The sequence below is a fragment of the Oncorhynchus keta genome, unplaced genomic scaffold (genome assembly GCF_023373465.1).
Source record: "Oncorhynchus keta strain PuntledgeMale-10-30-2019 unplaced genomic scaffold, Oket_V2 Un_scaffold_515_pilon_pilon, whole genome shotgun sequence".
NCBI classification, from domain to species: Eukaryota; Metazoa; Chordata; class Actinopteri; order Salmoniformes; family Salmonidae; genus Oncorhynchus; species Oncorhynchus keta.
The window spans coordinates 94,167-238,345 of NW_026290954.1; the positions used below are offsets into that span (position 1 = coordinate 94,167).

The following is a 144,179-nucleotide window of genomic DNA, read 5'->3' on the forward strand; positions in this document are numbered from 1 at the left end:
GGTACTGACCCTGTATATAGTCACCTTACCACTATACATATCTACCTCCATCACTCCAGTATCCCTGTACATGTTAATATGGTACTGACCCTGTATATAGTCACCTTACCACTATACATATCTACCTCCATCACTCCAGTATCCCTGTACATGTTAATATGGTACTGACCCTGTATATAGTCACCTTACCACTATACATATCTACCTCCATCACTCCAGTATCCCTGTACATGTTAATATGGTACTGACCCTGTACATGTTAATATGGTACTGACCCTGTACATGTTAATATGGTACTGACCCTGTACATGTTAATATGGTACTGACCCTGTATATAGTCTCCTCCCCCCTATATATCACTCCAGTATCCCTGTACATGTTAATATGGTACTGACCCTGTATATGTTAATATGGTACTGACCCTGTACATGTTAATATGGTACTGACCCTGTACATGTTAATATGGTACTGACCCTGTATATAGTCTCCTCCCCCCTATATATCACTCCAGTATCCCTGTACATGTTAATATGGTACTGACCCTGTACATGTTAATATGGTACTGACCCTGTATATAGTCTCCTCCCCCCTATATATCACTCCAGTATCCCTGTACATGTTAATATGGTACTGACCCTGTACATGTTAATATGGTACTGACCCTGTATATAGTCACCTTACCACTATACATATCTACCTCCATCACTCCAGTATCCCTGTACATGTTAATATGGTACTGACCCTGTATATAGTCACCTTACCACTATACATATCTACCTCCATCACTCCAGTACCCCTGTACATGTTAATATGGTACTGACCCTGTACATGTTAATATGGTACTGACCCTGTACATGTTAATATGGTACTGACCCTGTACATGTTAATATGGTACTGACCCTGTATATAGTCTCCTCCCCCCTATATATCACTCCAGTATCCCTGTACATGTTAATATGGTACTGACCCTGTATATGTTAATATGGTACTGACCCTGTACATGTTAATATGGTACTGACCCTGTACATGTTAATATGGTACTGACCCTGTATATAGTCTCCTCCCCCCTATATATCACTCCAGTATCCCTGTACATGTTAATATGGTACTGACCCTGTACATGTTAATATGGTACTGACCCTGTACATGTTAATATGGTACTGACCCTGTACATGTTAATATGGTACTGACCCTGTACATGTTAATATGGTACTGACCCTGTACATGTTAATATGGTACTGACCCTGTACATGTTAATATGGTACTGACCCTGTACATGTTAATATGGTACTGACCCTGTATATAGTCTCCTCCCCTATATATCACTCCAGTATCCCTGTACATGTTAATATGGTACTGACCCTGTACATGTTAATATGGTACTGACCCTGTACATGTTAATATGGTACTGACCCTGTACATGTTAATATGGTACTGACCCTGTACATGTTAATATGGTACTGACCCTGTACATGTTAATATGGTACTGACCCTGTACATGTTAATATGGTACTGACCCTGTACATGTTAATATGGTACTGACCCTGTATATAGTCTCCTCCCCCCTATATATCACTCCAGTATCCCTGTACATGTTAATATGGTACTGACCCTGTACATGTTAATATGGTACTGACCCTGTATATAGTCTCCTCCCCCCTATATATCACTCCAGTATCCCTGTACATGTTAATATGGTACTGACCCTGTACATGTTAATATGGTACTGACCCTGTACATGTTAATATGGTACTGACCCTGTATATGTTAATATGGTACTGACCCTGTACATGTTAATATGGTACTGACCCTGTACATGTTAATATGGTACTGACCCTGTACATGTTAATATGGTACTGACCCTGTACATGTTAATATGGTACTGACCCTGTATATAGTCTCCTCCCCCCTATATATCACTCCAGTATCCCTGTACATGTTAATATGGTACTGACCCTGTATATAGTCACCTTACCACTATACATATCTACCTCCATCACTCCAGTATCCCTGTACATGTTAATATGGTACTGACCCTGTATATAGTCACCTTACCACTATACATATCTACCTCCATCACTCCAGTATCCCTGTACATGTTAATATGGTACTGACCCCCTGTTATATGGTCACTTACCACTATACATATCTACCTCCATCACTCCCCTGTACATGTTAATATGGTACTGACCCTGTATATGTTACCATATCTACCACTATACATATGACCCTACCTCCATCACTCCAGTATCCCTGTACATGTTAATATGGTACTGACCCTGTATATAGTCACCTTACCACTATACATATCTACCTCCATCACTCCAGTATCCCTGTACATGTTAATATGGTACTGACCCTGTATATAGTCACCTTACCATATACATAATATGGTACTGTATCCCTGTACATGTTAATATGGTACTGACCCTGTATATAGTCACCTTACCACTATACATATCTACCTCCATCACTCCAGTATCCCTGTACATGTTAATATGGTACTGACCCTGTATATAGTCACCTTACCACTATACATATCTACCTCCATCACTCCAGTATCCCTGTACATGTTAATATGGTACTGACCCTGTATATAGTCACCTTACCACTCTACATATCTACCTCCATCACTCCAGTATCCCTGTACATGTTAATATGGTACTGACCCTGTATATAGTCACCTTACCCCTCTACATATCTACCTCCATCACTCCAGTATCCCTGTACATGTTAATATGTACTGACCCTGTATATTCACCCCACTATACATATCTACCTACATACTCCAGTATCCCTGTACATGTTAATATGGTACTGACCCTGTATATAGTCACCTTACCACTATACATATCTACCTCCATCACTCCAGTATCCCTGTACATGTTAATATGGTACTGACCCTGTATATAGTCACCTTACCACTATACATATCTACCTCCATACACCCAGTATCCCTGTATATAGTCACCTACTATACATATCTACCTCCATCACTCCAGTATCCCTGTACATGTTAATATGGTACTGACCCTGTATATAGTCACCTTACCACTATACATATCTACCTCCATCACTCCAGTATCCCCCTGTACATCCAGTATCCCTTACATATGGTACTGACCCTGTATATAGTCACCTTACCACTATACATATCTACCTCCATCACTCCAGTATCCCTGTACATGTTAATATGGTACTGACCCTGTATATAGTCACCTTACCACTATACATATCTACCTCCATCACTCCAGTACCCCTGTACATGTTAATATGGTACTGACCCTGTATATAGTCACCTTACCACTATACATATCTACCTCCATCACTCCAGTATCCCTGTACATGTTAATATGGTACTGACCCTGTATATAGTCACCTTACCACTATACATATCTACCTCCATCACTCCAGTATCCCTGTACATGTTAATATAGTACTGACCCTGTATATAGTCACCTTACCACTATACATATCTACCTCCATCACTCCAGTATCCCTGTACATGTTAATATGGTACTGACCCTGTATATAGTCACCTTACCACTATACATATCTACCTCCATCACTCCAGTATCCCTGTCTCCTATACATATCTACCTCCATCACTCCAGTATCCCTGTACATGTTAATATGGTACTGACCCTGTATATAGTCACCTTACCCCTATACATATCTACCTCCATCACTCCAGTATCCCTGTACATGTTAATATGGTACTGACCCTGTATATAGTCACCTTACCACTATACATATCTACCTCCATCACTCCAGTATCCCTGTACATGTTAATATGGTACTGACCCTGTATATAGTCACCTTACCACTATACATATCTACCTCCATCACTCCAGTATCCCTGTACATGTTAATATGGTACTGACCCTGTATATAGTCACCTTACCACTATACATATCTACCTCCATCACTCCAGTACCCCTGTACATGTTAATATGGTACTGACCCTGTACATGTTAATATGGTACTGACCCTGTACATGTTAATATGGTACTGACCCTGTACATGTTAATATGGTACTGACCCTGTACATGTTAATATGGTACTGACCCTGTATATAGTCATGTTAATATGGTCACCCCAGTACCCTGTACATGTTAATATGGTACTGACCCTGTACATGTTAATATGGTACTGACCCTGTACATGTTAATATGGTACTGACCCTGTACATGTTAATATAGTCTCCTACCCCCTATATATCACTCCAGTATCCCTGTACATGTTAATATGGTACTGACCCTGTACATGTTAATATGGTACTGACCCTGTACATGTTAATATGGTACTGACCCCCTGTACATGTTAATATGGTACTGACCCTGTACATGTTATATGGTACTGACCCTGTACATGTTAATATGGTACTGACCCTGTACATGTTAATATGGTACTGACCCTGTACATGTTAATATGGTACTGACCCATGTTAATATGGTCTGACCCCTCCCCCTATATATCACTCCAGTATCCCTGTACATGTTAATATGGTACTGACCCTGTACATGTTAATATGGTACTGACCCTGTACATGTTAATATGGTACTGACCCTGTACATGTTAATATGGTACTGACCCTGTACATGTTAATATGGTACCCTGTACCCTGTACATGTTAATATGGTACTGACCCTGTACATGTTAATATGGTACTGACCCTGTACATGTTAATACATGTTAATATGGTACTGACCCTGTACATGTTAATATGGTACTGACCCTGTACATGTTAATATGGTACTGACCCTGTACATGTTAATAGTCTGACCTGTATATAGTCTCCCCCTATATATCACTCCAGTATCCCTGTACATGTTAATATGGTACTGACCCTGTACATGTTAATATGGTACTGACCCTGTACATGTTAATATGGTACTGACCCTGTACATGTTAATATGGTACTGACCCTGTACATGTTAATATGGTACTGACCCTGTACATGTTAATATGGTACTGACCCTGTACATGTTAATATGGTACTGACCCTGTACATGTTATATATGGTACTGTACTGACCCTGTACATGTTAATATGGTACTGACCCTGTATATAGTCACCTTACCACTGTACATATCTACCTCCATCACTCCAGTATCCCTGTACATGTTAATATGGTACTGACCCTGTACATATAGTACACCCTGTACCACTATATGTTAATATCTACCTCCATCACTGTACCCTGTACATGTTAATATGGTACTGACCCTGTATATAGTCACCTTACATGTTAATATACATATCTACCTCCCCCATACTCCAGTACCCTGTACATGTTAATATGGTACTGACCCTGTACATGTTACATGGTACTGTACCCTGTACATGTTAATATGGTACTGACCCTGTACATGTTAATATGGTACTGACCCTGTACATGTTAATATGGTACTGACCCTGTACATGTTAATATGGTACTGACCCTGTACATGTTAATATGGTACTGACCCTGTACATGTTAATATGGTACTGACCCTGTACATGTTAATATGGTACTGACCCTGTACATGTTAATATGGTACTGACCCTGTACATGTTAATATGGTACTGACCATGGTATGACCCTGTACATGTTAATATGGTACTGACCCTGTACATGTTAATATGGTACTGACCCTGTATATAGTCTCCTCCCCCTATATATCACTCCAGTATCCCTGTACATGTTAATATGGTACTGACTGACCCTGTATATAGTCATACCACTATACATATATGGTACTGTACCCTGTACATGTTAATATGGTACTGACCCTGTATATAGTCACCTTACCACTATACATATCTACCTCCATCACTCCAGTATCCCTGTACATGTTAATATGGTACTGACCCTGTATATAGTCACCTTACCACTATACATATCTACCTCCATCACTCCAGTATCCCTGTACATGTTAATATGGTACTGACCCTGTATATAGTCACCTTACCACTATACATATCTACCTCCATCACTCCAGTATCCCTGTACATGTTAATATGGTACTGACCCTGTACATGTTAATATGGTACTGACCCTGTACATGTTAATATGGTACTGACCCTGTACATGTTAATATGGTACTGACCCTGTACATGTTAATATGGTACTGACCCTGTACATGTTAATATGGTACTGACCCTGTACATGTTAATATGGTACTGACCCTGTACATGTTAATATGGTACTGACCCTGTACATGTTAATATGGTACTGACCCTGTACATGTTAATATGGTACTGACCCTGTACATGTTAATGGTACTGACCCTGTACATGACCCTGTACATGTTAATATGGTACTGACCCTGTACATGTTAATATGGTACTGACCCTGTATATAGTCTCCTCCCCCTATATATCACTCCAGTATCCCTGTACATGTTAATATGGTACTGACCCTGTATATAGTCACCTTACCACTATACATATCTACCTCCATCACTCCAGTACCCTGTACATGTTAATATGGTACTGACCCTGTATATAGTCACCTTACCACTATACATATCTACCTCCATCACTCCAGTATCCCTGTACATGTTAATATGGTACTGACCCTGTATATAGTCACCTTACCACTATACATATCTACCTCCATCACTCCAGTATACCCCTGTACATGTTAATATGGTACTGACCCTGTATATAGTCACCTTACCACTATACATATCTACCTCCATCACTCCAGTATCCCTGTACATGTTAATATGGTACTGACCCTGTATATAGTCACCTTACCACTATACATATCTGACCCTCCATCATGTTCCATGGTATGACCCTGTACATGTTAATATGGTACTGACCCTGTACATGTTAATATGGTACTGACCCTGTACATGTTAATATGGTACTGACCCTGTACATGTTAATATGGTACTGACCCTGTACATGTTAATATGGTACTGACCCTGTACATGTTAATATGGTACTGACCCTGTACATGTTAATATGGTACTGACCCTGTACATGTTAATATGGTACTGACCCTGTACATGTTAATATGGTACTGACCCTGTATATAGTCACCTTACCACTATACATATCTACCTCCATCACTCCAGTACCCCTGTACATGTTAATATGGTACTGACCCTGTATATAGTCACCTTACCACTATACATATCTACCTCCATCCAGTATGACCCTGTACATGTTAATATGGTACTGACCCTGTATATAGTCATACTATACATATCTACCTCCATCACTCCAGTATCCCTGTACATGTTAATATGGTACTGACCCTGTATATAGTCACCTTACCACTATACATATCTACCTCCATCACTCCAGTATCCCTGTACATGTTAATATGGTACTGACCCTGTATATAGTCATACCACTATACATATCTACCTCCATCACTCCAGTACCCTGTACATGTTAATATGGTACTGACCCTGTATATAGTCACCTGTACATATACATATACTACCCTCCATCACTCCAGTATCCCTGTACATGTTAATATGGTACTGACCCTGTACATGTTAATATGGTACTGACCCTGTACATGTTAATATGGTACTGACCCTGTACATGTTAATATGGTACTGACCCTGTACATGTTAATATGGTACTGACCCTGTACATGTTAATATGGTACTGACCCTGTACATGTTAATATGGTACTGACCCTGTACATGTTAATATGGTACTGACCCTGTACATGTTAATATGGTACTGACCCTGTACATGTTAATATGGTACTGACCCTGTACATATTAATCCAGTATGACCCTGTACATGTTAATATGGTACTGACCCTGTACATGTTAATATGGTACTGACCCTGTACATGTTAATATGGTACTGACCCTGTACATGTTAATATGGTACTGACCCTGTACATGTTAATATGGTACTGACCCTGTACATGTTAATATGGTACTGACCCTGTACATGTTAATATGGTACTGACCCTGTACATGTTAATATGGTACTGACCCTGTACATGTTAATATGGTACTGACCCTGTACATGTTAATATGGTACTGACCCTGTACATGTTAATATGGTACTGACCCTGTACATGTTAATATGGTACTGACCCTGTACATGTTAATATGGTACTGACCCTGTACATGTTAATATGGTACTGACCCTGTACATGTTAATATGGTACTGACCCTGTACATGTTAATATGGTACTGACCCTGTACATGTTAATATGGTACTGACCCTGTACATGTTAATATGGTACTGACCCTGTACATGTTAATATGGTACTGACCCTGTACATGTTAATATGGTACTGACCCTGTACATGTTAATATGGTACTGACCCTGTACATGTTAATATGGTACTGACCCTGTACATGTTAATATGGTACTGACCCTGTACATGTTAATATGGTACTGACCCTGTACATGTTAATATGGTACTGACCCTGTACATGTTAATATGGTACTGACCCTGTACATGTTAATATGGTACTGACCCTGTACATGTTAATATGGTACTGACCCTGTACATGTTAATATGGTACTGACCCTGTACATGTTAATATGGTACTGACCCTGTACATGTTAATATGGTACTGACCCTGTACATGTTAATATGGTACTGACCCTGTACATGTTAATATGGTACTGACCCTGTACATGTTAATATGGTACTGACCCTGTACATGTTAATATGGTACTGACCCTGTACATGTTAATATGGTACTGACCCTGTACATGTTAATATGGTACTGACCCTGTACATGTTAATATGGTACTGACCCTGTACATGTTAATATGGTACTGACCCTGTACATGTTAATATGGTACTGACCCTGTACATGTTAATATGGTACTGACCCTGTACATGTTAATATGGTACTGACCCTGTACATGTTAATATGGTACTGACCCTGTATATGTTAATATGGTACTGACCCTGTACATGTTAATATGGTACTGACCCTGTACATGTTAATATGGTACTGACCCTGTACATGTTAATATGGTACTGACCCTGTACATGTTAATATGGTACTGACCCTGTACATGTTAATATGGTACTGACCCTGTACATGTTAATATGGTACTGACCCTGTACATGTTAATATGGTACTGACCCTGTACATGTTAATATGGTACTGACCCTGTATATAGTTAATATATACTCCAGTACCCTGTACATGTTAATATGGTACTGACCCTGTACATGTTAATATGGTACTGACCCTGTATATACATGTTAATATATCACTCCAGTATCCCTGTACATGTTAATATGGTACTGACCCTGTACATGTTAATATGGTACTGACCCTGTACATGTTAATATGGTACTGACCCTGTACATGTTAATATGGTACTGACCCTGTACATGTTAATATGGTACTGACCCTGTACATGTTAATATGGTACTGACCCTGTACATGTTAATATGGTACTGACCCTGTACATGTTAATATGGTACTGACCCTGTATATAGTCTCCTCCCCTAATATCACTCCAGTATCCCTGTACATGTTAATATGGTACTGACCCTGTATATAGTCACCTTACCACTATACATATCTACCTCCATCACTCCAGTACCCCTGTACATGTTAATATGGTACTGACCCTGTATATAGTCACCTGACCACTATACATATCTACCTCCATCACTCCAGTATCCCTGTACATGTTAATATGGTACTGACCCTGTACATGTTAATATGGTACTGACCCTGTACCATATAATATGGTCTGACCCTGTACATCATATGGTACTGACCCTGTACATGTTAATATGGTACTGACCCTGTACATGTTAATATGGTACTGACCCTGTACATGTTAATATGGTACTGACCCTGTATATAGTCACCTTACCACTATACATATCTACCTCCATCACTCCAGTACCCCTGTACATGTTAATATGGTACTGACCCTGTACATGTTAATATGGTACTGACCCTGTACATGTTAATATGGTACTGACCCTGTACATGTTAATATGGTACTGACCCTGTACATGTTAATATGGTACTGACCCTGTACATGTTAATATGGTACTGACCCCTACTGACCCTATATACATGTTAATATGGTACTGACCCTGTACATGTTAATATGGTACTGACCCTGTACATGTTATAGTCACTGACCCTGTACATGTTAATCCATGGTACTGACCCTGTACATGTTAATATGGTACTGACCCTGTACATGTTAATATGGTACTAATACCACTATACATATCTAATATGGTACTGACCCTGTACATGTTAATATGGTACTGACCCTGTATATAGTCACTTACCACTATACATATCTACCTCCATCACTCCAGTACCCCTGTACATGTTAATATGGTACTGACCCTGTACATGTTAATACCTTACCACTATACATATCTACCTCCATACTCCAGTATCCCTGTACATGTTAATATGGTACTGACCCTGTATATATCACCTTACCACTATACATATCTACCTCCATATCCAGTACTGACCCTGTACATGTTAATATGGTACTGACCCTGTACATGTTAATATGGTACTGACCCTGTACATGTTAATATGGTACTGACCCTGTACATGTTAATATGGTACTGACCCTGTACATGTTAATATGGTACTGACCCTGTACATGTTAATATGGTACTGACCCTGTACATGTTAATATGGTACTGACCCTGTACATGTTAATATGGTACTGACCCTGTATATGTTAATATGGTACTGACCCTGTATATGTTAATATGGTACTGACCCTGTACATGTTAATATGGTACTGACCCTGTATATGTCTTAATATATCACTCCAGTATCCCTGTACATGTTAATATGGTACTGACCCTGTATATAGTCACCTGGTACCACTATACATATCTATCCATCACTCCAGTACCCTGTACATGTTAATATGGTACTGACCCTGTACATGTTAATATGGTACTGACCCTATACATATCTACCTCCATCACTCCAGACCCTGTACATGTTAATATGGTACTGACCCTGTACATATGGTACTGACCCTTACCATATGGTACTGACCTCATGTTAATCATCATCCAGTATGACCCTGTACATGTTAATATGGTACTGACCCTGTATATGTTACCATATGGTACTGACTCCAGTATCCCTGTACATGTTAATATGGTACTGACCCTGTACATGTTAATATGGTACTGACCCTGTACATGTTAATATGGTACTGACCCTGTACATGTTAATATGGTACTGACCCTGTACATGTTAATATGGTACTGACCCTGTACATGTTAATATGGTACTGACCCTGTACATGTTAATATGGTACTGACCCTGTACATGTTAATATGGTACTGACCCTGTACATGTTAATATGGTACTGACCCTGTACATGTTAATATGGTACTGACCCTGTACATGTTAATATGGTACTGACCCTGTATATAGTCTCCTCCCCCCTATATATCACTCCAGTATCCCTGTACATGTTAATATGGTACTGACCCTGTATATAGTCACCTTACCACTATACATATCTACCTCCATCACTCCAGTACCCCTGTACATGTTAATATGGTACTGACCCTGTATATAGTCACCTTACCACTATACATATCTACCTCCATCACTCCAGTATCCCTGTACATGTTAATATGGTACTGACCCTGTATATAGTCACCTTACCCTATACATATCTAATCCATCACTGTACCCTGTACATGTTAATATGGTACTGACCCTGTACATGTTAATATGGTACCACCCTATACATATCTACCTCCATCATGGTATCCCTGTACATGTTAATATGGTACTGACCCTGTAATCATGTTACCACTATACATATCTACCTCCACTCCAGTATCCCTGTACATGTTAATATGGTACTGACCCTGTACATGTTAATATGGTACTGACCCTGTACATGTTAATATGGTACTGACCCTGTACATGTTAATATGGTACTGACCCTGTACATGTTAATATGGTACTGACCCTGTACATGTTAATATGGTACTGACCCTGTACATGTTAATATGGTACACCCTGACCCTGTACATGTTAATATGGTACTGACCCTGTACATGTTAATATGGTACTGACCCTGTACATGTTAATATGGTACTGACCCTGTACATGTTAATATGGTACTGACCCTCCATTAATATGGTATGACCCTGTACATGTTAATATGGTACTACCCTGTACATGTTAATATGGTACCCTGTACATGTTAATATGGTCTGACCTACCTAATATCACTGTACATGTTATATGGTACTGACCCTGTACATGTTAATATGGTACTGACCCTGTACATGTTAATATGGTACTGACCCTGTACATGTTAATATGGTACTGACCCTGTACATGTTAATAGTCTGACCCTGTACCATGTTAATATCTGGTACTCCAGTATGACCCTGTACATGTTAATATGGTACTGACCCTGTACATACCACTAATACATATCTACCCTGTACATGTTAATATGGTACTGACCCTGTACATGTTAATATGGTACTGACCCTGTATATAGTTACCACTATACATATCTACCTCCATCACTCCAGTATCCCTGTACATGTTAATATGGTACTGACCCTGTACATACATAATATGGTACTGACCCTGTACATGTTAATATGGTACTGACCCTGTACATGTTAATATGGTACTGACCCTGTACATGTTAATATGGTACTGACCCTGTACATGTTAATATGGTACTGACCCTGTACATGTTAATATGGTACTGACCCTGTACATGTTAATATGGTACTGACCCTGTACATGTTATAGTCTGACCCTGTCCCCATCACTCCAGTATCCCTGTACATGTTAATATGGTACTGACCCTGTACATGTTAATATGGTACTGACCCTGTACATGTTAATATGGTACTGACCCTGTACATGTTAATATGGTACTGACCCTGTACATGTTAATATGGTACTGACCCTGTACATGTTAATATGGTACTGACCCTGTACATGTTAATATGGTACTGACCCTGTACATGTTAATATGGTACTGACCCTGTACATGTTAATATGGTACTGACCCTGTACATGTTAATATGGTACTGACCCTGTACATGTTAATATGGTACTGACCCTGACCCTGTACATGTTAATATGGTACTGACCCTGTACATGTTAATATGGTACTGACCCTGTACATGTTAATATGGTACTGACCCTGTACATGTTAATATGGTACTGACCCTGTACATGTTAATAGTCTGACCCTCCCCCTATATATCACTCCAGTATCCCTGTACATGTTAATATGGTACTGACCCTGTACATGTTAATATGGTACTGACCCTGTACATGTTAATATGGTACTGACCCTGTACATGTTAATATGGTACTGACCCTGTACATGTTAATATGGTACTGACCCTGTACATGTTAATATGGTACTGACCCTGTACATGTTAATATGGTACTGACCCTGTACATGTTAATATGGTACTGACCCTGTACATGTTAATATGGTACTGACCCTGTACATGTTAATATGGTACTGACCCTGTACATGTTAATATGGTACTGACCCTGTACATGTTAATATGGTACTGACCCTGTACATGTTAATATGGTACTGACCCTGTACATGTTAATATGGTACTGACCCTGTACATGTTAATATGGTACTGACCCTGTACATGTTAATATGGTACTGACCCTGTACATGTTAATATGGTACTGACCCTGTACATGTTAATATGGTACTGACCCTGTACATGTTAATATGGTACTGACCCTGTACATGTTAATATGGTACTGACCCTGTACATGTTAATATGGTACTGACCCTGTACATGTTAATATGGTACTGACCCTGTACATGTTAATATGGTACTGACCCTGTACATGTTAATATGGTACTGACCCTGTACACCCTGTACATTAATATGGTACTGACCCTGTACATGTTAATATGGTACTGACCCTGTACATGTTAATATGGTACTGACCCTGTACATGTTAATATGGTACTGACCCTGTACATGTTAATATGGTACTGACCCTGTACATGTTAATATGGTACTGACCCTGTACATGTTAATATGGTACTGACCCTGTACATGTTAATATGGTACTGACCCTGTACATGTTAATATGGTACTGACCCTGTACATGTTAATATGGTACTGACCCTGTACATGTTAATATGGTACTGACCCTGTACATGTTAATATGGTACTGACCCTGTACATGTTAATATGGTACTGACCCTGTACATGTTAATATGGTACTGACCCTGTACATGTTAATATGGTACTGACCCTGTACATGTTAATATGGTACTGACCCTGTACATGTTAATATGGTACTGACCCTGTACATGTTAATATGGTACTGACCCTGTACATGTTAATATGGTACTGACCCTGTACATGTTAATATGGTACTGACCCCCTGTACATGTTAATATGGTACTGACCCTGTACATGTTAATATGGTACTGACCCTGTACATGTTAATATGGTACTGACCCTGTACATGTTAATATGGTACTGACCCTGTACATGTTAATATGGTACTGACCCTGTACATGTTAATATGGTACTGACCCTGTACATGTTAATATGGTACTGACCCTGTACATGTTAATATGGTACTGACCCTGTACATGTTAATATGGTACTGACCCTGTACATGTTAATATGGTACTGACCCTGTACATGTTAATATGGTACTGACCCTGTACATGTTAATATGGTACTGACCCTGTACATGTTAATATGGTACTGACCCTGACCCTGTACATGTTAATATGGTACTGACCCTGTATATGTTAATATGGTACTGACCCTACATGTTAATATCACCCTACATGTTAATATGGTACTGACCCTGTACATGTTAATATGGTACTGACCCTGTACATGTTAATATGGTACTGACCCTGTACATGTTAATATGGTACTGACCCTGTACATGTTAATATGGTACTGACCCTGTACATGTTAATATGGTACTGACCCTGTACATGTTAATATGGTACTGACCCTGTACATGTTAATATGGTACTGACCCTGTACATGTTAATATGGTACTGACCCTGTACATGTTAATATGGTACTGACCCTGTACATGTTAATATGGTACTGACCCTGTACATGTTAATATGGTACTGACCCTGTACATGTTAATATGGTACTGACCCTGTACATGTTAATATGGTACTGACCCTGTACATGTTAATATGGTACTGACCCTGTACATGTTAATATGGTACTGACCCTGTACATGTTAATATGGTACTGACCCTGTACATGTTAATATGGTACTGACCCTGTACATGTTAATATGGTACTGACCCTGTACATGTTAATATGGTACTGACCCATGTTACATGTACATTAATATGGTACTGACCCTGTATGGGTATGGTACTGACCCTGTACATGTTAATATGACCCTGTACATGTTAATATGGTACTGACCCTGTACATGTTAATATGGTACTGACCCTGTACATGTTAATATGGTACTGACCCTGTACATGTTAATATGGTACTGACCCTGTACATGTTAATATGGTACTGACCCTGTACATGTTAATATGGTACTGACCCTGTACATGTTAATATGGTACTGACCCTGTACATGTTAATATGGTACTGACCCTGTACATGTTAATATGGTACTGACCCTGTACATGTTAATATGGTACTGACCCTGTACATGTTAATATGGTACTGACCCTGTACATGTTAATATGGTACTGACCCCTGATACATGTTAATATGGTACTGACCCTGTACATGTTAATATGGTACTGACCCTGTACATGTTAATATGGTACTGACCCTGTACATGTTAATATGGTACTGACCCTGTACATGTTAATATGGTACTGACCCTGTACATGTTAATATGGTACTGACCCTGTACATGTTAATATGGTACATGTTAATATGGTACTGACCCTGTACATGTTAATATGGTACTGACCCTGTACATGTTAATATGGTACTGACCCTGTACATGTTAATATGGTACTGACCCTGTACATGTTAATATGGTACTGACCCTGTACATGTTAATATGGTACTGACCCTGTACATGTTAATATGGTACTGACCCTGTACATGTTAATATGGTACTGACCCTGTACATGTTAATATGGTACTGACCCTGTACATGTTAATATGGTACTGACCCTGTACATGTTAATATGGTACTGACCCTGTACATGTTAATATGGTACTGACCCTGTACATGTTAATATGGTACTGACCCTGTACATGTTAATATGGTACTGACCCTGTACATGTTAATATGGTACTGACCCTGTACATGTTAATATGGTACTGACCCTGTACATGTTAATATGGTACTGACCCTGTACATGTTAATATGGTACTGACCCTGTACATGTTAATATGGTACTGACCCTGTACATGTTAATATGGTACTGACCCTGTACATGTTAATATGGTACTGACCCTGTACATGTTAATATGGTACTGACCCTGTACATGTGTACATATGGTACTGACCCTGTACATGTTAATATGGTACTGACCCTGTACATGTTAATATGGTACTGACCCTGTACATGTTAATATGGTACTGACCCTGTACATGTTAATATGGTACTGACCCTGTACATGTTAATATGGTACTGACCCTGTACATGTTAATATGGTACTGACCCTGTACATGTTAATATGGTACTGACCCTGTACATGTTAATATGGTACTGACCCTGTACATGTTAATATGGTACTGACCCTGTACATGTTAATATGGTACTGACCCTGTACATGTTAATATGGTACTGACCCTGTACATGTTAATATGGTACTGACCCTGTACATGTTAATATGGTACTGACCCTGTACATGTTAATATGGTACTGACCCTGTACATGTTAATGGTACTGACCCTGTACATGTTAATATGGTACTGACCCTGTACATGTTAATATGGTACTGACCCTGTACATGTTAATATGGTACTGACCCTGTACATGTTAATATGGTACTGACCCTGTACATGTTAATATGGTACTGACCCTGTACATGTTAATATGGTACTGACCCTGTACATGTTAATATGGTACTGACCCTGTACATGTTAATATGGTACTGACCCTGTACATGTTAATATGGTACTGACCCTGTACATGTTAATATGGTACTGACCCTGTACATGTTAATATGGTACTGACCCTGTACATGTTAATATGGTACTGACCCTGTACATGTTAATATGGTACTGACCCTGTACATGTTAATATGGTACTGACCCTGTACATGTTAATATGGTACTGACCCTGTACATGTTAATATGGTACTGACCCCATGTTAATATGTACTTATGTTAATATGGTACTGACCCCTGTGCTAATATGGTACTGACCCTGTACATGTTAATATGGTACTGACCCTGTACATGTTAATATGGTACTGACCCTGTACATGTTAATATGGTACTGACCCTGTACATGTTAATATGGTACTGACCCTGTACATGTTAATATGGTACTGACCCTGTACATGTTAATATGGTACTGACCCTGTACATGTTAATATGGTACTGACCCTGTACATGTTAATATGGTACTGACCCTGTACATGTTAATATGGTACTGACCCTGTACATGTTAATATGGTACTGACCATGTTAATATGGTACTGACCCTGTACATGTTAATATGGTACTGACCCTGTACATGTTAATATGGTACTGACCCTGTATATGTTAATATGGTAACGATACAGTTCTACTTCCCTGACCCTGTACATGTTAATATGGTACTGACCCTGTACATGTTAATATGGTACTGACCCTGTATATGTTAATATGGTACTGACCCTGTACATGTTAATATGGTACTGACCCTGTACATGTTAATATGGTACTGACCCTGTACATGTTAATATGGTACTGACCCTGTACATGTTAATATGGTACTGACCCTGTACATGTTAATATGGTACTGACCCTGTATATGTTAATATGGTACTGACCCTGTACATGTTAATATGGTACTGACCCTGTACATGTTAATATGGTACTGACCCTGTACATGTTAATATGGTACTGACCCTGTACATGTTTATGGTATGACCCTGGTACTGACCCTGTACATGTTAATATGGTACTGACCCTGTACATGTTAATATGGTACTGACCCTGTACATGTTAATATGGTACTGACCCTGTACATGTTAATATGGTACTGACCCTGTACATGTTAATATGGTACTGACCCTGTACATGTTAATATGGTACTGACCCTGTACATGTTAATATGGTACTGACCCTGTACATGTTAATATGGTACTGACCCTGTACATGTACTGACCCTAATATGGTACTGACCCTGTACATGTTAATATGGTACTGACCCTGTACATGTTAATATGGTACTGACCCTGTACATGTTAATATGGTACTGATGTTAATATGGTACTGACCCTGTACATGTTAATATGGTACTGACCCTGTACATGTTAATATGGTACTGACCCTGTACATGTTAATATGGTACTGACCCTGTACATATATGGTCCTACTGACCCTGTACATGTTAATATGGTACTGACCCTGTACATGTTAATATGGTACTGACCCTGTACATGTTAATATGGTACTGACCCTGTACATGTTAATATGGTACTGACCCTGTACATATGGTACTGACCCTGTACATGACCCTGTACATGTTAATATGGTACTGACCCTGTACATGTTAATATGGTACTGACCCTGTACATGTTAATATGGTACTGACCCTGTACATGTTAATATGGTACTGACCCTGTACATGTTAATATGGTACTGACCCTGTACATGTTAATACCCTGTACATGTTAATATGGTACTGACCCTGTACATGTTAATATGGTACTGACCCTGTACATGTTAATATGGTACTGACCCTGTACATGTTAATATGGTACTGACCCTGTACATGTTAATATGGTACTGACCCTGTACATGTTAATATGGTACTGACCCTGTACATGTTAATATGGTACTGACCCTGTACATGTTAATATGGTACTGACCCTGTACATAATATGGTACTGACCCTGTACATGTTAATATGGTACTGACCCTGTACATGTTAATAGGTACTGACCCTGTACATGTTAATATGGTATGGTACTGACCCTGTACATGTTAATGATGGTGGTACTGACCCTGTACATGTTAATATGGTACTGACCCTGTACATGTTAATATGGTACTGACCCTGTACATGTTAATATGGTACTGACCCTGTACATGTTAATATGGTACTGACCCTGTACATGTTAATATGGTACTGACCCTGTACATGTTAATATGGTACTGACCCTGTACATGTTAATGTTATGGTACTGACCCTGTACATGTTAATATGGTACTGACCCTGTACATGTTAATATGGTACTGACCCTGTACATGTTAATATGGTACTGACCCTGTACATGTTAATATGGTACTGACCCTGTACATGTTAATATGGTACTGACCCTGTACATGTTAATATGGTACTGACCCTGTACATGTTAATATGGTACTGACCCTGTACATGTTAATATGGTACTGACCCTGTACATGTTAATATGGTACTGACCCTGTACATGTTAATATGGTACTGACCCTGTACATGTTAATATGGTACTGACCCTGTACATGTTAATATGGTACTGACCCTGTACATGTTAATATGGTACTGACCCTGTATATAGTCTCCTCCCTATATATGTTAATATGGTACTACCCTGTACATATGGTACTGACCATGTTAATAGTATCCCTGTACATGTTAATATGGTACTGACCCTGTACATGTTAATATGGTACTGACCCTGTACATGTTAATATGGTACTGACCCTGTACATGTTAATATGGTACTGACCCTGTACATGTTAATATGGTACTGACCCTGTACATGTTAATATGGTACTGACCCTGTACATGTTAATATGGTACTGACCCTGTACATGTTAATATGGTACTGACCCTGTACATGTTAATATGGTACTGACCCTGTACATGTTAATATGGTACTGACCCTGTACATGTTAATATGGTACTGACCCTGTACATGTTAATATGGTACTGACCCTGTACATGTTAATATGGTACTGACCCTGTACATGTTAATATGGTACTGACCCTGTACATGTTAATATGGTACTGACCCTGTACATGTTAATATGGTACTGACCCTGTACATGTTAATATGGTACTGACCCTGTACATGTTAATATGGTACTGACCCTGTACATGTTAATATGGTACTGACCCTGTACATGTTAATATGGTACTGACTGACTGACCCTGTACATGTTAATATGGTACTGACCCTGTACATGTTAATATGGTATGACCCTTAATATGGTACTGACCCTGTACATGTTAATATGGTACTGACCCTGTACATGTTAATATGGTACTGACCCTGTACATGTTAATATGGTACTGACCCTGTACATGTTAATATGGTACTGACCCTGTACATGTTAATATGGTACTGACCCTGTACATGTTAATATGGTACTGACCCTGTACATGTTAATATGGTACTGACCCTGTACATGTTAATATGGTACTGACCCTGTACATGTTAATATGGTACTGACCCTGTACATGTTAATATGGTACTGACCTGACCCTGTACATGTTAATATGGTACTGACCCTGTACATGTTAATATGGTACTGACCCCATGTTAATATGGTACTACCCTCACATGTTAATATGGTACTGACCCTGTACATGTTAATATGGTACTGACCCTGTACATGTTAATATGGTACTGACCCTGTACATGTTAATATGGTACTGACCCTGTACATGTTAATATGGTACTGACCCTGTACATGTTAATATGGTACTGACCCTGTACATGTTAATATGGTACTGACCCTGTACATGTTAATATGGTACTGACCCTGTACATGTTAATATGGTACTGACCCTGTACATGTTAATATGGTACTGACCCTGTACATGTTAATATGGTACTGACCCTGTACATGTTAATATGGTACTGACCCCTGTACTGACATGTTAATATGGTACTGACCCCCTGTACTGACATGTTAATATGGTACTGACCCTGTACATGTTAATATGGTACTGACCCTGTACATGTTAATATGGTACTGACCCTGTACATGTTAATATGGTACTGACCCCCTGGTACTGACCCTGTACATTAATATGGTACTGACCCTGTACATGTTAATATGGTACTGACCCTGTACATGTTAATATGGTACTGACCCTGTACATGTTAATATGGTACTGACCCTGTACATGTTAATATGGTACTGACCCTGGTACATGTACATGTTAATATGGTACTGACCCTGTACATGTTAATATGGTACTGACCCTGTACATGTTAATATGGTACTGACCCTGTACATGTTAATATGGTACTGACCCTGTACATGTTAATATGGTACTGACCCTGTACATGTTAATATGGTACTGACCCTGTACATGTTAATATGGTACTGACCCTGTACATGTTAATATGGTACTGACCCTGTACATGTTAATATGGTACTGACCCTGTACATGTTAATATGGTACTGACCCTGTACATGTTAATATGGTACTGACCCTGTACATGTTAATATGGTACTGACCCTGTACATGTTAATATGGTACTGACCCTGTACATGTTAATATGGTACTGACCCTGTACATGTTAATATGGTACTGACCCTGTACATGTTAATATGGTACTGACCCTGTACATGTTAATATGGTACTGACCCTGTACATGTTAATATGGTACTGACCCTGTACATGTTAATATGGTACTGACCCTGTACATGTTAATATGGTACTGACCCTGTACATGTTAATATGGTACTGACCCTGTACATGTTAATATGGTACTGACCCTGTACATGTTAATATGGTACTGACCCTGTACATGTTAATATGGTACTGACCCTGTACATGTTAATATGGTACTGACCCTGTACATGTTAATATGGTACTGACCCTGTACATGTTAATATGGTACTGACCCTGTACATGTTAATATGGTACTGACCCTGTACATGTTAATATGGTACTGACCCTGTACATGTTAATATGGTACTGACCCTGTACATGTTAATATGGTACTGACCCTGTACATGTTAATATGGTACTGACCCTGTACATGTTAATATGGTACTGACCCTGTACATGTTAATATGGTACTGACCCTGTACATGTTAATATGGTACTGACCCTGTACATGTTAATATGGTACTGACCCTGTACATGTTAATATGGTACTGACCCTGTACATGTTAATATGGTACTGACCCTGTACATGTTAATATGGTACTGACCCTGTATATAGTCTCCTCCCCCTATATATCACTCCAGTATCCCTGTACATGTTAATATGGTACTGACCCTGTACATGTTAATATGGTACTGACCCTGTACATGTTAATATGGTACTGACCCTGTACATGTTAATATGGTACTGACCCTGTACATGTTAAATACCCTGGTACATGTGATCCTGACCCTGTACATGTTAATATGGTACTGACCCTGTACATGTTAATATGGTACTACCCTGGTACCCTGTACATGTTAATATGGTACTGACCCTGTACATGTTAATGGCATGGTACTGACCCTGTACATGTTAATATGGTACTGACCCTGTACATGTTAATAGCTATGGTACTGTATCCCTGTACATGTTAATATGGTACTGACCCTGTACATGTTAATATGGTACTGACCCTATACATACTGGCTGACTAATTGATATCTTCCAATCCCTGTACATACTTGATATGGTACTGACCCTGTACATGTTAATATGGTACTGACCCTGTAGACATGTTGATATCTGGTACTGACCCTGTACATGTTAATATGGTACTGACCCTGTACATGTTAATATGGTCTCTGGGGCCATTGATGAGATGTTTCCTCCCCTGATGTTAATATGGTACTGACCCTGATGACATGTTAATTGGTCCTGACCCTGTACATGTTGGGGTACTGACATGTTTCCTCCCCTGATGTTGGTACTGGCCACATGATGATGGTACTGATGTTGGGGCCATTGATGACATGTTTCCTCCCCTGATGTTGTTAATATGGGCCTGTACATGTTAATGATGGTTGACCCTGACATGTTTCCTACTGACCCTGATGTTGGGGCCATTGATGACATGTTTCCTCCCCTGATGTTGGTACTGGCCATTGATGACATGTTTCCTCCCCTGATGTTGGGGCCATTGATGACATGTTTCCTCCCCTGATGTTGGGGCCATTGATGACATGTTTCCTCCCCTGATGTTGGGGCCCTGATGACATGTTTCCTCCCTGATGTTGGGGCCATTGATGACATGTTTCCTCCCCTGATGTTGGGGCCGTTGATGACATGTTTCCTCCCCTGATGTTGGGGCCATTGATGACATGTTTCCTCCCCTGATGTTGGGGCCATTGATGACATGTTTCCTCCCCTGATGTTGGGGCCATTGATGACATGTTTCCTCCCCTGATGTTGGGGCCAGTTGATGACATGTTTCCTCCCCTGATGTTGGGGCCGTTGATGACATGTTACCTCCATCCTGATGTTGGGCCGTTGATGAGATGTTTCCTCCCCTGATGTTGGGGCCGTTGATGACATGTTTCCTCCCCTGATGTTGGGGCCATTGATGACATGTTTCCTCCCCTGATGTTGGGGCCATTGATGAGATGTTTCCTCCCCTGATGTTGGGGCCATTGATGACATGTTTCCTCCCCTGATGTTGGGGCCATTGATGACATGAGATGTTTCCTCCCCTGATGTTGTTGATGACATGTTTCCTCCCCTGATGTTGGGGCCATTGATGACATGTTTCCTCCCCTGATGTTGAGGCCATTGATGAGATGTTTCCTCCCCTGATGTTGGGGCCATTGATGACATGTTTCCTCCCCTGATGTTGGGGCCATTGATGACATGTTTCCTCCCCTGATGTTGGGGCCGTTGATGACATGTTTCCTCCCCTGATGTTGGGGCCATTGATGAGATGTTTCCTCCCCTGATGTTGGGGCCATTGATGACATGTTTCCTCCCCTGATGTTGGGGCCATTGATGACATGTTTCCTCCCCTGATGTTGGGGCCATTGATGACATGTTTCCTCCCCTGATGTTGGGGCCATTGATGACATGTTTCCTCCCCTGATGTTGGGGCCATTGATGAGATGTTTCCTCCCCTGATGTTGGGGCCATTGATGACATGTTTCCTCCCCTGATGTTGGGGCCATTGATGACATGTTTCCTCCCCTGATGTTGGGGCCATTGATGACATGTTTCCTCCCCTGATGTTGGGGCCATTGATGAGATGTTTCCTCCCCTGATGTTGGGGCCATTGATGACATGTTTCCTCCCCTGATGTTGGGGCCATTGATGACATGTTTCCTCCCCTGATGTTGGGGCCATTGATGACATGTTTCCTCCCCTGATGTTGGGGCCATTGATGACATGTTTCCTCCCCTGATGTTGGGGCCATTGATGACATGTTTCCTCCCCTGATGTTGGGGCCGTTGATGACATGTTTCCTCCCCTGATGTTGGGGCCGTTGATGACATGTTTCCTCCCCTGATGTTGGGGCCATTGATGACATGTTTCCTCCCCTGATGTTGGGGCCATTGATGACATGTTTCCTCCCCTGATGTTGGGGCCATTGATGACATGTTTCCTCCCCTGATGTTGGGGCCATTGATGAGATGTTTCCTCCCCTGATGTTGGGGCCGTTGATGACATGTTTCCTCCCCTGATGTTGGGGCCATTGATGACATGTTTCCTCCCCTGATGTTGGGGCCATTGAAGACATGTTTCCTCCCCTGATGTTGGGGCCATTGATGACATGTTTCCTCCCCTGATGTTGGGGCCGTTGATGACATGTTTCCTCCCCTGATGTTGGGGCCATTGATGACATGTTTCCTCCCCTGATGTTGGGGCCATTGATGACATGTTTCCTCCCCTGATGTTGGGGCCGTTGATGACATGTTTCCTCCCCTGATGTTGGGGCCATTGATGACATGTTTCCTCCCCTGATGTTGGGGCCATTGATGACATGATTCCTCCCCTGATGTTGGGGCCATTGATGAGATGTTTCCTCCCCTGATGTTGGGGCCATTGATGACATGTTTCCTCCCCTGATGTTGGGGCCGTTGATGACATGTTTCCTCCCCTGATGTTGGGGCCATTGATGACATGTTTCCTCCCCTGATGTTGGGGCCATTGATGACATGTTTCCTCCCCTGATGTTGGGGCCATTGATGACATGTTTCCTCCCCTGATGTTGGGGCCATTGATGACATGTTTCCTCCCCTGATGTTGGGGCCATTGATGACATGTTTCCTCCCCTGATGTTGGGGCCATTGATGACATGTTTCCTCCCCTGATGTTGGGGCCATTGATGACATGTTTCCTCCCCTGATGTTGGGGCCATTGATGACATGTTTCCTCCCCTGATGTTGGGGCCATTGATGACATGTTTCCTCCCCTGATGTTGGGGCCATTGATGACATGTTTCCTCCCCTGATGTTGGGGCCATTGATGACATGTTTCCTCCCCTGATGTTGGGGCCATTGATGAGATGTTTCCTCCCCTGATGTTGGGGCCATTGATGACATGTTTCCTCCCCTGATGTTGGGACCATTGATGACATGTTTCCTCCCCTGATGTTGGGGCCGTTGATGAGATGTTTCCTCCCCTGATGTTGGGGCCATTGATGACATGTTTCCTCCCCTGATGTTGGGGCCATTGATGAGATGTTTCCTCCCCTGATGTTGGGGCCGTTGATGACATGTTTCCTCCCCTGATGTTGGGGCCGTTGATGAGATGTTTCCTCCCCTGATGTTGGGGCCATTGATGACATGTTTCCTCCCCTGATCTTGGGGCCGTTGATGAGATGTTTCCTCCCCTGATGTTTCCTCCCCTGATGTTGGGGCCATTGATGACATGTTTCCTCCCCTGATGTTGGGGCCGTTGATGACATGTTTCCTCCCCTGATGTTGGGGCCATTGATGAGATGTTTCCTCCCCTGATGTTGGGGCCATTGATGACATGTTTCCTCCCCTGATGTTGGGGCCATTGATGAGATGTTTCCTCCCCTGATGTTGGGGCCATTGATGACATGTTTCCTCCCCTGATGTTGGGGCCATTGATGACATGTTTCCTCCCCTGATGTTGGGGCCATTGATGAGATGTTTCCTCCCCTGATGTTGGGGCCATTGATGACATGTTTCCTCCCCTGATGTTGGGGCCATTGATGACATGTTTCCTCCCCTGATGTTGGGGCCATTGATGACATGTTTCCTCCCCTGATGTTGGGGCCATTGATGACATGTTTCCTCCCCTGATGTTGGGGCCGTTGATGACATGTTTCCTCCCCTGATGTTGGGGCCATTGATGACATGTTTCCTCCCTGATGACATGTTTCCTCCCCTGATGTTGGGGCCATTGATGACATGTTTCCTCCCCTGATGTTGGGGCCATTGATGACATGTTTCCTCCCCTGATGTTGGGGCCATTGATGACATGTTTCCTCCCCTGATGTTGGGGCCATTGATGACATGATGTTGGGGCCATTGATGACATGTTTCCTCCCTGATGATGGGGCCATTGATGACATGTTTCCTCCCTGATGTTGGGGCCATTGATGACATGTTTCCTCCCCTGATGTTGGGGCCATTGATGACATGTTTCCTCCCTGATGTTGGGGCCGTTGATGACATGTTTCCTCCCCTGATGTTGGGGCCATTGATGACATGTTTCCTCCCCTGATGTTGGGGCCATTGATGACATGTTTCCTCCCCTGATGTTGGGGCCATTGATGACATGTTTCCTCCCCTGATGTTGGGGCCATTGATGACATGTTTCTCCCCTGATGTTGGGGCCATTGATGAGATGTTTCCTCCTGATGTTGGGGCCATTGATGAGATGTTTCCTCCCCTGATGTTGGGGCCATTGATGACATGTTTCCTCCCCTGATGTTGGGGCCATTGATGACATGTTTCCTCCCCTGATGTTGGGGCCGTTGATGACATGTTTCCTCCCCTGATGTTGGGGCCATTGATGACAGGTTTCCTCCCCTGATGTTGGGGCCATTGATGACATGTTTCCTCCCCTGATGATGGGGCCATTGATGACATGTTTCCTCCCCTGATGTTGGGGCCATTGATGACATGTTTCCTCCCCTGATGTTGGGGCCATTGATGACATGTTTCCTCCCCTGATGACATGTTTCCTCCCCTGATGTTGGGGCCATTGATGACATGTTTCCTCCCCTGATGTTGGGGCCATTGATGACATGTTTCCTCCCCTGATGTTGGGGCCATTGATGACATGTTTCCTCCCCTGATGTTGGGGCCATTGATGAGATGTTTCCTCCCCTGATGTTGGGGCCATTGATGAGATGGTTCCTCCCCTGATGTTGGGGCCATTGATGACATGTTTCCTCCCCTGATGTTGGGGCCATTGATGACATGTTTCCTCCCCTGATGTTGGGGCCATTGATGACATGTTTCCTCCCCTGATGTTGGGGCCATTGATGACATGTTTCCTCCCCTGATGTTGGGGCCGTTGATGAGATGTTTCCTCCCCTGATGTTGGGGCCATTGATGACATGTTTCCTCCCCTGATGTTGGGGCCATTGATGACATGTTTCCTCCCCTGATGTTGGGGCCATTGATGACATGTTTCCTCCCCTGATGTTGGGGCCGTTGATGACATGTTTCCTCCCCTGATGTTGGGGCCATTGATGACATGTTTCCTCCCCTGATGTTGGGGCCGTTGATGAGATGTTTCCTCCCCTGATGTTGGGGCCGTTGATGAGATGTTTCCTCCCCTGATGTTGGGGCCATTGATGACATGTTTCCTCCCCTGATGAGATGTTTCCTCCCCTGATGTTGGGGCCATTGATGACATGTTTCCTCCCCTGATGTTGGGGCCATTGATGACATGTTTCCTCCCCTGATGAGATGTTTCCTCCCCTGATGTTGGGGCCGTTGATGACATGTTTCCTCCCCTGATGTTGGGGCCATTGATGACATGTTTCCTCCCCTGATGTTGGGGCCGTTGATGACATGTTTCCTCCCCTGATGTTGGGGCCATTGATGACATGTTTCCTCCCCTGATGTTGGGGCCATTGATGACATGTTTCCTCCCCTGATGTTGGGGCCGTTGATGACATGTTGCCTCCCCTGATGTTGGGCCGTTGATGACATGTTTCCTCCCCTGATGTTGGGGCCATTGATGAGATGTTTCCTCCCCTGATGTTGGGGCCGTTGATGACATGTTTCCTCCCCTGATGTTGGGGCCGTTGATGACATGTTTCCTCCCCTGATGTTGGGGCCATTGATGAGATGTTTCCTCCCCTGATGTTGGGGCCATTGATGACATGTTTCCTCCCCTGATGTTGGGGCCATTGATGACATGTTTCCTCCCCTGATGTTGGGGCCGTTGATGACATGTTTCCTCCCCTGATGTTGGGCCGTTGATGACATGTTTCCTCCCCTGATGACATGTTTCCTCCCCTGATGACATGTTTCCTCCCCTGATGTTGGGGCCATTGATGAGATGTTTCCTCCCCTGATGTTGGGGCCATTGATGAGATGTTTCCTCCCCTGATGTTGGGGCCGTTGATGACATGTTTCCTCCCCTGATGTTGGGGCCATTGATGAGATGTTTCCTCCCCTGATGTTGGGGCCATTGATGAGATGTTTCCTCCCCTGATGTTGGGGCCATTGATGACATGTTTCCTCCCCTGATGTTGGGGCCGTTGATGACATGTTTCCTCCCCTGATGTTGGGGCCATTGATGACATGTTTCCTCCCCTGATGTTGGGGCCATTGATGACATGTTTCCTCCCCTGATGAGATGTTTCCTCCCCTGATGTTGGGGCCGTTGATGACATGTTTCCTCCCCTGATGTTGGGGCCATTGATGACATGTTTCCTCCCCTGATGTTGGGGCCGTTGATGACATGTTTCCTCCCCTGATGTTGGGGCCATTGATGACATGTTTCCTCCCCTGATGTTGGGGCCATTGATGACATGTTTCCTCCCCTGATGTTGGGGCCGTTGATGACATGTTTCCTCCCCTGATGTTGGGCCGTTGATGACATGTTTCCTCCCCTGATGTTGGGGCCATTGATGAGATGTTTCCTCCCCTGATGTTGGGGCCGTTGATGACATGTTTCCTCCCCTGATGTTGGGGCCGTTGATGACATGTTTCCTCCCCTGATGTTGGGGCCATTGATGAGATGTTTCCTCCCCTGATGTTGGGGCCATTGATGACATGTTTCCTCCCCTGATGTTGGGGCCATTGATGACATGTTTCCTCCCCTGATGTTGGGGCCGTTGATGACATGTTTCCTCCCCTGATGTTGGGCCGTTGATGACATGTTTCCTCCCCTGATGTTGGGGCCATTGATGAGATGTTTCCTCCCCTGATGTTGGGGCCATTGATGACATGTTTCCTCCCCTGATGTTGGGGCCATTGATGAGATGTTTCCTCCCCTGATGTTGGGGCCATTGATGAGATGTTTCCTCCCCTGATGTTGGGGCCATTGATGACATGTTTCCTCCCCTGATGTTGGGGCCGTTGATGACATGTTTCCTCCCCTGATGTTGGGGCCATTGATGACATGTTTCCTCCCCTGATGTTGGGGCCATTGATGACATGTTTCCTCCCCTGATGACATGTTTCCTCCCCTGATGTTGGGGCCATTGATGACATGTTTCCTCCCCTGATGTTGGGGCCATTGATGAGATGTTCCCTCCCCTGATGTTGGGGCCATTGATGAGATGTTTCCTCCCCTGATGTTGGGGCCATTGATGACATGTTTCCTCCCCTGATGTTGGGGCCGTTGATGAGATGTTTCCTCCCCTGATGTTGGGGCCGTTGATGACATGTTTCCTCCCCTGATGTTGGAGCCATTGATGACATGTTTCCTCCCCTGATGTTGGGGCCATTGATGAGATGTTTCCTCCCCTGATGTTGGGGCCGTTGATGACATGTTTCCTCCCCTGATGTTGGGGCCATTGATGAGATGTTTCCTCCCCTGATGTTGGGGCCGTTGATGACATGTTTCCTCCCCTGATGTTGGGGCCGTTGATGAGATGTTTCCTCCCCTGATGTTGGGGCCATTGATGACATGTTTCCTCCCCTGATGTTGGGGCCGTTGATGACATGTTTCCTCCCCTGATGTTGGGGCCGTTGATGAGATGTTTCCTCCCCTGATGTTGGGGCCATTGATGACATGTTTCCTCCCCTGATGTTGGGGCCATTGATGACATGTTTCCTCCCCTGATGTTGGGGCCATTGATGAGATGTTTCCTCCCCTGATGTTGGGGCCATTGATGACATGTTTCCTCCCCTGATGTTGGGGCCATTGATGACATGTTTCCTCCCCTGATGTTGGGGCCATTGATGACATGTTTCCTCCCCTGATGTTGGGGCCATTGATGAGATGTTTCCTCCCCTGATATTGGGGCCGTTGATGACATGTTTCCTCCCCTGATGTTGGGGCCATTGATGACATGTTTCCTCCCCTGATGAGATGTTTCCTCCCCTGATGTTGGGGCCATTGATGACATGTTTCCTCCCCTGATGTTGGGGCCGTTGATGACATGTTTCCTCCCCTGATGTTGGGGCCATTGATGACATGTTTCCTCCCCTGATGTTGGGGCCATTGATGACATGTTTCCTCCCCTGATGTTGGGGCCATTGATGACATGTTTCCTCCCCTGATGTTGGGGCCATTGATGAGATGTTTCCTCCCCTGATGTTGGGGCCATTGATGAGATGTTTCCTCCAGGTCTTTTTGCTGATGTTGGGGCCATTGATACTAGTCAATAGGCCCTGTCATTTTCGGTAGGAGACGTTTTATGATGACCATACATTTATATGGGGCCGTGGCCACGGCCCTTTCTTGCTGTCCAGATGGAAAGCATTGAGGGACATTATTGTGCTCTTGGCCAACGGTTTGGCACACTTTTAAAGAGAATGTCTCTAATGAATTCAGGCCTGATTCAGTGGCCGTGGCACCAGAGGCTCCCCTCCCCCTGCTCCTCCTCCTCCTCCTCCCACTGTTCCTCACCCCTCCTCCCCTCTCCAACACAGCTCCCTTTCTTGGAAGGCGAAAGAAAACATTTGTGTGCACCGCTGTTCCCTGGATCTTTTTCTTGTTTATCTAAAGGAGGGATTCTGTGGGACCTCAAAGGAAATAGAGTAGAGACCAGTCAGAACCTCCGCTCTCAGCTCTCTGCTCGGCCTGTGTACTCTTTATTAGAACAACCAGTCAGAGCCTCAGCTCTCAGCTGTATATTATAATAGATATGTTATATACAATACTGTATATTATAATATTATATATGGTGTTATATATAATTCTGTATATTATAATATAAAAAATGTTATATAAAAAGTTGTATATAATGATATATATAATTCTGTATATACTATATATAATGTTATATATAATGCTGTATATAATAATGTATGTTATAATGCATATAATACTATATATAATGTTATATATAACAATGTATATAATACTATATATAATACTATAATATGTATATAATGCTGTATATAATACTGTGTATAATACTGTATATAATACTGTATATAATGCTGTATATGCTGTATATATGTTATATATAATTCTGTATAATATATATATAATACTGTATATTATAATATAAAAACTGTTATATAAAATGTTATATATAATACTGTATATTATAATATATATATAATGTTATATATAATTCTGTATATACTGTATATTATAATATATATAATGTTATATATAATGCTGTATATAATTACTGTATATCATGTTATATATAATGCTGTATATAATTACTGTATATCATGTTATATATAATGCTGTATATAATTACTGTATATCATGTTATATATAATGCTGTATATAATTACTGTATATCATGTTATATATAATGCTGTATATTATAATGCATATAATACTACACTGCTCAAAAAAATAGAGGGAACACTTAAACAACACAATGTAACTCCAAGTCAATCACACTTCTGTGAAATCAAACTGTCCACTTAGGAAGCAACACTGATTGACAATACATTTCACATGCTGTTGTGCAAATGGAATAGACAACAGGTGGAAATTATAGGCAATTAGCAAGACACCCCCAATAAAGGAGTGGTTCTGCAGGTGGTGACCACAGACCACTTCTCATTTGCTATGCTTCCTGGCTGAGGTTTTGGTCACTTTTGAATACTGGCGGTGCTTTCACTCTAGTGGTAGCATGAGACGGAGTCTACAACCCACACAAGTGGCTCAGGTAGTGCAGCTCATCCAGGATGAAACATCAATGCGAGCTGTGGCAAGAAGGTTTGCTGTGTCTGTCAGCGTAGTGTCCAGAGCATGAAGGCGCTACCAGGAGACAGGCCAGTACATCAGGAGATGTGGAGGAGGCCGTAAGAAGGTAACAACCCAGCAGCATGACCGCTACCTCCGCTTTTGTGCAAGGAGGAGCAGGAGGAGCACTGCCAGAGCCCTGCAAAATGACCTCCAGCAGGCCACAAATGTGCATGTGTCTGCTCAAATGGTCAGAAACAGACTCCATGAGGGTGGTATGAGGGCCCGACGCTCAGGTGGGGGTTGTGCTTACAGCCCAACACTGTGCAGGACGTTTGGCATTTGCCAGAGAACACCAAGATTGGCAAATTCACCACTGGCTCCCTGTGCTCTTCACAGATGGAAGCAGATTCACACTGAGCACATGTGACAGAGTCTGGAGACGCCGTGGAGAACGTTCTGCTGCCTGCAACATCCTCCAGCATGACCGGTTTGGCAGTGGGTCAGTCATGGTGTGGGGTGGTATTTCTTTAGGGGGCCGCACAGCCCTCCATGTGCGTGCCAGAGGTAGCCTGACTGCCATTAGGTACCGAGATGAGATCCTCAGACCCCTTGTGAGACCATATGCTGGTGCGGTTGGCCCTGGGTTCCTCCTAATGCAAGACAATGCTAGACCTCATGTGGCTGGAGTGTGTCAGTTCCTGCAAGAGGAAGGCATTGATACTATGGACTGGCCCGCCCGTTCCCCAGATCTGAATCCAATTGAGCACATCTGGGACATCATTTCTCGCTCCATCCACCAACGCCACGTTGCACCACAGACTGTCCAGGAGTTGGCGGATGCTTTAGTCCAGGTCTGGGAGGAGATCCCTCAGGAGACCATCCGCCACCTCATCAGGAGCATGCCCAGGCGTTGTAGGGAGGTCATACAGGCACGTAGAGGCCACACACATTACTGAGCCTCATTTTGACTTGTTTTAAGGACATTCCATCAATGTTGGATCAGCCTGTAGTGTGGTTTTCCACTTTAATTTTGAGTGTGACTCCAAATCCAGACCTCCATGGGTTGATAAATTTGATTTCCATTGATAGTTTTTGTGTGATTGTGTTGTCAGCACATTCAACTATGTAAAGAAAAAAAGTATTTAATAAGAATATTTCATTGATTCAGATCTAGGATGTGTTATTTTAGTGTTCCCTTTATTTTTTTGAGCAGTGTATATATATATATATATATATATATATATATAATATAAATATATACAACTGACTAGGTATCCCACTTTTATTTATTTCACTGGGCAAGTCAGCAAATTATTATTTTCAATGACGCTCTGGAACTGTGCTTTGTCAGCTCGGGGATTCGATCGAACAACGTTTCTGTTACTAGTCCAACGCTCTGACCACTAGACTGTCGTTGTCATCTACACTTGGAGGTTGGATTAATACTGTGGAATTGTGAACAGTATTATTACGCCCCTTTAGAGTAAGAGCTGTTTCAACATTTCAGCCTGTTTTGGTGTAACATTTGGAGTATTTGCCTGACTGGCTTCTACTAAGCTAACATATGGAATTGTTTTAAGATGGTCAAACCATGTATCATTTAGCTATTTGATTCTGAAGTTTAAGACCCCTTAAGGTATCCCCAAAAAATATATAAAAATGATTTGATACAAATCACCACTACCACCCTGCTTAAACCTGACAAAACAGTCATTGAGCCTCTCTGTTTAGCCTCGCATGCAAGACTGTAAGACACTGCAAGACACTGAGTCACACGCCTCAATAGGGTCTACTCAAAGTTTACCTAGTTACTTAAGTTAGCTTACTCACTTTGTTTACAATGGAGGGCCTTCAATGTCTCTGTCCTCACACCCCCCTCAACCCCTTACCTGCCTTATCGTCAGCTTTTCCCACTCTTCTTCCCTTCCTCCTTGCCCTTGTCTCCCACCTCTCATGTGTTCATCTCATCTCATCTCCACTGGAGCCCGCTCTGGCGTCCTAATCTTCACAGCCTCCCCCCAGGTCTCGCTAGCCCCGTGACCACTTCTCCAGCATAACCTCTCTATCTGCCAGTGTCAACCTTTCGCTTTCTGTCAGGTCCCGCCACCACCACCGCAGCTTCTCATCTTCTCTCTCTGCCAGCAACAACCTCACACATCTCCATCAACTCAGCCAGTTACGGGCCTGCCGCCCTCCAAGCTGCAACCCTGTCCCAACTGCCTCTCGGTTCCAGTCTTTACTGCCGGCCGCAGCCCAGCCCCGCCATCCGGGCCCACCACCCCCTCTCTACGGCCACCCCAGCTCATCCTCCACCCGACACCCCGATCTTCAATCCACCTCCAGTCTATTCTGAAATCTGCGAGCAGATCCTACAAGGTGCAGATGTTAATAGCAGCCAAGGGAGACGTCCAGCCTCCCACTAGCAGACAAGGGAGACGTGCAGCCTCCCACTAGCAGACAAGGGAGACGGTCCAGCCTCCCACTAGCAGACAAGGGAGACGGTCCAGCCTCCCACTAGCAGACAAGGGAGACGGTCCAGCCTCCCACTAGCAGACAAGGGAGACGTCCAGCCTCCCACTAGCAGACAAGGGAGACGTGCAGCCTCCCACTAGCAGACAAGGGAGACGGTCCAGCCTCCCACTAGCAGACAAGGGAGACGTCCAGCCTCCCACTAGCAGACAAGGGAGACGGTCCAGCCTCCCACTAGCAGACAAGGGAGACGTCCAGCCTCCCACTAGCAGCCAAGGGAGACGGTCCAGCCTCCCACTAGCAACCAAGGGAGACGTCCAGCCTCCCACTAGCAGACAAGGGAGACGGTCCAGCGTCCCACTAGCAGACAAGGGAGACGGTCCAGCCTCCCACTAGCAGACAAGGGAGACGTCCAGCCTCCCACTAGCAACCAAGGGAGACGGTCCAGCCTCCCACTAGCAGACAAGGGAGACGTCCAGCCTCCCACTAGCAGACAAGGGAGACGGTTCAGCCTCCCACTAGCAGACAAGGGAGATGTCCAGCCTCCCACTAGCAGACAAGGGAGACGTCCAGCCTCCCACTAGCAGACAAGGGAGACGGTCCAGCCTCCCACTAGCAGACAAGGGAGACGTGTAGCCTCCCACTAGCAGACAAGGGAGACGGTCCAGCCTCCCACTAGCAGACAAGGGAGATGGTCCAGCCTCCCACTAGCAGACAAGGGAGACGGTCCAGCCTCCCACTAGCAGACAAGGGAGACGTCCAGCCTCCCACTAGCAGACAAGGGAGACGGTCCAGCCTCCCACTAGCAGACAAGGGAGACGGTCCAGCCTCCCACTAGCAGACAAGGGAGACGGTCCAGCCTCCCAGCTATCCAGCTGTGTGTTCAATAAACCCTCTTTCTTATTGATCTAATGTGGCAGAATGTGGAAGCAGGTGGCTGCGGTTTGCCATAAAGCCTTGCAGAACTGAATGCCAGGGTGAAAGCAGTCAAGAGTGACAATAAATGACTCTGGTTGACGTGGCTGCCTAGCTAACCCTACTTTGAATCATCTCAAATATAAAATATATTTTGGACACATTTTTTGGTTACATGTGCTATTTCATAGTTTTGATGTCTTCACTATTATTCTACAATGTAGAAAATAGTACAAAATGACCCTGGAATGAGTAGGTGTGTCCAAACTGTTGACTGGTACTAAAATAAATACATCGTCCGACATGGCTCGTCTAAATTCATTTTTTACAACTTTTAGATATGTGTATTGTTAGAGACTACTGCACTGTTGGAGCTAGAAACACAAGCATTTTGTTAGATACTACTGCACTGTTGGAGCTAGAAATACAAGCATTTAGTTAGATACTACTGCACTGTTGGAGCTAGAAATACAAGCATTTAGTTAGATACTACTGCACTGTTGGAGCTAGAAATACAAGCATTTAGTTAGATATTACTGCACTGTTGGAGCTAGAAATACAAGCATTTAGTTAGATATTACTGCACTGTTGGAGCTAGAAATACAAGCATTTAGTTAGATATTACTGCACTGTTGGAGCTAGAAATACAAGCATTTAGTTTGATACTACTGCACTGTTGGAGCTAGAAATACAAGCATTTAGTTAGATATTACTGCACTGTTGGAGCTAGAAACACAAGCATTTAGTTAGATACTACTGCACTGTTGGAGCTAGAAATACAAGCTACACCCACAATAACATCAGCTAAACATTGATATGCATCAATAAAAAATGGATTTGATACTATTTCCATTGTACACTGTGGGAAGCGTACTGTTTCCATTGTACGCATAAACATTTTTATCCTCAACACATTTCCAATATGTACTTTAAATATTGTTCTTCAACTATTTGTTTGTTTTCTACTGGAAGAATAGACAGTGCATGTAAATAGTCCAGTTGAGCCAGGAAGCTTTCTCTGCCTGTCTGTCTCTCAGCCAGGCAGCTTTCTCGGTCTGTCTCTCAGGCAGGAAGCAGCGTGGGCAGCCAGCCTCCCTGTGGCACCGCTGCGTCACGGTTTTTCCAGTGACGAGGAGGCTGCGCTGCGGAGCGGTCTGTCTCAGACAAGGGGAAGGCTGCCACTGACAGTGTGCTCTGCTACAGTCGAGACAAAAGCGAGAGGTCTGTTCGAGGATAAAGTGCAATTGTGTCGCTTGGATTGTGACTATATTTTCACTAATGATGATCTGAAGTATTGGTGAGTAGCGGCGCTGTTGATAATTGAACACTGTTCTGTGTAATTGATGTGTAAAAGCTTCGGGGGTGGAGACGAGACAAATAGTCAGGATGTTCTCTTTCACCATAGCAGAAACAGCACCGGCGCTAATCATTTTGGTTATGTTCGTTTGGTTACAATGTTGCAGAAGGTAGACATTATAGACAAAGCTATGGTATTTACATATGATGATAATCGGGTAGATAATGAAGTGGTTCATTTAGTAGATGCTCGCATTTTTATACATCTGACGTTTTATCGCAGCTGTTGAAAAACGAATTGACAACTTATAAAAAGTTTGGTGTTTGGCCTTTAATAAACCATGTGATTGGACCAGGTTGAGTGCAGGACAGGTGAGGACAGGACAGGTTAGGACAGAGCACGCCCGTGTTAATAAACCATGTGATTGGACCAGGTTGAGTGCGGGACAGGTGAGGACAGGTTAGGACAGGACAGGTTAGGACAGAGCACGCCCGTGTTAATAAACCATGTGATTGGGCCAGGTTGAGTGCAGGACAGGTGAGGACAGGACAGGTGAGGACAGAGCACGCCAGTGTTAATAAACCATGTGATTGGAGCAGGTTGAGGACAGGACAGGTGAGGACAGAGCACGCCAGTGTTAATAAACCATGTGATTGGACCAGGTTGAGGACAGGACAGGTGAACAGGACAGGTGAGGACAGAGCACGCTAGTGTTAATAAACCATGTGATTGGACCAGGTTGAGGACAGGACAGGACTGTTGAGTGTTAGGCTAACCCTAACCCTATATTTAATAAAAATAACATGTTTTATTTAACTGGGCAAGTCTGTTAAGAACAAATTCTTATCAATGACGACGCTGGGCCAATTGTGCGCCGTCCTACGGGACTCCCAATCACAGCCAGATGTGATGCAGCCTGGGTGTTTGTAGCCTAGTTGATTTTGTGGTTGTAATGGGTATTTCTAATATGGTGTGTTGTATTCAGTAGGCTAAAATGATTCTCTAGTTCCGCCTCCTGGCCACTACAGCTCGAGCTCTCACAGCTGATGTGTTGTCATAGCAATTATCATTAATCAGGAGGATTGATCAGGTGGGGAGGCTGGGCACAGATAACCAGACGTGATATAATGATTGACAGATATCAGCAATTAGGCTGCGCTATTCAAATGAAATGGCCCGTGTGTGTTTCTCGCCGTGTCATTGAAATAGACATCGATTCATCATTCGATTAATATGGGAATCTGGGGTACATTCAAATGACACGTGGCGCAAAGGAATCCCTTTTATTGTTAAATATTTGTCTGTCAATCTAAATCCATTAGAGTTTGTTAGTTTAGAATAATATCTAAAGGATTGGTTATTCTGCATTGGACCATGTTTAGAACATTACATTTAAAACATGTGTTTTCCTGTTGTCTGGAAGGCTATTTTCCCTGTTCTCATTAAAAACATGCGTTTTCCTGTTGTCTGGAAGGCTATTTTCCCTGTTCTCATTTAAAACATGCGTTTTCCTGTTGTCTGGAAGGCTATTTTCCCTGTTCTCATTTAAAACATGCGTTTTCCTGTTGTCTGGAAGGCTATTTTCCCTGTTCTCATTTAAAACATGATTTTCCTGTTGTCTGGAAGGCTATTTTCCCTGTTCTCATTTAAAACATGCGTTTTCCTGTTGTCTGGAAGGCTATTTTCCCTGTTCTCATTTAAAACATGCGTTTTCCTGTTGTCTGGAAGGCTATTTTCCCTGTTCTCATTAAAAACATGCGTTTTCCTGTTGTCTGGAAGGCTATTTTCCCTGTTCTCATTTAAAACATGCGTTTTCCTGTTGTCTGGAAGGCTATTTTCCCTGTTCTCATTAAAAACATGCATTTTCCTGTTGTCTGGAAGGCTATTTTCCCTGTTCTCAATGTCTTCTCCACACAACAAAGGAACAGGATGTCATTTATAACCCAGCCCGTGGTTGACCAATTATAATTCCTTGTAGTAAAACTGGGCCAATGGCCAAATACCAAGTATCCTGTTTCAGGCCCAATGTATAGACAATTCAGATCAGTGAGAACATGCCACATGTCGCTATGAGTCCCAGACTGAAATGCCTCCCGTGTGTCAGACCCATTCATTCCCTATTACAGATAGACAACTATTTCCATTGATCATTCATTCCCTATTACAGATAGACAACTATTTCCATTGATCATTCATTCCCTATTACAGATAGACAACTATTTCCATTGATCATTCATTCCCTATTACAGATAGACAACTATTTCCATTGATCATTCATTCCCTATTACAGATAGACAACTATTTCCATTGATCATTCATTCCCTAATTACAGATAGACAACTATTTCCATTGATCATTCAATCCCTATTACAGAAACACAACTATTTCCATTGATCATTCATTCCCTATTACAGAAACACAACTATTTCCATTGATCATTCATTCCCTATTACAGAAACACAACTATTTCCATTGATCATTCATTCCCTATTACAGATAGACAACTATTTCCATTGATCATTCATTCCCTAATTACAGATAGACAACTATTTCCATTGATCATTCATTCCCTAATTACAGATAGACAACTATTTCCATTGATCATTCATTCCCTATTACAGAAACACAACTATTTCCATTGATCATTCATTCCCTATTACAGATAGACAACTATTTCCATTGATCATTCATTCCCTATTACAGATAGACAACTATTTCCATTGATCATTAATTCCATCTTGACGTTTAGTCAAGCTCGCTAACAGTACACTTTAACTTTAAATTAAATAAACTTTGACAAAATTAGAAACGTGTAATATCTACAAATGTTTGCTAGCTAGATTCTTACCCGTATACATGGATGGATGCTTCTCCCTCTCTGTCACGGATGCCACGGTTGCCCTTAGATTGAAGATGTAATCTGGAGACAGGTGCTTTATACATCAGCCTTCTGTGTGTTCCCTTTTCGTCTCTGTCTGCATATTTGCAATCAAACGGCAGAATTCCTTAGCTATCATACTCTCATTCCACTGATTTCAAAACGCTGTCCTCCAGAAAATGGAGAGCAACACTTATGCAGTTCTACTACGTGATGTCATTCAGAAAAGCAGCTGTTAGAAAAGATTACCCACACATACTGACCAGCTCATATTATAGACAGAAGCTTGCTACATGGCAGACCAATCCTGTCTCCTCTCTCAGCATGTCCATCCCACTCATTATCTCAGCCAATCATGGCTAGCGGGAAGGTTGCTGCCTTTATCTGTGGCTAAACAAACTAGGCTCATAATTTTGAAATGTTTTTTTACAGATGGCATACAAGTTTGTTATTGAGGCACATGAAAGTTGACATGTTCCAGAAGGCATTACTGATTAATAAAAACAAAGTTTACATCCTGTAACGTAGTGACGCATGACATGCACCTTGTTTCCTGAAACGAGTCGCATATTTCATATTTTTCAAACCAATCAGATCTTTTCACATCAGATCTTTTTCAGAGCGGAATGTATTCAACTGAAATGTGTCTTCCTCATTTAAACCCCCTCTGAATCAGAGAGGTGTGTCTTCCTCATTTAAACCCCCTCTGAATCAGAGAGGTGTGTCTTCCTCATTTAACCCAACCCCCCTCAATCAGAGAGGTGTGTCTTCCTCGTTTAAACCCCCTCTGAATCAGAGAGGTGTGTCTAACTCATTTAACCCAACCCCCCTCTGAATCAGAGAGGTGTGTCTTCCTCATTTAACCCAACCCCCCTCTGAATCAGAGAGGTGTGTCTTCCTCATTTAACCCAACCCCCCCCTCTGAATCAGAGAGGTGTGTCTTCCTCATTTAACCCAACCCCCCCTCTGAATCAGAGAGGTGTCTTCCTCATTTAACCCAACCCCCCTCTGAATCAGAGAGGTGTGTCTTCCTCATTTAACCCAACCCCCCCTCTGAATCAGAGAGGTGTGTCTTCCTCATTTAACCCAACCCCCCTCAATCAGAGAGGTGTGTCTTCCTCATTTAACCCAACTCCCCCTCTGAATCAGAGAGGTGTGTCTTCCTCATTTAACCCAACCCCCCTCTGAATCAGAGAGGTGTGTCTTCCTCATTTAACCCAACCCCCTCTGAATCAGAGAGGTGTGTCTTCCTCATTTAACCCAACCCCCCTCTGAATCAGAGAGGTGTGTCTTCCTCATTTAACCCAACCCCCCTCAATCAGAGAGGTGTGTCTTCCTCATTTAACCCAACCCCCCTCAATCAGAGTGGTGTGTCTTCCTCATTTAACCCAACCCCCCTCAATCAGAGAGGTGTGTCTTCCTCATTTAACCCAACCGAATCAGAGAGGTGCGGGTGCTGCCATAATCGACATCCACATCTTCGGCGCCCGGTGAAGTGGGTTCACAGCCTTGCTCAGGGGCAGAACAAGAGTTTTATCTTGTCCGGTCAGGGATTCGATCCAGCAACCGTTCGGTTACTGGCCCAACGCTCTAACCACTTCATGTGCTCTGCCGCGCACGTTTCACAACCACAGGAAAGTGTTTAACTGACACACACAGAGGCTTCTGTCTCCAGAGTGTTAATAAGCATTGATGAACAGAAGCTCAAACACAGCAGATAGCATAACTAAACTGTTAGAACTAACAGTCTTTCTCTTCTGTTATAGTCTCCCTTAACTTTCTCATCCCTGGGTTGAGTTTGGCTTCATGCAAATGTTTCAAAGCACAATGAAAATTAAACACTACTGCAGTTGCTATCTCAATCTATAAATATTATCATTGACTTTAAATAGACATGTAGTGAAAAAGCTTAGAGCAGCGGCTAGTATTGTCTGATTTTAGTCATCGTGGACACAGTAACATAAAGGTTTTGACTGGTCACCTCTTGGAAACATTTTTGCTCCATTGTGCTAAACAGATCCAGGTCTGATGGATCCAATGTTCCCAAGTGTTCAGTAGGCTGCACTACCTTGTCCACTGCACTACCTTGTCCACTGCACTACCTTGTCCACTGCACTACCTTGTCCACTGCGCTACCTTGTAGACGACACTACCTTGTCCACTGCGCTACCTTGTCCAGTAGATGACGCTACCTTGTCCAGTAGACGACACTACCTTGTCCACTGCGCTACCTTGTCCACTGCGCTACCTTATCCAGTAGATGACGCTACCTTGTCCAGTAGACGACACTACCTTGTCCACTGCGCTACCTTGTCCAGTAGATGACGCTACCTTGTCCAGTAGACGACACTACCTTGTCCACTGCGCTACCTTGTCCACTGCGCTACCTTGTCCAGTAGATGATGCTACCTTGTCCAGTAGACGACACTACCTTGTCCACTGCGCTACCTTGTCCACTGCGCTACCTTGTCCATTACGCTACCTTGTCCACTGCGCTACCTTGTCCACTACGCTACCTTGTAGACGACACTACCATGTCCACTGCGCTACCATGTCCACTGCGCTACCATGTCCACTGCGCTACCTTGTCCACTGCGCTACCTTGTCCACTGCGCTACCTTGTCCACTGCGCTACCATGTCCACTACGCTACCTTGTCCACTACGCTACCTTGTCCACTGCGCTACCTTGTCCACTGCGCTACCTTGTCCACTGCGCTACCTTGTCCACTGCGCTACCTTGTCCACTGCGCTACCTTGTAGACGACACTACCTTGTCCACTGCGCTACCATGTCCACTGCGCTACCTTGTCCACTGCGCTACCTTGTCCACTGCGCTACCTTGTCCACTGCGCTACCTTGTCCACTGCGCTACCTTGTCCACTGCGCTACCTTGTCCACTGCGCTACCTTGTAGACGACACTACCTTGTCCACTGCGCTACCATGTCCACTGCGCTACCATGTCCACTACGCTACCTTGTCCACTGCGCTACCTGGTCCACTGCGCTACCTTGTCCACTGTGCTACCTTGTCCACTGCGCTACCTTGTCCAGTAGACGACACTACCTTGTCCACTACGTTACCTTGTCCAGTGCGCTACCATGTCCACTGCGCTACCTTGTCCACTGCGCTACCATGTCCACTGCGCTACCTTGTCCACTGCGCTACCTTGTCCACTGCGCTACCTTGTCCACTGCGCTACCTTGTCCACTGCGCTACCTTGTCCAGTAAACGACACTACCTTGTCCACTGCGCTACCTTGTCCACTACGCTACCTTGTCCAGTAGTTGACACTACCTTGTCCACTACGCTACCTTGTCCAGTAGTCGACACTACCTTGTCCACTACACTACCTTGTCCAGTAGACGACACTACCTTGTCCACTGCGCTACCTTGTCCACTGCGCTACCTTGTCCACTGCGCTACCTTGTCCAGTAGACGACACTACCTTGTCCACTGTGCTACCTTGTCCACTGCGCTACCTTGTCCACTGCGCTACCTTGTCCACTGCACTACCAAATCTGACTCGGTGGCTAGATTCACAACGAGTGTAGCTTTAATTCAGTACCTTGCATGTGTGTTTTAATGAAAGTTAGAGTTTTATCGAAAACTATAGGTGGCGCTCTGAAATTTCCGCTGATTGATGTTCCTGCACTGGGATTACATTCTGTATCATCCCTAACAGGTTATTAAGGATGTTGTCTGGGCCATCAGGCCTGCGAGGGTCAACGTGTTTGAATGACTTCCATATGTCCTCCATATGCACATAGCCCTCATTGACCTCAGGGGCTCGGCAGCTCAAAGTGGTTTTGCTCCAAGCGTAAGAAAATGTATTTAATCCCTGACATGGCTTTCTGTTTGTAATCTGTGATCGATAGAAGCCCCTGCCACATACCCCTCATACCCGACCAGCTCGATTGCTCCTCCACTTGTCCCTATACTTGTGCCTCGCCATCTTGATCGATCTGCGTAGGTTGTATTTTTACACAGCCATGGCAATAATACCTGAACTCTCTCAGAAGGTAAAAAGGGTAACATTTGATGACAGATAGTATTCAAAGTCGGGAGAGCAGAAGTTCCTGTACGTTTCCCGTCGCACCACTTGTTACTGGTCATAAAGCAGAGCCCTCTGACTTTGCTCTTGCCGGAGAGAACCTGCTTCCTATCCACTCGAAGCTGTAAAACCTGATGGTTGTATAGTTTGGATGTCGGAGAAAAGTCTCAGAAAAGCAGAATCAGATCCTCCCTCTGAGTCCGTCAAGTTTATTTTGTAACTATTGAATATTGGTGAGTAGTCGGTAATGGAGGATGGGTCACCCGGTGTCTGAATCTCACTAAGATCCCCACCATGTCTGCCTCGGTCTTCATTTCCGACTCCCAGGCAACCCGGCGCCTCCCAGACCATTGTTCCGCTGTCTCAGGGAATTGGGGTGGACGGTGAGTACCCAGCGATTCATATTACAATAGCTCTACCAAGGTGTATGAAGTAATGCACTAAACAAAGTGGGTTAGACATGTTTTGAAAAACACTGTAAGAAGTAGAAACCTGGAATGTTTTGTAGGAGCTGGAGGCGAGGCGCCAACCGTTGGAAACATTTCAATAGGTTCGGTTTTATTGTTCCCCTCAAAATAGGGTCAGGTAGAACAGAAAATCAGCTGGGCTCTGGACCTCAAAGGGTTGAATATCCCTGGTCTATACTATCACAACTTTGTTGTCTGAGTCAGGAGGCCTAAACACAGACAGGTAAATACTGGAGGAATCTCCACTGCACCGTTCATTTTTAAACACACAACCTGCTCTAAAAAACAACCCAAGTGGGGGATCACGTGACCCTTGAACGAGATGGCCGCATGAACTAAGAGCTCCGCACAAGTAGTTTCCAATTCCTAATCTTACCTCCACTCCAAGTTCACACTCATTTAGCTTTAGTAAGAAAAAGTCATGGCGGCTACAAAAGGCGACACTACAGGTGACATTTTTACCCGGACTCGAGTATTAGCGACGGAAAAAGCCTCCAAGAAGAAGCTCGCTTCAGAAAAAACTAGCGCCATTAGCCAGGAGCAAGAGAACCCGCTCCCCCACGAGGCACAACGAATGCCAACCTCGCACTCTGTCGAAGACATCCTTTCTGAGTTGAGATCCCAACGTACAGAACTAAACACCAAATTAGATGCCATTAACTCTCAGCTCAGTGCGATAGGGGGCAAGGTGACAATCCTGGAAAACGCTTTGCCTGACATCAACAAAAAGATGTCCAGGCGCCCCGCGTTTATGGTTGAGGCAGAGGGGCGAATCCTATCCATGGAAAACTTATTGACAGATGCCATGGAAACAATAGCATATGCTAAAAAGAAAATCGAGCATCTGGAAGAGAAAACAGAAAACAGAGGACCTGGAAAACAGGGGGCGAAGGAATAATTGTGTTCTATTCAATCTGGGCAAAAAAGAAGAGGGAAACATGCCACTGATCCGCTACCTACAAGACAAACTTCCCGAGTGGCTCCACCTTGTCCACCGACAGGCCCATAGAACTCGGGAGAGCTCACCGAGCACTGAGGCCCCCACCAGCAGCCAGACAACCACCGCGCCCAATCACCATACGTTTCCTGAGATTCACCGACAAGGAACGAGTCCTACAGGCGGCGAAAAACAACACCATCACAGTGGGAAACGCCAAACTCGCTTTACACCAGGACCTGTCAGCTGGAATACGCCGAGAGTTTGACGAAGTGAAGAAATACTCCATTGACCGAGACATCTTCAGGGGATTCAAATACTCAAACGAGCTCAGGATTCTTCACCAAGGAGCCTTGCGACACTTCAAAACTCCCGAAGAGGCAAAACGTTTTTTGAAAGACAATCCTGGCCAATGAGAAACAGACCAATGACTAAATGCGATTAATGCCATTACTAAAGGAGGTAAGATGACATATCGCCGATATCCAGAGACCCACCCCCTAAATGTCATTATAACCGTCCAATTTATATTTATTTTCCTTTAACTGAGAGGGATGGGCTGTATAGCCTAACCTAGGCCTACTAATGTTTCAGCCTACTTTTATTTCCCTGTTTTTTGTTGTTGCCATTATTACTTGGGGTTTCCTATGTCCCTTGGGGGAGGTATATGTAGGCTGGGCTATTGATTTTATTTTTCTCCCCTCTTTTACTGTGGTCTGGTCGAGGGCAACTGTGTTATTTACTCAATGCGGGGTGGAGAGGATGAGGCATTTCTTTGGTGGGGAGAGGGAGACGTTGTGCGTTGCTAACTGTTCCCGGTTTTTGTTTTATTCGGAACACAGAATTGAGACTGAGCGGGGGGGGGTAATAGATCCAACGGGATGTGTCGAGTTGTTTGGGAACTCGGCTGGGGTGTTCAGAGATTATTATTTTATGTACACCATTTATTTTCCTTTTATGTGAATGCAGCTGTAACTACTATCCACTTTTACCCAGCGATGACTTGCACTAAAGTTAGATTACTGCTCGATGACGATGACAAGTACCTTAAATCTATTGACATGGAACTGCCATGGTCTAGGGCATGCAATAAAACGAAAAAAGATACTATGTGCTCTAAAAAAGGAAAAAGCAGACATTGCGCTATTACAAGAGACACACCTCTGTGATGCAGAACATGCCAAACTCCGCAGAGCTTGGGTGGGACAAGTGTATTTCTCATCTTTCAAATCAAACAGTAGAGGCACAGCCATACTTATCCATAAAAATGTTCCATTCATAATAGACAAAAACATATCTGATCCGGAGGGGAGATTTATTTTGATAACTGGGTCACTATATGGTCAACCAATTACTATATTAAACATATACGCCCCTAACACAGATACTCCTGCCTTCATGTCAAAAATTATAACCCTGTTCAATGAGCATTGTGTCTCCTTTTGCGTGGTGGCTGGAGATTTTAATTGTACCCTTAACCCAACCCTAGACAAATCATCTCAAGTCCCCACCACAAATCCTAGATCTGCAAAGATGTTGAACTCTCTTACTAAAGAGATGGGGCTGATAGATATCTGGAGAGAGAATAATAGCTCATCTATGGACTATACATACTACTCTAATGTCCATAACACCTACTCCAGTATAGATTACATTTTTATCCCAAAGAGTTTCATAAATTCAGCCACTTGTACAATCGGACCCATAGCACTTTCAGATCACGCCTTTGTCCACCTCCGCTTTGACCTCTGCAAAAACATCCCGAGGTCAAAGAGCAGGAAATTCAACACCTCCATGCTATCAAATGACGAGCTCCATACATTGGTAACTACATGGATAGACAACTACACACAAGACAATAAAGATTCTCCTGTTTCTCCGGCCACAATGTGGGACGCTGCTAAAGCCACACTAAGAGGTCATCTAATTGCATATGGTTCCTCTAAGAAAAAAGCAATGGAAGCACACAGGCTAGATCTTGAGAGGGAGCTGGAATGCTGTGAAAAAATACATAAACAATCTCTAGACAGCACCTCCTGGAGTCATCTTAAAGCAGCCAAAGCCAAACTGAATTTGGACTACACTCATGAGATAAAAAAAAACTTCTCTTTACGAAACAGAAATACCATGAGTATAGCATGGTCTGCCCAAATCCGCAACATGCTAACATGGATCACAAACAGACAAGAGTCAACGTGGATTCTGATAGAAGCCCAATCCTGTGGTTCATTGCCCTTAAGCTCAATTATATTCATTAATAAATTTAGTGAAGTGGGTAACATAGCCAAAACCTTTGCGATTTACAGCACCCTACTAGCGTGGAGGGACTGTAAGAAATACCTGGGCATTTCCTCCAAAATATGTTCTCACTCGCCTATAGTAGGCAACCCAGACTTGCCAAAAGCCCTGAGGGATGCCAACTTTCATCTTTGGCATACTCTAGGAATAGACCTTTTCAGACCTATTTCATCAGAAAACCACTACACTGAAATCCTTTCAAGAGCTCTGCAGTGAATTCGATGTGCCAAGACCCATTTTTTAAAAATATCTTCAAATTAGACATGTCATTTCCTCATTTACCTCCAAGAGGAGGTTTAGAACTCAGTTGAATGAAGTTGAAACCCTTCTTGTCACAGCACAATCCATTAAGCTGTGCCCTCAGAGCATGTGCAGACCAGCAAGCTGTTGTTTTTTTCCATACATTTTCAATATCTCTCTAGCTCAGGCCATTATCCCCACCGGTGCCCAAGAAAGGGAAAGTAACTGAATCACGACTGACCCTTAGCACTGCCTTCTGTCATCATGAAGTGCTTCGAGAGGCTAGTCAAAGACTACCTCTCCAATTGGTCTACCGCCCGATGAATCCAGCCACTGTACTGTACACTGCCCTCACCCACCTGGACAATAGGAATTCTTATGTGCGGATGCTGTTCGACTACAGCGCAACCTTCAAAAGCAAAGTCCACGGCCCTGGGTCTGAACTCCTCCCTGTGCCCTGGCCTTCCTGATGGGAAGGTAGACAACATGACCTCCTCCACATAAGGGTGCGTCCTCTGTTACCTCCTGTATTCCCTCTATACCCAGGACTGTGTGGCCTCGCCCCGTTCCAATTCCATCATCAAGTTCGCTGATGACACGACAGTAGTAGGCCTGATTACCAACGACGGTGAGACGGCCTACAGAGAGGATGTAGGCACTCAGACGGTGTGGTGCCAGGTAAACAACCTCTGCATCAATATCAGCAAAACAAAGGACTTCAAGAGGAACCAGGCTGGACACGCCGGCATCCTCATCAATGGGGCCACCGTAGAGAGGGTGAAAAGACTTTGTTTCTTAGTGTACACGTCTGAGGACCTGAAACGGCCATACCACACAGACGCCATGGTGAAGAAGGCACAACTCTTCAACTTCAGGAGGCTGAAGAAATTTGGCCTGTCGCAGAGGGCCCTCTGTGTTCGACAGGAGCACCATCTAGAGCACATATGTCAGAGTCAGGCCCGCGGGCCACATCCGGCCCGCGAGAAGGTTTTACGGCCCCTGGGATGATCTTGATTTATTATTAGAACCGGCCCGCAGACCGCAGCAAGCCGGCAAGTCTACATTTCCCACAATGCAACGGTGACGCACCGAGCAGTAGGCTGCTTCATTTCAATATTTATTGGCACAGCAGTTGGCATCACAGTAAAATTAACTTTCAGATACCCATCAAAAATGGCAAAACGGAAGGTGGACACTGAGAACCGGGGGTTTCAACAAGGTGGGAGTCGGGTATTTGTTCACGGAGGTAGCTGGAAAACCTGTGTGTCTTCTGTGTGGAGAAAGTGTGGCGGTACTGAAAGAGTATAATCTGAGGTGAAACCACGCGGACAAAAACAAGAATATGGACATGGAACAAAGGCTACAAAAGGCAGAGGAATTAAAACGAGGCCTCAAATCTCGACAGGCTCTGTTCAAAAAGCCAAATCACAAGGCCAGGCTGCTGTCAAGGCCAGTTTTATTTTGGCAGAAGAGATCGCTAAATCAGCCCGGCCATTTACGGAGGGGATTTCATCAAAAACTGCATGATTAAAGTTTGTGACGAAGTTTGCCCAGAAAAAAGGCAACTCTTTTTAAATGTGAGTCTGAGCAGAAACACCCGAGAGAGTAGACCAGTTGTCCATCAATCTAAAAGAGCAGCTTGTGAAAAAGGGAAAAGATTTCATTGCATATTCCTTGGCTGTGGATGAGAGCACCGACATTTCTGACATTGCCCAGTTGTCAATTTTCATCCGCGGAGTGGACTCCAGCCTAAGCGTGACAGAGGAGTTTTTGGCTTTACGTCCTATGCATGGCACAACTACGGGGCATGATTTGTATGAAGAGGTGTCAAGATGTGTAAATGAGATGGAGCTGCCTTAGGAAAAACTCGTGGGTTTGACAACCGACGGAGCACCTGCGATGTGTGGACACAGGAGCGGACTGGTGGCGAAGATACGGGAAAAGATGCAAGAGGAAAACACGACAGGTGAGCTGACAGCTTATCATTGTATCATACACCAGGAAGCGTTGTGCGGTAAAGCCTTGAAAATGGAGCATGTAATGAGCATCATCACGCGCACAGTTAACTTTATCAGAGCCAAAGGTTTGAATCACCGCCAGTTCAAGGCATTTCTGACGGAGTTAGAAACGGAGCATGGTGATTTGCCTTATCACACAGAGGTGCGATGGCTAAGCCAGGGAAAGGTGCTTCAAAGATGTTTCGAGCTTCGTGAGGAGATTTGTCTGTTCTTGGACAGCAAAGGGAAAGACACAACACAACTCCGAGGAGAAATGTTTCTGTGTGAAATGGCTTTTCTGTGTGACATTGAGTCATCTGAATGCAATGAACTTGCAGCTGCAGGGTCGGGATCGTGTCATCTCTGATATGTACAGTACAGTGAAGGCATTTAAAACCAAACTGACTCTGTGGGAGACGCAGATGCGGAAAGAAAATTTGAGCCACTTTCCCAGCTGCCAGACCATGAAAGAGAAGCTCTCTACCAGTGCGTTCCCGCGCACAGTTGGCTGATAAAATAGGTAACCGCTGACTTTCGACGCCGATTTGCTGACTTTGAAGCACAAAAAAGCAGGTTGGAACTGGAAGTAACCCATTTGCTGTTGACGTGGAAAGCTCACCACCAAACCTCCAAATGGAGTTGATTGACCTCAATGCAATGATGCACTGAGGGCAAAATATGCGGCAGTGGGTGCTGCGGAGTTCGCCCGTTTCCTCCCGACACAATGCCCCAGCTGCGCAAACGTTGTCTATGTTTGGCAGCACATACCTGTGTGAACAACTGTTTTCTTTGATGAACTTGAACAAAACATCACACAGAAGTCGACTTACTGCTGAACACCTCCACTCAATTCTGAGGATTTCCTCAGCTCAGAGCCTTACCCCGAACATTGATGAACTTGTGGAAAAGATGGGACACCACCAAGTATCACCCTCAACCTCAAACAAGTGAACATTACTGTGCAATCACATATTTAGAGTTTTTACTCAGTTCAAGTTTAAAAGTTAAAGTTTAATATTTGTTTTCACTGCATGTTACTTCTCCTTAAACAAAGTGTTGTTTTTGATTAATAGATTTTTGCACTTTATTTTATTGTATTTCAATCCAATTATATTTTAAAAATATTTCAGTTGAGTGGATGATAGAAAATTGCTATTATTGTTTTTTTCTTTGAAGTAAATTTAGCCCACTTTTGCTAAAATAGAAAATATAGGCTACTGATGGTGCCTTGAATACCGGTTTCTTTCATTTAATGTTCATGTTATGGGGATTTTTATATAAAGGAAATTTGTCTTTTGTGTCTGTTGAAAATTAAAGATTACTGACAGAGCCATAAGAAAATATTGCTTTATTTATCTGATCATATTGGAATATATTTGTTAGGTTTTCAGTAGGTTCAATTAGGTTCACTAGACTATATCCGTCATTTAAAAATGTTTCAATGAACAGAACAGTCCGGCCCTCGGCTTGTAGCTAAATTTTTTATTTGGCCCTCCGTCCATTTGACTTTGACACCCCTGATCTAGAGCATACCGTCTTGCTGCATCACAGCCTCCACCACCGCTGACAGCCTAAAGCCTTCTCAGGTGTGTCATGGCATGCAGGAATCTGAGATTCCATCCAGCAGCTCGGCCTCATGGGAGTTGTAGTTGTTAGCTGTGAAAGAGGAGACACAGTACTACAGCACACGTGTGTTGTCTTCTGTTAGTGAGTCACCCCGCTGCCAGACGGGCTTCTATGACAGCACATTATTTATTTGTTTAAAAGACTCCTCCTCCCTATTCTCTCTCCTTTTAGGAGGTGTGTGTGTGTGTGTGTGTGTGTGTGTGTGTGTGTGTGTGTGTGTGTGTGTGTGTGTGTGCGCGCGCAGGACACAGCCTCAAGGGTGGAGGTAGGGAGGTATGTCTTTCTGGCAGCAGGGTCTGGGTTAGGTGTGAAAACAACAGCCAGACTCTGAGAGAACAAGAGTTATCTATACTGCCCAAGATAGTGGATTTGTTCTGTCGTCATGGTGAGGTCATGTTGCTCCTGCTATGAATTCAAAATAATCCTTAGTGGTTGGGACTGTCATTAGGTGTTCCTCTAATCCTTAGTGGTTGGGACTGTCATTAGGTGTTCCTCTAATCCTTAGTGGTTGGGACTGTCATTAGGTGTTCCTCTAATCCTTAGTGGTTGGGACTGTCATTAGGTGTTCCTCTAATCCTTAGTGGTTGGGACGGTCATTAGGTGTTCCTCTAATCCTTAGTGGTTGGGACTGTCATTAGGTGTTCCTCTCATCCTTAGTGGTTGGGACTGTCATTGGTTGGTGTCATTAGGTGTTCCTCTAATCCTTAGTGGTTGGGACTGTCATTAGGTGTTCCTCTAATGGGACTGTCTTAGGTGTTCCTCTAATCCTTAGTGGTTGGGACTGTCATTAGGTGTTCCTCTCATCCTTAGTGGTTGGGACTGTCATTAGGTGTTCCTCTCATCCTTAGTGGTTGGGACTGTCATTAGGTGTTCCTCTAATCCTTAGTGGTTGGGACTGTCATTAGGTGGTGTTGGAACTGTCATTAGGTGTTCCTCTAATCCTTAGTGGTTGGGAGGTGTTCCTCTAATCCTTAGTGGTTGGGACTGTCATTAGGTCACGTGATACTCTAATCCTTAGTGGTTGGGATTAGGTGTTCCTCTAATCCTTAGTGGTTGGGACTGTTCCTCTAATCCTTAGTGGTTGGGACTGTCATTAGGTCACGTGATCCTCTAATCCTTAGTGGTTGGGACTGTCATTAGGTCATGTGTTCCTCTAATCCTTAGTGGTTGGGACTTTCATTAGGTCACGTGATCCTCTAATCCTTAGTGGTTGGGACTGTCATTAGGTCACGTGATCCGCTAATCCTCTGGGAATCCTAATCCTTAGTGGTTGGGACTGTCTGTTCCTCTAATCCTTAGTGGTTGGGACTGTCATTAGGTGTTCCTCTAATCCTTAGTGGTTGGGACTGTCATTAGGTGTTCCTCTAATGACCTTATCTCTGGTCTGGCAGACATATCAGTGTGGATCGGATCACCACCTAGCTGAACCTCGGCAAGACGGAGCTGCTCTTAAGGGACTGTGTTCCCTCTAATCCTTATTGTGTCCTCCTGCTAAGTTGGGACTGTCATTAGGCGGTGTTCCTCTAACAACATTAGTGGTTCCAGGGACTGTCTCATTAGGTGGCTGGGCTCCCTGCCTGTGCCATTAAACCCCTACAACTCATCCAGAACGCCGCAGCCCGTCTGGTGTTCAACCTTCCCAAGTTCTCTCACGGGCTCTCTCCACTGGCTTCAGTTGAAGCTTGCATCCGCTACAAGACCATGGTGCTTGCCTACGGAGCTGTGAGGGGAACGGCACCTCAGTACCTGCTCTGATCAGGCCCTACACCCAAACAAGGGCACTGCGTTCATCCACCTCTGGCCTGGTTGGGACGCTCAGTCACTGTTCGCTGCTCTGGCCCCCAATGGTGGTGTTCCTACCTAGGATAGGATAAGTAATCATTCTCACCCCCCTTTAAGATTTAGATGTTGGGACTGGATGTCATAAGGTGAATGCACCAATTTGTTCGCTCTAATCCTTAAATGTAAATGGTTGGGACTGTCATTAGGTGTTCCTCTAATCCTTAGTGGCTGGGACTGTCATTAGGTGTTCCTCTAATCCTTAGTGGTTGGGACTGTCATTAGGTGTTCCTCTAATCCTTAGTGGTTGGGACTGTCATTAGGTGTTCCTCTAATCCTTAGTGGTTGGGACTGTCATTAGGTGTTCCTCTAATCCTTAGTGGTTGGGACTGTCATTAGGTGTTCCTCCTTAACGGTCATTAGGTGTTCCTCTAATCCTTAGTGGTTGGGACTGTCATTAGGTGTTCCTCTAATCCTTAGTGGTTGGGACTGTCATTAGGTGTTCCTCTAATCCTTAGTGGTTGGGACTGTCATTAGGTGTTCCTCTAATCCTTAGTGGTTGGGACTGTCATTAGGTGTTCCTCTAATCCTTAGTGGTTGGGACTGTCATAAGGTGTTCCTCTAATCCTTATTGGTTGGGACTGTCATTAGGTGTTCCTCTAATCCTTAGTGGTTGGGACTGTCATTAGGTGTTGCTCTAATCCTTAGTGGTTGGGACTGTCATTAGGTGTTGCTCTAATCCTTAGTGGTTGGGACTGTCATAAGGTGTTCCTCTAATCCTTAGTGGTTGGGACTGTCATTAGGTGTTCCTCTAATCCTTAGTGGTTGGGACTGTCATTAGGTCATGTGTTCCTCTAATCCTTAGTGTTGGGACTGTCTGACTGCTGGCATGCCTCTGAAGCTGAGCAGGATTGGTCCCTGGATGGGATACCAGATGCTGCTTAAAGTTGTGTTGGAGGCCCTCTGGTCCCCCCCCAAATATCCCTATGCCCCAGGGCAGTGACTGGGGATGTTGCCCTGTGTGGGGTGCCGTCTTCTGGGTTATTAAAAATCCCGTGCCACTTATTGTAATAGTAGGGGTGTTTAACCCTGGTGTCCTGCCTAAATTCCCAATCTGGCCGTCATACCATCACTGTCACCTAATCATCATCACCAGCATCCAGTTGACTCATTCCTCTCCCCTGTAACTATTTCCCAGTTCGTTGCTGTAAATGAAAATGTGTTCTCAGTCAATTTACCTGGTAAAATAATGGTACATGTTCCCTCTCTCTGCCACTTGATAGAGCCTTGAGTGAGGTGCGTGTGTTATCCTACTCACCATTACTGTGTTTTAGAACCCTTCTCTCACTGTGTGCGTGCCGGCCTGTCAGTTTATGACTCTCAGCCCTTTTCCATTTGAGTGTAGTTGTGCCAGCAGCGTGGCACAGCTCCAAGATATCAGCTGGATGGAGCATGTTAGTCTGTATAGACACACTCCCACACAGCCCTGGGTTATCAGTTGCCGAGGACATGCTGGACAGACCAGCAGGCAGGAGAGTGGTGGGGCAAAGTGCACTTTGACTGGGCTCGTACTACTGTTCTGTCTGTCTGACTGGGCTCGTACTACTGTTCTGTCTGTCTGACTGGGCTCGTACTACTGTTCTGTCTGCCTGACTGGGCTCGTACTACTGTTCTGTCTGTCTGACTGGGCTCGTACTACTTTCCTGTCTGTCTGACTGGGCTCGTACTACTGTTCTGTCTGTCTGACTGGGCTCGTACTACTGTTCTGTCTGTCTGACTGGGCTCGTACTACTGTTCTGTCTGTCTGACTGGGCTCGTACTACTGTTCTGTCTGTCTGACTGGGCTCGTACTACTGTTCTGTCTGTCTGACTGGGCTCGTACTACTGTTCTGTCTGTCTGACTGGGCTCGTACTACTGTTCTGTCTGTGTGTCTGACTGGGCTCGTACTACTGTTCTGTCTGTGTGACTGACTGGGCTCGTACTACTGTTCTGTCTGTGTGACTGACTGGGCTCGTACTACTGTTCTGTCTGTGTGACAGACTGGGCTCGTACTACTGTTCTGTCTGTGTGACTGACTGGGCTCGTACTACTGTTCTGTCTGTGTGACTGACTGGGCTCGTACTACTGTTCTGTCTGTGTGACTGACTGGGCTCGTACTACTGTTCTGTCTGTGTGACTGACTGGGCTCGTACTACCGTTCTGTGTGTCTGTCTGACTGGACTCGTACTACTGTTCTGTTCTGTCTGTCTGTCTGACTGGGCTCGTACTACCGTCATGTTCTGTCTGTGTGACCAGTGCCACTCAGACAGTTTAGCAGACTGATAAACTCCAGATTGACTAGGAAGCAGGGATTAACCTCAGCCATTGTTTCTGCCTATAATCAGTTTGTCAGGTAGATTTACTGTAGACAGTCAGTCTGGAGAATATGACCCCCTTCTGACACCCATGGTCCCCCTCCCTCCTCCCTCCCTGCTTCTGTCCCTCACTGCAACCTTTAGTTAAATAGACTTAGCTGGCTCTGCCCCCCTCCCTCCCTCCTTCTGTCCCTCACTCCCCAGGGAACGCTCACAGCTATGTTTACATTTTTAGGAAGGGGGGAGGAAGGGGATGGGAGAATGTAAAGTGAGACCATGTGTCCTGGCTGGCCCTGTCCCCTGCCTCCTAGCCCTGTCCCCTGCCTCCTAGCCCTGTCCCCTGCCTCCTAGCCCTGTCCCCTGCCTCCTAGCCCTGTCCCCTGCCTCCTAGCCCTGTCCCCTGCCTGTGATTGAAGATGCCTGGGTCCTTATTTATCAATCATAAATAAGCGGCAGGTAGCCTAGTGGTTAGAGCGTTGGACTAGTAACCGAAAGGTTGCAAGTGTAACAGTATAGACTTTACGCCCATACCCTCGCCCCGACCCGGGCGCGAACCAGGGACACTCTGCACACGTCAACAGTCACCCTCGAAGCATCGTTACCAATCGCTCCACAAAAGCTGCAGGTCTTGCAGAGCAAGGGAAACCACGACTTCAAGGTCTCAGAGCAAGTGACGTCTCCGATTGAAACGCCACTAGCGCGCACCACCGCTAACTAGCTAGCCGCTAACCGCTAACCGCTAACCGCTAACCATTTCACATCGGCTTCACAAGGTTGAATCCCCGAGCTGACAAGGTAAAAATAAAAGATCTGTCGTTCTGCCCCTGAACAAGGCAGTTAACCCACTGTTCCTAGACCGTCATTGAAAATAAGAATTTGTTCTGAACCGACTTGCCTATTTAAATAAAGGTTAAAAAAAAATGTTGGCTCAAATCAAATTTATTTATATAGCCCTTCGTACATCAGCTATCTCAAAGTGCTGTACAGAAACCCAGCCTAAAACCCCAAACAGCAGGCAATGCAGGTGTAGAAGCACGTTGGCTAGGAAAATCTCCCTAGAAAGGCAAAAACCTAGGAAGAAACCAAGAGAGGAACCAGGCTATGTGGGGTGGCCAGTCCTCTTCTGGCTGTGCCGGGTGGAGATTATAACAGAACATGGCCAAGATGTTCAAATGTTCATAAATGACTAGCATGGTCAAATAATAATAATCACAAGCAGAACAGTTGAAACTGGAGCAGCAGCACGGCCAGGGGACAGCAAGGAGTCATCATGTCAGGTAGTCCTGAGGCATGGTCCTAGGGCTTAGGTCCTCCGAGAGAGAGAAGGAAAGAAAGAGAGAAAGAGAGAATTAGAGGGCATACTTAAATTCAGCCAGGACACCGGATAGGACAGGAGAAGTACTCCAGATATATAACAAACTGACCCTAGCCCCCCGACACATAAACTACTGCAGCATAAATACTGGGGGCTGAGACAGGAGGGGTCAGGAGACACTGTGGCCCCATCCGAGGACACCCCCAGACAGGGCCAAACAGGAAGGATATAACCCCACCCACTTTGCCAAAGCACAGCCCTCACACCACTAGAGGGATATCTTCAACCACCAACTTACCATCCTGAGACAAGGCCGAGAATAGCCCACAAAGATCTCCGCCACGGCACAACCCAAGGGGGGGGCGCCAACCCAGACAGGAAGATCACATCAGTGACTCAACCCACTCAAGTGATGCACCCCTCCTAGGGACAGTATGAAAGAGCCATACTAAGCCAGTGACTCAGCCACTGTAATAGGGTTGGAGGCAGAGAATCCCAGTGGAAAGAGGGGAACCGGCCACGCAGAGACAGCAAGGGCGGTTCGTTGCTCCAGAGCCTTTCCGTTCACCTTCACACTCCTGGGCCAGACTACACTCAATCATATGACCCACTGAAGAGATGAGTCTTCAGTAAAGACTTAAAGGTTGAGACCGAGTTTGCGTCTCTCACATGTGTAGACAGACCGTTCCATAAAAATGGAGCTCTATAGGAGAAAGCCCTGCCTCCAGCTCTTTGCTTAGAAAGTCTAGGGACAAATAGGAGGCCTGCGTCTTGTGACCGTAGCGTACGTGTAGGTAAGTACGGCAGGACCAAATCAGAGAGATAGGTAGGAGCAAGCCCATGTAATGCTTTGTAGGTTAGCAGTAAAACCTTGAAATCAGCCCTTGCCTTGACAGGTAGCCAGTGTAGGGAGGCTAGCACTGGAGTAATATTATCACATTTTTTGGTTCTAGTCAGGATTCTAGCAGCCGTATTTAGCACTAACTGAAGTTTATTTAGTGCTTTATCCGGGTAGCCGGAAAGTAGAGCATTGCAGTAGTCTAACCTAGAAGTGACACAAGCATGGATTAATTTTTCTGCATCATTTTTGGAAAGAAAGTTTCTGATTTTTGCAATGTTACGTAGATGGAAAAAAGCTGTCCTTGAAATGGTCTTGATATGTTCTTCAAAAGAGAGATCAGGGTCCAGAGTAACGCCGAGGTCCTTCACAGTTTTATTTGAGACGACTGTACAACCATTAAGATTAATTGTCAGATTCAACAGAAGATCTCTTTGTTTCTTGGGACGTAGAACAAGCATCTCTGTTTTGTCCGAGTTTAAAAGTAAAAAGTTTGCAGCCATCCCATCCACTTATGTCTGAAACACATGCTTCTAGCGAGGGCCATTTTGGGGCTTCACCATGTTTCATTGAAATGTACAGCTGTGTGTCATCCGCATAGCAGTGAAAGTTAACATTATGTTTTCGAATGACATCCCCAAGAGGTAAAATATATAGTGAAAACAATAGTGGTCCTATAACAGAACCTTGAGGAACATCAAAATGTACAGTTGATTTGTCAGAGGACAAACCATTCATTCAAAGAGACAAACTGATATCTTTCCGACAGATAAGATCTAAACCAGGCCAGAACTTGTCCGTGTAGACCAATTTGGGTTTCCAATCTCTCCAAAAGAATGTAGGCTATTATTATTATTATAGTAGGCTATGGATATTATTTATAGTAGGGTAATCAGATGATGTGATAATAGTTAGTTTAATGCGACTTATATTAACCCTGAGGCCTTCTTGTGTAGGACGCCTATAATCATTACCATAATCATTACCATAATCACAACCCACTGCAGTTATGACATGCTGATTATGCTAATTGTAAACATGTTAATAACCCCTCTCTCCTCTCCCTGTGTTTCTCAGATCAGGCCCATGCTAGCTAGCCCCATGCTAATAACCCCTCTCTCCTCTCCCTGTGTTTCTCAGATCAGGCCCATGCTAGCTAGCCCCATGTTAATAACCCCTCTCTCCTCTCACAGTGTTCCTCAGATCAGGCCCATGCTAGCTAGCCCCATGTTAATAATAACCCCTCTCTCATCTCCCTGTGTTCCTCAGATCAGGCCCATGCTAGCTAGCCCCATGCTAATAACCCCTCTCTCCTCTCCCTGTGTTCCTCAGATCAGGCCCATGCTAGCTAGCCCCATGTTAATAACCCCTCTCTCCTCTCACAGTGTTCCTCAGATCAGGCCCATGCTAGCTAGCCCCATGTTAATAATAACCCCTCTCTCATCTCCCTGTGTTCCTCAGATCAGGCCCATGCTAGCTAGCCCCATGCTAATAACCCCTCTCTCCTCTCCCTGTGTTCCTCAGATCAGGCCCATGCTAGCTAGCCCCATGCTAATAACCCCTCTCTCCTCTCCCTGTGTTCCTCAGATCAGGCCCATGCTAGCTAGCCCCATGCTAATAACCCCTCTCTCCTCTCCCTGTGTTCCTCAGATCAGGCCCATGCTAGCTAGCCCCATGTTAATAACCCCTCTCTCCTCTCCCTGTGTTCCTCAGATCAGGCCCATGCTAGCTAGCCCCATGCTAATAACCCCTCTCTCCTCTCCCTGTGTTCCTCAGATCAGCTCCATGCTAGAGCCATGAGCGGTTTACTGAAGAGGAAGTTTGAGGAGGTCTGTGATGAGGACCAGTGCTACTCCTCGTCCTCCTCCCTGTCGTCCTCAGCCTACTCTGGGTGGGACTCGGAGGGCGAAAGCTGCTACTCAGACACCCTTGACTCAACACCCAGCAACCCTGGCTCTCCAGACACACACTACAATAGTGAGTATCTAATCTACTTCCTCAGGCTTCATTATGCCTTCACTATGCCTTCACTATGCCTTCTCTAATCTCCACTAACCTCAGGAGGCTGAGAAGATTTGACATGGACCCTCATATCCACAAAATGTTCTACAGCTGTAACATGGAGAACATCTTAACTGGCAGCATCACTGCCAAACGCACCACCTTGACCCCAAAGCACTGCAGATGGTGTGCAGACGGCCCAGTGCATCACTGAGGCCGATCTCCCTGCCATCCAGGACCTCTGTACCAGGCGGTGTCGGGAAAGGCTGAACAATGGGCTCCAGCCACCCAAGCCATAGATTGTGCTATCGTCCGGCAAATGGTACCGAAGTGTCGGCTCTCGACCGACAGGCTCCTAAGACTGCTAAATAGTTCATTAAATGGTTTCCCGGGCTATCTACACTGACACGCCCCCCTCCATCTCAAATCAAAGCAAACTTTATTTGTCACATGTGCCGAATGCAACAAGTGATGCTTACTTACAAGCCCTTAACTCTTCTTGAACTGCACTGTTGGTTAAGAAAATATTTACAGAGTAGACTATAATAAAAAGTAGCACAATAACAATAACGAGGCAAAATACAGGGGGTACCGGTACAGAGTCAATGTGGAGGCTATATACAGGGGGTACCGGTACAGAGTCAATGTGGAGGCTATATACAGGGGGTACCGGTACAGAGTCAATGTGGAGGCTATATACAGGGGGTACCGGTACAGAGTCAATGTGGAGGCTATATACAGGGGGTACGGGTACAGAGTCAATGTGGAGGCTATATACAGGGGGTACCGGTACAGAGTCAATGTGGAGGCTATATACAGGGGGTACTGGTACAGAATCAATGTGGAGGCTATATATAGGGGGTACCGGTACAGAGTCAATGTGGAGGCTATATACATGGAGGGTACCGGTACAGAGTCAATGTGGAGGCTATATACAGGGGGTACCGGTACAGAGTCAATGTGGAGGCTATATACAGGGGGTACCGGTACAGAGTCAATGTGGAGGCTATATACAGGGGTACCGGTACAGAGTCAATGTGGAGGCTATATACAGGGGGTACCGGTACAGAGTCAATGTGGAGGCTATATACAGGGGGTACCGGGTACAGAGTCAATGTGGAGGCTATATACAGGGGGTACCGGTACAGAGTCAATGTGGAGGCTATATACATGGGGGTACTGGTACAGAATCAATGTGGAGGCTATATATAGGGGTACCGGTACAGAGTCAATGTGGAGGCTATATACATGGAGGGTACCGGTACAGAGTAAATGTGGAGGCTATATACAGGGGGTACCGGTACAGAGGCAATGTGGAGGCTATATACAGGGGTACCGGTACAGAGTCAATGTGGAGGCTATATACAGGGGGTACCGGTACAGAGTCAATGTGGAGGCTATATACAGGGGGTACCGGTACAGAGTCAATGTGGAGGCTATATACAGGGGGTACCGGGTACAGAGTCAATGTGGAGGCTATATACAGGGGTTACCGGTACAGAGTCAATGTGGAGGCTATATACAGGGGGTACTGGTACAGAATCAATGTGGAGGCTATATATAGGGGGTACCGGTACAGAGTCAATGTGGAGGCTATATACATGGAGGGTACCGGTACAGAGTCAATGTGGAGGCTATATACAGGGGGTACCGGTACAGAGTCAATGTGGAGGCTATATACAGGGGGTACCGGTACAGAGTCAATGTGGAGGCTATATACAGGGGGTACCGGTACAGAGTCAATGTGGAGGCTATATACAGGGGGTACCGGTACAGAGTCAATGTGGAGGCTATATACATGGAGGGTACCGGTACAGAGTCAATGTGGAGGCTATATACAGGGGGTACCGGTACAGAGTCAATGTGGAGGCTATATACAGGGGTACCGGTACAGAGTCAATGTGGAGGCTATATACAGGGGGTACCGGTACAGAGTCAATGTGGAGGCTATATACAGGGTGTTATGGTACAGAGTCAATGTGGAGGCTATATACAGGGAGTACCGGTACAGATTCAATGTGGAGGCTATATACAGGGTATTATGGTACAGAGTCAATGTGGAGGCTATATACAGGGGGTACCGGTACAGAGTCAATGTGGAGGCTATATACAGGGTGTTATGGTACAGAGTCAATGTGGAGGCTATATACAGGGTATTACGGTACAGAGTCAATGTGGAGGCTATATACAGGGTATTACGGTACAGAGTCAATGTGGAGGCTATATACAGGGTGTTACGGTACAGAGTCAATGTGGAGGCTATATACAGGGTATTACGGTACAGAGTCAATGTGGAGGCTATATACAGGGGGTACCGGTACAGAGTCAATGTGGAGGCTATATACAGGGGGTACCGGTACAGAGTCAATGTGGAGGCTATATACATGGAGGGTACCGGTACAGAGTCAATGTGGAGGCTATATACAGGGGGTACTGGTACAGATTCAATGTGGAGGCTATATACAGGGGGTACCGGTACAGAGTCAATGTGGAGGCTATATACAGGGGGTACCGGTACAGAGTCAATGTGGAGGCTATATACAGGGGGTACCGGTACAGAGTCAATGTGGAGGCTATATACATGGAGGGTACCGGTACAGAGTCAATGTGGAGGCTATATACAGGGGCTACCGGTACAGAGTCAATGTGGAGGCTATATACAGGGGGTACCGGTACAGAGTCAATGTGGAGGCTATATACAGGGGGTACCGGTACAGAGTCAATGTGGAGGCTATATACAGGGGGTACCGGTACAGAGTCAATGTGGAGACTATATACAGGGGGTACCGGTACTGAGTCAATGTGGAGGCTATATACAGGGGTACCGGTACAGAGTCAATGTGGAGGCTATATACATGGGGGTACCGGTACAGAGTCAATGTGGAGGCTATATACAGGGGGTACCGGTACAGAGTCAATGTGGAGGCTATATACATGGAGGGTACCGGTACAGAGTCAATGTGGAGGCTATATACAGGGGGTACCGGTACAGAGTCAATGTGGAGGCTATATACAGGGTATTATGGTACAGAGTCAATGTGGAGGCTATATACAGGGGGTACCGGTACAGAGTCAATGTGGAGGCTATATACAGGGTATTATGGTACAGAGTCAATGTGGAGGCTATATACAGGGGGTACCGGTACAGAGTCAATGTGGAGGCTATATACAGGGTGTTATGGTACAGAGTCAATGTGGAGGCTATATACAGGGTATTACGGTACAGAGTCAATGTGGAGGCTATATACAGGGTATTACGGTACAGAGTCAATGTGGAGGCTATATACAGGGTGTTACGGTACAGAGTCAATGTGGAGGCTATATACAGGGTATTACGGTACAGAGTCAATGTGGAGGCTATATACAGGGTATTACGGTACAGAGTCAATGTGGAGGCTATATACAGGGTATTACGGTACAGAGTCAATGTGGAGGCTATATACAGGGGGTACCGGTACAGAGTCCATATGCGGCGGTACAGGTTACTCTAGGTAAGATGTACATCATATCAAATGTTATTTGTCACGTGCACTGAATACAACAGGACCTTACAGGCTCTAGCCAATAGTGCAAAAATGTATTAGGTGAACAATAGGTATGTAAAGAAATAAAACAACAGTAAAAAGCCAGACTATGAAAAGTAGCTTTAAAAGTAGCGAGGCTACATACAGACACCGGTTAGTCAGGCTGATTGAGGTAGTATGTACATGTAGATATGGTTACAGTGACTATGCATACATGATAAACAGAGAGTAGCAGTAGCGTAAGCGAGGGGTTGGTGGGTGGCAGGACACAATGCAGATAGCCCGGTTAGCCAATGTGCGGGAGCACTGGTTGGTCGACCCAATTGAGGTAGTATGTACATGAATGTATAGTTAAAGTGACTATATGATAAACAGAGAGTAGCAGCAGTGGGGGGACACACACAATGCAAATAGTCCAGGTAGCCATTTGATTACCTGTTCAGGAGTCTTATGGCTTGTGGGTAAAAACTGTTGAGAAGCCTTTTTGTCCTAGACTTGGCACTCTGGTACCGCTTGACATGCGGTAGTAGAGAGAACAGTCTATGACTGGGGTGGCTAGGGTCTTTGACAATTTTTAGGGCCTTCCTCTGACACCGCCTGGTGTAGAGGTCCTGAATGGCAGGCAGCTTAGCCCCAGTGATGTACTGGGCCGTACACACTACCCTCTAGTGCCTTGTGGTCAGAGGCCGAGCAATTGCCATACCAGGCAGTGATGCAACCAGTCAGGATGCTCTCGATGTTGCAGCTGTAGAACCTTTTGAGGATCTCAGGACCCATGCCAAATCTTTTTAGTTTCCTGAGGGGGAATAGGCTTTGTCGTGCCCTCTTCACGACTGTCTTGGTGTGTTTGAACGAGAGGTTGACCGATTAATCGGAATGGCCGTCTACAAAGGGAAGTACAGCCGAGAGCTGCCCTGTGACACGAGCCTAACGGACGAGCTAAACCTTTCTATGCTCGCTTCGGGTCAAATAACACTGAAACATGCATGAGAGCACCAGCTGTACCGGAAGACTGTGCGATCACACTCTCCTCAGCCGACGTGAGTAAGACCTTTAGACAGGTCAACATTCACAAGGCTGTGGGGCCAGACAGATTACCAGGACGTGTACTGCGTGCATGCGCTGACCAACTGGCAAGTGTCTTCACTGACATTTTCAACCTCTCCCTGTCCGAGTCTGTAATACTAACATGTTTTAAGGAGACCAACATAGTGCCTGTGCCCAAGAACACTAAGGTAACCTGCCTAAATGACTACTGACCCGTAGCACTCACGGTTGTAGCCATAAATTGCTTTGAAATTCTGGTCATGGATGATTACGTTTTTTCCCCCCAGGCCCATAGATTCTCTCAAAACATGAATTATGTATTAGGATAGGTTAGCGCTTATCCTACCTGCTTACAGCCCTAGGGGAAGCAGAGATACACCTCTCACTCACTGATAGGAAGGTAAAACTAACTGTGTGGGGTCTAGTCTCTGTCTGTCGGTCTGGCATTTAGGGGACTGTGGTCATTTTTTGGGTTTGGGTCTGTGGACAGAAGGGCAAACAGTTGTTAGGGTTCCCAGGATGGTGCCAGAGAGAGAGGAAGATGGCTAGACAGGGAGAACACACAGAGCCTTGTCTGGGCCCTGGGCACTCATCCAGCACAGGTGCTGCCTGGAAGAGTAGGGAGGGAGGGATGGGGGACTAAGGTAGGGAGGGAGGGATGGGGGACTAAGGTAGGGAGGGAGGGATGGGGGACTAAGGTAGGGAGGGAGGGATGGGGGACTAAGGTAGGGAGGGAGGGAGGGGTGGGGGACTAAGGGAGGGAGGGAGGGATGGGGGACTAAGGGAGGGAGGGAGGGATGGGGGACTAAGGTAGGGAGGGAGGGATGGGGGACTAAGGTAGGGAGGGAGGGATGGGGGAGGTAGGGAAGGAGGGATGGGGGACTAAGGTAGGGAGGGAGGGATGGGGGACTAAGGTAGGGAGGGAGGGATGGGGACTAAGGTAGGGAGGGAGGGATGGGGGACTAAGGTAGGGAGGGAGGGAGGGATGGGGGACTAAGGTAGGGAGGGAGGGATGGGGGACTAAGGCATGTGGGAGTGATGAGTAGAGAGGATACTTTCTGTGTTCATCTAATGGAGACAGTTTTTATTTAACCAGGAAAAGCCCATTTAGACAGTCTCTTTTTCAACAACTTAAACCATTCATTTGGGACAAATCATTCACTAAATCTTGTAATAATTCATGTGGAAATTAAGCAAGTTGAGGTGACTAAACCATGGATTGTAAACTGTCATGGTCAAAACATATTGATACAACAGGAGCTAAGACGGGGGTGAGGTCTGTCTGTAATAAAGCGCTGCTCTACCTTCTTAACACTGTCAACAAGGCAGGTCCTACAGGCTCTAGTTTCTACCTTCTTAACAGCACTATCAACAAGGCAGGTCCTACAGGCTCTAGTTTCTACCTCTGGCCTGCTCGCCTCCCTACCACTGAGGAAGTACAGTTCCCGCTCAGCCCAGTCAAAACTGTTCGCTGCTCTGGCCCCCCAATGGTGGAACAAACTCCCTCACGACGCCAGGACAGCGGAGTCAATCACCACCTTCCGGAGACACCTGAAACCCCACCTCTTTAAGGAATACCTAGGATAGGATAAGTAATCCTTCTCACCCCCCCTCCCCCTAAAAGATTTAGATGCACTATTGTAAAGTGGCTGTTCCACTGGATGTCATAAGGTGAATGCACCAATTTGTAAGTCGCTCTGGATAAGAGCGTCTGCTAAATGACTTAAATGTAAATGTAATGTAAATGATGCATGGTTCCATCTAGTGGCTCCTCCCTGTTATCTGATGCATGGTTCCATCTAGTGGCTCCTCCCTGTTATCTGATGCATGGTTCCATCTAGTGGCTCCTCCCTGTTATCTGATGCATGGTTCCATCTAGTGGCTCCTCCATGTTAACTGATGCATGGTTCCATCTAGTGGCTCCTCCCTGTTATCTGATGCATGGTTCCATCTAGTGGCTCCTCCCTGTTATCTGATGCATGGTTCCATCTAGTGGCTCCTCCCTGTTATCTGATGCATGGTTCCATCTAGTGGCTCCTCCCTGTTATCTGATGCATGGTTCCATCTAGTGGCTCCTCCCTGTTATCTGATGCATGGTTCCATCTAGTGGCTCCTCCCTGTTATCTGATGCATGGTTCCATCTAGTGGCTCCTCCCTGTTAACTGATGCATGGTTCCATCTAGTGGCTCCTCCCTGTTAACTGATGCATGGTTCCATCTAGTGGCTCCTCCCTGTTATCTGATGCATGGTTCCATCTAGTGGCTCCTCCCTGTTATCTGATGCATGGTTCCATCTAGTGGCTCCTCCCTGTTATCTGATGCATGGTTCCATCTAGTGGCTCCTCCCTGTTATCTGATGCATGGTTCCATCTAGTGGCTCCTCCATGTTATCTGATGCATGGTTCCATCTAGTGGCTCCTCCCTGTTATCTGATGCATGGTTCCATCTAGTGGCTCCTCCCTGTTAACTGATGCATGGTTCCATCTAGTGGCTCCTCCCTGTTATCTGATGCATGGTTCCATCTAGTGGCTCCTCCCTGTTATCTGATGCATGGTTCCATCTAGTGGCTCCTCCCTGTTATCTGATGCATGGTTCCATCTAGTGGCTCCTCCCTGTTAACTGATGCATGGTTCCATCTAGTGGCTCCTCCCTGTTATCTGATGCATGGTTCCATCTAGTGGCTCCTCCCTGTTATCTGATGCATGGTTCCATCTAGTGGCTCCTCCCTGTTATCTGATGCATGGTTCCATCTAGTGGCTCCTCCCTGTTATCTGATGCATGGTTCCATCTAGTGGCTCCTCCCTGTTATCTGATGCATGGTTCCATCTAGTGGCTCCTCCCTGTTAACTGATGCATGGTTCCATCTAGTGGCTCCTCCCTGTTATCTGATGCATGGTTCCATCTAGTGGCTCCTCCATGTTAACTGATGCATGGTTCCATCTAGTGGCTCCTCCCTGTTCTGATGCATGGTTCCATCTAGTGGCTCCTCCCTGTTATCTGATGCATGGTTCCATCTAGTGGCTCCTCCCTGTTATCTGATGCATGGTTCCATCTAGTGGCTCCTCCCTGTTATCTGATGCATGGTTCCATCTAGTGGCTCCTCCCTGTTATCTGATGCATGGTTCCATCTAGTGGCTCCTCCCTGTTAACTGATGCATGGTTCCATCTAGTGGCTCCTCCCTGTTATCTGATGCATGGTTCCATCTAGTGGCTCCTCCATGTTAACTGATGCATGGTTCCGTCTCTTGTTCTTCAAAGCTTTTGAGGAATGACCAGTGTGATAATACCAGTCTCTCCCCCTCCCTCTCTCTCTCCCGCTCTCTCTTTTCTTCTCTTCCTCTCTCTCCAGCCAAGTCCATCCTGAAGAAGGCTAAGTGTGCGCAGGGTGGGCGGGGCAACGTGACCTTTGACATGCTGACAGTGTTCCTGTTCCCGCGGTGCCAGGGCTTCAGCAGCGTGCCCAGTAGGGGGGGCTGTTCACTGGGCATGATGCAGCGCCACAGCGCCCTCCGCAGGTACACCCTGGATGAGTACGCTGTGGAGCAACACACCCTCCGTCGGGAGAAACTCCTCGACCGCCTCCGAGAGGAGAAACTGGATGCTCTCAAACAGAAGGTCAGACCTGAGAGATGTATGTATTGAGGCCTTGACTGAGTACAGGGAGACGAGACACACAGTTCCCCGTGTCTGGGTTAGCTAATGCAGTGATGTCTGATTGTGAAAAGGTTTTAATAGCTGATTCTATTAAATTCTTATAGCTGATTCTTTCAAATGAGTTGGTTTTGAGCACTTTGTTTAGTTGGGAGTTGATTATAACTTCCTGAGAACATGTATACGTGTATCACAATGATCCCCCGTCTCTCCCTCGCAGCTGACTAAGGGAGGCACGGTGGAGTCAGAGGAGGCTGACCGCCTCACTGTCGAAGACATCCCAGAGGACGAGATGGACATTAGCAGCTGTAACCTAGACGACGGCTCCTTCCTCCACCCCTACCCCTCCAAGAGGAGACATGCCCTGCTGAAGGCTGCGGGGGTGAAGGTGGAGAAGGAGGAGAAGAGACAGCTGCAGCAGCTCAGAGTGTCCAGGGAGGACTGTGGGTGTGACTGCCAGGGTTTCTGTGAGCCAGAGACCTGCGCCTGCAGCCTGGCAGGCATCAAGTGTCAGGTAAGACACTTTGCTAATGAAAACTCACATATGAACATTTATTCAACTTCAATGTTAATAGTAAACTGACGTCTCATGTTTTAAATACTTTATATTCTTAACAATATGAGCAGTGGTTATTTGTCCACTTTAATACAATATTCTGAACCCTCAGGGACAAAGCAGAACCTGATTTATTTTATTTTTTACGTCCTCTTCTCTCCCCAGATGGACCAGTCGTCATTTCCCTGCGGCTGCACTAAGGATGGCTGCGGTAACCAGGAAGGTCGTGAAGAGTTCAACTCCAGCCGGGTTCAGACCCACTACATCCACACCATCATGAAGCTAGAGCTGGAGAAGAGACTGGAGGAGACGTCTGGACCAGAGGAAGAGGACCTGGAAGAGACCGCCCCATGTCACTACTACAACCCCTTGTCCAACCGCTCCTCCTTCCACTTCATCTCAAAGCTGGCGGCGGTCAGGGAGAACAGCTGTAGTAGCGACATGACCGACTCCTCTGCCTCCTCTGGGGGGAGTGAATACTCAGAGGAAGGGGCGGAGTTAGGGCGGCACTCCCGGGAGGATGGCCCTCTGCTGGATGATGTGGATGAGAACGGACTGAGCCGCATCCTCAGCTTCAGTGACATCGATGACAACGACGACTACAATGTAAACAACCGCGTTGTCAATGACAACCGCTGCTGCCCCGAGCAACGTCTACAGCAACAGCCGTGGATGTTGACAGGGTTTATCACGGCAGACTTCAAAGAGGATAATAACAATCTAGTGGTGCACAGAGACAACCGGGCCATGGCCATAACACAACTGTTAGATGATAACGCTAACCAAGGCAACGCTCTGTTCCACCACAGCGGCTGCAGTGTTCCCAACACCCTCTCTTCCTCAGTAGACTGCCCCAACACCCTCTCTTCCTCAGTAGACTGCCCCAACACCCTCTCTTCCTCAGTAGACTGCCCCAACACCCTCTCTTCCTCAGTAGACTGCCCCAACACCCTCTCTTCCTCAGTAGACTGCCCCAACACCCTCTCTTCCTCAGTAGACTGCCCCAACACCCTCTCTTCCTCAGTAGACTGCCCCAACACCCCCTCTTCCTCAGTAGACTGCCCCAACACCCCCTCTTCCTCAGTAGACTGCCCCAACAACCCCTCTTCCTCAGTAGACTGCCCCAACAACCCCTCTTCCTCAGTAGACTGCCCCAACAACCCCTCTTCCTCAGTAGACTGCCCCAACAACCCCTCTTCCTCAGTAGACTGCCCCAACAACCCTCTTCCTCAGTAGACTGCCCCAACAACCCCTCTTCCTCAGTAGACTGCCCCAACAACCCCTCTTCCTCAGTAGACTGCCCCAACAACCCCTCTTCCTCTGTAGATGGCACCGCTGCCAGCCTGTCCTCAGAGTCTGACCTGGAGTTCTTTGATGGTTTCTGGCTGGGTCCTTCCTCCCTCTACAACTCCCTAAAGGAATACCAACACATGGACAGCTTCTTTCACTCCCAGTTGCCTAGTTACCCCAGCAGCCAATCAGAGGCCAGTGACCCTGGGGCCTGTCTCCTGGAGTCTCTGATTGGTCTGTCAGAATCTGTCCCAGAACCCCCTGCAACGTTCAGACAATCAACCGGACCTGAACTGCCAACTGTGTTCTGGGCTATGTAGTGAATTAGGGGGGACGGTAGGTAAACTGCTGTTGGAAGAAGCTGTGATTTCTCCCCTATCTATTGTTAATGTGATTTCTCCCCTATCTATTGTTAATGAGATCCCGTTCTTGCCTAACAAATCTTGGCAAAAGCAGTTGGTAATTATTGCTGTATGAAATGGCAGCGAACATTTGATTTGGAAAAAAGAAAGTGAGACCAACATAAACGTGAGCGCTCGATTGTGTAATCTGAGTCATGTATCTGTGACCATACACTGATGCCATGTGCTGGAGCCTGCCCCTCTACACTAACACAGAGGGTAACTGCTGCACTGTTCTGTCTGGGGACATGGGCAGTAGGGAATCTTTAAACGTTGCTGAATGTCAACCTCAGGGACTTTTTCTAGCTTTAGGAAGCAGACTGTTGTGGCCATTGAAACACTGTGTTGCATTTACACACACAGAGACACACACACAGAGACACACACACAGAGACACACACACACACAGAGACACACACACAGAGACACACACACACAGACACACACACACAGAGACACACACACACAGAGACACACACACACAGAGACACACACACACAGAGACACACACACACAGAGACACACACACACAGAGACACACACACACAGAGAGACACACACACACAGAGAGACACACACACACAGAGACACACACACAGAGACACACACACAGAGACACACACACAGAGACACACACACACAGAGACACACACACACAGAGACACACACACACAGAGACACACACACACAGAGAGACACACACACACAGAGAGACACACACACACAGAGACACACACACACACACAGAGACACACACACACACAGAGACACACACACACACAGAGAGACACACACACACAGAGACACACACACACACAGAGACACACACACACACAGAGACACACACACACACAGAGACACACACACACAGACACACACACACACACAGAGACACACACACACACAGAGACACACACACACACAGAGACACACACACACACAGAGACACACACACACACAGAGAGACACACACACACACAGAGACACACACACACACAGAGACACACACGCACACAGAGACACACACACACACAGAGACACACACACACACAGAGACACACACACACACAGAGACACACACACACACAGAGACACACACACACACAGAGACACACACACACACAGAGACACACACACACACACACAGACACACACACACACACACACACAGAGACACACACACACACACACACAGAGACACACACACACACACACACAGACACACACACACACAGAGACACACACACACAGAGACACACACACACAGAGACACACACACACAGAGACACACACACACAGAGACACACACAGACACACACACACAGAGACACACACACACAGAGACACACACACACAGAGACACACACACACAGAGACACACACACACAGAGACACACACACACAGAGACACACACACACAGAGACACACACCCACACAGAGACACACACCCACACAGAGACACACACCCACACAGAGACACACCCAGAGACCCACTCGAATCACAACGTCCTCATAACCCCGTTTCCCATTACGTCTCTGTGCTCCGTCCCAGTTGACCCAGTTAGGGGGGGTGTCAACCCCTGTGTTTCATCCTAAAGCTAGAGGCCCCCATAATGGTGCCCAAGGCTCTGGTGTGGTACAGCAGTCCCTCTGTAAGCCCCTTGGTCAGCACTTTATCTGGTATGGTACAGCAGTCCCTCCGTAAGCCCCTTGGTCAGCACTTTATCTGTGATTGACTTTTACTTGTCATTTGTTTTTTTGTTTTTTAATTTATGTTCAGTTCAAAAAGCCTGCTAAACGTAGGTTCAAGCAGCAGTTTGATTTTTATAACCTGGAAATGCAATCTTTAGGTATCAGTGACTTTGTCCCTAATGGCTCCCTATAGTGCACTACTTCAGACCAGAACTCTATGGCTCCCTATAGTGCACTACTTCAGACCAGAGCTCTATGGCTCCCTATAGTGCACTACTTCAGACCAGAGCTCTATGGCTCCCTATAGTGCACTACTTCAGACCAGAGCTCTATGGCTCCCTATAGTGCACTACTTCAGACCAGAGCTCTATGGCTCTGGGTAACAATTACTGGGATTGTTTTCAATTAAAATGGTCACAAAGAAGGACAAAATGCATTCTTAGCAAAGGGCAAGATTTTAGCTCTGGCTGTCTTGGAGTGGTCTGAGTGGGGAGGGGAAAACAGAACATTAGCTGTTATTGGCAGAGACGTTTGGAACTCTTTCTTATTGGTCAATTTACTGCATGGTGACCATGGAAGGACAAAACTCAATCTCAACAAAAGAGGCTTACATTTCAGCCGGTCTTTTCAAACCGTTCTTACACTTAAAGGGCACTATCATCATTCCACAGTGTTATTCCAACCTCCTAGTGTGGAAATATAGATAAAACACAGGGAAGCGTTTTGACTGGGCCTGTATCCTTTTAATATTTTTTACATATTACATTTTGGTTACATTTTTTTGTAATTATTTCAGATGTTATCTAATTTATGGCGTTGGGCTATAAGAGAGCGAGGGATGTTGTTACTCAGTGCCTGTGTTTTTGGCACATCTTCTACTAGCCCAGTCTGAAAATGTAATTTAACTTCCATCCCTGAGCACAGTGCTTCCATTTGAGCTGTGGGACTGAATACTGTGTAACCTACTTTCTAAATCAAACATTTGTACTATGGGTCTATTGATATTTCTGCCTATAATGTTACCATAGAGAATCACACTAATATTTTCTAACTAATTTATGTAGATTGAAAGAAAAAATATATAATCTGTATCACTGACAAATTAATTATTTTATTAAGAAAATACAAATTGCATAATTTTTTTTCTAAATATTGAAATCGTTAATATATGACTTATAGAGATGCCGATTATGAATGCTATTGCTGTATAGCATTTTGAAGTATTTTTCACCAGTTAGATTGTTTTGGACTATAAAATGATGCAAAAACTAAAATGAATGAGAAAATATCCATATGATTGACACCTGATGGGGTGTTATATTGCCTCCAATAGGACACCTGATGGGGTTTATATTGCCTCCAATAGGACTCCTGATGGGGTTTTATATTTCCTCCAATAGGACTCCTGATGGGGTGTTATATTGTCACCAACAGGACACCTGATGGGGTTTATATTGCCACCAATAGGACTCCTGATGGGGTTTTATATTGTCACCAACAGGACACCTGATGGGGTTTATATTGCCACCAACAGGACACCTGATGGGGTTTTATATTGCCACCAACAGGAAACCAGATGGGGTTTTATATTGCCACCAACAGGACACCTGATGGGGTTTTATATTGTCACCAACAGGACACCTGATGGGGTTTATATTGCCTCCAATAGGACTCCTGATGGGGTTTTATATTGTCACCAACAGGACACCTGATGGGGTTTATATTGCCACCAATAGGACTCCTGATGGGGTTTTATATTGTCACCAACAGGACACCTGATGGGGTTTATATTGCCACCAACAGGACACCTGATGGGGTTTTATATTGCCACCAACAGGAAACCAGATGGGGTTTTATATTGCCACCAACAGGACACCTGATGGGGTTTTATATTGCCACCAACAGGACACCTGATGGGGTTTTATATTGCCACCAACAGGAAACCAGGTGGGGTTTTATATTGCCACCAACAGGACACCTGATGGGGTTTTATATTGCCACCAACAGGACACCTGATGGGGTTTTATATTGCCACCAACAGGACACCTGATGGGGTTTTATATTGCCACCAACAGGACACCTGATGGGGTTTTATATTACCACCAACAGGACACCTGATGGGGTTTTATATTGCCACCAACAGGACACCTGATGGGGTTTTATATTGCCACCAACAGGTACCAGATGGGGTTTTATATTGCCACCAACAGGACACCTGATGGGGTTTTATATTACCACCAACAGGTACCAGATGGGGTTTTATATTGCCACCAACAGGACACCTGATGGGGTTTTATATTGCCACCAACAGGACACCTGATAGGGGTTTATATTGCCACCAACAGGACACCTGATAGGGGTTTATATTACCACCAACAGGACACCTGATAGGGGTTTATATTGCCACCAACAGGACACCTGAGCTTCTGGTGTAAATCCATCATTATCAATGAAGACATGGCAACAATGGGTAATTATTCATGTAAAGTACCATGGCTTTTTTAAATTACAATGTGTATTTTGTTGTACATATTTTCTGCTTGAATGGTACTGCAGAGCAAACCAAGCGGCTTTATTGTTTTCTCATTGTCATTCTAACTGAAAAGTCATTTTTTTACAGTTTGTCCCTTCAAAATAAAAATACACATTTTTTATTTCTTAAATCCTTTACTTTATTTATTTTATACATCTATTCGCCATTTTAAGGACACTGTTATTAATCGTTAGTGTTCAACCTTTACCAAACTGTTTGACCCCATCAGATTTCCTAAAATGACATACCCAAATCTAACTGCCTATAGCTCAGGCCCTGAAGCAAGGATATGCATAATCTTGGTACCATTTGGAAGGAAACACTTTGAAGTTTGTGGAAATGTGAAGGGAATGTAGGAGAATATAACACATTAGATCTGGTAAAAGAGAATACAAAGAAGAAACCATGTATTTTCTTTGTACCATCTTTAAAATGCAATAGAAAGGCCATAATGTATTATTCCAACCCAGGTGCAATTTAGATTTTGGCCACTAGATGGCAGCAGTGTATGTGCAAAGTTTTAGACTAATCCAATGAACCATTACATTTCTGTTAAAATTTGTATCAAGACTGCCCAAATGTGCCTAATTGTTTTTTTGAATAACTTTTCAAGTTCATAATTGTGTGCACTCCACAAACAATAGCATGGTATTATTTCACTGTAATAGCTACTGTAAATTGGACAGTGCAGTTAGATTAACAAGAATTTAAGCTTTCTGCCAATATCAGATATGTCTATATCCTGGGAATGTCCTTGTTACTTACAACCTCGTGCTAATTTCATTAGCACATGTTAGCTCAACTGTCCTGAGGGGGACCCACCAGCCCTGTAGAGGTTAAATCCTTGACTTTTTATTTTGTACATCTATTTCCATTTTAAGGACATTGTTATTTTTCTTTAGTGTTCAACCTCTACCAAACGTTTTGACCCCATCAGATTTGTATCATTCACCCTAGCTGGCCTTTTTCTGTGTCAGTTGATGCTTTGTTGAGTTGACTTTTACAGTCCAACAACAGTAGAAAACATCAGTGTTCATGGTTTTAACTTTGAGTCACTAGAGTCATTTAGAGTTCGAGACATACAGTACCAGTCACGTTTATACACACCAACTCATTCAAGGGTTTGTCTTTATTTTTTACCACAGGTCTTCCTTTCCTGTGGCCGTCCTCATGAGAGCCAAGTTACATCGTAGCGCTTGATGGTTTTTTTGCGACTGCATTTGAAGAAAAGGCATTTGAATGTAAACATAAAAATAAATAAACATGGGAACGTTCATGTGCCTTAATGACAATGTATCCCTCTGTCTCCATAACGGCAGATAATTATTATTATTAATAATATATTTATATATTCAATCCATAAATACAAATCAAATTGTTAAATTACGAGCCTATAATATAATATAATAATATAATAATAAATAATATATGCCATTTAGCTGACGCTTTTATCCAAAGCGACTTACAGTCATGTGTGCATACATTCTACGTATGGGTGGTCCCGGGAATCGAACCCACTACCCTGGCGTTACAAGCGCCATGCTCTACCAACTGAGCCACAGAAGGACCAGGCCTAGTTGGTTTAGCCATGGAAAAAGTCAGGAACCTTCCCGCTATCCATGATTGGCTGAGATAATGGATGGGCCGGACATGCCGGGAGATGAGTTTTGATAGGTCTGCCATGTAAGCATGCTTCTGTGTATATAACGTGAGCTGTTTACTAAATGTTGACAGTCCTTTCTACCGCGCCGTTTTTTTTAAAGATATAATGTTAGTCATCGAGAACTGCAAAGGTTTTGCTACTTTTCTCATCAACATTGATGCCCTGAATGTAGCAGGCGGCAGAGCAGTTGGAGAAAGTGATGGGCTACTTTCTGCACACGCCACGGTCAGTGTGAACCGGAGTGACTTGACAACGCTGGCCAAACAAGATGTAGCTACAAACAGAACAGAGTAAGATGGTTCCAGTCTGTGTGAAGCGCTCATCCATGTATACGAACGAGTAAGAGTCTATCTACATTTTCAGATATAAGTTTAGGAAAAATTAGCTAGGAAGCCAACATGCTAACATTACGTATATGATCCTTGTATTAATATTTTCCTTCACATGACCCATCAATTTAGACAAGTGTGTCAGGTAAGTGTCATCTAATATTGCTAAACTATCTTCTGGACACATTCTGTGTTTGATACTATGCAAGTAACCACTTCACTGTGCTTATTTACATGTTCTCTATCATGTGACAAATAAACCTGGATTTGATTTGATATAGCGTGTGTTCACCACATGGCCTCACGTGAATAATTAAAGAGATGGGTGGGGCTAAGGTTTGAGGAACGATGCTGAATGTGTGTAGACGAAGAGCTCTCCAGTAGGTGTATCATCAGTGTGGCAGATGTGTTGTTACCTACCCTTACCACCTGGGTGTGGCCCGTCAGGAAGTCCAGGATCTAGTTGCAGAGGGAGGTGTTTAGTCCCAGCACCCTTAGCTTAGTGATGAGCTTTGTGGTCACTGTGTCAAATGCTAAGCTGTAGTCAATGAATGGCATTCTCACATATGTGTTCCTTTTGTCCAGGTGGGAAAGGGAAGTGCTGGAGTGCAATAGAGATTTCATCATCTCAGTACAGATGCTGCCTGTAATCCATGGCTTCTGGTTGGGGTATGTACATACAGTCACTGGGGATGACGTCATCGATGCACTTATTGATGAAGCCAGTGACTGATGTGGTGTACTCTACAATGCCACCGGAAGAACCGCGAAACATATTCCAGTCTGTGCTAGCAAAAGTGCTGTTGCTTAGCGTCTGCGTCTTCTGACCACTTCTGTATTGAGCGAGTCACTGCTGCTTCCTGCTTTAGTTTTTGCTTGTAAATGGGTTTGTATGGCCGAGCAGCCACACACAAGCCTAAGATCTCCATGCGCAATGCCAAGCGCTGGCTGGAGTGGTGTAAAACTCGTCCCCATTGAATTCTGGAGCAGTGGAAACGCGTTCTCTGGAGTGATGAGTCACGCTTCACCATCTGGCAGTTCGACGGACTAATTCGGGTTTGGAGGATTTCAGAAGAATACTACCTGCCCAAATGTATAGTGCCAACTGTAAAGTTTGGTGGAGGAGGAATAATGGTTTGGGGCTGTTTTTCATGGCATCTCCATGGGCCCACCTTGGGGGGGGGGGTCAAAGGTCATACCGCTATGGATTTTGTGAGACAGGATGGGCAGTATTTAAATATGCTTCATTATCTCATGGTACCCTAGATGATAAAATACACCAAATGTCCTACAGAACAAGGGGACTTATTTAAAAAGATTCATAGAGTCATCAATGATTTAGTCACAGCAGCCTATTTTCAAGTTAGCCACCATTAATTTCAATGTGGAGAAGCTGAATTTATTTTCAAAGCCATAAATGAATAAATAATTGTTGGAAAAAAAAATAGACTGAAAACATGTGTAAGGTGATGCTGAATGATGGCCCAGAGATGTTATAAGTATTTAGCTAAAAGTTACCAGAATCATGGTAATAATATGACAAAAATGCTGTCTGACTTGTGAGTTTTGTAGCTGTTTCAAATACAATACATTCAGAATGTCTTCAGACCTCCTTTCCCAAAACTTTTACGTTCCAGCCTTATTCTGAGAGTATATTCCCCTCATCAATCTACACATTATATACCTTTTCCCCTCATCAATCTACACATTATATACCTTTTCCCCTCATCAATCTACACATTATATACCTTTTCCCCTCATCAATCTACACATTATATACCTGTTCCCCTCATCAATCTACACATTATATACCTTTTCCCCTCGTCAATCTACACATTATATACCTTTTCCCCTCGTCAATCTACACATTATATACCTTTTCCCCTCATCAATCTACACATTATATACCTTTTCCCCTCATCAATCTACACATTATATACCTTTTCCCCTCGTCAATCTACACATTATATACCTTTTCCCCTCGTCAATCTACACATTATATACCTTTTCCCCTCATCAATCTACACATTATATACCTTTTCCCCTCATCAATCTACACATTATATACCTTTTCCTCCTCAATCTACACATTATATACCTTTTCCCCTCGTCAATCTACACATTATATACCTTTTCCCCTCATCAATCTACACATTATATACCTTTTCCCTCATCAATCTACACATTATATACCTTTTCCCCTCATCAATCTACACATTATATACCTTTTCCCTCGTCAATCTACACATTATATACCTTTTCCCCTCGTCAATCTACACATTATATACCTTTTCCCCTCGTCAATCTACACATCATATACCTTTTCCCTCGTCAATCTACACATTATATACCTTTTCCCCTCAATCTACACATTATATACCTTTTCCCCTCGTCAATCTACACATTATATACCTTTTCCCCTCGTCAATCTACACATTATATACCTTTTCCCCTCGTCAATCTACACATTATATACCTTTTCCCTCGTCAATCTACACATTATATACCTTTTCCCCTCGTCAATCTACACATTATATACCTTTTCCCCTCTCAATCTACACATTATATACCTTTTCCCCTCGTCAATCTACACATTATATACCTTTTCCCCTCGTCAATCTACACATTATATACCTTTTCCCCTCGTCAATCTACACATTATATACCTTTTCCCCTCGTCAATCTACACATTATATACCTTTTCCCTCGTCAATCTACACATTATATACCTTTTCCCCTCGTCAATCTACACATTATATACCTTTCCCTCGTCAATCTACACATTATATACCTTTTCCCTCAATCTACACATTATATACCTTTTCCCTCGTCAATCTACACATTATATACCTTTTCCCCTCATCAATCTATACATTATATACCTTTTCCCCTCGTCAATCTACACATTATATACCTTTTCCCCTCATCAATCTACACATTATATACCTTTTCCCCTCATCAATCTACACATTATATACCTTTTCCCTCATCAATCTACACATTATATACCTTTTCCCCTCATCAATCTACACATTATATACCTTTTCCCCTCATCAATCTACACATTATATACCTTTTCCCCTCATCAATCTACACATTATATACCTTTTCCCCTCATCAATCTACACATTATATACCTTTTCCCCTCATCAATCTACACATTATATACCTTTTCCCCTCATCAATCTACACATTATATACCTTTTCCCCTCATCAATCTACACATTATATACCTTTTCCCCTCGTCAATCTACACATTATATACCTTTTCCCCTCGTCAATCTACACATTATATACCTTTTCCCCTCGTCAATCTACACATTATATACCTTTTCCCCCGTCAATCTACACATTATATACCTTTTCCCCTCATCAATCTACACATTATATACCTTTTCCCCTCGTCAATCTACACATTATATACCTTTTCCCCTCATCAATCTACACATTATATACCTTTTCCCCTCATCAATCTACACATTATATACCTTTTCCCCTCATCAATCTACACATTATATACCTTTTCCCCTCATCAATCTACACATTATATACCTTTTCCCCTCATCAATCTACACATTATATACCTTTTCCCCTCATCAATCTACACATTATATACCTTTTCCCCTCATCAATCTACACATTATATACCCCATAACGACAAAGCAAAAACTGGTTTTTACATTTTTGCAGATTTATAAAAAAAACAAAACGGAATTATCACATTTACATAAGTATTCAGACCCTTTACTCAGTACTTTGTTGAAACACTTTTGGCAGTGATTACAGCCTGGAGTCTTCTTGGGTATGACACTACAAGCCAGGTACACCTGTATTTGGGGAGTTTCTCTCATTCTTCTCTGCAGATCCATGCTCTGTCAGGTTGGGTTGGGAGTGTCGCTGCATAGCTATTTTCAGGTCTCTTCAGAGATGTTCGATCGTGTTCAAGTCCGTGCCACTCAAGGATAGTCAGAGACCTGCCCCCAAGCCACTCCTAGGTTGTCTTGGTTGTGTTCTTAGGGTCATTGTCCTGTTGGAAGGTGAACCTTCGCCCTGGAGCAGGTTTTCATCAAGGCTCTCTCTGTACTTTGCTCCATTAATCTTTCCCTCGATCCTGACTATTATCCCAGTCTCTGCCACTGAAAAACATCCCCACAGCATGATGCTGCCACCACCATGCTTCACCGCAGGGGTGGTGCCAGGTTTCCTCCAGATGTGATGCTGCCACCACCATGCTTCACCGCAGGGGTGGTGCCAGGTTTCCTCCAGATGTGATGCTGCCACCACCATGCTTCACCGCTGGGGTGGTGCCAGGTTTCCTCCAGACGTGACGCTGCCACCACCATGCTTCACCGCAGGGGTGGTGCCAGGTTTCCTCCAGACGTGACGCTTGGCATTCAGGCCAAAGAGTTCAATCTCGGTTTCATCAGACCAGAGAATCTTGTTTCGCTAATCAAATTGTATTGGTCACATACACATATTTAGCAGATGTTATTGCGGGTGTTGCGAAATGCTTGTGTTCCTAGCTCCAACAGTGCAATTCACAGCAATACACACCAATCTAATAGTAAAACAATGGATTTGTTTTTAAACTCAGCAAAAAAAGAAACAGCCCTTTTTCAGGACCCTGTCTTTCAAAGATTATTCGTAAAAATCCAAATAACTTCACAGATCTTCATTGTAAAGGGTTTAAACACTGTTTCCCATGTTTGGTCAATGAACCATTAACAATTAATGAACAAGCACCTGTGGAACGGTCGTTAAGACACTAACAGCTTACAGACGGTAGGAAATTAAGGTCACAGCTATGAAAACTTAGGACACTAAAGAGGCCTTTCTACTGACTCTGAAAAACACCAAAAGAAAGATGCCCAGGGTCTCTGCTCATCTGTGTGAATGTGCCTTAGGCATGCTGCAAGGAGGCATGAGGACTGCAGATGTGGCCAGGACAAAAATGTGCTATGTCCGTACTGGGAGATGCTTAAGAAAGAGCTACAGGGAGACGGGATGAACAGCTGATCGTCCTTGCAGTGACGAGGACACTGTTGTTTCAACGCCATTGTCAACCTAATATGTGGAATCTACGTTGAAAACACATTTGAATTTACAAAATGTCATTAACCAGTATGGTTTGCATCTCATTTCAACCATCATTGAAAACATTGAAATTGGGGTAAAACTTCAACTCAAACACAATAACTTAACCCAACTAACAGGTTGTTAAAGCAATCTAATGTTGAAATTGCGTTGAGAATAAGGTTTGGGTTTAGGGCCTTGCACAGTGGTGCTCTATATGGTGCTCTGTGGAGGTTACCTGCTCTGTCACACTTTTTGGGCCTGTTGTGTGGAGGACAGTCTGAGGCCTTTGACTGGGGCAAGAAGCTGGCTGGAATAACAGCCTTGCGGAGATCAGGCAACGTCTCCATGGGTCGGCCCCCTTCCCTGAGTTGCCCCCACCCCTCTCCGGCTCTCTCTCCTCCTTTCCCTGGTGCAGGGAGCTGGATGGGTGGCTTTGACGCCCCCTGGTGGACATAAGCATTCACATCACCTGTCAATGGACAGGTGTAAAGAACACGTGTAAAAATGACTTTAATAACAAGCTTTCAAATGACCTGTTAACTCACACTGGGCAGGTGAAAAAATCACGTGTACAAAAAAAAATACTTTTGACACTTGTGATAATCATTTGTCAGTTGCCTTTTTCAAGAGTTAAAACGATTTGTACCTTTTATCTTTTCATACTAATCGAACACAGACTGTGACTCCACACCGCTCGATGCGTCTGGCACGTCGTCTCTGTTTGTTACTTCAGCCTGGCTGCATACAGACGTGTTTCTGTGCGACGTGGAGGCATATCTCCTCGGCTAAGACAACACATTCAAAATGACAGTACTACCTCACCTTAGTTAAAAAACAACTGGAACGGTAGTTTGCGATGGGCATAATTCAAAGCTCAATAGTACCCGACGGGGGGACAAGTGGATACCATGTCCATGGGGTAGGTTGCTAATGACTGCTAGCCAGCCTAGCAAACAGTATAGTAGGATTTCAAGACAGTGTACCGTTATATATATATATATATATGTATTTAGCAGAAATCAGCAACTTTGACATATAGACTGCCTTCTGCTCTGTAACGTTATGTCTGTGATAATGAGGAGGCACATCTCTTTTCCTCTGCTTGGTTCGTTACACCATCAGCTATACTGTTTACAATCTATTGTTTGCGTTTTGGGGACTAACTTCTGCAGTGCCATGTTATTAGGAGATAACGTTATGTGTGTTATATAGGTATAAAGGACGTCACGCTGCCTGCTTTAGTGAGTCCCTCCCGTTTCGGCCCTGACGCGAACCCGGGACCTCTGCCTGGTTCACACACCTCACCGCACTACTGAAGCGTTTTACCGGTTGTCACCGCCCTACTGAAGCGTTTTACCGGTTGTCACCGCCCTACTGAAGCGTTTTTACCGGTTGTCACCGCCCTACTGAAGCGTTTTACCGGTTGTCACCGCCCTACTGAAGCGTTTTACCGGTTGTCACCGCACTACTGAAGCGTTTTACCGGTTGTCACCGCACTACTGAAGCGTTTTACCGGTTGTCACCGCCCTACTGAAGCGTTTTACCGGTTGTCACCGCACTACTGAAGCGTTTTACCGGTTGTCACCGCACTACTGAAGCGTTTTACCGGTTGTCACCGCACTACTGAAGCGTTTTACCGGTTGTCCCGCACTACTGAAGCGTTTTACCGGTTGTCACCGCACTACTGAAGCGTTTTACCGGTTGTCCCCGCACTACTGAAGCGTTTTACCGGTTGTCCCCGCACTACTGAAGCGTTTTACCGGTTGTCCCCGCACTACTGAAGCGTTTTACCGGTTGTCCCCGCACTACTGAAGCGTTTTACCGGTTGTCCCCGCACTACTGAAGCGTTTTACCGGTTGTCCCCGCACTACTGAAGCGTTTTACCGGTTGACCCCGCACTACTGAAGCGTTTTACCGGTTGTCCCCGCCCTACTGAAGCGTTTTACCGGTTGTCACCGCCCTACTGAAGCGTTTTACCGGTTGTCACCGCACTACTGAAGCGTTTTACCGGTTGTCACCGCACTGCTGAAGCGTTTTACCGGTTGTCACCGCACTACTGAAGCGCTTTACCGGTTGTCACCGCACTACTGAAGCGTTTTTACCGGTTGTCACCGCCCTACTGAAGCGTTTTACCGGTTGTCCCCGCACTACTGAAGCGTTTTACCGGTTGTCACCGCACTACTGAAGCGTTTTACCGGTTGTCCCCGCACTACTGAAGCGTTTTACCGGTTGTCACCGCCCTACTGAAGCGTTTTACCGGTTGTCACCGCCCTACTGAAGCGTTTTACCGGTTGTCCCCGCCCTACTGAAGCGTTTTACCGGTTGTCCCCGCACTACTGAAGCGTTTTACCGGTTGTCCCCGCCCTACTGAAGCGTTTTACCGGTTGTCACCGCCCTACTGAAGTGTTTTACCGGTTGTCCCCGCACTACTGAAGCGTTTTCCCTGTTGTCCCCGCACTACTGAAGCGTTTTACCGGTTGACCCCATGTGCTACATATGTCATTGGAAGCTAATAAGCAGCGGTCAAGTGTTATTTTTGAACCCCGCCGGTGAGGGGGTACCAGAAGTGTAAATGACGTCATCATTCCCACAATCAGAGTTTGTCAGATGTCGCCAGCCTGTCATTATCCAACAGGGATCATCAACTAGCTGTATTTGGTTTAAAATATACTTACGTATCAAAAGTAAAAGTATAAATCATTTCAAATTCTTTATATTAAGCAAACCAGATGGAACCATTTTCTAGTTATTTATTTATTTACGGATATCCAGGTGCACGCTCCAACACTTAGACATATTTGACAAGCAAAACATGTCGGTTTAGTGAGTCTGCCAGATCAGAGGCAGTAGGGATGACCAGGGATGTTCTCTGTTTAGTGAGTCAGAGGCAGTAGGGATGACCAGGGATGTTCTCTGTTTAGTGAGTCCTCCAGATCAGAGGCAGTAGGGATGACCAGGGATGTTCTCTGTTTAGTGAGTCAGAGGCAGTAGGGATGACCAGGGATGTTCTCTGTTTAGTGAGTCCTCCAGATCAGAGGCAGTAGGGATGACCAGGGATGTTCTCTGTTTAGTGAGTCCTCCAGATCAGAGGCAGTAGGGATGACCAGGGATGTTCTCTGTTTAGTGAGTCCTCCAGATCAGAGGCAGTAGGGATGACCAGGGATGTTCTATGTTTAGGGAGTCCTCCAGATCAGAGCCAGTAGGGATGACCAGGGATGTTCGGTTGATCAAATCAAATGTTTATTTGTCACATGCGTCGAATACAACAGGTGTAGTAGAACTTACAGTGAAATGCTGAATACAACAGGTGTAGTAGACCTTACAGTGAAATGCCGAATACAACAGGTGTAGTAGACCTTACAGTGAAATGCTGAATACAACAGGTGTAGTAGACCTTACAGTGAAATGCTGAATACAACAGGTGTAGTAGACCTTACAGTGAAATGCTGAATACAACAGGTGTAGTAGACCTTACAGTGAAATGCTGAATACAACAGGTGTAGTAGACCTTACAGTGAAATGCCGAATACAACAGGTTTAGTAGACCTTACAGTGAAATGCTGAATACAACAGGTGTAGTAGACCTTACAGTGAAATGCTGAATACAACAGGTGTAGTAGACCTTACAGTGAAATGCTGAATACAACAGGTGTAGTAGACCTTACAGTGAAATGCTGAATACAACAGGTGTAGTAGACCTTACAGTGAAATGCTGAATACAACAGGTGTAGTAGACCTTACAGTGAAATGCCGAATACAACAGGTGTAGTAGACCTTACAGTGAAATGCTGAATACAACAGGTGTAGTAGACCTTACAGTGAAATGCTGAATACAACAGGTGTAGTAGACCTTACAGTGAAATGCTGAATACAACAGGTGTAGTAGACCTTACAGTGAAATGCTGAATACAACAGGTGTAGTAGACCTCACAGTGAAATGCTGAATACAACAGGTGTAGTAGACCTTACAGTGAAATGCTGAATACAACAGGTGTAGTAGACCTTACAGTGAAATTCCGAATACAACAGGTGTAGTAGACCTTACAGTGAAATGCTGAATACAACAGGTGTAGTAGACCTTACAGTGAAATGCTGAATACAACAGGTGTAGTAGACCTCACATTGAAATGCTGAATACAACAGGTGTAGTAGACCTTACAGTGAAATGCTGAATACAACAGGTGTAGTAGACCTTACAGTGAAATGCCGAATACAACAGGTGTAGTAGACCTTACAGTGAAATGCTGAATACAACAGGTGTAGTAGACCTTACAGTGAAATGCTGAATACAACAGGTGTAGTAGACCTTACAGTGAAATGCTGAATACAACAGGTGTAGTAGACCTTACAGTGAAATGCCGAATACAACAGGTGTAGTAGACCTTACAGTGAAATGCCGAATACAACAGGTGTAGTAGACCTTACAGTGAAATGCTGAATACAACAGGTGTAGTAGACCTTACAGTGAAATGCTGAATACAACAGGTGTAGTAGACCTCACAGTGAAATGCTGAATACAACAGGTGTAGTAGACCTCACAGTGAAATGTTGAATACAACAGGTGTAGTTGACCTTACAGTGAAATGCTTAATACAACAGGTGTAGTTGACCTTACAGTGAAATGCTTAATACAACAGGTGTAGTAGACCTTACAGTGAAATGCTGAGTACAACAGGTGTAGTAGACCTTACAGTGAAATGCTTAATACAACAGGTGTAGTTGACCTTACAGTGAAACGCTGAATACAACAGGTGTAGTAGACCTTACAGTGAAATTCTGAATACAACAGGTGTTGTAGACCTTACAGTGAAATGCTGAATACAACAGGTGTAGTAGACCTTACAGTGAAATGATGAATACAACAGGTGTAGTAGACCTTACAGTGAAATGCTTAATACAACAGGTGTAGTAGACCTCACAGTGAAATGCTTAATACAACAGGTGTAGTTGACCTTACAGTGAAATGCTTAATACAACAGGTGTAGTTGACCTTACAGTGAAATGCTTAATACAACAGGTGTAGTAGACCTCACAGTGAAATGCTGAATACAACAGGTGTAGTAGACCTTACAGTGAAATGCTGAATACAACAGGTGTAGTTGACCTTACAGTGAAATGCTTAATACAACAGGTGTAGTTGACCTTACAGTGAAATGCTTAATACAACAGGTGTAGTTGACCTTACAGTGAAATGCTTAATACAACAGGTGTAGTTGACCTTACAGTGAAATGCTGAATACAACAGGTGTAGTAGACCTTACAGTGAAATGCTTAATACAACAGGTGTAGTAGACCTTACAGTGAAATGCTTAATACAACAGGTGTAGTAGACCTTACAGTGAAATGCTTAATACAACAGGTGTAGTTGACCTTACAGTGAAATGCTTAATACAACAGGTGTAGTAGACCTTACAGTGAAATGATGAATACAACAGGTGTAGTAGACCTTACAGTGAAATGCTTAATACAACAGGTGTAGTAGACCTCACAGTGAAATGCTTAATACAACAGGTGTAGTTGACCTTACAGTGAAATGCTTAATACAACAGGTGTAGTTGACCTTACAGTGAAATGCTTAATACAACAGGTGTAGTTGACCTTACAGTGAAATGCTTAATACAACAGGTCAGGCCTGCCTTGAACCTTTGTCCCCTGGATGAAACCTGCTGTAAACACATGTTAACTTACTCGGCTACTCTATTTCCAGATCCAAGAGAACTCCCCTGCACACCATGCTGGTTTGGAGCCATTCTTTGACTTCATCCTATCAATAGGAAACACCAGCCTGGTGAGTTATAGAGACAGAGGGATTCATTAATACCAGACTGGTGAGTTATAGAGACAGAGGGATTCATTAACACCAGACTGGTGAGTTATAGAGACAGAGGGATTCATTAACACCAGACTGGTGAGTTATAGAGACAGAGGGATTCATTAACACCAGACTGGTGAGTTATAGAGACAGAGGGATTCATTAACACCAGACTGGTGAGTTATAGAGACAGAGGGATTCATTAACACCAGACTGGTGAGTTATAGAGACAGAGGGATTCATTAATACCAGACTGGTGAGTTATAGAGACAGAGGGATTCATTAACACCAGACTGGTGAGTTATAGAGACAGAGGGATTCATTAACACCAGACTGGTGAGTTATAGAGACAGAGGGATTCATTAATACCAGACTGGTGAGTTATAGAGACAGAGGGATTCATTAACACCAGACTGGTGAGTTATAGAGACAGAGGGATTCATTAATACCAGACTGGTGAGTTATAGAGACAGAGGGATTCATTAACACCAGACTGGTGAGTTATAGAGACAGAGGGATTCATTAATACCAGACTGGTGAGTTATAGAGACAGAGGGATTCATTAACACCAGACTGGTGAGTTATAGAGACAGAGGGATTCATTAATACCAGACTGGTGAGTTATAGAGACAGAGGGATTCATTAATACCAGACTGGTGAGTTATAGAGACAGAGGGATTCATTAATACCAGACTGGTGAGTTATAGAGACAGAGGGATTCATTAACACCAGACTGGTGAGTTATAGAGACAGAGGGATTCATTAATACCAGACTGGTGAGTTATAGAGACAGAGGGATTCATTAACACCAGACTGGTGAGTTATAGAGACAGAGGGATTCATTAATACCAGACTGGTGAGTTATAGAGACAGAGGGATTCATTAACACCAGACTGGTGAGTTATAGAGACAGAGGGATTCATTAACACCAGACTGGTGAGTTATAGAGACAGAGGGATTCATTAACACCAGACTGGTGAGTTATAGAGACAGAGGGATTCATTAATACCAGACTGGTGAGTTATAGAGACAGAGGGATTCATTAACACCAGACTGGTGAGTTATAGAGACAGAGGGATTCATTAACACCAGACTGGTGAGTTATAGAGACAGAGGGATTCATTAATACCAGACTGGTGAGTTATAGAGACAGAGGGATTCATTAATACCAGACTGGTGAGTTATAGAGACAGAGGGATTCATTAATACCAGACTGGTGAGTTATAGAGACAGAGGGATTCATTAACACCAGACTGGTGAGTTATAGAGACAGAGGGATTCATTAATACCAGACTGGTGAGTTATAGAGACAGAGGGATTCATTAATACCAGACTGGTGAGTTATAGAGACAGAGGGATTCATTAACACCAGACTGGTGAGTTATAGAGACAGAGGGATTCATTAATACCAGACTGGTGAGTTATAGAGACAGAGGGATTCATTAATACCAGACTGGTGAGTTATAGAGACAGAGGGATTCATTAACACCAGACTGGTGAGTTATAGAGACAGAGGGATTCATTAACACCAGACTGGTGAGTTATAGAGACAGAGGGATTCATTAACACCAGACTGGTGAGTTATAGAGACAGAGGGATTCATTAACACCAGACTGGTGAGTTATAGAGACAGAGGGATTCATTAATACCAGACTGGTGAGTTATAGAGACAGAGGGATTCATTAACACCAGACTGGTGAGTTATAGAGACAGAGGGATTCATTAACACCAGACTGGTGAGTTATAGAGACAGAGGGATTCATTAATACCAGACTGGTGAGTTATAGAGACAGAGGGATTCATTAACACCAGACTGGTGAGTTATAGAGACAGAGGGATTCATTAATACCAGACTGGTGAGTTATAGAGACAGAGGGATTCATTAACACCAGACTGGTGAGTTATAGAGACAGAGGGATTCATTAACCTGTCACTGTGTCTTTATGAACAGGTGTGTGGTACCTGTCACTGTGTCTTTATGAACAGGTGTGTGGTACCTGTCACTGTCTTTATGAACAGGTGTGTGGGTACCTGTCACTGTGTCTTTATGAACAGGTGTGTGGGTACCTGTCACTGTGTCTTTATGAACAGGTGTGTGGGTACCTGTCACTGTGTCTTTATGAACAGGTGTGTGGGTACCTGTCACTGTGTCTTTATGAACAGGTGTGTGGGTACCTGTCACTGTGTCTTTATGAACAGGTGTGTGGTACCTGTCACTGTGTCTTTATGAACAGGTGTGTGGTACCTGTCACTGTCTTTATGAACAGGTGTGTGGGTACCTGTCACTGTGTCTTTATGAACAGGTGTGTGGGTACCTGTCACTGTGTCTTTATGAACAGGTGTGTGGGTACCTGTCACTGTGTCTTTATGAACAGGTGTGTGGTACCTGTCACTGTGTCTTTATGAACAGGTGTGTGGTATCTGTCACTGTGTCTTTATGAACAGGTGTGTGGGTACCTGTCACTGTCTTTATGAACAGGTGTGTGGGTACCTGTCACTGTGTCTTTATGAACAGGTGTGTGGTACCTGTCACTGTGTCTTTATGAACAGGTGTGTGGGTACCTGTCACTGTGTCTTTATGAACATGTGTGTGGGTACCTGTCACTGTGTCTTTATGAACAGGTGTGTGGGTACCTGTCACTGTGTCTTTATGAACAGGTGTGTGGGTACCTGTCACTGTGTCTTTATGAACAGGTTTGTGGTATCTGTCACTGTGTCTTTATGAACAGGTGTGTGGGTACCTGTCACTGTGTCTTTATGAACAGGTGTGTGGGTACCTGTCACTGTGTCTTTATGAACAGGTGTGTGGGTACCTGTCACTGTGTCTTTATGAACATGTGTGTGGGTACCTGTCACTGTGTCTTTATGAACAGGTGTGTGGGTACCTGTCACTGTGTCTTTATGAACAGGTGTGTGGGTACCTGTCACTGTGTCTTTATGAACAGGTGTGTGGGTACCTGTCACTGTGTCTTTATGAACAGGTGTGTGGGTACCTGTCACTGTGTCTTTATGAACAGGTGTGTGGGTACCTGTCACTGTGTCTTTATGAACAGGTGTGTGGTATCTGTCACTGTATCTTTATGAACAGGTGTGTGGGTACCTGTCACTGTGTCTTTATGAACAGGTGTGTGGGTACCTGTCACTGTGTCTTTATGAACAGGTGTGTGGGTACCTGTCACTGTGTCTTTATGAACAGGTGTGTGGGTACCTGTCACTGTGTCTTTATGAACAGGTGTGTGGGTACCTGTCACTGTGTCTTTATGAATAGGTGTGTGGGTACCTGTCACTGTGTCTTTATGAACAGGTGTGTGGGTACCTGTCACTGTGTCTTTATGAACAGGTGTGTGGGTACCTGTCACTGTGTCTTTATGAACAGGTGTGTGGGTACCTGTCACTGTGTCTTTATGAACAGGTGTGTGGGTACCTGTCACTGTGTCTTTATGAACAGGTGTGTGGGTACCTGTCACTGTGTCTTTATGAACAGGTGTGTGGGTACCTGTCACTGTGTCTTTATGAACAGGTGTGTGGTACCTGTCACTGTGTCTTTATGAACAGGTGTGTGGTACCTGTCACTGTGTCTTTATGAACAGGTGTGTGGGTACCTGTCACTGTGTCTTTATGAACAGGTGTGTGGGTACCTGTCACTGTGTCTTTATGAACAGGTGTGTGGGTACCTGTCACTGTGTCTTTATGAACAGGTGTGTGGGTACCTGTCACTGTGTCTTTATGAACAGGTGTGTGGGTACCTGTCACTGTGTCTTTATGAACAGGTGTGTGGGTACCTGTCACTGTGTCTTTATGAACAGGTGTGTGGGTACCTGTCACTGTGTCTTTATGAACAGGTACCTGTCACTGTGTCTTTATGAACAGGTGTGTGGGTACCTGTCACTGTGTCTTTATGAACAGGTGTGTGGGTACCTGTCACTGTGTCTTTATGAACAGGTGTGTGGGTACCTGTCACTGTGTCTTTATGAACAGGTGTGTGGGTACCTGTCACTGTGTCTTTATGAACAGGTGTGTGGGTACCTGTCACTGTGTCTTTATGAACAGGTGTGTGGGTACCTGTCACTGTGTCTTTATGAACAGGTGTGTGGGTACCTGTCACTGTGTCTTTATGAACAGGTGTGTGGGTACCTGTCACTGTGTCTTTATGAACAGGTGTGTGGGTACCTGTCACTGTGTCTTTATGAACAGGTGTGTGGGTACCTGTCACTGTGTCTTTATGAACAGGTGTGTGGGTACCTGTCACTGTGTCTTTATGAACAGGTGTGTGGGTACCTGTCACTGTGTCTTTATGAACAGGTGTGTGGGTACCTGTCACTGTGTCTTTATGAACAGGTGTGTGGGGTCACTGTGTCTTTATGAACTGTCACTGTGTCTTTATGAACAGGTGTGTGGGTACCTGTCACTGTGTCTTTATGAACAGGTGTGTGGGTACCTGTCACTGTGTCTTTATGAACAGGTGTGTGGGTACCTGTCACTGTGTCTTTATGAACAGGTGTGTGGGTACCTGTCACTGTGTCTTTATGAACAGGTGTGTGGTATCTGTCACTGTGTCTTTATGAACAGGTGTGTGGGTACCTGTCACTGTGTCTTTATGAACAGGTGTGTGGGTACCTGTCACTGTGTCTTTATGAACAGGTGTGTGGGTACCTGTCACTGTGTCTTTATGAACAGGTGTGTGGGTACCTGTCACTGTGTCTTTATGAACAGGTGTGTGGGTACCTGTCACTGTGTCTTTATGAACAGGTGTGTGGGTACCTGTCACTGTGTCTTTATGAACAGGTGTGTGGGTACCTGTCACTGTGTCTTTATGAACAGGTGTGTGGGTACCTGTCACTGTGTCTTTATGAACAGGTGTGTGGGTACCTGTCACTGTGTCTTTATGAACAGGTGTGTGGGTACCTGGGTACCTGTCACTGTGTCTTTATGAACAGGTGTGTGGGTACCTGTCACTGTGTCTTTATGAACAGGTGTGTGGGTACCTGTCACTGTGTCTTTATGAACAGGTGTGTGGGTACCTGTCACTGTGTCTTTATGAACAGGTGTGTGGGTACCTGTCACTGTGTCTTTATGAACAGGTGTGTGGGTACCTGTCACTGTGTCTTTATGAACAGGTGTGTGGGTACCTGTCACTGTGTCTTTATGAACAGGTGTGTGGGTACCTGTCACTGTGTCTTTATGAACAGGTGTGTGGGTACCTGTCACTGTGTCTTTATGAACAGGTGTGTGGGTACCTGTCACTGTGTCTTTATGAACAGGTGTGTGGGTACCTGTCACTGTGTCTTTATGAACAGGTGTGTGGGTACCTGTCACTGTGTCTTTATGAACAGGTGTGTGGGTACCTGTCACTGTGTCTTTATGAACAGGTGTGTGGGTACCTGTCACTGTGTCTTTATGAACAGGTGTGTGGGTACCTGTCACTGTGTCTTTATGAACAGGTGTGTGGGTACCTGTCACTGTGTCTTTATGAACAGGTGTGTGGGTACCTGTCACTGTGTCTTTATGAACAGGTGTGTGGGTACCTGTCACTGTGTCTTTATGAACAGGTGTGTGGGTACCTGTCACTGTGTCTTTATGAACAGGTGTGTGGGTACTGTGTATTTTAGCTGACAGCTGTTTTTACCCTCTCCTCACTCCAGAACAGAGAGAATGACCTGCTGAAGGCCCTTCTGAAGGCCAACGTGGAGAAGGCAGTGAGGCTGGAGGTGTGGAGCACCAAGGCTCTTCGGGTCAGAGAGCTGGAGGTGGTTCCTAGCAACATGTGGGGGGGTCAGGGGCTCCTGGGGGCTTCTGTACGCCTCTGCAGCTTCCAGGGAGCCCATGAGAAGGTCTGGCACATCCTGGTGAGTTAGGACAAGTCACAGTGGAGCCTCTGTTGTTGCTTTGTTATCATAGGGGCGGCAGCGTAGCCTAGTGGTTAGAGTGTAGAGGCGGCAGGGTAGCCTAGTGGTTAGAGTGTAGAGGCGGCAGGGTAGCCTAGTGGTTAGAGTGTAGAGGCGGCAGGTAGCCTAGTGGTTAGAGTGTAGAGGAGGTAGGTAGCCTAGTGGTTAGAGTGGAGGGGCGGCAGGTAGCCTAGTGGTTAGAGTGTAGAGGCGGCAGGTAGCCTAGTGGTTAGAGTGTAGAGGAGGCAGGGTAGCCTAGTGGTTAGAGTGTAGAGGTGGCAGGTAGCCTAGTGGTTAGAGTGTAGAGGAGGCAGGTAGCCTAGTGGTTAGAGTGTAGAGGCGGCAGGTAGCCTAGTGGTAAGAGTGTAGAGGAGGCAGGTAGCCTAGTGGTTAGAGTGTAGAGGAGGCAGGTAGCCTAGTGGTTAGAGTGTAGAGGAGGCAGGTAGTCTAGTGGTTAGAGTGTAGAGGCGGCAGGTAGCCTAGTGGTTAGAGTGTAGAGGCGGCAGCGTAGCCTAGTGGTTAGAGTGTAGAGGTGGCAGGTAGCCTAGTGGTTAGAGTGTAGAGGCGGCAGGGTAGCCTAGTGGTTAGAGTGTAGAGGCGGCAGGTAGCCTAGTGGTTAGAGTGTAGAGGAGGAAGGTAGCCTAGTGGTTAGAGTGTAGAGGTGGCAGGTAGCCTAGTGGTTAGAGTGTAGAGGAGGCAGGGTAGCCTAGTGGTTAGAGTGTAGAGGTGGCAGGTAGCCTAGTGGTTAGAGTGTAGAGGCGGCAGGGTAGCCTAGTGGTTAGAGTGTAGAGGCGGCAGGTAGCCTAGTGGTTAGAGTGTAGAGGCGGCAGGGTAGCCTAGTGGTTAGAGTGTAGAGGCGGCAGGTAGCCTAGTGGTTAGAGTGTAGAGGCGGCAGGTAGCCTAGTGGTTAGAGTGTAGAGGCGGCAGGTAGCCTAGTGGTTAGAGTGTAGAGGCGGCAGGTAGCCTAGTGGTTAGAGTGTAGAGGCGGCAGGTAGCCTAGTGGTTAGAGTGTAGAGGCGGCAGGGTAGCCTAGTGGTTAGAGTGTAGAGGTGGCAGGGTAGCCTAGTGGTTAGAGTGTAGAGGTAGCAGGTAGCCTAGTGGTTAGAGTGTAGAGGCGGCAGGTAGCCTAGTGGTTAGAGTGTAGAGGCGGCAGGGTAGCCTAGTGGTTAGAGTGTAGAGGGGGTAGGTAGCCTAGTGGTTAGAGTGTAGAGGCGGCAGGGTAGCCTAGTGGTTAGAGTGAAGAGGTAGCAGGTAGCCTAGTGGTTAGAGTGTAGAGGCGGCAGGGTAGCCTAGTGGTTAGAGTGTAGAGGCGGCAGGGTAGCCTAGTGGTTAGAGTGTAGAGGCGGCAGGGTAGCCTAGTGGTTAGAGTGTAGAGGCGGCAGGGTAGCCTAGTGGTTAGAGTGTAGAGGGGTAGGTAGCCTAGTGGTTAGAGTGTAGGGGCGGCAGCGTAGCCTAGTGGTTAGAGTGTAGGGGCGGCAGGTAGCCTAGTGGTTAGAGTGTAGAGGTGGCAGGTAGCCTAGTGGTTAGAGTGTAGAGGTGGCAGGTAGCCTAGTGGTTAGAGTGTAGAGGAGGCAGGTAGCCTAGTGGTTAGAGTGTAGAGGTGGCAGGTGGCCTAGTGGTTAGAGTGTAGAGGCGGCAGGTAGCCTAGTGGTTAGAGTGTAGAGGAGGTAGGTAGCCTAGTGGTTAGAGTGTAGAGGTGGTAGGGTAGCCTAGTGGTTAGAGTGTAGAGGTGGTAGGGTAGCCTAGTGGTTAGAGTGTAGAGGTGGCAGGGTAGCCTAGTGGTTAGAGTGTAGAGGCGGCAGGGTAGCCTAGTGGTTAGAGTGTAGAGGCGGCAGGGTAGCCTAGTGGTTAGAGTGTAGGGGCGGCAGGGTAGCCTAGTGGTTAGAGTGTAGGGGCGGCAGCGTAGCCTAGTGGTTAGAGTGTAGAGGCGGCAGGGTAGCCTAGTGGTTAGAGTGTAGAGGCGGCAGGTAGCCTAGTGGTTAGAGTGTAGAGGCGGCAGGTAGCCGAGTGGTTAGAGTGTAGAGGAGGTAGGTAGCCTAGTGGTTAGAGTGTAGAGGTGGCAGGTAGCCTAGTGGTTAGAGTGTAGAGGTGGCAGGTAGCCTAGTGGTTAGAGTGTAGAGGTGGCAGGTAGCCTAGTGGTTAGAGTGTAGAGGTGGCAGGTAGCCTAGTGGTTAGAGTGTAGAGGTGGCAGGTGGCCTAGTGGTTAGAGTGTAGAGGCGGCAGGTAGCCTAGTGGTTAGAGTGTAGAGGAGGTAGGTAGCCTAGTGGTTAGAGTGTAGAGGCGGCAGGTAGCCTAGTGGTTAGAGTGTAGAGGAGGTAGGTAGCCTAGTGGTTAGAGTGTAGAGGTGGCAGGTAGCCTAGTGGTTAGAGTGTAGAGGAGGCAGGTAGCCTAGTGGTTAGAGTGTAGAGGTGGCAGGTAGCCTAGTGGTTAGAGTGTAGAGGTGGCAGGTAGCCTAGTGGTTAGAGTGTAGAGGAGGCAGGTAGCCTAGTGGTTAGAGTGTAGAGGCGGCAGGTAGCCTAGTGGTTAGAGTGTAGAGGTGGCAGGTAGCCTAGTGGTTAGAGTGTAGAGGTGGCAGGTAGCCTAGTGGTTAGAGTGTAGAGGAGGCAGGTAGCCTAGTGGTTAGAGTGTAGAGGTGGCAGGTAGCCTAGTGGTTAGAGTGTAGAGGTGGCAGGTAGCCTAGTGGTTAGAGTGTAGAGGCGGCAGGGTAGCCTAGTGGTTAGAGTGTAGAGGCGGCAGGGTAGCCTAGTGGTTAGAGTGTAGAGGCGGCAGGGTAGCCTAGTGGTTAGAGTGTAGAGGCGGCAGGGTAGCCTAGTGGTTAGAGTGTAGAGGCGGCAGGGTAGCCTAGTGGTTAGAGTGTAGAGGTGGCAGGGTAGCCTAGTGGTTAGAGTGTAGAGGTGGCAGGTAGCCTAGTGGTTAGAGTGTAGAGGTGGCAGGTAGCCTAGTGGTTAGAGTGTAGAGGCGGCAGGGTAGCCTAGTGGTTAGAGTGTAGAGGCGGCAGGGTAGCCTAGTGGTTAGAGTGTAGAGGCGGCAGGTAGCCTAGTGGTTAGAGTGTAGAGGTGGCAGGTAGCCTAGTGGTTAGAGTGTAGAGGTGGCAGGTAGCCTAGTGGTTAGAGTGTAGAGGTGGCAGGTAGCCTAGTGGTTAGAGTGTAGAGGTGGCAGGTAGCCTAGTGGTTAGAGTGTAGAGGTGACAGGTGGCCTAGTGGTTAGAGTGTAGAGGTGGCAGGTGGCCTAGTGGTTAGAGTGTAGAGGCGGCAGGTAGCCTAGTGGTTAGAGTGTAGAGGTGGCAGGTAGGCTAGTGGTTAGAGTGTAGAGGCGGCAGGTAGCCTAGCGGTTAGAGTGTAGAGGAGGCAGGTAGGCTAGCGGTTAGAGTGTAGAGGCGGCAGGTAGCCTAGCGGTTAGAGTGTAGAGGAGGCAGGTAGGCTAGCGGTTAGAGTGTAGAGGCGGCAGGTAGGCTAGCGGTTAGAGTGTAGAGGCGGCAGGTAGCCTAGCGGTTAGAGTGTAGAGGAGGCAGGGTAGCCTAGTGGTTAGAGTGTAGAGGAGGTAGGGTAGCCTAGTGGTTAGAGTGTAGAGGAGGTAGGGTAGCCTAGTGGTTAGAGTGTAGAGGAGGCAGGTAGCCTAGTGGCTAGAGTGTAGAGGCGGCAGGTAGCCTAGTGGTTAGAGTGTAGAGGAGGTAGGGTAGCCTAGTGGTTAGAGTGTAGAGGTGGCAGGTAGCCTAGTGGTTAGAGCGTTGGACTAGTAACCGGAAGGTTGCGAGTTCAAACCCCCGAGCTGACAAGGTACAAATCTGTCGTTCTGCCCCTGAACAGGCAGTTAACCCACTGTTCCTAGGCCGTCATTGAAAATAAGAATATGTTCTTAACTGACTTGCCTGGTTAAATAAAGGTAAAATAAAAAAAATAGAACTCATGTAGCCTCATGTATAGGACTCGAGTGGCTTTATGTATGTCACTGTCTTTATGAACAGGTGTTCATAAAGACACCCCATACCTCTGGGGTTTTCAATTAGTTTCTAAGATCAGAAATGATAACTTCTTCCTTTTCTTTCAGGATGTGGAATCTAATTCCCCAGCAGCGTTGGCTGGCTTGCAGGCACACCAAGACTTCATTGTTGGAGCAGACCAGGTGTTGCCAGATGTACGATTAAAACCAGGCTTGCAGGCACACCAAGACTTCATGTAACCTGTTGTTTGCATGGGAAATCCATTTCACCAAATATTTTAACTTTTTCAAAGTTAGAAATTGCTGAAAGATATTTTTTGTTCACTGTTAGCTGGCATGTTTTTCCTCCCAGATTGCCCTTTTCTCTTACTGCAGTGTCTGTCTATCATTGTGTTGTTTCACTCTGCAGTCTGAGGACTTGTTCACCCTGATCGAGAGCAACGAGGGCAAGCCTCTGAAGCTGCTGGTCTACAACACTGGGACAGACCTCTGTAGAGAGCTGGTGGTTACCCCCAATGGAGCCTGGGGCGGAGAGGGCAGGTAAACCTCTCTCCACTCTAGCAGACTGTATCAACCTCTTTTAGGAGAGAACGTCTGTTAATATCCCGCTACCGCTTCATACCCTGCTACCGCTTCATACCCTGCTACCGCTTCATACCCTGCTACCGCTTCATACCCTGCTACCGCTTCATACCCTGCTACCGCTTCATACCCTGCTACCGCTTCATACCCCGCTACCGCTTCATACCCCGCTACCGCTTCATACCCTGCTACCGCTTCATACCCTGCTACCGCTTCATACCCCGCTACCGCTTCATACCCCGCTACCGCTTCATACCCTGCTACCGCTTCATACCCTGCTACCGCTTCATACCCCGCTACCGCTTCATACCCCGCTACCGCTTCATACCCTGCTACCGCTTCATACCCCGCTACCGCTTCATACCCCGCTACCGCTTCATACCCGCTACCGCTTCATACCCCGCTACTGCTTCATACCGCTACCGCTTCATACCCGCTACCGCTTCATACCCCGCTACCGCTTCATACCCCGCTACCGCTTCATACCCTGCTACCGCTTCATACCCTGCTACCGCTTCATACCCCGCTACCGCTTCATACCCCGCTACCGCTTCATACCCCGCTACCGCTTCATACCCTGCTACCGCTTCATACCCCGCTACCGCTTCATACCCTGCTACCGCTTCATACCCCGCTACCGCTTCATACCCCGCTACCGCTTCATACCCCGCTACCGCTTCATACCCTGCTACCGCTTCATACCCTGCTACCGCTTCATACCCTGCTATCGCTTCATACTCTGCTACCGCTTCATACCCTGCTACCGCTTCATACCCTGCTACAACCTTTAGCAACGGGTATATTCACAATATACCATACCCCCTTAGCAATGTGTATCTTCACAATATACCATACCCCCGTAGCAACGGGTATGTTCACAATATACCATACCCCCTGAGCAACAGGTATATTAACAATATACCATATCCCCTTAGCAACGTGTATGTTCACAATATACCATACCCCCTTAGCAACGGGTATGTTCACAATATACCATACCCCCGTAGCAACGGGTATGTTCACAATATACCATACCCCCTTAGCAACGGGTATGTTCACAATATACCATAGCCCCTTAGCAACGGGTATGTTCACAATATACCATACCCCCTTAGCAACGGGTATGTTCACAATATACCATACCCCCTTAGCAACGGGTATGTTCACAATATACCATACCCCCTTAGCAACGGGTATGTTCACAATATACCATACCCCCGTAGCAACGGGTATGTTCACAATATACCATACCCCCGTAGCAACGGGTATGTTTACAATATACCATACCCCCTTAGCAACGGGTATGTTCACAATATACCATACCCCCGTAGCAACGGGTATATTCACAATATACCATACCCCCTTAGCAACAGGTATATTCACAATATACCATAGCCCCTCCAGGAATATTGTTTAATTCTATCTCAGCTTAGGTTGTGGTATTGGATTCGGCTACTTGCACCGAATCCCAAGCCGTCCTGTTAACCTGAACAGCCATGGGGCCCGTCCTTTACCTGATGACAACAGCAGAACCCGAGAGATCCCCCCTGGCCACCACACTGAGGTAAACACCTTCACATCTCACCTCTCGTTCCCTTTTCCTTTTAGATAAATATGATACATTTCCTTTGAATATCCCAAGTGTATTTAGAATGATATGTAGCTAAGTTACATGTTTTATTTAAACTTTATTTATCTAAGAGACCCTTTATGATGGAGAGCAAATACATCCAGGATATACAGTAGTAGCACTGTCTGTCATCTCAAGTTCCCTTTAACCTCTCCATCTGGTGTTAACCTCTCCGTCTGGCCTTAAACTCTCCGTCTGGCCTAAACCTCTCCGTCTGGTCTTAACCTCTCTGTCTGGCCTTAACCTCTCCGTCTGGCCGTAACCTCTCCGCCTGGCCGTAAACTCTCCCTTAACACGCTTCATCTGGCCTAAACCTCTATATCTGGCCTTAACCTCTACCTTAACCTCTCCATCTGGCCTTAAACTCTACCTTAACCTCTCCATCTGGCCTTAACCTCTCCATCTGGCCTTAACCTCTACCTTAACCTCTCCATCTGGCCTTAACCTCTCCATCTGGCCTTAACCTCTCCATCTGGCCTTAACCTCTCCATCTGGTCTTAACCTCTCCATCTGGCCTTAACCTCTCCATCTGGTCTTAACCTCTCCAGCTGGCCTTAACCTCTACTTGACCTCTCCAGCTGGCCTTAACCTCTACTTAACCTCCCCATCTGGCCTTAACCTCGACTTAACCTCTCCATCTGGCCTTAACCTCTCCATCTGGCCTTAACCTCTCCATCTGGCCTTAACCTCTCCATCTGGCCTTAACCTCTCCGTCTGGCCGTAACCTCTCCATCTGGCCGTAACCTCTCCGTCTGGCCGTAACCTCTCCGTCTGGCCGTAACCTCTCCGTCTGGCCGTAACCTCTCCGTCTGGCCTTAACCTCTCCATCTGGCCTTAACCTCTACTTAACCTCTCCGTCTGGCCTTAACCTCTCCGTCTGGCCTTAACCTCTCCGTCTGGCCTTAACCTCTCCGTCTGGCCGTAACCTCTCCGTCTGGCTGTAACCTCTCAGCTTGGCCGTAAATTCTCCCTTAACACGCTCCATCTGGCCTAAACCTCTCCATCTGGCCTTAACCTCTCCATCTGACCTTAACCTCTACCTTAACCTCTCCATCTGGCCATAACCTCTCCATCTGGTCTTAACCTCTCCATCTGGTCTTAACCTCTCCATCTGGTCTTAACCTCTCCATCTGGTCTTAACCTCTCCATCTGGTCTTAACCTCTCCATCTGGTCTTAACCTCTACATCTGGTCTTAACCTCTCCGTCTGGCCTTAACCTCTCCGTCTGGCCGTAACCTCTCCATCTGGCCTTAACCTCTCCATCTGGCCTTAACCTCTCCGTCTGGCCGTAACCTCTCCGTCTGGCCGTAACCTCTCCATCTGGCCGTAACCTCTCCATCTGGCCGTAACCTCTCCATCTGGCCGTAACCTCTCCATCTGGTCTTAAACTCTCCATCTGGTCTTAAACTCTCCATCTGGTCTTAACCTCTACCTTAATACCTTAACCTCTCCATCTGGCCTTAACCTCTACTTAACCTCTCCATCTGGCCTTAACCTCTACTTAACCGCTCCATCTGACCTTAACCTCTCCATCTGACCTTAACCTCTCCATCTGACCTTAACCTCTCCATCTGACCTTAACCTCTCCATCTGGCCTTAACCTTGCCATCTGGCCATAACCTCTCCATCTGGCCATAATCTCTCCATCTGGTCTTAAACACTCCATCTGGCCTAAACCTCTCCATCTGGCCTTAACCTCTACCTTAACCTCTCCATCTGGCCTTAACCTCTACCTTAACCTCTCCATCTGGTCTTAACCTCTCCATCTGGCCATAACCTCTCCATCTGGCCATAACCTCTCCATCTGGCCATAACCTCTCCATCTGGTCTTAACCTCTCATCTGGTCTTAATCTCTACATCTGGTCTTAACCTCTACATCTGGTCTTAACCTCTACCTTAATACCTTAACCTCTCCATCTGGCCTTAACCTGTCCATCTGGCCTTAACCTGTCCATCTGGCCTTAACCTGTCCATCTGGCCTTAACCTTTCCAGCTTGCCTTAACCTCTCCAGCTGGCCTTAACCTCTACCTAACCTCTCTATCTGGTCTTAACCTCTCCATCTGGCCATAACCTCTCAATCTGGCCATAACCTCTCCATCTGGTCTTAACCTCTCCATCTGGCCTTAACCTCTCCATCTGGCCTTAACCCTCTCCATCTGGCCTTAACCTCTCCATCTGGCCTTAACCTCTCCATCTGGCCTTAACCTCTACTTAACCGCTCCATCTGACCTTAACCTCTCCATCTGACCTTAACCTCTCCATCTGACCTTAACCTCTCCATCTGGTCTTAACCTCTCCATCTGACCTTAACCTCTCCATCTGACCTTAACCTCTCCATCTGGTCTTAACCTCTCCATCTGGTCTTAACCTCTCCATCTGACCTTAACCTCTCCATCTGACCTTAACCTCTCCATCTGACCTTAACCTCTCCATCTGACCTTAACCTCTCCATCTGGCCTTAACCTTGCCATCTGGCCATAACCTCTCCATCTGGCCATAATCTCTCCATCTGGTCTTAAACACTCCATCTGGCCTAAACCTCTCCATCTGGCCTTAACCTCTACCTTAACCTCTCCATCTGGCCTTAACCTCTACCTTAACCTCTCCATCTGGTCTTAACCTCTCCATCTGGCCATAACCTCTCCATCTGGCCATAACCTCTCCATCTGGCCATAACCTCTCCATCTGGTCTTAACCTCTCATCTGGTCTTAATCTCTACATCTGGTCTTAATCTCTACATCTGGTCTTAACCTCTACCTTAATACCTTAACCTGTCCATCTGGCCTTAACCTGTCCATCTGGCCTTAACCTGTCCATCTGGCCTTAACCTTTCCAGCTTGCCTTAACCTCTCCAGCTGGCCTTAACCTCTACCTAACCTCTCTATCTGGTCTTAACCTCTCCATCTGGCCATAACCTCTCCATCTGGCCTTAACCTCTCCATCTGGCCTTAACCTCTCCATCTGGCCTTAACCTCTCCATCTGGCCTTAACCTCTCCATCTGGCCTTAACCTCTCCATCTGGCCTTAACCTCTACTTAACCGCTCCATCTGACCTTAACCTCTCCATCTGACCTTAACCTCTCCATCTGACCTTAACCTCTCCATCTGGTCTTAACCTCTCCATCTGGTCTTAACCTCTCCATCTGACCTTAACCTCTCCATCTGACCTTAACCTCTCCATCTGGTCTTAACCTCTCCATCTGGTCTTAACCTCTCCATCTGGCCTTAACCTCTCCATCTGGCCTTAACCTCTCCATCTGGCCTTAACCTCTCCATCTGGCCTTAACCTCTCCATCTGGCCTTAACCTCTCCATCTGGCCTTAACCTCTCCATCTGGTCTTAACCTCTCCATCTGGTCTTAACCTCTACCTTAATACCTTAACCTCTCCATCTGGTCTTAACCTCTCCATCTGGTCTTAACCTCTCCATCTGGTCTTAACCTCTACCTTAACCTCTCCAGCTGGCCTTAACCTCTCCAGCTGGCCTTAACCTCTCCAGCTGGCCTTAACCTCTACTTAACCTCTCCGTCTGGCCTTAACCTCTCCGTCTGGCCTTAATCTATCCGTCTGGCCTTAACCTCTCCATCTGGCCGTAACCTCTACCTTAACCTGTCCATCTGGCCTTAACCTCTCCAGCTTGCCTTAACCTCTCCAGCTGGCCTTAACCTCTACCTAACCTCTCTATCTGGTCTTAACCTCTCCATCTGGCCATAACCTCTCCATCTGGTCTTAACCTCTCCATCTGGTCTTAACCTCTCCATCTGGTCTTAACCTGTACCTTAATACCTTAATCTCTCCATCTGGTCTTAACCTCTACATCTGGCCTTAACCTCTCCAGCTTGCCTTAACCTCTCCAGCTGGCCTTAACCTCTACCTAACCTCTATCTGGTCTTAACCTCTCCATCTGGCCATAACCTCTCCAGCTGGCCTTAACCTCTACCTAACCTCTCTATCTGGTCTTAACCTCTCCATCTGGCCATAACCTCTCCATCTGGTCTTAACCTCTCCATCTGGCCTTAACCTCTCCATCTGGTCTTAACCTCTCCATCTGGTCTTAATCTCCATCTGGTCTTAACCTCCATCTGGTCTTAACCTCTCCATCTGGTCTTAATCTCTACATCTGGTCTTAACCTCTACATCTGGTCTTAACCTCTACCTTAACACCTTAACCTCTCCATCTGGCCTTAACCTGTCCATCTGGCCTTAACCTCTCCAGCTTGCCTTAACCTCTCCAGCTGGCCTTAACCTCTACCTAACCTCTCTATCTGGTCTTAACCTCTCCATCTGGCCATAACCTCTCCATCTGGTCTTAACCTCTCCATCTGGCCATAACCTCTCCATCTGGTCTTAACCTCTCCATCTGGCCTTAACCTCTCCATCTGGTCTTAACCTCTCCATCTGGTCTTAACCTCTACCTTAATACCTTAACCTCTCCATCTGGTCTTAACCTCTCTATCTGGTCTTAACCTCTCCATCTGGCCATAACCTCTCCATCTGGTCTTAACCTCTCCATCTGGCCTTAACCTCTCCATCTGGCCTTAACCTCTCCATCTTGTCTTAACCTCTCCATCTGGTCTTAACCTCTAATCTCTCCATCTGGTCTTAACCTCTACATCTGGCCTTAACCTCTCCAGCTTGCCTTAACCTCTCCAGCTGGCCTTAACCTCTACCTAACCTCTCTATCTGGTCTTAACCTCTCCATCTGGCCATAACCTCTCCATCTGGTCTTAACCTCTCCATCTGGCCTTAACCTCTCCATCTGGCCTTAATCTCTCCATCTTGTCTTAACCTCTCCATCTGGTCTTAACCTCTAATCTCTCCATCTGGTCTTAACCTCTACATCTGGCCTTAACCTCTCCAGCTTGCCTTAACCTCTCCAGCTGGCCTTAACCTCTACCTAACCTCTCTATCTGGTCTTAACCTCTCCATCTGGCCATAACCTCTCCATCTGGTCTTACCCTCTCCATCTGGCCTTAACCTCTCCATCTGGTCTTACCCTCTCCATCTGGCCTTAACCTCTCCATCTGGCCTTAACCTCTCCATCTGGTCTTAACCTCTCCATCTGGTCTTAACCTCTACCTTAATACCTTAACCTCTCCAGCTGGCCTTAACCTCTCCAGCTGGCCTTAACCCTCCAGCTGGCCTTAACCTCTCCAGCTGGCCTTAACCTCTACTTAACCTCTCCGTCTGGCCTTAACCTCTCCGTCTGGCCTTAATCTATCCGTCTGGCCTTAACCTCTCCATCTGGCCGTAACCTCTACCTTAATACCTTAACCTCTCCATCTGGCCTTAACCTGTCCATCTGGCCTTAACCTCTACCTTAACCTGTCCATCTGGCCTTAACCTCTCCAGCTTGCCTTAACCTCTCCAGCTGGCCTTAACCTCTACCTAACCTCTCTATCTGGTCTTAACCTCTCCATCTGGCCATAACCTCTCCATCTGGTCTTAACCTCTCCATCTGGTCTTAACCTCTCCATCTGGTCTTAACCTGTACCTTAATACCTTAACCTCTCCATCTGGTCTTAACCTCTACATCTGGCCTTAACCTCTCCAGCTTGCCTTAACCTCTCCAGCTGGCCTTAACCTCTACCTAACCTCTCTATCTGGTCTTAACCTCTCCATCTGGCCATAACCTCTCCATCTGGTCTTAACCTCTCCATCTGGCATTAACCTCTCCATCTGGCCTTAACCTCTCCATCTGGTCTTAACCTCTCCATCTGGTCTTAACCTCTCCATCTGGTCTTAACCTCTCCATCTGGTCTTAAGTTCTCCATCTGGTCTTAACCTCTCCATCTGGTCTTAACCTCTCCATCTGGTCTTAACCTCTCCGTCTGGCCGTAACCTCTCCATCTGGTCTTAACCTCTCCGTCTGGCCGTAACCTCTCCGTCTGGCCGTAACCTCTCCATCTGGCCGTAACCTCCCCATCTGGCCGTAACCTCCCCATCTGGCCGTAACCTCTCCATCTGGTCTTAAACTCTCCATCTGGTCTTAACCTCTACCTTAATACCTTAACCTCTCCATCTGGCCTTAACCTCTACTTAACCTCTCCATCTGGCCTTAACCTCTACTTAACCTCTCCATCTGACCTTAACCTCTCCATCTGGCCTTAACCTCTCCATCTGGCCTTAACCTCTCCATCTGGTCTTAACCTTGCCATCTGGCCATAACCTCTCCATCTGGCCATAATCTCTCCATCTGGTCTTAAACTCTCCATCTGGCCTTAACCTCTACTTAACCGCTCCATCTGACCTTAACCTCTCCATCTGACCTTAACCTCTCCATCTGGTCTTAACCTCTACCTTAACCTCTCCATCTGGCCTTAACCTCTACCTTAACCTCTCCATCTGGCCATAACCTCTCCATCTGGTCTTAACCTCTCCATCTGGTCTTAACCTCTCATCTGGTCTTAATCTCTACATCTGGTCTTAACCTCTACATCTGGTCTTAACCTCTACCTTAATACCTTAACCTCTCCATCTGGCCTTAACCTGTCCATCTGGCCTTAACCTGTCCATCTGGCCTTAACCTGTCCATCTGGCCTTAACCTTTCCAGCTTGCCTTAACCTCTCCAGCTGGCCTTAACCTCTACCTAACCTCTCTATCTGGTCTTAACCTCTCCATCTGGCCATAACCTCTCCATCTGGCCATAACCTCTCCATCTGGCCTTAACCTCTCCATCTGGCCTTAACCTCTCCATCTGGCCTTAACCTCTACTTAACCGCTCCATCTGACCTTAACCTCTCCATCTGACCTTAACCTCTCCATCTGACCTTAACCTCTCCATCTGGTCTTAACCTCTCCATCTGAACTTAACCTCTCCATCTGACCTTAACCTCTCCATCTGACCTTAACCTCTCCATCTGGTCTTAACCTCTCCATCTGACCTTAACCTCTCCATCTGACCTTAACCTCTCCATCTGGTCTTAACCTCTCCATCTGGTCTTAACCTCTCCATCTGGCCTTAACCTCGCCATCTGGCCTTAACCTCTCCATCTGGCCTTAACCTCTCCATCTGGTCTTAACCTCTCCATCTGGTCTTAACCTCTACATCTGGTCTTAACCTCTACCTTAACCTCTCCAGCTGGCCTTAACCTCTCCAGCTGGCCTTAACCTCTCCAGCTGGCCTTAACCTCTACTTAACCTCTCCGTCTGGCCTTAACCTCTCCATCTGGCCTTAACCTCTCCGTCTGGCCGTAACCTCTACCTTAACTCTCCATCTGGCCTTAACCTCTACCTTAACCTGTCCATCTGGCCTTAACCTCTCCAGCTTGCCTTAACCTCTCCAGCTGGCCTTAACCTCTACCTAACCTCTCTATCTGGTCTTAACCTCTCCATCTGGCCATAACCTCTCCATCTGGTCTTAACCTCTCCATCTGGTCTTAACCTCTCCATCTGGTCTTAACCTGTACCTTAATACCTTAATCTCTCCATCTGGTCTTAACCTCTACATCTGGCATTAACCTCTCCAGCTTGCCTTAACCTCTCCAGCTGGCCTTAACCTCTACCTAACCTCTCTATCTGGTCTTAACCTCTCCATCTGGCCATAACCTCTCCATCTGGTCTTAACCTCTCCATCTGGTCTTAACCTCTCCATCTGGCCTTAACCTCTCCATCTGGTCTTAACCTCTCCATCTGGCCTTAATCTCCATCTGGTCTTAACCTCCATCTGGTCTTAACCTCTCCATCTGGTCTTAATCTCTCCATCTGGCCTTAACCTCTCCAGCTTGCCTTAACCTCTCCAGCTGGCCTTAACCTCTACCTAACCTCTCTATCTGGTCTTAACCTCTCCATCTGGCCATAACCTCTCCATCTGGTCTTAACCTCTCCATCTGGCCTTAACCTCTCCATCTGGTCTTAACCTCTCCATCTGGTCTTAACCTCTACCTTAATACCTTAACCTCTCCATCTGGTCTTAACCTCTACATCTGGCCTTAACCTCTCCAGCTTGCCTTAACCTCTCCAGCTGGCCTTAACCTCTACCTAACCTCTCTATCTGGTCTTAACCTCTCCATCTGGCCATAACCTCTCCATCTGGTCTTAACCTCTCCATCTGGCCTTAACCTCTCCATCTGGTCTTAACCTCTCCATCTGGTCTTAACCTCTACCTTAATACCTTAACCTCTCCATCTGGTCTTAACCTCTACATCTGGCCTTAACCTCTCCAGCTTGCCTTAACCTCTCCAGCTGGCCTTAACCTCTACCTAACCTCTCTATCTGGTCTTAACCTCTCCATCTGGCCATAACCTCTCCATCTGGTCTTAACCTCTCCATCTGGCCTTAACCTCTCCATCTGGCCTTAACCTCTCCATCTTGTCTTAACCTCTCCATCTGGTCTTAACCTCTACATCTGGCCTTAACCTCTCCAGCTTGCCTTAACCTCTCTCCAGCTGGCCTTAACCTCTACCTAACCTCTCTATCTGGTCTTAACCTCTCCATCTGGCCATAACCTCTCCATCTGGTCTTAACCTCTCCATCTGGCCTTAACCTCTCCATCTGGCCTTAACCTCTCCATCTGGTCTTAACCTCTCCATCTGGTCTTAACCTCCATCTGGTCTTAACCTCCATCTGGTCTTAACCTCTCCATCTGGTCTTAACCTCTACCTTAATACCTTAACCTCGCCATCTGGCCATAACCTCGCCATTTGGCCATAACCTCTTCATCTGGCCTTAACCTCTCCATCTGGTCTTAACCTCTCCATCTGGTCTTAACCTCTCCATCTGGTCTTAACCTCTCCATCAGGTCTTAACCTCTCCATCTGGTCTTAACCTCTACCTTAATACCTTAACCTCTCCAGCTGGCCTTAACCTCCAGCTGGCCTTAACCTCTCCAGCTGGCCTTAACCTCTCCAGCTGGCCTTAACCTCTACTTAACCTCTCCGTCTGGCCTTAACCTCTCCGTCTGGCCTTAATCTCTCCGTCTGGCCTAAACCGCTCCATCTGGCCTTAACCTCTACCTTAACCTCTCCATCTGGCCTTAACCTCTACCTTAACCTCTCCATCTGGCCTTAACCTGTCCATCTGGCCTTAACCTGTCCATCTGGCCTTAACCTCTCCAGCTGGCCTTAACCTCTACCTAACCTCTCCATCTGGTCTTAACCTCTCCATCTGGCCATAACCTCTCCATCTGGCCATAACCTCTCCATCTGGCCTTAACCTCTCCATCTGGTCTTAACCTCTACCTTAATACCTTAACCTCTCCATCTGGTCTTAACCTCTACATCTGGCCTTAACCTCTCCAGCTTGCCTTAACCTCTCCAGCTGGCCTTAACCTCTACCTAACCTCTCTATCTGGTCTTAACCTCTCCATCTGGCCATAACCTCTCCATCTGGTCTTAACCTCTCCATCTGGCATTAACCTCTCCATCTGGCCATAACCTCTCCATCTGGTCTTAACCTCTCCATCTGGTCTTAACCTCTCCATCTGGTCTTAAGTTCTCCATCTGGTCTTAACCTCTCCATCTGGTCTTAACCTCTACATCTGGTCTTAACCTCTACGTCTGGTCTTAACCTCTCCGTCTGGTCTTAACCTCTCCGTCTGGCCGTAACCTCTCCATCTGGTCTTAACCTCTCCGTCTGGTCTTAACCTCTCCGTCTGGCCGTAACCTCTCCATCTGGCCGTAACCTCCCCATCTGGCCGTAACCTCCCCATCTGGCCGTAACCTCTCCATCTGGTCTTAAACTCTCCATCTGGTCTTAACCTCTACCTTAATACCTTAACCTCTCCATCTGGCCTTAACCTCTACTTAACCTCTCCATCTGGCCTTAACCTCTACTTAACCTCTCCATCTGACCTTAACCTCTCCATCTGACCTTAACCTCTCCATCTGGCCTTAACCTCTCCATCTGGTCTTAACCTCGCCATCTGGCCATAACCTCTCCATCTGGCCATAATCTTTCCATCTGGTCTTAAACACTCCATCTGGCCTAAACCTCTCCATCTGGCCTTAACCTCTACCTTAACCTCTCCATCTGGCCTTAATCTCTACCTTAACCTCTCCATCTGGTCTTAACCTCTCCATCTGGCCATAACCTCTCCATCTGGCCATAACCTCTCCATCTGGTCTTAACCTCTCCATCTGGCCATAACCTCTCCATCTGGCCATAACCTCTCCATCTGGTCTTAACCTCTCCATCTGGTCTTAACCTCTCCATCTGGTCTTAACCTCTCATCTGGTCTTAATCTCTACATCTGGTCTTAATCTCTACATCTGGTCTTAACCTCTACCTTAATACCTTAACCTCTCCATCTGGCCTTAACCTGTCCATCTGGCCTTAACCTGTCCATCTGGCCTTAACCTTTCCAGCTTGCCTTAACCTCTCCAGCTGGCCTTAACCTCTACCTAACCTCTCTATCTGGTCTTAACCTCTCCATCTGGCCATAACCTCTCCATCTGGCCATAACCTCTCCATCTGGTCTTAACCTCTCCATCTGGCCTTAACCTCTCCATCTGGCCTTAACCTCTACTTAACCGCTCCATCTGACCTTAACCTCTCCATCGGACCTTAACCTCTCCATCTGGTCTTAACCTCTCCATCTGAACTTAACCTCTCCATCTGACCTTAACCTCTCCATCTGACCTTAACCTCTCCATCTGGTCTTAACCTCTCCATCTGACCTTAACCTCTCCATCTGGTCTTAACCTCTCCATCTGGTCTTAACCTCTCCATCTGGTCTTAACCTCGCCATCTGGCCTTAACCTCGCCATCTGGCCTTAACCTCTCCATCTGGCCTTAACCTCTCCATCTGGTCTTAACCTCTCCATCTGGTCTTAACCTCTACATCTGGTCTTAACCTCTACCTTAACCTCTCCAGCTGGCCTTAACCTCTCCAGCTGGCCTTAACCTCTCCAGCTGGCCTTAACCTCTACTTAACCTCTCCGTCTGGCCTTAACCTCTCCGTCTGGCCTTAATCTCTCCGTCTGGCCTTAACTTAACTCTCCATCTGGCCTTAACCTCTCCTGTCTGGCCTTGTAACCTCTCCAGCTGGCCTTAACCTCTACCTAACCTCCATCTGTTCTTAACCTCTCCATTAACCTCTCCATCTGGTCTTAACCTCTCCATCTGGTCTTCATCTGGGCCTTTAACTTAATCTCTCCATCTGGTCTTAACCTCTACATCTGCCTTAAGCTTGCCTTAACCTCCAGCTGGCCTTAACCTCTACCTAACCTCTCTATCTGTTCTTAACCTCTCCATCTGGCCATAACCTCTCCATCTGGTCTTAACCTCTCCATCTGGCCTTAACCTCTCCATCTGGTCTTAACCTCTCCATCTGGTCTTAATCTCCATCTGGTCTTAACCATCCATCTGGTCTTAACCTCTCTATCTGGTCTTAACCTCTCCATCTGGCCATAACCTCTCCATCTGGTCTTAACCTCTCCATCTGGCCTTAACCTCTCCATCTGGTCTTAACCTCTCCATCTGGTCTTAACCTCTACCTTAATACCTTAACCTCTCCATCTGGTCTTAACCTCTACATCTGGCCTTAACCTCTCCAGCTTGCCTTAACCTCTCCAGCTGGCCTTAACCTCTACCTAACCTCTCTATCTGGTCTTAACCTCTCTATCTGGTCTTAACCTCTCCATCTGGTCTTAACCTCTCCATCTGGCCTTAACCTCTCCATCTGGCCTTAACCTCTCCATCTGGCCTTAACCTCTCCATCTGGTCTTAACCTCTACCTTAATACCTTAATCTCTCCATCTGGTCTTAACCTCTACATCTGGCCTTAACCTCTCCAGCTTGCCTTAACCTCTCCAGCTGGCCTTAACCTCTACCTAACCTCTCTATCTGGTCTTAACCTCTCCATCTGGCCATAACCTCTCCATCTGGTCTTACCCTCTCCATCTGGCCTTACCCTCTCCATCTGGCCTTAACCTCTCCATCTGGCCTTAACCTCTCCATCTGGTCTTAACCTCTCCATCTGGTCTTAACCTCTACCTTAATACCTTAACCTCGCCATCTGGCCATAACCTTGCCATCTGGCCATAACCTCTCCATCTGGCCATAACCTCTCCATCTGGCCTTAACCTCTCCATCTGGTCTTAACCTCTCCATCTGGTCTTAACCTCTCCATCTGGTCTTAACCTCTACCTTAATACCTTAACCTCTCCAGCTGGCCTTAACCTCTCCAGCTGGCCTTAACCCTCTCCAGCTGGCCTTAACCTCTCCAGCTGGCCTTAACCTCTACTTAACCTCTCCGTCTGGCCTTAACCTCTCCGTCTGGCCTTAACCTCTCCGTCTGGCCTTAACCTCTCCGTCTGGCCTTAACCTCTCCGTCTGGCCGTAACCTCTCCGTCTGGCTGTAACCTCTCAGCTTGGCCGTAAATTCTCCCTTAACACGCTCCATCTGGCCTAAACCTCTCCATCTGGCCTTAACCTCTCCATCTGACCTTAACCTCTACCTTAACCTCTCCATCTGGCCATAACCTCTCCATCTGGTCTTAACCTCTCCATCTGGTCTTAACCTGTCCATCTGGCCTTAACCTGTCCATCTGGCCTTAACCTCTCCAGCTTGCCTTAACCTCTCCAGCTGGCCTTAACCTCTACCTAACCTCTCTATCTGGTCTTAACCTCTCCATCTGGCCTTAACCTCTCCATCTGGTCTTAACCTCTACCTTAATACCTTAACCTCTCCATCTGGTCTTAACCTCTACATCTGGCCTTAACCTCTCCAGCTTGCCTTAACCTCTCCAGCTGGCCTTAACCTCTACCTAAACTCTCTATCTGGTCTTAACCTCTCCATCTGGCCATAACCTCTCCATCTGGTCTTAACCTCTCCATCTGGCATTAGCTCTCCATCTGGCCTTAACTCTCTATCTGGTCTTAACCTCTCCATCTGGTCTTAACCTCTCCATCTGGTCTTAACCTCTCCATCTGGTCTTAACCTCTACCTTAATACCTTAATCTCTCCATCTGGTCTTCACCTCTACATCTGGCCTTAACCTCTCCAGCTTGCCTTAACCTCTCCAGCTGGCCTTAACCTCTACCTAACCTCTCTATCTGGTCTTAACCTCTCCATCTGGCCTTAACCTCTCCATCTGGTCTTAACCTCTCCATCTGGTCTTAACCTCCATCTGGTCTTAACCTCTCCATCTGGTCTTAACCTCTACCTTAATACCTTAACCTCTCCATCTGGTCTTAACCTCTATATCTGGCCTTAACCTCTCTATCTGGCCTTAATCTCTCCATCTGGCCTTAATCTCTCCATCTGGCCTTAATCTCTCCATCTGGCCTTAATCTCTCCATCTGGCCTTAACCTCTCCATCTGGCCTTAACCTCTCCATCTGGTCTTAACCTCTCCATCTGGTCTTAACCTCTACCTTAATACCTTAACCTCTCCATCTGGTCTTAACCTCTACATCTGGTCTTAACCTCTACATCTGGTCTTAACCTCTCCATCTGGTCTTAACCTCTCCATCTTGCCATAACCTCTCCATCTGGCCTTAACCTCTCCACCTGGCCTTAACCTCTCCACCTGGCCTTAACCTCTCCACCTGGCCTTAACCTCTCCACCTGGCCTTAACCTCTCCACCTGGCCTTAACCTGTCCATCTGGCCGTAACCTCTCCATCTGGCCGTAACCTCTCCATCTGGCCATAACCTCTCCCTACTGGCCGTAACCCTCTCCATCTGGCCGTAATCTCTCCATCTGGTCTTAACCTCTCCATCTGGCCTTAACCTCTACTTAACCGCTCCATCTGGCCTTAACCTCTACTTAACCTCTCCATCTGGCCTTAACCTCTCCAGCTGGCCTTAAACTCTCCAGCTGGCCTTAACCTCTACTTAACCTCTTCATCTGGTCCTACTTAACCTCTCCATCTGGTCTTAACCTCTTCATCTGGTCCTACTTAACCTCTCCATCTGGCCTTAACCTCTCCATCTGGCCTTAACCTCTCCATCTGGCCTTGACCTCTCCATCTGGTCTTAACCTCTCCATCTGGTCTTAACCACTACTTAACCTCTACTTAGTTCTCTCCATCTGGTCTTAACCTCTCCATCTGGTCTTAACCTTTCCATCTGGTCTTAACCTCTCCATCTGGTCTTAACCTCTCCATCTGGTCTTAACCTCTCCATCTGGTCTTAACCTCTACCTTAATACCTTAACCTCTCCATCTGGTCTTAACCTCTCCATCTGGTCTTAATCTCTCCATCTGGTCTTAACCTCTCCATCTGGTCTTAACCTCTACCTTAACCTCTCCATCTGGTCTTAACCTCTCCATCTGGTCTTAACCTCTACCTTAATACCTTAACCTCTCCATCTGGTCTCAACCTCTCCATCTGGTCTTAACCTCTCCATCTGGTCTCAACCTCTCCATCTGGTCTCAACCTCTCCATCTGGTCTTAACCTCTCCATCTGGTCTTAACCTCTCCATCTGGTCTTAACCTCTCCATCTGGTCTTAACCTCTACCGTAATACCTTAACCTCTCCATCTGGTCTTAACCCCTACCTTAATACCTTAACCTCTCCATCTGGTCTTAACCTCTCCATCTGGTCTTAACCTCTACCTTAATACCTTAACCTCTCCATCTGGCCGTAACCTCTCCATCTGGCCATAACCTCTCCCTACTGGCCGTAACCCTCTCCATCTGGCCGTAACCTCTCCATCTGGTCTTAACCTCTCCATCTGGCCTTAACCTCTACTTAACCGCTCCATCTGGCCTTAACCTCTACTTAACCTCTCCATCTGGCCTTAACAGCTCCAGCTGGCCTTAACCTCTCCAGCTGGCCTTAAACTCTCCAGCTGGCCTTAACCTCTCCAGCTGGCCTTAACCTCTACTTAACCTCTTCATCTGGTCCTACTTAACCTCTTCATCTGGTCTTAACCTCTTCATCTGGTCCTACTTAACCTCTCCATCTGGTCTTAACCTCTTCATCTGGTCCTACTTAACCTCTCCATCTGGCCTTAACCTCTCCATCTGGCCTTGACCTCTCCATCTGGTCTTAACCTCTCCATCTGGTCTTAACCACTACTTAACCTCTAGCCTTAGCCTCTCCATCTGGTCTTAACCTCTCCATCTGGTCTTAACCTTTCCATCTGGTCTTAACCTCTCCATCTGGTCTTAACCTCTCCATCTGGTCTTAACCTCTACCTTAATACCTTAACCTCTCCATCTGGTCTTAATCTCTCCATCTGGTCTTAATCTCTCCATCTGGTCTTAACCTCTCCATCTGGTCTTAACCTCTACCTTAATACCTTAACCTCTCCATCTGGTCTTAACCTCTCCATCTGGTCTTAACCTCTACCTTAATACCTTAACCTCTCCATCTGGTCTTAACCTCTCCATCTGGTCTTAACCTCTCCATCTGGTCTCAACCTCTCCATCTCGTCTTAACCTCTCAATCTGGTCTTAACCTCTCCATCTGGTCTTAACCTCTCCATCTGGTCTTAACCTCTACCTTAATACCTTAATCTCTCCATCTGGTCTTCACCTCTACATCTGGCCTTAACCTCTCCAGCTTGCCTTAACCTCTCCAGCTGGCCTTAACCTCTACCTAACCTCTCTATCTGGTCTTAACCTCTCCATCTGGCCATAACCTCTCCATCTGGTCTTAACCTCTCCATCTGGCCTTAACCTCTCCATCTGGTCTTAACCTCTCCATCTGGTCTTAACCTCCATCTGGTCTTAACCTCTCCATCTGGTCTTAACCTCTACCTTAATACCTTAACCTCTCCATCTGGTCTTAACCTCTATATCTGGCCTTAACCTCTCTATCTGGCCTTAATCTCTCTATCTGGCCTTAATCTCTCCATCTGGCCTTAATCTCTCCATCTGGCCTTAATCTCTCCATCTGGCCTTAACCTCTCCATCTGGCCTTAACCTCTCCATCTGGCCTTAACCTCTCCATCTGGCCTTAACCTCTCCATCTGGTCTTAACCTCTACCTTAATACCTTAACCTCTCCATCTGGTCTTAACCTCTACATCTGGTCTTAACCTCTACATCTGGTCTTAACCTCTCCATCTGGTCTTAACCTCTCCATCTTGCCATAACCTCTCCATCTGGCCTTAACCTCTCCACCTGGCCTTAACCTCTCCACCTGGCCTTAACCTCTCCACCTGGCCTTAACCTCTCCACCTGGCCTTAACCTCTCCACCTGGCCTTAACCTGTCCATCTGGCCGTAACCTCTCCATCTGGCCGTAACCTCTCCATCTGGCCATAACCTCTCCCTACTGGCCGTAACCCTCTCCATCTGGCCGTAATCTCTCCATCTGGTCTTAACCTCTCCATCTGGCCTTAACCTCTACTTAACCGCTCCATCTGGCCTTAACCTCTACTTAACCTCTCCATCTGGCCTTAACCTCTCCAGCTGGCCTTAACCTCTACTTAACCTCTTCATCTGGTCCTACTTAACCTCTCCATCTGGTCTTAACCTCTTCATCTGGTCCTACTTAACCTCTCCATCTGGCCTTAACCTCTCCATCTGGTCTTAACCTCTTCATCTGGTCCTACTTAACCTCTCCATCTGGCCTTAACCTCTCCATCTGGCCTTAACCTCTCCATCTGGCCTTGACCTCTCCATCTGGTCTTAACCTCTCCATCTGGTCTTAACCACTACTTAACCTCTACTTAGCCTCTCCATCTGGTCTTAACCTCTCCATCTGGTCTTAACCTTTCCATCTGGTCTTAACCTCTCCATCTGGTCTTAACCTCTCCATCTGGTCTTAACCTCTCCATCTGGTCTTAACCTCTACCTTAATACCTTAACCTCTCCATCTGGTCTTAACCTCTCCATCTGGTCTTAATCTCTCCATCTGGTCTTAACCTCTCCATCTGGTCTTAACCTCTACCTTAACCTCTCCATCTGGTCTTAACCTCTCCATCTGGTCTTAACCTCTACCTTAATACCTTAACCTCTCCATCTGGTCTCAACCTCTCCATCTGGTCTTAACCTCTCCATCTGGTCTCAACCTCTCCATCTGGTCTCAACCTCTCCATCTGGTCTTAACCTCTCCATCTGGTCTTAACCTCTCCATCTGGTCTTAACCTCCTCCATCTGGTCTTAACCTCTCCATCTGGTCTTAACCTCTCCATCTGGTCTTAACCCCTACCTTAATACCTTAACCTCTCCATCTGGTCTTAACCTCTCCATCTGGTCTTAACCTCTACCTTAATACCTTAACCTCTCCATCTGGCCGTAACCTCTCCATCTGGCCATAACCTCTCCATCTGGCCTTAACCCTCTCCATCTGGCCGTAACCTCTCCATCTGGTCTTAACCTCTCCATCTGGCCTTAACCTCTACTTAACCGCTCCATCTGGCCTTAACCTCTACTTAACCTCTCCATCTGGCCTTAACAGCTCCAGCTGGCCTTAACCTCTCCAGCTGGCCTTAAACTCTCCAGCTGGCCTTAACCTCTCCAGCTGGCCTTAACCTCTCCAGCTGGCCTTAACCTCTACTTAACCTCTTCATCTGGTCCTACTTAACCTCTTCATCTGGTCTTAACCTCTTCATCTGGTCCTACTTAACCTCTCCATCTGGTCTTAACCTCTTCATCTGGTCCTACTTAACCTCTCCATCTGGCCTTAACCTCTCCATCTGGCCTTGACCTCTCCATCTGGTCTTAACCTCTCCATCTGGTCTTAACCACTACTTAACCTCTACTTAGCCTCTCCATCTGGTCTTAACCTCTCCATCTGGTCTTAACCTTTCCATCTGGTCTTAACCTCTCCATCTGGTCTTAACCTCTCCATCTGGTCTTAACCTCTCCATCTGGTCTTAACCTCTACCTTAATACCTTAACCTCTCCATCTGGTCTTAATCTCTCCATCTGGTCTTAATCTCTCCATCTGGTCTTAACCTCTCCATCTGGTCTTAACCTCTACCTTAATACCTTAACCTCTCCATCTGGTCTTAACCTCTCCATCTGGTCTTAACCTCTACTTTAATACCTTAACCTCTCCATCTGGTCTCAACCTCTCCATCTGGTCTTAACCTCTCCATCTGGTCTCAACCTCTCCATCTCGTCTTAACCTCTCAATCTGGTCTTAACCTCTCCATCTGGTCTTAACCTCTCCATCTGGTCTTAACCTCTACCTTAATACCTTAACCTCTCCATCTGGTCTTAACCCCTACCTTAATACCTTAACCTCTCCATCTGGTCTTAACCTCTCCATCTGGTCTTAACCTCTACCTTAATACCTTAACCTCTCCATCTGGCCTTAACCTTTCCATCTGGTCTTAACCTTTCCATCTGGTCTTAACCTTTCCATCTGGTCTTAACCTCTCCATCTGGTCTTAACCTTTCCATCTGGCCTTAACCTCTCCATCTGGTCTTAACCTCTCCATCTGGTCTTAACCTCTCCATCTTGCCATAACCTCTCCATCTTGCCATAACCTCTCCATCTGGCCTTAACCTCTCCACCTGGCCTTAACCTCTCCACCTGGCCTTAACCTCTCCACCTGGCCTTAACCTCTCCACCTGGCCTTAACCTGTCCATCTGGCCGTAACCTCTCCATCTGGCCGTAACCTCTCCATCTGGCCATAACCTCTCCCTACTGGCCGTAACCCTCTCCATCTGGCCGTAACCTCTCCATCTGGTCTTAACCTCTCCATCTGGCCTTAACCTCTACTTAACCGCTCCATCTGGCCTTAACCTCTACTTAACCTCTTCATCTGGTCCTACTTAACCTCTCCATCTGGTCTTAACCTCTTCATCTGGTCCTACTTAACCTCTCCATCTGGCCTTAACCTCTCCATCTGGCCTTAACCTCTCCATCTGGCCTTGACCTCTCCATCTGGTCTTAACCTCTCCATCTGGTCTTAACCACTACTTAACCTCTACTTAGCCTCTCCATCTGGTCTTAACCTCTCCATCTGGTCTTAACCTTTCCATCTGGTCTTAACCTCTCCATCTGGTCTTAACCTCTCCATCTTGTCTTAACCTGTACCTTAATACCTTAACCTCTCCATCTGGTCTTAACCTCTCCATCTGGTCTTAATCTCTCCATCTGGTCTTAACCTCTCCATCTGGTCTTAACCTCTACCTTAATACCTTAACCTCTCCATCTGGTCTTAACCTCTCCATCTGGTCTTAACCTCTACCTTAATACCTTAACCTCTCCATCTGGTCTCAACCTCTCCATCTGGTCTTAACCTCTCCATCTGGTCTCAACCTCTCCATCTGGTCTCAACCTCTCCATCTGGTCTTAACCTCTCCATCTGGTCTTAACCTCTCCATCTGGTCTTAACCTCTCCATCTGGTCTTAACCTCTACCTTAATACCTTAACCTCTCCATCTGGTCTTAACCCCTACCTTAATACCTTAACCTCTCCATCTGGTCTTAACCTCTCCATCTGGTCTTAACCTCTACCTTAATACCTTAACCTCTCCATCTGGCCGTAACCTCTCCATCTGGCCATAACCTCTCCCTACTGGCCGTAACCCTCTCCATCTGGCCGTAACCTCTCCATCTGGTCTTAACCTCTCCATCTGGCCTTAACCTCTACTTAACCGCTCCATCTGGCCTTAACCTCTACTTAACCTCTCCATCTGGCCTTAACAGCTCCAGCTGGCCTTAACCTCTCCAGCTGGCCTTAAACTCTCCAGCTGGCCTTAACCTCTCCAGCTGGCCTTAACCTCTACTTAACCTCTTCATCTGGTCCTACTTAACCTCTTCATCTGGTCTTAACCTCTTCATCTGGTCCTACTTAACCTCTCCATCTGGTCTTAACCTCTTCATCTGGTCCTACTTAACCTCTCCATCTGGCCTTAACCTCTCCATCTGGCCATAACCTCTCCCTACTGGCCGTAACCCTCTCCATCTGGCCGTAACCTCTCCATCTGGTCTTAACCTCTCCATCTGGCCTTAACCTCTACTTAACCGCTCCATCTGGCCTTAACCTCTACTTAACCTCTCCATCTGGCCTTAACAGCTCCAGCTGGCCTTAACCTCTCCAGCTGGCCTTAAACTCTCCAGCTGGCCTTAACCTCTCCAGCTGGCCTTAACCTCTACTTAACCTCTTCATCTGGTCCTACTTAACCTCTTCATCTGGTCTTAACCTCTTCATCTGGTCCTACTTAACCTCTCCATCTGGTCTTAACCTCTTCATCTGGTCCTACTTAACCTCTCCATCTGGCCTTAACCTCTCCATCTGGCCTTGACCTCTCCATCTGGTCTTAACCACTACTTAACCTCTACTTAGCCTCTCCATCTGGTCTTAACCTTTCCATCTGGTCTTAACCTTTCCATCTGGTCTTAACCTCTCCATCTGGTCTTAACCTCTCCATCTGGTCTTAACCTCTCCATCTGGTCTTAACCTCTCCATCTGGTCTTAACCTCTACCTTAATACCTTAACCTCTCCATCTGGTCTTAATCTCTCCATCTGGTCTTAATCTCTCCATCTGGTCTTAACCTCTCCATCTGGTCTTAACCTCTACCTTAATACCTTAACCTCTCCATCTGGTCTTAACCTCTCCATCTGGTCTTAACCTCTACCTTAATACCTTAACCTCTCCATCTGGTCTCAACCTCTCCATCTGGTCTTAACCTCTCCATCTGGTCTCAACCTCTCCATCTGGTCTTAACCTCTCAATCTGGTCTTAACCTCTCCATCTGGTCTTAACCTCTCCATCTGGTCTTAACCTCTACCTTAATACCTTAACCTCTCCATCTGGTCTTAACCCCTACCTTAATACCTTAACCTCTCCATCTGGTCTTAACCTCTCCATCTGGTCTTAACCTCTACCTTAATACCTTAACCACTCCATCTGGCCTTAACCTATCCATCTGGCCTTAACCTATCCATCTGGCCTTAACCTATCCATCTGGTCTTAACCTTTCCATCTGGTCTTAACCTCTCCATCTGGTCTTAACCTTTCCATCTGGTCTTAACCTCTCCATCTGGCCTTAACCTCTCCATCTGGTCTTAACCTCTCCATCTGGCCTTAATCTCCATCTGGTCTTAACCTCCATCTGGTCTTAACCTCTCCATCTGGTCTTAATCTCTCCATCTGGCCTTAACCTCTCCATCTGGTCTTAACCTCTCAATCTGGTCAGCCGGGTGAAGGAGTGTTGGGTCCGCATCAGCCCATCCAGGTCCCCTCTATACATCTACCTCCTCCCATCCAGAGAATCATGGACCCAGGTAACCTTCTACTCAGGAAATAATAGAATCATTAGGGCCAGTTTCCCAGACACAGATTAAGCCTGGTCCTGGACTAAAAAGCTGTTTTTAAATTCAGAATATTCATTCTTTGCGAATTCTGTTTTAACCTGGACTAGGTTTAATCTGTGTCTGGGAATCCGGCCATAAAACGCTTCAATATTTGTTGTGTTTTCTGGGTCTCTGTGTTAAAGGACACTTCCCCCAGAGGAAATTGCCACCACTATTTCGATGTAATTTCCTGTCTAAAGTTTGAAGCCCTTATTTTAATCAGCTCCACAGCTCAGTAGCTGTTTGGCACATCTCAGTCACCAAGAGGGAGAACTTTGCAGCTCTTTCTGAATAATAAACATGCTGGTGGGTGGTAAAATTAAAATAAAACCCAAACTAGAAACAAAACGGAGGCTGAAAATATAATTTGTATGTCGTATCATAGGAAAGATGCTGCATTCAAACGGATTAAAAATGAAGTGGGCAGTTTGGGTTTGACGACAAACATGTTTTCCTGTTGTTCTGTTTCACTGTCAGATTCCTCCAGTATCTCTGAGGCTCTGACACCTGACCTATCAGAGATGGTCTCCTCCATTGACATGGGTCACATGACCAAGGACGTGTCCATGCTAGCCAATGACGGGGATGTCTCCTGTCGTCAACACCACCCCAACCCCCAAGACCTGACGTCCCCTCCCTCTGGTGGAGCCGCCACAGGGGACCTGATCAGTCATGGCCCTGTCTGACACTGCTACATCACTGGACCAGGGGGTTGATCAGAACATGGCAATACACTCACACCTGACAAACCACAGCCCACAACTCAAGGCAGAGGAGGAGGAGGGGGAGAGGAGGCGTTAGAGCACGTTGCTGCAACAGAGGAGGAGGAGGCATTAGAGCACGTTGCTGCATCAGAGGAGGAGGAGGCATTAGAGCACATTGCTGTATCAGAGGAGAAGGAGGAGGCATTAGAGCACATGGCTGTATCAGAGGAGGAGGAGGAGGAGGCATTAGAGCACGTTGCTGTATCAGAGGAGGAGGAGGAGGCATTAGAGCACGTTGCTGTATCAGAGGAGGAGGAGGAGGCATTAGAGCACGTTGCTGTATCAGAGGAGGAGGAGGCATTAGAGCACGTTGCTGTATCAGAGGAGGAGGAGGCATTAGAGCACGTTGCTGCATCAGAGGAGGAGGAGGAGGCATTAGAGCACGTTGCTGTATCAGAGGAGAAGGAGGCATTAGAGCACGTTGCTGCATCAGAGGAGGAGGAGGAGGCATTAGAGCACGTTGCTGTATCAGAGGAGGAGGAGGCATTAGAGCACGTTGCTGCATCAGAGGAGGAGGAGGCATTAGAGCACGTTGCTGCATCAGAGGAGGAGGAGGAGGCATTAGAGCACGTTGCTGTATCAGAGGAGGAGGAGGAGGCATTAGAGCACGTTGCTGTATCAGAGGAGGAGGAGGAGGCATTAGAGCACGTTGCTGTATCAGAGGAGGAGGAGGCATTAGAGCACGTTGCTGTATCAGAGGAGGAGGAGGCATTAGAGCACGTTGCTGCATCAGAGGAGGAGGAGGAGGCATTAGAGCACGTTGCTGTATCAGAGGAGAAGGAGGCATTAGAGCACGTTGCTGCATCAGAGGAGGAGGAGGAGGCATTAGAGCACGTTGCTGTATCAGAGGAGGAGGAGGCATTAGAGCACGTTGCTGCATCAGAGGAGGAGGAGGAGGCATTAGAGCACGTTGCTGTATCAGAGGAGGAGGCATTAGAGCACGTTGCTGTATCAGAGGAGGAGGAGGCATTAGAGCACGTTGCTGTATCAGAGGAGGAGGCATTAGAGCACGTTGCTGCATCAGAGGAGGAGGAGGAGGCATTAGAGCACGTTGCTGTATCAGAGGAGGAGGAGGAGGAGGCATTAGAGCACGTTGCTGTATCAGAGGAGGAGGCATTAGAGCACGTTGCTGTATCAGAGGAGGAGGAGGAGGCATTAGAGCACGTTGCTGTATCAGAGGAGAAGGAGGCATTAGAGCACGTTGCTGTATCAGAGGAGGAGGAGGCATTAGAGCACGTTGCTGTATCAGAGGAGGAGGAGGCATTAGAGCACGTTGCTGTATCAGAGGAGGAGGAGGCATTAGAGCACATTGCTGTATCAGAGGAGGAGGAGGCATTAGAGCACGTTGCTGTATCAGAGGAGGAGGAGGCATTAGAGCACGTTGCTGTATCAGAGGAGGAGGAGGCATTAGAGCACGTTGCTGTATCAGAGGAGGAGGAGGCATTAGAGCACGTTGCTGTATCAGAGGAGGAGGAGGAGGCATTAGAGCACGTTGCTGCATCAGAGGAGGAGGAGGCATTAGAGCACGTTGCTGCATCAGAGGAGGAGGAGGCATTAGAGCACGTTGCTGTATCAGAGGAGGAGGAGGAGGAGGCATTAGAGCACGTTGCTGTATCAGAGGAGGAGGAGGAGGAGGCATTAGAGCACGTTGCTGCATCAGAGGAGGAGGAGGCATTAGAGCACGTTGCTGCATCAGAAGAGGAGGAGGCATTAGAGCACGTTGCTGTATCAGAGGAGGAGGCATTAGAGCACGTTGCTGTATCAGAGGAGGAGGAGGCATTAGAGCACGTTGCTGTATCAGAGGAGGAGGAGGCATTAGAGCACGTTGCTGCATCAGAGGAGGAGGAGGCATTAGAGCACGTTGCTGCATCAGAGGAGGAGGAGGAGGCATTAGAGCACGTTGCTGTATCAGAGGAGGAGGAGGAGGCATTAGAGCACGTTGCTGTATCAGAGGAGGAGGAGGAGGCATTAGAGCACGTTGCTGTATCAGAGGAGGAGGAGGCATTAGAGCACGTTGCTGTATCAGAGGAGGAGGCATTAGAGCACGTTGCTGCATCAGAGGAGGAGGAGGCATTAGAGCACATTGCTGTATCAGAGGAGAAGGAGGCATTAGAGCACGTTGCTGTATCAGAGGAGGCATTAGAGCACGTTGCTGTATCAGAGGAGGAGGAGGAGGCATTAGAGCACGTTGCTGCATCAGAAGAGGAGGAGGCATTAGAGCACGTTGCTGTATCAGAGGAGGAGGCATTAGAGCACGTTGCTGTATCAGAGGAGGAGGCATTAGAGCACATTGCTGTATCAGAGGAGAAGGAGGCATTAGAGCACGTTGCTGTATCAGAGGAGGCATTAGAGCACGTTGCTTTATCAGAGGAGGAGGAGGCATTAGAGCATGTTGCTGTATCAGAGGAGGAGGAGGAGGCATTAGAGCACGTTGCTGTATCAGAGGAGAAGGAGGCATTAGAGCACGTTGCTGTATCGGAGGAGGAGAAGGAGGCATTAGAGCACGTTGCTGTATCAGAGGAGGAGGAGGAGGAGGAGGAGGCATTAGAGCACGTTGCTGTATCGGAGGAGGAGGCATTAGAGCACTTTGCTGTATCAGAGGAGGAGGAGGCATTAGAGCACGTTGCTGTATCAGAGGAGGAGGAGGCATTAGAGCACGTTGCTGTATCAGAGGAGGAGGAGGCATTAGAGCACGTTGCTGTATCAGAGGAGGAGGAGGCATTAGAGCACGTTGCTGTATCAGAGGAGGAGGAGGAGGCATTAGAGCACGTTGCTGTATCAGAGGAGGAGGAGGAGGAGGCATTAGAGCACGTTGCTGTATCGGAGGAGGAGGAGGAGGCATTAGAGCACGTTGCTGTATCAGAGGAGGAGGAGGCATTAGAGCACGTTGCTGTATCAGAGGAGGAGGAGGAGGAGGCATTAGAGCATGTTGCTGTATCAGAGGAGGAGGAGGCATTAGAGCACGTTGTTGTATCAGAGGAGGAGGAGGAGGCATTAGAGCACGTTTCTGTATCGGAGGAGGAGGAGGCATTAGAGCACGTTGCTGTATCAGAGGAGGAGGAGGCATTAGAGCACGTTGCTGTATCAGAGGAGGAGGAGGAGGCATTAGAGCACGTTGCTGTATCAGAGGAGGAGGAGGAGGCATTAGAGCACATTGCTGTATCAGAGGAGGAGGAGGCATTAGAGCACGTTGCTGTATCAGAGGAGGAGGAGGCATTAGAGCACGTTGCTGTATCAGAGGAGGAGGAGGAGGAGGCATTAGAGCACGTTGCTGTATCAGAGGAGGAGGAGGAGGAGGCATTAGAGCACGTTGCTGTATCAGAGGAGGAGGAGGAGGCATTAGAGCACGTTGCTGTATCAGAGGAGGAGGCATTAGAGCACGTTGCTGTATCAGAGGAGGAGAAGGAGGCATTAGAGCACGTTGCTGTATCAGAGGAGGAGGAGGCATTAGAGCACGTTGCTGCATCAGAGGAGGAGGCATTAGAGCACGTTGCTGCATTAGAGGAGGAGGAGGAGGAGGCATTAGAGCACGTTGCTGTATCAGAGGAGAAGGAGGCATTAGAGCACGTTGCTGTATCAGAGGAGGAGGAGGCATTAGAGCACGTTGCTGCATTAGAGGAGGAGGAGGCATTAGAGCACGCTGCTGTATCAGAGGAGAAGGAGGCATTAGAGCACGTTGCTGTATCAGAGGAGGAGGAGGCATTAGAGCACGTTGCTGTATCAGAGGAGGAGGAGGCATTAGAGCACATTGCTGTATCAGAGGAGGAGGAGGCATTAGAGCACGTTGCTGTATCATAGGAGGAGTAGGCATTAGAGCACATTGCTGTATCAGAGGAGGAGGAGGCATTAGAGCACATTGCTGTATCAGAGGAGGAGGAGGCATTAGAGCACGTTGCTGTATCAGAGGAGAAGGAGGCATTAGAGCACGTTGCTGCATCAGAGGAGGAGGAGGAGGCATTAGAGCACGTTGCTGCATCAGAGGAGAAGGAGGAGGCATTAGAGCACGTTGCTGTATCAGAGGAGGAGGCATTAGAGCACATTGCTGTATCAGAGGAGGAGGAGGAGGCATTAGAGCACGTTGCTGTATCAGAGGAGAAGGAGGCATTAGAGCACGTTGCTGTATCAGAGGAGGAGAAGGAGGCATTAGAGCACGTTGCTGTATCAGAGGAGGAGGAGGCATTAGAGCACGTTGCTGTATCAGAGGAGGAGGAGGCATTAGAGCACGTTGCTGTATCAGAGGAGGAGGAGGAGGCATTAGAGCACGTTGCTGCATCAGAGGAGGAGGAGGCATTAGAGCACATTGCTGTATCAGAGGAGGAGGAGGCATTAGAGCACGTTGCTGTATCAGAGGAGGAGGAGGAGGCATTAGAGCACGTTGCTGTATCAGAGGAGGAGGAGGCATTAGAGCACGTTGCTGTATCAGAGGAGGAGGAGGCATTAGAGCACGTTGCTGTATCAGAGGAGGAGGAGGCATTAGAGCACGTTGCTGTATCAGAGGAGGAGGCATTAGAGCACGCTGCTGTATCAGAGGAGAAGGAGGCATTAGAGCATGTTGCTGTATCAGAGGAGGAGGAGGCATTAGAGCACGTTGCTGCATCAGAGGAGAAGGAGGAGGCATTAGAGCACGTTGCTGTATCAGAGGAGGAGGAGGAGGCATTAGAGCACGTTGCTGTATCAGAGGAGGAGGAGGCATTAGAGCACGTTGCTGTATCAGAGGAGGAGGAGGAGGCATTAGAGCACGTTGCTGTATCAGAGGAGGAGGAGGCATTAGAGCACGTTGCTGTATCAGAGGAGGAGGAGGCATTAGAGCACGTTGCTGCATCAGAGGAGGAGGAGGCATTAGAGCACGTTGCTGTATCAGAGGAGGAGGAGGCATTAGAGCACGTTGCTGCATCAGAGGAGGAGGAGGAGGCATTAGAGCACGTTGCTGTATCAGAGGAGGAGGAGGCATTAGAGCACGTTGCTGTATCAGAGGAGGAGGAGGCATTAGAGCACGTTGCTGTATCAGAGGAGGAGGAGGCATTAGAGCACGTTGCTGTATCAGAGGAGGAGGAGGCATTAGAGCACGTTGCTGTATCAGAGGAGGAGGAGGCATTAGAGCACGTTGCTGCATCAGAGGAGGAGGAGGCATTAGAGCACGTTGCTGTATCAGAGGAGGAGGAGGAGGAGGCATTAGAGCACGTTGCTGTATCAGAGGAGGAGGAGGAGGCATTAGAGCACATTGCTGCATCAGAGGAGGAGGAGGCATTAGAGCACGTTGCTGTATCAGAGGAGGAGGAGGCATTAGAGCACGTTGCTGTATCAGAGGAGGAGGAGGAGGCATTAGAGCACGTTGCTGTATCGGAGGAGGAGGAGGCATTAGAGCACGTTGCTGTATCAGAGGAGGAGGAGGCATTAGAGCACGTTGCTGTATCAGAGGAGGAGGAGGAGGCATTAGAGCACATTGCTGTATCAGAGGAGGAGGAGGCATTAGAGCACATTGCTGTATCAGAGGAGGAGGAGGCATTAGAGCACATTGCTGTATCAGAGGAGGAGGAGGCATTAGAGCACGTTGCTGTATCAGAGGAGGAGGAGGAGGAGGCATTAGAGCACGTTGCTGTATCAGAGGAGGAGGAGGCATTAGAGCACGTTGCTGTATCAGAGGAGGAGGAGGAGGCATTAGAGCACGTTGCTGTATCAGAGGAGGAGGAGGAGGAGGCATTAGAGCACGTTGCTGTATCAGAGGAGGAGGAGGCATTAGAGCACGTTGCTGCATCAGAGGAGGAGGAGGCATTAGAGCACGTTGCTGTATCAGAGGAGGAGGAGGCATTAGAGCACGTTGCTGCATCAGAGGAGGAGGAGGAGGCATTAGAGCACGTTGCTGTATCAGAGGAGGAGGAGGCATTAGAGCACGTTGCTGCATCAGAGGAGGAGGAGGCATTAGAGCACGTTGCTGTATCAGAGGAGGAGGAGGAGGAGGCATTAGAGCACGTTGCTGTATCAGAGGAGGAGGAGGAGGCATTAGAGCACATTGCTGCATCAGAGGAGGAGGAGGCATTAGAGCACGTTGCTGTATCAGAGGAGGAGGAGGCATTAGAGCACGTTGCTGTATCAGAGGAGGAGGAGGAGGAGGCATTAGAGCACGTTGCTGTATCGGAGGAGGAGGAGGCATTAGAGCACGTTGCTGTATCAGAGGAGGAGGCATTAGAGCACATTGCTGTATCAGAGGAGGAGGAGGCATTAGAGCACATTGCTGTATCAGAGGAGGAGGAGGCATTAGAGCACGTTGCTGTATCAGAGGAGGAGGAGGAGGCATTAGAGCACGTTGCTGTATCAGAGGAGGAGGAGGAGGCATTAGAGCACGTTGCTGTATCAGAGGAGGAGGAGGAGGCATTAGAGCACGTTGCTGTATCAGAGGAGGAGGAGGCATTAGAGCACGTTGCTGCATCAGAGGAGGAGGAGGCATTAGAGCACGTTGCTGTATCAGAGGAGGAGGAGGAGGCATTAGAGCACGTTGCTGTATCAGAGGAGGAGGAGGCATTAGAGCACGTTGCTGCATCAGAGGAGGAGGAGGCATTAGAGCACGTTGCTGCATCAGAGGAGGAGGAGGCATTAGAGCACGTTGCTGTATCAGAGGAGGAGGAGGCATTAGAGCACGTTGCTGCATCAGAGGAGGAGGAGGCATTAGAGCACGTTGCTGCATCAGAGGAGGAGGAGGCATTAGAGCACGTTGCTGTATCAGAGGAGGAGGCATTAGAGCACGTTGCTGTATCAGAGGAGGAGGAGGCATTAGAGCACGTTGCTGTATCAGAGGAGGAGGAGGCATTAGAGCACGTTGCTGTATCAGAGGAGGAGGAGGAGGCATTAGAGCACATTGCTGTATCAGAGGAGGAGGAGGAGGCATTAGAGCACGTTGCTGTATCAGAGGAGAAGGAGGAGGCATTAGAGCACGTTGCTGTATCAGAGGAGGAGGAGGCATTAGAGCACGTTGCTGCATCAGAGAAGTAGATGCAGTGTATAGATATATATACAGGGAGAACCAGATCAATGTGTAGGGTTTAATATATATATATACAGGGAGTACCAGTACCAGATCAATGTGTAGGGGTAATAGATATATACAGGGAGTACCAGATCAATGTTTAGGGGTAATAGATATATACAGGGAGTACCAGATCAATGTATATGAGTAATAGATATATACAGGGAGTACCAGTACCAGATCAATGTGTAGGGGTAATAGATATATACAGGGAGTACTAGATCAATGTGTATTAGTAATAGATATATACAGGGAGTACCAGTACCAGATCAATGTGTAGGGGTAATAGATATATACAGGGAGAACCAGATCAATGTGTAGGGGTAATAGATATATACAGGGAGTACCAGATCAATGTGTAGGGGGGGTAATAGATATATACAGGGAGTACCAGTACCAGATCAATGTGTAGGGGTAGTAGATATATACAGGGAGTACCAGATCAATGTGTAGGGGTAATAGATATATACAGGGAGTACCAGACCAATGTGTAGGGGTAATAGATATATACAGGGAGTTCCAGTACCAGATCAATGTGTAGGGGTAATAGATATATACAGGGAGTACCAGATCATGTATGTGGGGGTAATAGATATATACAGGGAGTACCAGTACCAGATCAATGTGTAGGGGTAATAGATATATACAGGGAGTACCAGATCAATGTATAGGGGGGTAATAGATATATACAGGGAGTACCAGTACCAGATCAGTATACCAGATCAATGTAGGGGTAATAGATATATACAGGGAGTACCAGATCAATGTGTAGGGGTAATAGATATATACAGGGAGTACCAGATCAATGTATAGGGGTAATAGATATATACAGGGAGTACCAGATCAATGTGTAGGGGTAATAGATATATACAGGGAGTACCAGATCAATGTGTAGGGGTAATAGATATATACAGGGAGAGTACCAGATCAATGTGTAGGGGTAATAGATATATACCAGACAGGGAGTACCAGATCAATGTGATATATAGGGGTCAATAGATATATACAGGGAGTACCAGATCAATGTATAGGGGGGTAATAGATATATACAGGGAGTACCAGTACCAGATCAATGTGTAGGGGTAATAGATATATACAGGGAGTACCAGATCAATGTGTAGGGGTAATAGATATATACAGGGAGTACCAGATCAATGTGTATTAGTAATAGATATATACAGGGAGTACCAGACCAATGTGTAGGGGTAATAGATATATACAGGGAGTACCAGACCAATGTGTAGGGGTAATAGATATATACAGGAGAACCAGATCAATGTGTAGGGGTAATAGATATATACAGGGAGTACCAGATCAATGTGTAGGGGTAATAGATATATACAGGAGTACTAGATCAATGTGTAGGGGTAATAGATATATACAGGGAGTACCAGATCAATGTGTAGGGGTAATAGATATATACAGGGAGTACCAGATCAATGTGTAGGGGTCAATAGTAATATATACAGGGAGAACCAGATCAATGTGTAGGGGTAATAGATATATACAGGGAGAACCAGATCAATGTGTAGGGGTAATAGATATATACAGGGAGTACCAGATCAATGTGTAGGGGTAATAGATATATACAGGGAGTACCAGATCAATGTGTAGGGGTAATAGATATATACAGGGAGTACCAGATCAATGTGTAGGGGTAATAGATATATACAGGGAGTACCAGATCAATGTGTATTAGTAATAGATATATACAGGGAGTACCAGATCAATGTGTAGGGGTAATAGATATATACAGGGAGTACCAGATCAATGTGTAGGGGTAATAGATATATACAGGGAGTACCAGATCAATGTGTATTAGTAATAGATATATACAGGGAGTACCAGATCAATGTGTATTAGTAATAGATATATACAGGGAGTACCAGATCAATGTGTATTAGTAATAGATATATACAGGGAGAACCAGATCAATGTGTAGGGGTAATAGATATATACAGGGAGTACCAGATCAATGTGTAGGGGTAATAGATATATACAGGGAGAACCAGATCAATGTGTAGGGGTAATAGATATATACAGGGAGTACCAGATCAATGTGTAGGGGTAATAGATATATACAGGGAGTACCAGATCAATGTGTAGGGGTAATAGATATATACAGGGAGTACCAGATCAATGTGTATTAGTAATAGATATATACAGGGAGTACCAGTACCAGATCAATGTATAGGGGTAATAGATATATACAGGGAGTAAGTACTAGATCAATGTGTAGGGGTAATAGCTACAGTGCCTTTAGAAAGTATTGAGACCTTATTCTAAAATTGATTAAATTGTTTTTTTTTGTCCTCATCAATCTACACACATTAGCCCATAAAAACAGCAAAAAAACAGTTTTTTATACATTTAGGCATATTTATAATAAAAATCTCATTGTACCATCTAAAATGCTTTCAAATATATTTTTATTAACCAAAAATATTGTATTATCAGCTGTTTGAAGCTGGTGTACAAAACCAAAATGAATAGATGCAATAACTAAACTTAAGAACGGGAAGCATAGAAATAGCTCACATAGAACAGATATACCGCTTGTTAGACTGGCTTTCAATGAGAAGGACAGATCTATACCACATAGAACAGATATACCGCTTGTTAGACTGGCTTTCAATGAGAAGGACAGATCTATACCACATAGAACAGATATACCGCTTGTTAGACTGGCTTTCAATGAGGAGAAGAACAGATCTATACCACATAGAACAGATTTACCTCTTCTTGGACTGGCTTTCAATGAGAAGGACAGATCTATAACACATAGAACAGATCTACCTCTTCTTGGACTGGCTTTCAATGAGAAGGACAGATCTATAACACATAGAACAGATCTACCTCTTCTTGGACTGGCTTTCAATGAGAAGGACAGATCTATACCCGTATTCGGTCGGGTCACCCAATAAGGTACATATTGTCAGAGAAGGTGTTTTCCTCTGTGTGGAAAACTAGTGGCTGAATAGAATGACAATGTTGTTCCATGAAGCTCTGCAGTTCTGCTTATTAATGACACATAGTGTCCATATTACACACGCCTTGCATATGCACTAACCTATACACAGTTTATTAGGTACACCACCCCGGTCACCAAAATGGTTTGCTCCTATAGACAGTGAGTCACGTGGCCACGGCATCCAGTTGCTGTCTGACACAATGTTAGAATGGGCAAAACGAGTGACCAAAGAGACGTTGAGCGTGGTATGATCGTAGGTGCCAGGCGCACCGGTTCCATTATCTCAGAAACAGACGGCCTCCTCACGCACAACAGTTTCTAGTGTTTACCAAGAATGGTGCGACAAACTAAAAACATCCAGTCAGCAGCAGTCCTGTGGGGCGGAAGCAGCATGGCCCCATCCTGCCTGGGGTCAATGGTACAGGCTGGTGGAGGTGCTGTACTGGTCTGGGGAATGTTTTCCTGCCACACGTTAGGTCCCTTGATACCAATTGACCAATGTTTCCATGCCCCATGTCTGACTTGGTACTTGATGATTGTACCTAATAAACTGTCCACGGTGTATATTATCTAAGTGATTTGGCTGTAGGGCGAGTGCAGCGGCTGACAGTCTAATTGTGTACAGTGGTCGACAGTCAGACCACATTTCCCTCAGGCTCAAAGCTGGTGCATCACCATTGAAGCAGGATAGATATCCTAATTATATGTCTCTGGATGCCTTATGTTACTTAATAATTGAAGTAATAGCAAACATTTCAGTCATGAGCAGATATATACACTTGAATTCCCTGTATACAATATATTCAGGTGAAGTTACCTTTGTTTTATTCATGTTTTACTTAATGATTCTTATGGAAATTGTTCATTTTAATTCACCTCTTGATTCTGTGCATGAAATCTGGAGACCTGTTAAAATGGAAGCCTATGGTAGATGATGTGTAGATCTGAAGACCTGTTAAAATAGAAGCCTATGGTAGATGATGTGTAGATCTACAGACCTGTTAAAATAGAAGCCTATGGTAGATGATGTGTAGATCTACAGACCTGTTAAAATAGAAGCCTATGGTAGATGATGTGTAGATCTACAGACCTGTTAAAATGGAAGCCTATGGTAGATGATGTGTAGATCTGAAGACCTGTTAAAATGGAAGCCTATGGTAGATGATGTGTAGATCTACAGACCTGTTAAAATAGAAGCCTATGGTAGATGATGTGTAGATCTGAAGACCTGTTAAAATGGAAGCCTATGGTAGATGATGTGTAGATCTGGAGACCTGTTAAAATAGAAGCCTATGGTAGATGATGTGTAGATCTGAAGACCTGTTAAAATGGAAGCCTATGGTAGATGATGTGTAGATCTACAGACCTGTTAAAATAGAAGCCTATGGTAGATGATGTGTAGATCTGAAGACCTGTTAAAATGGAAGCCTATGGTAGATGATGTGTAGATCTACAGACCTGTTAAAATAGAAGCCTATGGTAGATGATGTGTAGATCTGGAGACCTGTTAAAATGGAAGCCTATGGTAGATGATGTGTAGATCTACAGACCTGTTAAAATAGAAGCCTATGGTAGATGATGTGTAGATCTGAAGACCTGTTAAAATAGAAGCCTATGGTAGATGATGTGTAGATCTGAAGACCTGTTAAAATAGAAGCCTATGGTAGATGATGTGTAGATCTGAAGACCTGTTAAAATGGAAGCCTATGGTAGATGATGTGTAGATCTACAGACCTGTTAAAATAGAAGCCTATGGTAGATGATGTGTAGATCTGAAGACCTGTTAAAATAGAAGCCTATGGTAGATGATGTGTAGATCTGAAGACCTGTTAAAATAGAAGCCTATGGTAGATGATGTGTAGATCTGAAGACCTGTTCAAATGGAAGCCTATGGTAGATGATGTGTAGATCTGAAGACCTGTTAAAATAGAAGCCTATGGTAGATGATGTGTAGATCTACAGACCTGTTAAAATAGAAGCCTATGGTAGATGATGTGTAGATCTGGAGACCTGTTAAAATGGAAGCCTATGGTAGATGATGTGTAAATCTACAGACCTGTTAAAATAGAAGCCTATGGTAGATGATGTGTAGATCTGAAGACCTGTTAAAATAGAAGCCTATGGTAGATGATGTGTAGATCTGAAGACCTGTTAAAATAGAAGCCTATGGTAGATGATGTGTAGATCTGGAGACCTGTTAAAATGGAAGCCTATGGTAGATGATGTGTAGATCTGAAGACCTGTTAAAATAGAAGCCTATGGTAGATGATGTGTAGATCTGGAGACCTGTTAAAATAGAAGCCTATGGTAGATGATGTGTGCAAAATAAAGCTTTGAATGAGTAAACAAATGAACCTGTAATATTTCTGTGTTTGTACGTGAGATGCTCATGTGAAAGAGAACATAATTAGTCAGTGAAATTGATTGATTAGGACCATTTCATTTCCTGGCAACAAACATTGAAGACGATCTCGATCTGCTTGTCTTTTCTCTTTTATTGACTTTCCTGATATCTCTTATCAGACAGAAATGCTTCAGGTTGTCTTCCACTAGGGGGCAGTAAACACCAGGCTGACTCTAAACCCCTAGTTGTCTTCCACTAGGGGGCAGTAAACACCAGGCTGACTCTAAACCCCTAGTTGTCTTCCACTAGGGGGCAGTAAACACCAGGCTGACTCTAAACCCCTAGTTGTCTTCCACTAGGGGGCAGTAAACACCAGGCTGACTCTAAACCCCTAGTTGTCTTTCACTAGGGGGCAGTAAACACCAGGCTGACTCTAAACCCCGAGTTGTCTTCCACTAGGGGGCAGTAAACACCAGGCTGACTCTAAACCCCTAGTTGTCTTCCACTAGGGGGCAGTAAACACCAGGCTGACTCTAAACCCCTAGTTGTCTTCCACTAGGGGGCAGTAAACACCAGGCTGACTCTAAACCCCGAGTTGTCTTCCACTAGGGGGCAGTAAACACCAGGCTGACTCTAAACCCCGAGTTGTCTTCCACTAGGGAGCAGTAAACACCAGGCTGACTCTAAACCCCGAGTTGTCTTACACTAGGGGGCAGTAAACACCAGGCTGACTCTAAACCCCGAGTTGTCTTCCACTAGGGGGCAGTAAACACCAGGCTGACTCTAAACCCCTAGTTGTCTTCCACTAGGGGGCAGTAAACACTAGGCTGACTCTAAACCCCTAGTTGTCTTCCACTAGGGGGCAGTAAACACTAGGCTGACTCTAAACCCCTAGTTGTCTTCCACTAGGGGGCAGAACACTAACCTGTGACAGTCATGTGAACCAGTAGAACCCTAACCTGACAGTCACGTGAACCTGTAGAACCCTAACCTGACAGTCATGTGAACCTGTAGAACCCTAACCTGACAGTCATGTGAACCAGTAGAACCCTAACCTGACAGTCATGTGAACCAGTAGAACCCTAACCTTACAGTCATGTCCCGTATGTGAACCAGTAGAACCCTAACCTGACAGTCATGTGAACCAGTAGAACCCTAACCTGACAGTCATGTGAACCTGTAGAAAGAACCCTAACCTGACAGTCATGTGAACCAGTAGAACCCTAACCTGACAGTCATGTGAACCAGTAGAACCCTAACCTAACACTCATGTGAACCTGTAGAACCCTAACCTAACACTCATGTGAAACTGTAGAACCCTAACCTGACAGTCATGTAAACCTGTAGAACCCTAACCTGACAGTCATTAGAACCAGTAGAACCCTAACCTGACAGTCATGTGAACCATTAGAACCCTAACCTAACACTCATGTGAGCCTGTAGAACCCTAACCTAACACTCATGTGAACCTGTAGAACCCTAACCTGACAGTCATGTGAACCAGTAGAACCCTAACCTGACAGTCATGTCCGTATGTGAACCAGTAGAACCCTAACCTGACTTGATAGATCTGATATCATGTCCGTATGTGAACCAGTAGAACCCTAACCTGACTTGATAGATCTGATATTAATATAGAATGAACCACAATGCCTTTAGAACCCTAGCGAGGCTTTATACTTTTCAGACAGAAGGGGAGGTTTATTTAGTGCAATTAACTGTTTTCTTACTCTCAGAAGGAGGGGAGGAAAGAGGAGGAGAATTAGATAAAATCCAAAATTCCCTTACATTGATGCCTTTTTGTAAATCCAATCATTGATTTTGTTTGTGGGGGGAGGGTGACATGGAAACTACATTGATCCAACCAGTTTGTGCCAGGTGGGGGGAGAGGAGGGAGTGAAGAGGGGGGACGGGAGAAGAGGACGGGAGAAGAGAGGACGGGAGAGGAGAGGAAGGGAGAAGAGGACAGGAGAGGAGAGGAAGAGAGAAGAGGAAGGGAGAGGAGAGGAAGGGAGAAGAGAGGAAGGGAGAAGAGAGGAAGAGAGGACGGGAGAAGAAGACGGGAGAGGAGAGGAAGGGAGAAGAGAGGACGGGAGAAGAGAGGAGAGGAAGGGAGAAGAGGACGGGAGAGGAGAGGAAGGGAGAAGAGAGGAGAGGAAGGGAGAAGAGGAAGGGAGAAGAGAGGACGGGAGAAGAGGACGGGAGAGGAGAGGACGGGAGAGGAGAGGACGGGAGAAGAGAGGAAGGGAGAAGAGGACGGGAGAGGAGAGCTTCTGAGCATCACACACACTAAATTGGGGCAGCCCGCCCGCTCTGGAGAGGAGAGAGAGATGTGGACAGACGTCACAGTACTGAGTCTCATGTGATATGCGTGCGTCATTTGGACTATTCATATCCTCCCTGTGTAGATTATATCATCCCTGTACTGTGCATCTCCTCCCCTCCCTGTGACTGTATTGGGTAAGATAGGCGTTGTCGTGGCAAAGTGACTAACTGTTATGCACAGGTGCTGTATGAGCCTTAAACCTGTACGTTTCCACTGTCTGTTTCAAGGTAAGAAGAAGCTGGTATTTTTCCACTCAGCCTCGGTTTATCTCAGTCACACAGCCAAGACAAAGGGACCGTTTTTGGTCCATCCTGTTCTTTTCGTCTCTTTTAAGGGCTGTGTGGAGATATGAAGAGAACAGAGACTGGCTTGATCATCATTGACCTATCAGCAGACAGGAGTAACGTTATCACTTGTTTGGGAGCTATGATCTCACACACCTGCTAAACTGCCACAAGGTTGTATTTTCCTGTTGAGACCCGACTCTTGTTTCATTAAGCTCTCCACTTTAGAGAGTATGGACCAGCTTCATTATTGCAATTCATATTAAAGCAACAGGTCGGAGTCAGAGGCAGAGCCTTCTCTGGTCTCTACTCCTCCCGTTACTCTGAGACGCCGAAGCCTCCCACCATTAGCTCTGACAAATTGAAAACTCTAGTCATTGGCGACTCCATTACCCGCAGTATTAGACTTAAAGCGAATCATCCAGCGATCATACACTGTTTACCAGGGGGCAGGGCTACCGACGTTAAGGCTAATCTGAAGATGGTGCTGGCTAAAGCTAAAACTGGCGAGTGTAGAGAGCATGGAGATATTGTCATCCACGTCGGCACCAACGATGTTAGGATGAAACAGTCAGAGGTCACCAAGCGCAACATAGCTTCTGCGTGCATATCAGCTAGAAAGATATGTTGGCATCGAGTAATTGTCTCTGGCCCCCTCCCAGTTAGGGGGAGTGATGAGCTCTACAACAGAGTCTCACAACTCAATCGCTGGTTGAAAACTGTTTTCTGCCCCTCCCAAAAGATAGAATTTGTAGATAATTGGCCCTCTTTCTGGGACTCACCCACAAACAGGACCAAGCCTGGCCTGTTGAGTAGTGACAGACTCCATCCTAGCTGGAGGGGTGCTCTCATCTTATCTGCCAACATAGACAGGGCTCTAACTCCTCTAGCTCCACAATGAAATAGGGTGCAGGCCAGGCAGCCCGGCTGTTAACCAGCCTGCCAGCACAGTGGAGTCTGCCACTAGCGCAGTCAGTGTAGTCAGCTCAGCTATCCCCATTGAGACCGTGTCTGTGCCTCGATCTAGGTTGGGCAAAACTAAACATGGCGGTGTTTGCCTTAGGATCTCACTAGGATAAAGACCTCCATTCTTGTCATTTTTGAAAGAGATTGTGAAATCTCACATCTTCATAGGACGACTTAATGTTAGATCCCTCACTTCCAAGGCAGTTATAATCAATGAACTAATCACTGATCATAATCTTGATGTGATTGGCCTGACTGAAACATGCCTCAGGCCTGATGAATTTACTGTGTTAAACGAGGCCTCACCTCCTGGTTACACTAGTGACAATATCCCCAGCGCCTCCCGAAAAGGCGGAGGTTTTGCTAACATCTACGATAGATCATTTCAATTTACAATAAAAACCCTAAGTTTTTGTCTTTTGAGCTTCTAGTCATGAAATCTATGCAGTCTACTCAATCACTTTTTATAGCTACTGTTTACAGGCCTCCTGGGCCATATACAACGTTCCTCACTTAATTCCCTGAATTCCTATCGGACCTTGTAGTCATGGCAGATAATATTCACATTTTTGGTGACTTTAATATTCACATGGAAAAGTCCACAGACCCACTCCAAAAGGCTTTCGGAGGGTTTTGTCCAACATGACTCCGGACCTACTCACTGCCAGTCATGCTCTGGACCTAGTTTTGTCCCGTGGATCTTAATGTTGTGTGGATCTTAATGTTTTTCTCATAATCCTTGACTATCGGACCACCATTTTATTACGTTTGCAATCACAACAAATAATCTGCTCAGACCCCAACCAAAGATCACCAAAAGTTGTGCTATAAATTCTCAGACAACCCAAAGATTCCTAGATGTCCTTCCAGACTCCCTCCACCTACCCAAGGACGTCAGAGGACAAAAATCAGTTAACCACCTAACTGAGGAACTCAATTTAACCTTGTGCAATACCCTAGATGCAGTTGTACCCCTAAAAACTTAAAACATTTGTCATAAGAAACTAGCTCCCTGGTATACAGAAAATACCCGAGCTCTGAAGCAAGCTTCCAGAAAATTGGAACGGAAATGGCGCTACACCAAACTGTAAGTCTTCCGACTAGCTTGGAAGGACCGTACCATGCAGTACCGAAGAGCCCTCACTACTGCTCGCTCATCCAAACTGGAAGTCTTCCGACTAGCTTGGAAGGACCGTACCATGCAGTACCACTGCTGCTGTAACGGCAGATTTCCTCCTCTTCGTCTGAAGAGGAGTAAGGATCGGACCAAGAAGCGGCGTGTTAAGTGTTCATTTTAATAAGAAAAGCACTGAACACTATGAAATACAAAAACAATAAACGAATATGTGAAATGACAAAACTGAAACAGACATGGAAACAAACACCCACAAACACACAGAGACAACCAGGCTACCTAAGTATGATTCTCAATCAGAGACAACCAGGCTACCTAAGTATGATTCTCAATCAGAGACAACCAGGCTACCTAAGTATGATTCTCAATCAGAGACAACCAGGCTACCTAAGTATGATTCTCAATCAGAGACAACCAGGCTACCTAAGTATGATTCTCAATCAGAGACAACCAGGCTACCTAAGTATGATTCTCAATCAGAGACAACCAGGCTACCTAAGTATGATTCTCAATCAGAGACAACCAGGCTACCTAAGTATGATTCTCAATCAGAGACAACCAGGCTACCTAAGTATGATTCTCAATCAGAGACAACTAATGACACCTGCCTCTAATTGAGAACCATACTAGGCCGAAACAGAAACCAAACATAGAAACACAAAACAGACTGCCCACCCCAGCTCACACCTTGACCATACTAAATAAAGACAAAACAAAGGAAATAAAGGTCAGAACGTGACAGCTTCTCGATCATCCTATTTTTCCAACTTAATTGAGTATAATATGAACAATCCAAAATTTATTTTTGATACTGTCACAAAGCTAAGTAAAAAGCACCATTCCCCAAGAGAAGATGGCTTTCACTTCAGCAGTGATAAATTCATGAACTTCTTTGAGGATATTATCATGATCCTTAGAAAGAAAATTACGGACTCCTCTTTAAATCTGACTATTCCTCCAAAGCTCAGTTGTCCTGAGTCTGCACAACTCTGCCAGGACCTAGGATCAAGAGAGACACTCAAGTGTTTTAGTACTATATCTCTTGACACAATGATGAAAATAATCATGGCCTCTAAACCTTCAAGCTGCATACTGGACCCTATTCCAACTAAACAACTAAAGAGCTGCTTCCTGTGCTTGGCCCTCCTATGTTGAACATAATAAACGGCTCCCTATCCACTGGATGTGTACCAAACTCACTAAAAGTGCCAGTAATAAAGCCTCTCTTGAAAAAGCCAAACCTTGACCCAGAAAATATTAAAACCTATCGGCCTATATCGAATCTCCTATTCCTCTCAATTTTTGGGGAAAAATCTGTTGCGCAGCAACTCACTGCCTTCCTGAAGACAAACATTGTATACGAAATGCTGGGTAAATTGTCTTTTAATGGCGTCAGACCGAGGCTCTGCATCTGTCCTTGTGCTCCTAGACCTTAGTGCTGCTTTTGATACCATTGATCACCACATTCGTTTGGAGAGATTGGAAACCCAAATTGGTCTACATGGACATGTTCTGGCCTGGTTTAGATCTTATCTGTTAGAAAGATATCAGTTTGTCTCTGTGAATGGTTTGTCCTCTGACAAATCAACTGTACATTTCGGTGTTCCTCAAGGTTCTGTTTTAGGACCACTATTGTTTTCACTATATATTTTACCTCTTGGTGATTCGCAAACATAATGTTAACTCTCGCTGCTATGCAGATGACACACAGCTGTACATTTCTATGAAACATGGTGAAGCCCCAAAATTGCCCTCGCATAGCAGCTCGCCTGTGTTTCAGACATCAGGAAGTGGATGGATGCAAACTTTCTACTTTTAAACTCGGACAAAACAGAGATGCTTGTTCTGAGAGATCTTCTGTTGAATCTGACAATTAATCTTGATGGTTGTACAGTAGTCTCAAATAAAACAGTGAAGGACCTCGGCGTTAATCTGGACCCTGATCTCTCTTTTGATGAACAAGTCAAGGCATTTTAACCTCTTACAGCTACCCCCCTACTTTTTTCAATTTCTGCCTGAAGACATACCCAAATCTAACTGCCTGTAGCTCAGGCCCAGAACCAAGGATATGCATATTCTTGGTTTCATTTGAAAAAAAACACTCTGAAGCTTGTGTAAATGTGAATATAATATAGGAGAATATAACACAATAGATCTGGTTTAGATAATACAATGGCAAAAACATACATTTTTTTATTTTTATTGTTGTATTACATTTACATTTAAGTCATTTAGCAGACGCTCTTATCCAGAGCGACTTACAAATTGGTGCATTCACCTTATGACATCCAGTGGAACAGCCACTTTACAATAGTGCATCTAAATCTTTTAGGGGGGTGAGAAGGATTACTTATCCTATCCTAGGTATTCCTTAAAGAGGTGGGGTTTCAGGTGTCTCCGGAAGGTGGTGATTGACTCCGCTGTCCTGGCGTCGTGAGGGAGTTTGTTCCACCATTGGGGGCCAGAGCAGCGAACAGTTATGACTGGGCTGAGCGGGAACTGTACTTCCTCAGTGGTAGGGAGGCGAGCAGGCCAGAGGTGGATGAACGCAGTGCCCTTGTTTGGGTGTAGGGCCTGATCAGAGCCTGGAGGTACTGAGGTGCCGTTCCCCTCACAGCTCCGTAGGCAAGCACCATGGTCTTGTAGCGGATGCGAGCTTCAACTGGAAGCCAGTGGAGAGAGCGGAGGAGCGGGGTGACGTGAGAGAACTTGGGAAGGTTGAACACCAGACGGGCTGCGGCGTTCTGGATGAGTTGTAGGGGTTTAATGGCACAGGCAGGGAGCCCAGCCAACAGCGAGTTGCAGTAATCCAGACGGGAGATGACAAGTGCCTGGATTAGGACCTGCGCCGCTTCCTGTGTGAGGCAGGGTCGTACTCTGCGGATGTTGTAGAGCATGAACCTACAGGAACGGGCCACCGCCTTGATGTTAGTTGAGAACGACAGGGTGTTGTCCAGGATCACGCCAAGGTTCTTAGCGCTCTGGGAGGAGGACACAATTGAGTTGTCAACCGTGATGGCGAGATCATGGAACGGGCAGTCCTTCCCCGGGAGGAAGAGCAGCTCCGTCTTGCCGAGGTTCAGCTTGAGGTGGTGATCCGTCATCCACACTGATATGTCTGCCAGACATGCAGAGATGCGATTCGCCACCTGGTCATCAGAAGGGGAAAGGAGAAGATTAATTGTGTGTCGTCTGCATAGCAATGATAGGAGAGACCATGTGAGGTTATGACAGAGCCAAGTGACTTGGTGTATAGCGAGAATAGGAGAGGGCCTAGAACAGAGCCCTGGGGGACACCAGTGGTGAGAGCGTGTGGTGAGGAGACAGATTCTCGCCACGCCACCTGGTAGGAGCGACCTGTCAGGTAGGACGCAATCCAAGCGTGGGCCGCGCCGGAGATGCCCAACTCGGAGAGGGTGGAGAGGAGGATCTGATGTTTCACAGTATCGAAGGCAGCCGATAGGTCTAGAAGGATGAGAGCAGAGGAGAGAGAGTTAGCTTTAGCAGTGCGGAGCGCCTCCGTGATGCAGAGAAGAGCAGTCTCAGTTGAATGACTAGTCTTGAAACCTGACTGATTTGGATCAAGAAGGTAATTCTGAGAGAGATAGCGGTAGAGCTGGCCAAGGACGGCACGTTCAAGAGTTTTGGAGAGAAAAGAAAGAAGGGATACTGGTCTGTAGTTGTTGACATCGGAGGGATCGAGTGTAGGTTTTTTCAGAAGGGGTGCAACTCTCGCTCTCTTGAGGACGGAAGGGACGTAGCCAGCGGTCAGGGATGAGTTGATGAGCGAGGTCAGGTAAGGGAGAAGGTCTCCGGAAATGGTCTGGAGAAGAGAGGAGGGGATAGGGTCAAGCGGGCAGGTTGTTGGGCGGCCGGCCGTCACAAGACGCGAGATTTCATCTGGAGAGAGAGGGGAGAAAGAGGTCAGAGCACAGGGTAGGGCAGTGTGAGCAGAACCAGCGGTGTCGTTTGACTTAGCAAACGAGGATCGGATGTCGTCGACCTTCTTTTCAAAATGGTTGACGAAGTCATCTGCAGAGAGGAAGGAGGATTCAGGAGGGAGGAGAAGGTGGCAAATAGCTTCCTAGGGTTAGAGGCAGATGCTTGGAATTTAGAGTGGTAGAAAGTGGCTTTAGCAGCAGAGACAGAGGAGGAAAATGTAGAGAGGAGGGAGTGAAAGGATGCCAGGTCCGCAGGGAGGCGAGTTTTCCTCCATTTCCGCTCGGCTGCCCGGAGCCCTGTTGTATCATCATCTTTAAAATTAACAAGACAAAACAAACATTCAGATAGGATGATGGGGACAATTTCAGTGAAAAACATGAGGGCAACAGTACTTGTGCAACGTTTCAGAATGATAACTTCCAAAATGAGTGTGAGATTTATCATGAAGTCACCCAGGTGTCCCACACAAGTAACGGGTTCGGTGCGCAGAGAGGTTATAGGACAGCATTTTTCCATCTACGTAACATTGCAATAATCAGATCATTTCTGTCCAAAAATTATGCAGAAAAATGTATCCATGCTTTTGTCACTTCTAGGTTAGACTACTGCAATGCTGTACTTTCCAGCTACCCGGATAAAGCACTAAATAAACTTCAGTTAGTGCTAAACACGGCTGCTAGTATCTTGACGAGAACCAAAGAATTTGATCATATTACTCCAGTGCTAGCCTCTCTACAATGGCTTCCTGTTAAGGCAAGGGCTGATTTCAAGGTTTTACTGCTACCCTACAAAGCATTACATAGGCTTGCTCCTACCTATCTTCCCGATTTAGTCCTGCCATACATACCTACACGTACAAGACGCAGGCCCCCCCTTGGGTTGTGCTGTGGCAGAGATATTTGTGGGCTATACTTGGCCTTGTCTCAGGATGGTAAGTTGGTGATTGAAGATATCCCTCTGGTGGTGTGGGGGCTGTGCTTTGGCAAAGTGGGTGGGGTTATATCCTGCCTGTTTGGCCCTGTCCGGGGTTATCGTCGGATGGGGCCACAGTGTCTCCCGACCCCTCCTGTCTCAGGCTTCAGTATTTATGCTGCAGTAGTTGATGTGTCTTGGGGCTAGGGTCAGTCTTATCCGGTGTCCAGTGTGAATTTAAGTACGCTCTCTCTCTAATTCTTTCTTTCTCTCTATTGGAGGACCTGAGCCCTAGGACCATGCCTCAAGACTACCTGGCCTGATGACTCCTTGCTGGCCCCTGGTGACTCCTTGCTGGCCCCTGATGACTCCTTCCTGGCCGTGCTGCTGCTCCAGTGTTGAATGACTCCATGTGGATGACATCATGTGGATGACTCCACGTTGAATGAATATAATGGCGCTGGAGGGGATGGCTGCCGTTTTTCGGGCTCCTAACCAGCTGTGCTATTTTGTTAGTTTTTTTGTTTGTAACATAAAGTTACCGTCTCTTATGACCAAAAAGAACTTCTGGACATCAGTTCAGCGTGTCAAATCGGAGGGCCTGTTGTTCGGACCTCTGGCAGTCTCTATGGGGGTGCCACAGGGTTCAATTCTTGGGCCGACTCTTTTCTCTGTATACATCAATGATGTTGCTCTTGCTGCTGGTGATTCTCTGATCCACCTCCATGCAGATGACACCATTATGTATACATCTGGTCCTTCTTTGGACATTGTGCTAACTAACCTCCAGACGAGCTTTAAAGCCATACAACACTGCTTCCGTGGTCTTAAATGCAAGTAAAACTAAATGCATGCTCTTCAGCCGATCGCTGCCCATACCCGCCCGCCTGACTAGCATCACTAGTCTGGACGGTTCTAACTTAGAATATGTGGACAACTGGTTAGACTGTAAACTCTTCCAGACTCACATTAAACATCTCAGATCCAAAATTACATCT

The 144,179-nt window shown here is 45.8% G+C and overlaps 3 protein-coding genes and 2 long non-coding RNA genes across 22 annotated transcripts; 4 read left to right on the forward strand and 1 right to left on the reverse strand.

The window, feature by feature from the left end:
* Positions 1 to 36,617: 36,617 nt before the first annotated feature.
* LOC118380728 (cysteine/serine-rich nuclear protein 2-like) lies at positions 36,618 to 69,768 on the forward strand. Its single transcript, XM_052516575.1, has 5 exons — positions 36,618 to 36,965; positions 59,525 to 59,725; positions 67,669 to 67,934; positions 68,191 to 68,484; positions 68,692 to 69,768. The coding sequence occupies exons 2-5, from the start codon at positions 59,545 to 59,547 to the stop codon at positions 69,760 to 69,762; spliced, it is 1,812 nt and encodes a 603-aa protein (XP_052372535.1). The 5' UTR covers positions 36,618 to 36,965; positions 59,525 to 59,544; the 3' UTR covers positions 69,763 to 69,768.
* Positions 69,769 to 70,145: 377 nt separating this feature from the next.
* On the forward strand, positions 70,146 to 74,573 carry LOC127928957 (filaggrin-2-like). Of its 4 annotated transcripts, XM_052516578.1 has the most exons (3): positions 70,146 to 74,087; positions 74,121 to 74,154; positions 74,188 to 74,573. In XM_052516578.1, the coding sequence occupies exon 1, from the start codon at positions 70,498 to 70,500 to the stop codon at positions 71,812 to 71,814; it is 1,317 nt and encodes a 438-aa protein (XP_052372538.1). In that variant the 5' UTR covers positions 70,146 to 70,497; the 3' UTR covers positions 71,815 to 74,087; positions 74,121 to 74,154; positions 74,188 to 74,573. The 4 variants fall into 4 exon arrangements, with proteins under 4 accessions (XP_052372538.1, XP_052372536.1, XP_052372537.1 ...); XM_052516576.1 differs by having other exon boundaries at positions 74,121 to 74,573; XM_052516577.1 differs by lacking the exon at positions 74,121 to 74,154.
* A 7,592-nt stretch (positions 74,574 to 82,165) lies between these two features.
* Positions 82,166 to 121,230, forward strand: LOC127928963 (Golgi reassembly-stacking protein 1-like). Its single transcript, XM_052516606.1, has 8 exons — positions 82,166 to 82,430; positions 87,219 to 87,299; positions 92,966 to 93,169; positions 97,256 to 97,342; positions 97,557 to 97,687; positions 99,158 to 99,293; positions 120,360 to 120,447; positions 120,994 to 121,230. The coding sequence occupies exons 1-8, from the start codon at positions 82,368 to 82,370 to the stop codon at positions 121,200 to 121,202; spliced, it is 999 nt and encodes a 332-aa protein (XP_052372566.1). The 5' UTR covers positions 82,166 to 82,367; the 3' UTR covers positions 121,203 to 121,230.
* Positions 93,226 to 97,091, forward strand: LOC127928964 (uncharacterized). 4 transcript variants are annotated; one of them, XR_008133014.1, is made up of 4 exons: positions 93,226 to 93,554; positions 94,848 to 94,904; positions 95,425 to 96,296; positions 96,909 to 97,091. It is a non-coding gene; the product is annotated as an uncharacterized LOC127928964 (long non-coding RNA). The 4 variants fall into 4 exon arrangements; XR_008133016.1 differs by lacking the exon at positions 96,909 to 97,091 and having other exon boundaries at positions 95,425 to 95,840; positions 96,233 to 96,389; XR_008133015.1 differs by lacking the exon at positions 94,848 to 94,904 and having other exon boundaries at positions 95,432 to 96,296.
* A 10,957-nt stretch (positions 121,231 to 132,187) lies between the features above and the next one.
* Positions 132,188 to 133,584, reverse strand: LOC127928961 (uncharacterized). Of its 12 annotated transcripts, XR_008132999.1 has the most exons (6): positions 133,467 to 133,584; positions 133,329 to 133,420; positions 133,007 to 133,144; positions 132,823 to 132,960; positions 132,547 to 132,684; positions 132,394 to 132,454 (listed from the first exon to the last, which is right to left on the reverse strand). It is a non-coding gene; the product is annotated as an uncharacterized LOC127928961 (long non-coding RNA). The 12 variants fall into 12 exon arrangements; XR_008133002.1 differs by lacking the exon at positions 133,329 to 133,420 and having other exon boundaries at positions 132,317 to 132,408; positions 132,501 to 132,592; positions 132,639 to 132,730; positions 132,915 to 133,098; XR_008133003.1 differs by having other exon boundaries at positions 132,547 to 132,730; positions 132,915 to 133,098.
* Between the last annotated feature and the right edge of the window lie 10,595 nt (positions 133,585 to 144,179).

Coding starts and splice junctions, on each gene's coding strand:
- LOC127928957 (XM_052516576.1), top strand. CDS start 70,498: ATGTCAACCTCAGGGACTTTTTCTAGCTTTAGGAAGCAGACTGTTGTG.
- LOC127928963 (XM_052516606.1), top strand. CDS start 82,368: ATGGGCATAATTCAAAGCTCAATAGTACCCGACGGGGGGACAAGTGGA. Junction 93,170..97,255: donor AGAAGGTCTGGCACATCCTG/GTGAGTTAGGAC, acceptor CTTTTCTTTCAG/GATGTGGAATCTAATTCCCC. Junction 120,448..120,993: donor CCAGAGAATCATGGACCCAG/GTAACCTTCTAC, acceptor TTTCACTGTCAG/ATTCCTCCAGTATCTCTGAG.
- LOC118380728 (XM_052516575.1), top strand. CDS start 59,545: ATGAGCGGTTTACTGAAGAGGAAGTTTGAGGAGGTCTGTGATGAGGAC. Junction 67,935..68,190: donor TGGATGCTCTCAAACAGAAG/GTCAGACCTGAG, acceptor TCTCCCTCGCAG/CTGACTAAGGGAGGCACGGT. Junction 68,485..68,691: donor TGGCAGGCATCAAGTGTCAG/GTAAGACACTTT, acceptor TTCTCTCCCCAG/ATGGACCAGTCGTCATTTCC.